At 41.4% G+C, this 116,914-nt stretch overlaps 1 protein-coding gene and 1 long non-coding RNA gene across 6 annotated transcripts; one reads left to right on the top strand and one right to left on the bottom strand.

The window, feature by feature from the left end:
- Positions 1-849: 849 nt before the first annotated feature.
- iqsec3a (IQ motif and Sec7 domain ArfGEF 3a) lies at positions 850-103,443 on the bottom strand. Of its 5 annotated transcripts, none has more exons than XM_037759957.1 (14): positions 102,179-103,443; positions 80,967-81,047; positions 49,950-50,565; positions 40,304-41,577; positions 30,940-31,101; positions 25,581-25,703; positions 20,207-20,373; positions 16,274-16,413; positions 11,938-12,063; positions 10,693-10,792; positions 9,410-9,568; positions 6,625-6,717; positions 6,321-6,364; positions 850-2,186 (listed from the first exon to the last, which is right to left on the bottom strand). In XM_037759957.1, exons 1-14 carry the CDS (start codon positions 102,826-102,828, stop codon positions 1,614-1,616), a joined length of 4,308 nt encoding a protein of 1,435 aa, XP_037615885.1. In that variant the 5' UTR covers positions 102,829-103,443; the 3' UTR covers positions 850-1,613. The 5 variants fall into 5 exon arrangements, with proteins under 5 accessions (XP_037615885.1, XP_037615888.1, XP_037615890.1 ...); XM_037759960.1 differs by having other exon boundaries at positions 102,175-102,685; XM_037759958.1 differs by having other exon boundaries at positions 1,968-2,169.
- Positions 29,105-36,681, top strand: LOC119482465. Its single transcript, XR_005205433.1, has 3 exons — positions 29,105-29,553; positions 30,945-30,947; positions 36,672-36,681. It is a non-coding gene; the product is annotated as an uncharacterized LOC119482465 (long non-coding RNA).
- Positions 103,444-116,914: the final 13,471 nt, after the last annotated feature.

Below are 116,914 nucleotides of genomic sequence, written 5' to 3' on the forward strand. Positions count from 1 at the left end.
AGGGCGATAGCATTTTGAAGGGGCTAAAGGTAGCTTGCTTGTCCTTTCCGACACTGCTCGAATGTGGTATTTACAATCTAGGCTGGGGTGAAAGAGAAAGAGATCAGATAATGCATTCTTTTTGTCCCGTTCGTATTTAAAGCAGGGCTAGCCAACAGCACAAACAATACCATTAATGCCAGCATTTGCAATACAAGCCGTGTGTGTAGTTTTTGCCTTTTTTGAAAATGTCAGACTGAAAGGTTAGGAGGGAAGAGAAAAACAGTCACAGGGAGCTGAAACAAAAACCTGGGAGTTGTACCGACATAAAGAGACAGTGTCTGGATGTTTTGTGGGTGGAATCAGTCCTGCATTTTATCCACCGACGGAAAAAACACACAAAGGGTGAAATCAAAATAAACACAGATGTTGACATTTAACAGTTGTAGCAGAAGCGTCTTCATGGAAATCCATGGTGATTTTCCTGAAAAAGCGAAGAAGCGTTTCATAAACAACGGATGACAGCACAAGTGTACATTTATTACGTGTGAATGCTAGTTTTAGAAAAGTCCGAGAGCAGCTTCGACGATTTCAAAACATGAAAAAAACGTTACCCTCCATCAGCAGATAAACACGTGGCAAGAACTCCTGGGATAAGCGATATTAAATATGAAGACAAACAACAATCAAACAGGACCATCCTGGGCGGACTTTTTGGTTTGGCTGCAATCCACGTGATTGGTCGCCTTTGTCGTACTTTGCTGTGGAATGATCTATGGAGAGTGAGTAAGAGTGTTTTCTGATGATAGAGAGCCACAACAGAGGAGCGGATGACAAACGCAGCTTATCGGAGGATGTTTTTTTTTTTTCTTTTTTTATCCAGGGTAGCAGAGAAGAAGAGCGAAGGCTCTCCATCACATAAATAAATCAGGAACGGTGCAAATGGGGACATAGTTTTTCTTTTTTTTATGAAATTGAAATTGTTATTCATTTTTTTGTGCTCCTTGAGGGAGAAGCGATGTGAAAGGACTATTTTCTCAAAGCAAAGGAAGGAGTTTTTTTTCTTTTTCTTCTAGCCCTAGCGTTTAGTCAAGTGCAAAGAAGTCAGTGTTTAGTGGAGGCTATGTATTTTGGCACACGTTTTTCAGTAAAGTGTCCACTATGCACGCACGCGCACATACAGCACAGTAGGCATGAGGTTTGGGATGAGAGAAGCGAACAGAAGCGGAAGGTCCCTCGGAGTGCGTCCAGCCATCGCGGTCCATTTCTGCTGTTGTTGTTGGTGGCGGCGGGCGGTGGTGGTGAATACCGGAACTAGAAGGAATCCATCCAGAAACTGAATATCTGTGTTTTCTCTAGCAAGAGTTAAAACTGACAAAAAAGTTATAGAAATTTGTTAAAACTACATAATATTTCAAAATACATGTGGAATCAAGTAAAACTTTAAATATGCACTTTATTTCTCTTTTAAAACCTTGATATTTCTTTTTAATTTTTTTCCTTAAATATATGCATATAAGTGTAATTTTTTTTCATTATAGCTCTTTCATCTGTATGTATATATGTACATTATGTACTTTTTAAATAGAAGGGTTTTTGTGTGGGAGTGTGTGTACTAATACTAATTAATTTATTTACACCATGCTCCGAGAGCCACTTGGGGTCCGGTGTAGACTGAGGTTGGGTTCGGGGGGTATATACTGGTGTGGGTGGTTGTAAGGCGGAGGTGGGGGAGGCAGCGGCGGCTGGTGGCCGTCATTGCCGTGGGAGCTGTCCGGCGAGCGGACTGGGGTGGACATGGCCGACTGACTGAGCTGGTGGTGGCTGTGGTGGTGGTGGTGATGCTGGTAGTGGTGGTGTGTGGGCGTCTGGCTGAGGAAGGCCTCCATGTGCCCGTGGCCGCTGTTGTCGAGCATGATGACCTTGACGATCTGCTGACACTGGATGAGTGTCTCGGGCCTCAGGTCGGCCATGCTGACAGCCGGCTGGTGGTGCTGCTGTAGGTGGAGGTGGTGGGCGGGGGTGCTCGCCGCTGACTGCAGCTGCGGGTGCTGAGGTGAAGGCGCCGCCGCCGGCCCGTGGATTAGCCCCTGGGGCCCCTGCTGGAAAAGCAGCTCCCCCCGGTGGTTAAGAAGGGCCATGCTCTCGGGACTCCGAGCCGTGCTGCTGCTGAGCTGGTACGTCTGAAGCCTGTTGTGAATTGACACCTAGTTTAGAAAACAGCCAAGAGAACAGCATCAAATGTTATAAAACTGGTTCCTCCTCTACAGTCCGTCAAGCCCTCTTTTTGTTTTTTTTTGGGGGGGGGAGGTGGTGGTGGTGGTGAACGCACAGCACACACACACACAAGGCATGCGTGGGGGCTTAGGTGTTGGGGTCGGTGGAGGTGTAAAATCATTGTGACTACTGCACACTCCCCTCCCTCCACCCCCACAGGTACTGGGAACAAGTGTAGACCGGATGCTGGGAACACCAGTGTGTGACTGGGGTCAGGAGGAGGACAGTGGTGGGGAATGGGGATTAGAGATTTCGGTGCGACGCTACAGTACAGAAGGGGCCCGGTGGTTCCAAAGGGGACACTGAGGGCCCCCGTGTCTCCCTTCCAAACCACTGTGTGGCGCTATGGTGACACAAGGAGACTCGGAAGGTGGGGTCGGGGGGTAACCAGAACATAGACGGAGGTCATACGAAGAAGAGGGAGAGGTGGAAGGAGAGGAGGTGAGCAGACTGACAACCACACGACGTCCACAGGCAAACACTCATCAGAATGCAAACCTCCATATGTCACATTTACTTCAACTCTCTACTTTCTGCAGACTTCTCCTTCTGTCAAAGTTTATTTTTTTCTGTCAACAGTTTTCTTTCCCTCAAACTTTACTTTCTGCCATCTGTCTTCCTTTATCGTACCTTTTCCTTGAATTCTTTTTATGTCGCCTATTTTAGGAAGCATGTCACGTTTGCACACACTGTTCTCAGAAAGCATACGCCAAAACAAAAATATATAGCTAGTATCTTCAAAAATCACAGAATGAGCACAATCTGAAATGCATATAATGTGTGGCGGACAAAAGCACAGCACATCTCATTTTTATATTTGACGTAAGTTAATGGCTAGGATTAGCGTTAATTGCAGACTTACTGACTCCATACTTTCATTCAGTCTTGTTAGTTCTTCAGATTGCTGTAAATTTCAGACTAAAGATATTAGTTTTGAGTGAACTTTTAACCTACTGTGAGTGTGTCCATCAGTATATAGTTCCTCACCAAAACTCCTCAAAAAGGCGACTGTGTGAATAAGGTCAACGGTAATTCACCTGCAATATAATGGACTTTTCATGTGAAGTATCTGAGGTAAGAAAGGGCTTACAGCGGAGTCCTCCCATTCTTTCACACAGGAGCCGATGTAACTCTTGTGTGAAAGAACTCCATTAACATTTGCTCCTATTCAATCTGCCAACCACTTTTTCTCTTTGACGACTTGGCACATATACTTAAGACTACAGTATCAATGAGCTCTGAAGCACTTTAGATAAAGAATGAAGGATTTCGCTGACTTTCTGGCGCCTTTCAAAAGTTTGATTCCTCAATAGAAAGATTTCTTTTTTTTCCCACAGATGACCAAAAGAATTTCAGTGCTGGTTATAAAATGTCTTTCACTGTAAAATGTTCACTGTTACACTGACAGCTAAATTCTATCTATTCTTTCCTTTCTGAATAAGGGTATTTATAGGCCTGCCTATATAGGAATAATTAAAACTCTTAACACTTTGTCCGAAATCACTCCCTATTTACTAGCCTATATAGTGCGCTTTTATTTGAGTGTCCAAATTCTGAGATTTATGCACTACATAGTGCCCTTAAAAAATACCCACAATGGAATAAAAATATGTACTACTATAAGTACTCAAAATGAGTAAATATATATAGTGCACTTTACTGCATACGGAGTGATTTCCGATACAGCTAAGGATTGTTTTTGACGTATCACAAATGATAGTCCAGAAGTCCGCGAAAACCATTGGACTTTCACCCAGGAGACCGGGTTTGTGTCCTGTGTGAAACTAAAAGTCAACTTTAATTTATTTTAATCATGATGTTGTTTTTACTAAACCTAAGCAAGTAGTTTTGTTGTCTAAACCTAAGCAAATAGTTTTGTTGAGGTTTGTTTTGTTTCAGTTTACAAACACCGGACTTTTATGAACAACAGACTTTTGCCCAGGAGACTGGTGTTCGTGTCCCGTCACTCCTGTTTGAAACTAAAAGTCAACGTTTACTTATTTAAATTTTTTTCTTTTCTAAAAAAGAAATCTAATTAGTTTCGATGCGGGTTTTTTTTTCGTTGTGTTTAAAACTGTGACCGTAATTTTAGTTTACGGCTTAAAACTGTTTTAAAAGTGCGACCATAATCCAGGAGAAAGAAAATTTCCCTCGAAACGTAATTGAGAATGCTAGTTGTATGGGAACTTAATTTTGGTGAGTGTATTGATGTTTTTATCTAACTCATTTTATCTAACACATTTCACAAAACTACTCCTTTAAGCTGACTGTCAATGAATACCATGTGAATCAAATGGCACATTAGTGGGAGCTATCCTTAAGAAAATTTAACTATTTTACCAGGCAGAAAAAACTTGGCTGACTGTGATTATCAAAATAATAAAATGAACTTCTGTTAGGATGGCGAGTGCATCAAAATAAAGGAATGATCATTGAAAAAATTTCAATATAAGTGATTTTTTTTTATTCTTTTATTCATTATTTTTTATTTTTTTAAATATTAATTTTGGTAACTAATCACATGCTTGTGACTTGGACTGTGTAGCAGCCAGCTGACATGACTTTGCTCTGACGAGGTGAGAGAGTAGGTGGCTCATTAGCTGGACTGGTTGCACCTGAGGAGAAGCTGGCAGAGCTTTAAAAGGCCTACTGTTAGCAGCAGATCTGTTTGTTTGTCTGTCCTCTCTGTCATGATGGCTTTCTTTGTGCTTGGTTTTTCTTTTCATGCCAAAAAAAAAACCCAACAACAACCCACACATCTGTTCAAACCTGTGCTCCACCATGTCACTGGTATTGCTGACTTGACAGTCCATTACCATGTCTTCAAGGGTGTAGCTAGAAAAGCACTGCTCTGAGAGAGAAACAATAAAATCTCAACACCTTACTATCTGATTATAAAAGCCTGCTGTGGAATTCAATCACCCTTATATATTAATGCCTCCAGTATAAGCAGGACTCTCTGTGTGAAGATAAATGTGGCTCGACAGCTAACGGCTCCCCACCAGCCACTGACATTTACAGCAGACTGCAGGAAGACGGCTGCTGAAGGTAGCTCAGACAACCATGAAGAAGACGGGCCTGATCATAGCTCACTGTTATGAGCACCCAAAGGCTGCTAGGAGAGAGAAAGAGAGAGAGCACTTCTGTGCATAAAAATGAGCAGACGATAAAAAAAAAAACATTTTATTTTTATGTCTTTTAAATGTGTCTTGTGCAGCAGTGAATGCATGTTTGCTCTGCTGTAATTATTGCCATTCTACAGGCATTTAAATGAAATAGCTGCGAAGGATTTCAGTGTACATGTAATTACTTCGGCTCTAAGCAGCACCTGAGTGAAGATTTACGGCTGAAACATAATACCGGCGTGGAATTAAACAGTGTCAAATTGACCCTGTGCATTCGGCTTTTTCGCTGTCAACTCCACAGGCACACAAGGGAAAAGGTCATCTGATGCCACGAGGATGGTAATTGCAAAACCCCATGGGTACTGTAGTTCAGCTTGCACGAAATGTTTGCACGGGAAGCTTCCCCTCCTCCAGAGATCTGGCAGAGGGGCGGGAAGGTGACGTCTCCGGGTCAAATGAGCGTTAAATTTATCCGCCCGCCTGTTAACCGTGTTAATTAAGGTCTCACACTCACAGTATATGCATTCCACACATGTCCTCTGCTACTTTTTTTAGCAATGGCTGCTTTCTCTTTTCCCCTTTTGGCTGAGCTTGTGAAACTAATTACAACCTATTCCTTTTTAGGCTCGCAGATAATATTTAAAACCTTTGAGTCTGATGCATTTTCTGTGGGTAGAACCTGTTCTATGATTTTATTAATTTCCCCAACTCCTACTTTAATCTAATATATTTGGTTTGGTTGGGTGACCTCACATTCCCGCAGCACTCGTTCTCTCATCCATTCCTCACACACTCCCTGCTTGATGCCTCTAAACGCCCTAAAAGATATGACTATCCATCCCTAAAGGGTTTCATCCTATCTCATCCTATACCCTGATAATGACACACTGGACTGACTTACCTGTTATTTGGGACATGGCCCTATCACTACACACTTACCTCTACTGCATTGTGTCCACTTCTGTCATCTATCTCCTGGTTTCCTGGACAGATGGGGGGGAAAATGGAGGGAAAAGAGACAAAAGTGGCAGCAAAATGTCTTTTTTACTGAGTGAGAAATACACTTTAAAATAAAGCACTTTATGTCACTCCACTTATTTAAAGATTTAAATGTCTTTTTTCAATTCATAAAAGACAGCAGTTGTTCAAATTCCAACACTGGGTAAATTAACGCAATTGAGGACAAGGTCTCTGCAGTGTTTTTTTCAAAATGAAAAACGGGTGCACACACACTCACACACACCTGATGGGGAGCCCTGTTTGCCGCGCAGCTCTAGCTGTGTGCCGTTGTTCTTTACCGAGTGCGTCTTGGCTCCCTGCTGCTTCTCCAGCTCCCCTGCGGAGATCAGAAGACAAATATGATCCTCACATAAACACCATGACAGAGAGGCAAAAATAGGCAGATAGACAGACAGACAGGTAGACGGGGATGAGTGAGAGTTACAACATTAATTCTACTTTATTTCAAATGCCGAACACAACGTGCTCTTGTTGCCTTTACCCTCCCACTCTCTCCTCTAATCTCCAAACACAACTCGCCATCTCTCTAATTACACTTCACACTTGATGGTAATTGCATGTCATTTCCAATCATGATGACTAAATGTTGTTTTGTCTCCCAACGCTGCACTGCATTCTAATTCTGAACTGCAAATACTGTCAGGGGCGACCTTAATGCTGGGGGAGGTAGTTTATGTTTTGGCGTTATTGGGCAAAAATTCCATAATAACCTTTCAGCATATTTTATATCAAGTGGTACCCCAGGGTAGGCGGTTTTCTGGAAAAGGCAAAAAAAAAACAGAAACAAAAAACGCCAGAAATATAACCCTCCTCCTGCAGCTCTCCCCATCAGATCCTGATGCCGTTGTATCACGGCAATTCTATGAGAATTACCGTCCTGTTTTCTTTGCAAACTTGTGGGCTTTTAAAGCTCTTTGTGATGACAAACTGTGATTCGAGGCTTTATCGAGCTACAAGATCGGCAAAGCACTTCACGGGGTTGTGTCTAGAAGGTAGCCCGCAAATTGCGAGACTCGCTGCCTGACGACCTATCCTAACCTTAACCATTCAAGGTCAATGCCTAACCTAACCTAACCCTGCCGAACATTGTGGGTTAGCTTCTAGACACAACCGTTTCAGAGATGTAGAGAAAATATTGCTAATAATAATTTAGCCTCATGTCAATAGCCGTCACGGCTGCAACGCAACTATTAGAGAGAGATGGAGAGAAAATGATGCTGCCGTAGCGACCGTGATGCTGGCTCAGACTCTCTTTTTGATAAGTTTTCCTTTTTTTGGGTTGCTTTGCAGTGTATAGGCAGTTGTTGCCAATGTTGAAATAACATTTCCTGCAGGATGTTCTGCCGTTGAATCAAGCTCTCACCATCTGAAGGGACGTGCACACACATCTGCATTTGTAGAACAGCCAATAGGAACGCTCTCTCTCTCTGAAATGACCTGTGATTGAGCAAAGTCTCCCGTCACGGGCTAGATTTGCTAAAGCCTGAAAACAGAGCCATGAGGAGGTGCAGAAGTCTAGTTTTCTCTCAGAACACTTGAATTACAACATGCTGAAAGGTTATTATGGAATTGTTGATGCAAGTGTGTCAAACTAAACAGAAAGTGTTCTGTTTTTTTAGTTTACCTACTAGAAAAGGGGTCAGATGAAGCTATAAATAAACAGTGGCAACAGGTCAGTATTGACCTAATGATTTGTTTGGAAGTTTCCTGGAAATAAGCATGTATTTTGGTACTACTTGTAGAGAAAATAGTTTTAAATGGAGCAGTTCTTTCAAGGAAATTCCTGTAATTAGCACAGTCTTTTCCCCCAATTCAATATATACTTTTATTTACTTAAACAGGGTGATTGACCAAAGTCACAGTTAGGTCTACGGGCTACAATGCTGTGAAGTTTAAAGTGAATGTAGGACTGAATTAAAATGATCAATTCCATTAGAAAGTGCCGTAGTTATAAAGATCTAGATGCAGGAAAAAAATGCACCTCCATATGAACGGCAACTGAAATTTCTCTTTCCCATCTCAAACAGGGAAAAGCCCAAACACAAGTGAGCCGGATGCCGCAGGCATGTTTGCTAACGTGCCGACAATACAAAACCCTTCGAGGAGGAAGGTTGACGTGGTGTTTTTCTGTGCAAATGCCAGCAATCATTCTTGTTCGTATATTATGTCTTGAGAAAAAGTTTGTTTGTATGTCTTTTAACAAATATGTTTCAACGTGAGTTCCGTCCGTTGGTTGATATGTGTTTTTGTGCACAGCTGTCTATCGTTGCCCCACTCTAGAGAGAGAAATAACTTCCGTCTGTCAGCCACTGCCTGTCTCCATATGTTGTTGCCTGCTGGCCCTCCCTCCCTGTGAAGGGTAATGCAGTTGCGTCAAATCCCAGCAGGGATGCTCTCTTTGATGCCCACTGGCAGGAGCCAGGCTCTGGATGCTCTGCTTCTCCATGTGGGTCTGAGTATGTGCATGTCTTATTGTCTGGAGGATTTCATATGCACGCAGACCCAAACAACTCAGCTGCACTGGCAGCTTTGAGGAACACTGGCCTCTTTTCACCTCCAATTCACTGCCCTCCTGCAGTCTGTTTGAGCTGCAGTGCACCAAAGGAAAACAAAATGCAAAAAGTCATTCTGCGCCTACGCAAGTTAGCAAATGTGTACTATCTGAGAGGATCTAAGAATCCACTGTAGTCTCCCACTTTCCAAGATGTGAGATTATTGATTTGGTCCACAATGTGATGCTGGTTGCATTTGCCACAGGAGGAATACACACAAACATTTCAGCCAACACATGCACAAGTGTGCAGCCACAAGCCTCAAATAGAGAATGAGGATCATTCTGATCCAATAAATCAATATGCTCAAAGCAGTTACAACAAATACCAACAATAATTTGCATATTCTTTTGGCCTAAATTGTCGCATAATTTCCCCTCCATATTTGGTAGCCTCCAGTCCATGTGCATCCAGTCATTGTATTATCAAGGGGAAAAACCATATAGAGACACTTACACTCGATGCGTATCTGCTCCATCTCCGACACCTCCGCGATTGATTCCTTCAAGTCTTCTACAAACTTGAGCAGCTCCTCAGCGCTTTGGGCACAGAAGTTAAGTACCTGCTTCTTGTCTGAGCCAAACGGTGAGAGGATGGTGATGCCATGAGGGTAATCTGGGGAGCACAGAGGACATTGAGTCATTGTTGAGTGACAAGAGAAATCACAAGAACTGTTTGCAAGGTATTGGCGAGCGTAGTACTACAGGTGTGAAAATGGCATCAAAATGTAGATTTGTAAACTCATTTTTTTCTTTTAGATATATTTTTTTAGGAAAACAAATCAACTTAGCATGCACTGTGGACTGAAGGGGGGTTGGAATAATAACATTTTAAAAAGTGCAAAGGCATGCATAATGTGAAGATTTTCTATGGGACCAACCAAGTCCAGGATGATGAATTTCTGCCATCATGAATATAAAAACTGAAGCAATAAAAGAAACAGAAATGCTGCCCCTGGACTGTTCACCATCTTAGTTTAGCTTTTGCTAATTAGCACTAAACACAAAGTACAGTTGGTGCTGATGGGAATGTCAGTTTTGCAGGTATTTAGTCATAAACCGATGTATTAAAGAGGACCTATTAGGCTTTTGTGCTTCATCCTTTCCTGTGTTATAGTTTTTTGTGCATGTAAAAGGTCTGCAAAGTTACAAAGCCCAAAGTCCACACCAAAGAGTTACTCCCCCCCACAGAAACACTGCTTCTTAACTGCCTGAAATGCCTTGCTTGAAGTCACGCCTTTTCTTCCGTAACATGGTGATGTCACCAAGTAATACATTTGCATAATACCTGCCTAGTTTGGTACGCCCTCAAACAAAGCTAGTTAGACCGGAGCTGGAGCGGAGTTCGTAGAGTTCGGTTCGGTTGACCAATCACAACAGGGTGGTCCAGCTGACCAATCAGAGCAGACTGGGCTTTTTGGGAGGGTGGGGTCAGGAACTCAAACAGAGCGTCTTCACAGAGGGTGAAAAGAGGTGCTGCAGCACAGCCGGTATGAGAAAAGTAAAGCGTTTTTTGAACATTAAAGCATGTAAACGTGTTCTAGGAGAAACCCAAAATACAAGTATGCACCTGAAAATGAGCATAATAGGTCTTCTTTAATATTAAACCTATTTCAAATACAGCCATAACTCTTGTACCCCTTGTTAACTTTCACTTTTCCCTGTTTTGTAACGCTCCAACGCATTGGGTATTTTATGATTTTCATGGCAGCTGTCTGCAGTGAAGACGCCGTGACTTACATTCATTTTCAAACAGGTGAAACTGCATGCCGAGTAGGCCCATAGCTTTGCAGAAAGTGTAGGCTGCAGAACTCTTCTTCTTTGGACAAAGCTTCAAGATCTGAAAAACAATGAGACACCAGAGATATATTAACAAGTTTGAATGACAGACAGAGCCCGTTACATGACTTTGTTCAGTGTTCTGAAATCTTTTTGATTTCCATATCACGGAGCAATCTCAAAGAAAGAACTATTTGATCATTTAAAATATATTCTAAGAGCAGATAGTCAATATTAATGTACACTTGAGGCTTCAAAGTGTATCAGATTGCGCTCTATGAAAAACAACACCACGGCGAGCTTATATCAGGATGTATTAAAGTTTTTTTCATTGAATGACCTTCCGCATAGAGAAAGATGAGGCGAATCTGTTTTGCGGGCGCTACTGCGTGGCATAATTTACCAGGCGAGCCGTATTAAACCAATACATCACATCGGCACATTAAACACCCCTTGACATGTTCGAGCTGCTATAGAACAGGAGCCACATTCAAAGAAAAGTCCCCATCACTTTAATTTCGCCGTAAAATCTTTCAAAGACAATTTGTGCCCTGCTTTCAAAGCTGTCAGGAGAAGAAAAAAAAGTCTCGCTGGGATATATTGCGCCGCTAACTTTTAGTGCCAAATGAACAGGAATCCACTGTGATGTTGGAAGATGACTCCTTTCACCTCTTACTTCAAAGTTGGCCTTCTAACCTCCTTTCCCTGCAGCTAGCAATTACTTTTATGCTTTAACAGAAGAGGGAGGGAGGGTAATAGCGATGCTGCTTTTCCTTTTTGCTGTATATTGTTGGAGTGAGATCAACATTTGACATAATTATGGGAGTGGATAACCCCTATGTGGCTCCTAATGAGCGCGTTAATTATGCCCAACATTAAACCTTTGATAATTCTCCAATCTACACGACTTTGGACCAACTTCACACAACTTTATTACCGGCCCTTAAAGCAGCTCTGTATAGGGGACAGATATTCCCTTGTGAGTGCACTGCAAAACTGCATTTATTACCATGTATTATTAAAAGAAATGGCATAAAGGAAGAGAGGGAGCTCACAGTCGGAGTAGGTGATGCTGCATTGCAGCTGTCACAACAAAAAAAAGCAGCTGTTTTGCAGAAACAACCATTTTAAGGGTGGTTGAAAAGACACTGTAAACATGACAAATCTGAATTATTACACAGAATCTCTTGTTTTTTGTATACGTACCACAATGAGATCATTGAAGAGGAAGACTTCTCTCTGGTGTGCTGCCTGTTTTTGGGCCTTGTTGACATCCGTCACCTCAAAGAGTCGACTGCAGCACACCAGTCTTCTGTGAGGAACAGAGAGAACCTGCACACACATCCAGGTGAAAGAGAGCTTCAATCACTCAGATGACGTGACTGAGAAAGTCATTCAAAAGAGGAGATTGAGGATGGAGGATGGGAAGAGAGACTCTCCCCTCAGAGAAACTAGGGGAAAGAGTACTGAAATGAAAAAGGGAGACTTTTAAATCTAATGGCTTTTGGCTGGAGTACTACTCATTATTCACTGAGGTTAAAAGCTGAGTCTGAAGTACCAGAAAAATCCCATTATTCACAGTTTGCTGAGACAAATTAGTGACACGAAGATTTGGAGTGTGAATCTTTTGGTATCTCACGATGCGACTCAAAATAATTCCCTGATTCAGTACATAAGGGGTGCTAATTTCAGGATCTACTCCAGTCCACTGTGCGCTAATAAAGGCATAATTATGGCATGAAAGCAGAGTAAAGTGTGTACGAGATTATGGAGTTTTTATGTTTGGAAAAGTTATATGAAGTCAAGTTTATTTGTGTAGCCCATTATCACAAATCACAAATTTGGCTTTACAATCTGTACAGGATACAACACCCTCTGTCCTTTACAGTACGACCCTCATCGGATGAGCAAAAACTTAACCAAAGAAAAGCCTTTTAACGGGGAAAAACATGGAAGAAACCTCAGACAGAGCAGCAGAGGAGGGATCCCTCTTCCAGGATGGACAGACGTGCAATAGATATCAACTGATTGCAATAACGTAAACACACAAAGGCACTTTTATTCATTCTTAACTTGCACAACTTTTTGATTTCCCAATTCTCAGTGACTTCAAGAATAACAAATTCAAGTATACAAAAAAATAAAAATGCTGCCTGTTGCATAAATAAAATAGGTATAGGCTTTTATTTCTCAGGAACTTCCCAATTTCAAAAATACACAAAATAACACTGTAAAACTGATATTTTGTGTGATGTATTCAACAAATCACACAAATGCTTTACATAACTTTGACTTGATGTGTAAAAAAAGTTTTTAAAAAATAGTTTTGGAAGTTGTGAATCGATTCAGAATCTTAGAAGATGAGAACACGATAAGACGTAATGAAGACTGACCTAAGACTCTTAAAAGCATCAAGTAGATCAACACGTAAGATTGTGTGTTGTTTCAAGGTTATCTAAATATCAGCTGTGTTCCCCTGAGGAGAAAATGCAGGTTTACATTTTGTACACGTTGCACATGTCTTTCTATGAACTAGATTAGGTGTGAGCAAGAAAAACAATCTCATCTTGGTGTATGAACAAAATCAAAAACTGATTTGGTGATGCTTGCTCTACCTATTTCTAGTAACCCTAGTAGTCCCAAGTGTGGTAGTGCCAAACACGACTTTTATGAGTTGTCAAATTGTGTGAGTGAGTGTTTTATTTAATTTATTTATTTTTTTACATAATGCTGCAGCTTTGTCGCTAGAGGCCTGGCGTCTCCTCTTACACCTCAGTGCTTTTCCCATGTTTAAGCAGATTACACTACAAAAATGGCGGCGACTGATCTAATCATGTTCTCGCCCCCTTCACACTCTTGTCTCTCCATGTTGGATCGCTGCAGGAATCCAAACAGCAGCTGAGTGACTGTCTATGTGCAGTTCATCCCCTCTTCGTTATAAAATAGAACTATTCACGACCTCCGTTCAGGTTTCTTTCTGTACATTTCCAATTTTGATTCCCTCTCCTCTCTGTGGACTATTTGTGATGCAGTGAGTACACAGACAGCCTCTTCCTCTCTCATCACTGCAGGGTCTACACACTCCCGCCCAGCTGGCCATGCATTCTCATTACACTAATGTCAGAAACATGTAAAGACATCATTAGCTTGAAATGCCTCTTGAATGTTAAAAAAAATAATATAATAACACAGTCCTTTCCATCATTCTCATGTGAGCTGCTCCCTTGTAGCATGATAACTTTTAAATCCACAATAGAAGCACACCTGCTGTCTGTGACAGTATTTCTAAGGAGAAAACTTAATCTCAGTCTTTTTATGGTAGACAGCTCCCATGGGTCGGAATAGTCACTTCCTGTCACAACAATCCATCATTGTTTTGGCGATGACAACGCTCCCTCTGTCATCCTATGGCTACTCATCCATCACTGGGAGACACTTAAAGGCACAAGACAAAAAAAAAAGACGGCGGCAATCTTTTCAATGTCATAGTTCCCAATGTCATTCTAAAAGTAAACAGGAAATAATGGAGATTCAATTTAAAACTAATTTAAAAAAAAGTAAATTTATAGTGAAATTCATCCAAACGTTCATGGTTCATATCGTGGATGGACAGGAAGACGATACTACAAGACTACAAGTTCGAGATGGGAATGTAGGCTAACTGGTATTGAGTTACACTGTTGCTATTTTCAACAGAAAATAGCTAAAGTCTGTTCGAAAGGTTGCTAGATTACATCATACATTAATCTGCACATCTATGACATCACTATACAAGATTAAAAAAAAAACTCAAGTTAAAAATCCTGAAGGCAAGTTAAATGTTAACTGTTAACTGACAAACTAGCTTTATCATTGACTATTATTTTTCATTATGTATCTAAATCAAACTCTAATTTAAAAGAATGTTTTATGAAAGCTGTTGTGTATATATGGAATTTAAGTATCATGCATAGAAAGGATCCAGACACTGCAATAAACTCATTCTGTCTATACTATATTTCATGGAAAAAAAACTCTTACATTTTTAAAGAATTGTTCAAACTGGCTCTTGTTGCAGTGTGTTTTCAAAGTATTCAATACCAGAGTCTATGGGAAACAACTTTAGACTATATTTCATGAATAAGGAAAAAAGGCCTTAGTGCACTGATAAGATTCAAAAACAATTCCCTGAACTGTTGAATCATTTAAAAAAAGGCCTTTCAGTGTTATGAGCTGGCACACACAGCACATTCCCACATGAATCAGTGTAAGCAGTCAATTATAAAGCTAAATACGTCTGTGTCTGTCTCTGACTTAAAGTAAAGTCTGGAACACCTAATAAAACTTTCCACAGAAATATTCACACGGTGAATGAAAACAATATCCAAAAGTCGTCAATGTGAGTGTTTCCATCTCTGTAGTTGACTCTTAACTAAAGGACACTCCAGTGTTAGGTTCAACCACTTCCATTACTCATGTGCACTGACCAAACCTTTTAACCTTAAACAGTTAAAAAAGACTATAATGATAGCGGTGGTTAATGACGTATCTAGCCGGAGTAATGACCTGAGGTAATGATCGTGCTGCTGATGAGACATTTAATGGCTAATAAATGTACTCCGTTAACACAACTAAGGCTAGGTGATAGTGATAAGGCCTTGAATAATGAGTGAGTGACTTGGCATGTATGGAGCTTGCAAAGAGAAAGTGTGTGTTTGTAATCATTTAAGTTACTTCTGGGTGTGCGTGTACTGTAACGCACCATGTACAGTATATCTTTGTGAGGGCCAATATGAATTTTAGGCCTTGAGACTGATTTCCTCATTTCTTCTTTAGACCTGGTTTTAGAGTTAAATCTGCTTAAAATCTATATTAAAAACAAAATAAATATGTTTAATGTGAAAGGGGTCATGATGAAACCACTGAAATTATCTTTCTTTTAGCTCATTGTTTTGGTTTTATGCCCCACAACTTTGTTTTTGGTTCTCTCTCACTGCACCAATGTCCTTTCCAGATGCAAAAAGCAGCTGTTTTCAGCAAAAAAAAAGCTCTTATAAACCAAGTAAACTCCACCTGCTCATCACCAGACGTCAGATGGACAAAGTTAGTGACTAGCTGGTGAACATATGTAGCATCTAGTAGCTAAAGAGCCAGGTCTTTCCCTCAGGAGCTGGTTGAGACCAAAAACAGAGCTTAAAGGAGCAGTGTATAGGATTTAGTGGGATCTAGTGGTGAGGTTAGAGATTGCAACCAACTGAATATTGCCCACCGCTCCCTTTTCAGAGCGTTTTGGCAGTGCAGTGTTTTTATCCGCTCTGGGCTACTGTAGAAACATGGTGGCCTCAATGAAGAGGATCTGCTCCCTATGTAGATTGACATTTAGGTGGCTACTAACAACTTGTTGCGCTGCCCCAAGTGGCCAAAAACATCAACTAATGCAGGTTAAGGGTTAATATGATTTCAGTCAAAGTTAAGCAAAGGTCAGTGTTTGCACTTTAAGGCCTAAGGAATGCATTGTGTTACTGAAGGTCCTCACAAGTATAGAACAAAAGTGTGTCCTTACCGTTTTCATGCCCACGATGGACTGCTCAACCTTTGAGACGTAGGTGACGTGGTCTTCGTTGGAGCGTAACTCCCTCAGTTGTATTCTTTCATAGATTCCCACCACCATCTCTCTGGGGATGTCTGCTCCATCATCTACACCTATGGATGGGAATAGGCTGATTACACACACACGTATACATAGCTGTATATTGTCCCGACACACATTTGTTATGCCTCATTATTTGACTTTCAAAAGAGTGGAACACAATTCAGTATTCAGTGCAACGGAGAGCTCTTTCTCTCCTCGTCTGTCGTCCTTTGAATTTCTGTCTCTCACTGTCTCCATTAAGCAATGACAGAAGGCGATGTGAGAGGAGGTTAATTGGCAAGTGAAAGGTTAACACCCGTAGAAGATTTCCCGTCTGGAACACAGTGCGGTTCAAGGCCGTGGCATTTCGACGCAGGTAGAGCTGCATGTCATTAGGCTGAAAAGGTTGCCCTCGAGATGCTCCCCATTATATCCGCGCAGCTGTACCGCGCTGTGTGGTACATTGAGTTTTCAATGGGGCAGGATGTGTTTGGAGAAAATGAAGCCACCACAAGTGATGGCAGTGACAGTGAGGCACGCTGGGACACCGCTGAGACATCGCTGCACATTATGGAGTCGCAGGGAGTGGAGGAGATGTCCGGGGGGAAATGTGTGTAAAGTGTCGGATAAATAAGTGGTGTTTTTTTTTTTGCAGAATGTCTCTTTCCTTCACTGCTTTCTGTCTCTTTGCATGGCGACTACAGTTGGTTGGTTCACCACTTTGATCCAGATGGAAATATCTCAACAACTAACAAATGGATTGACATGATGTTTTGTACAGAAATTCATGGTCCCCAAACGAATAATCTTCATGACTCTGGTGATTCTCTGACTTTTCCTCTAGCGCCACTTGTGGTTTTGAATTAAATCTCTCGACAACTATTGGATGAATTGTGATGAAATTTAGTACACATATTCATGTTTCCCTAACGATGATTTATAGTAACTTTGGTGATCCCTTAACTTTTCATTTAGTGCCATCAACGGATCAAAAATTCAATTTGTCCAATACTTAAAGAGGACCTCTTATGCTTATTTTCAGGTGCATACCTGTCTTTTGGGTTTCTACTAGAACATGTTTACATGCTTTAATATTCCAAAAACGCTTTACTTTTCTCATACCGGCTGTGCTGCTGCACCTCTTTTCACCCTCTGTCTGAAACGCTCTGTTTGAGCTCCAGGCCCCTCCCTCCCAAAAAGCTCAGTCTGCTCTGATTGGTCAGCTGGCCCACTCTGTTGTGATTGGTCAACCGAATCAAACTCTTTCGACTCCGCTCCAGCTCCGCTCTAACTAGCTTTGTTTGAGGGTGTGCCGAACTAGCCGCTAGGCAGGTATTATGCACATGTGTTACTTGGTGACATCACCATGTTACGGGAGAAAAAGGCGGAACTTCAATCAAGGCATTTCCGGCAGTCCAGGAGCAGTGTGTCTGTGGGGGAGAGTTACCCCTTTTAATGTGGACTTTGGGCTTTGTAACTTTGCAGACATTTTACATGCACAAAAAAACTATACCACACTAAAGGAAAGGGAAAAAGCATAATAGGTCCTCTTTAATACATCGGTTTATGCCGAAATATCTGCAAAACTGACATTCCCATCAGCATAAAATATACTTTGTGTTTAGTGCTAATTAGCAAAAGCTAAACTAAGATCGTGAAAATGGTAAACATTATAATTGTTCAACATGCTTAATATTAACATGTTAGCATGCTGACATTAGCATTTAGCTCACAGCATTGCAGTGCCATGTTCCCTCTGTAGCTTGGGCTAAGCCTCTTCCTTTATTCTGTCTCTTTCTGTTTCCATCATCTCAAGTATAAATTTGGCTTGTCACAAGGTTTACTGATGATCAGTAGCCCACCACAAGGACTTAAAGAGTGAACTGAAGTCGCTGCGTAAATCTGAGACTATCCCCTCGCTGTCCAGTAACTGAGACACTACAATTTTCATTTTCTAATGAGCTGACATAAAGGATTAATTTATGGTGGAAGCTGCTTTATATTTTGTTGGCCCATTGTGGAATAGCTTTGACACTGACAGTCTGTTTTAATTGAGATAATGAATGTTCTGTGGGTTCTTCATTACTATTGGTTTCTTGTGCATAATTGCATTTCACCTCAGTCAATTAGCTGATTGAGTTATTCTTCTGTCAGTGTGTATGAGAGACGTGACCGAGAAAATAAAAGAAGAGAGAGAAACGGAGAGAATATAAACAAAGAGAGACAGATGAATAAACAGAACAAATGATATTCTGACTCAGACAAAACGAGATAAGAGAACGGATAGAGACACAACACGGTAAACTGAGCAGAAGACAAATAGAGAGGCCAAGAGAGAGTGACATATTTTAATTTGCATAAGATGCCGAAATTGATTTTCCAACTTAATTTAATTGTGGGGAACAGTCTGGATGAATCTATTAAAGTTGTTCGGCATCGACCTCAGCGTTCCCTGATTGATTGCGCCGAGGGAGAGCGTAACTATGACGCTCCCATCTCGTCCTAGACGCTCGGCGAATGAACATCTGTCTGCACGCGGGTAGACAAGAGTTACAGGTGCTTTCTGTTGGTGTCGCCATGAGTTGTGAAAGCGTAAAGCCAAGGTGGGCCGGAATGGAAATGTAACCTTCTTTTTATTACCTGAATTTATGCAGGGCGGTTTGATTGAATCCCTGTTGGACACACTTCCACTGATTCATCTGTCTTTTCGGAGGATTATTAAGTATTACTGATTTCTTATCATATTTTGTCAACACATTCTCACTCCCAACTTATCAAAAAACGGCAGCTTGGTCAGTGGACCTATACGCTTCAAACTATGAATCTCTACGCAGCCCTCTAGCATCAGTTTGTCAAGTTTCCGCTCGTTACATGCATACACTGTCTTTTCAAATTAAACTTCCGTTTCCACAGGAAACAATTTGGTAAGGTTTAGGGAACAAACATACATAGTTAGGTTTAGGAAAAGATCGTGGTTTGGGTTGAAATAAGTACATTTTTGTGTAGTTAAGTATGTTATGTAACTTGACTTGCATAGGTAACTTACAGTAAAATAAGACAACGTTGACTTTTACAGTACACAATAAGCAGTGAAAGTCCTGTATTTTTTGACCCATCTATCCACCCCGACCTCCTCCCTATGCAGACTTTGTCGCTCTTTATACTATGTCATTTACTGCCGCCATAACTAAAATGGGCTGATTTTTCTCGTCTACATTGTAGTAAAATTGAAATAAATTGTCTTTGTTAATTTCTATAACTTCTGGAACAGCACCTCTGTACCGTCATTTATATATTGGCTATTGGCGCGCACTTTTTGGCATCTTGTGCCATAGAGTAAACTGAAATTGAAAGCCTTATACTATAATTAATGGATGTTTCTTGGGTCTTTGAATCTTCTTCGTGACTGTGGTGACTTACATGTACTCCAGTTATCCGGTTGGCATAAATAAATCAAGACCACAACAGTGAGGGCAAAATATACCATATTTGTCTACCATATAAACAATATACAATATAAACCATCGTACTTTTGTTGAGGTAAACTCTTCTTTTTTTTTGTTCCTCATTTGGTTCTCGTCTGTCCTGTCACTGATCCTGGTAATCATTAAATACTGGAAATATTCCTCATCCGCTCTTGAGGATTTCAGATGTTTGGGTTGGCTACAGTACAGCACCATTAGGAGCTGATGAGGATTTAGGTTTGTGCTGGGACAGATGCTCTCTGAGTCAACAAAGCTATGAGCATGATCTTGGAAGTACTCCTCAGAAAAACATTACTTTACGCCGATTACGTCGACTAATTAATGTCATTTTAACTCCCTTAATGTGCCTCCACACAAAAAAAAACGCTGTGTCACTCACCTCGTAGGTTGCGTATGAAGTCCTCCAACATCATCTTGCGGTCGGGCTTGATGTTCGGACTGTACATGTCGGTGTTGAGCAGAATGATGGCGAAGGCCAGGATGAAGATGGTGTCCGGGTTGTGAAACTGCTGCACCACGTCGGGGTTACACATGCAGTAGCGCTGACTGTTGACAAAGAGAAAGAAGAGGGTAAAAATAATTTTAAAAAATGGAAGATAAAGGAGTTGGAAAGGAGAGGGATGAATAGTCATGACAGAGGACACAAATATGGCGAAACAGGATGTTAAACAGAATAGGTGAGGCCAGTTAGAGGGGATGATAAGCACAGAAAGAGAGAGATGAATCAGAGAAATACAAAGGACAGGAATAGGAAGAGATAAGGTGGGAGAAACGACACAGACAATACATCATCCTTAGACACTGTAGGCATATTTCAACACACTCATAAATGTCTTGTCACAAGCTGAGCATGAGAATGTCACATAGAAATACAAGTTATGGCTTTAATTTTTCTCGTGGTTTCATCCGAAGCTGTTTGCTGCCTCTCACTAACAATGAACCTCACAGTGGGTGCTCTGATGAAACGGTGTCTCTCCGTATAAACACATTTTGTCCCACTGGATTGGATGTTTGCTTGCATGGATCCATCCAAGATAATGCCAAAGCACAAGCACCCACACATCCTTAGTATTCGTGTGCGAGTCCACCGACTGAGCCATATTTAAAACATTCTCCAACATTTATGGACCCGCTTGCTGGATTTACACAGGTTGTTATTGTGCCGGAGAGAAGAAATATGAGGTTAGAAATATGAAATCCCCTTACCTAGGCACTTTTCTGCAAAAGAACGTGACAGAGGCCGGGCTCACTTTGATGTATTCCTAAATATAAGAGGTGGAGAATGTGTCGCGTGGTTATGGAAACCATGAATCTAACAGATTTGTAGACACCTACTTTGGGATATGTGTGTGTTTAAGAAAGAAGCGCCCAGGAGAGAGAGAGAGAAATCGTTTCTCTGTGAAGTGCATGGACACCTCCTGGTTGGGGAATGAATAATACAATAGTAAAACAGATACGGTGTGTGTGAGTAATCAGAGGCGGCGATACACAGAGTATGAGAAGGTGTGTGGACCCTGTGGGCTCGGCGTTGGCGTGTGTACTGTAATCTTTACATTAATCAGTCATCATTTCCACATTGGGGCTGTAGCACCTTTTTGCAGACTCACTGAGCTGCATGATTGGAATCTAATGTCTCTGTGGGACTGAGTAAAGACACATATATTGGTATGCATGCAGTAGGTGATTACCTTGTTGCACACACACCGTTTCTAATGTTTCCTCGCAAGATTATCAAAAAAAGGAAAAACAAAGCTTGCTTGTGTGCATGTGTGCAATAAAGGCATAATTTCCTCTTTTTGTCCCCCTCACTTTTATAGTTTCAGAGATCACTAAGCCGTGTTCGTCCAACTGTCCAACCACCAAACATCCAGATGGGAGAAGCTCCGAGTTGATCAAAATGTTCAAATGCTCATCCTTCACTTATTACAGTGCGCTCGCAGCGTTTAAGTTTTACAAGCAGTAGAGAATGATTAGATTTTTATTGAGGACATTTTTGCCTATCAGACAACATACAAGCTGCCCTTCGTTGTATTGGTTGGAGGTTGTTGGGGCTGTATACTGCTACTATGCATTTTCGAATAAAAAATAAATTCATTTAGCTGGTTTATTTAAAGATAATTCTCCTAAAAAGACGCTAGAACTGATTCATTCAAAGATAATGCAATAAAAGACAGTGTTCTTTCTTTGTAGTAGAATTAAAACCATATTTATTGAGTTTAAAAGGCTTGCTTGTGGCATTTGGAAATTTGAATTTGTTTTTATATAACATAATAATATTGGGTGCATTATACTGTAAAGCAGCAAATTATGTGGCTTCTTTTGGTAAACTAACATTATTATGGAAAGCTCGATGACCAATTTAATCATAACTTATTTGCTAGCTTTAGGGCTGTCAATCGATAAATATTTAATCGCATGATTGTCCATGATTTGTCCACATTTTTGTATCTGTTCAAGATGTACCTTAAAGGGGGATTTATCAAGTATTTAATACTCTTATCAACATGGGAGTGGGCAAATATGCTTGCTTTTTGCAAATGTATATATATATTTATTATTGAAAATCAATTTACAACACAAAACAATGACAAATATTGTCCAGAAACCCTCACAGGTACTACATTTAGCATAACAAAATATGCTCGAATCATAACATGTCAAACTCAAGCCCAACAGGCAACAACAGCTGTCAGTGTGTCAGTGTACTGACTTGACTATGACTTGCCCCAAACTGCATGTGATTATCATAAAGTGAGCATGTCTGTAAAGGGGGGACTTGTGGGTACCCATAGAACCCATTTTCATTCACATATCTTGAGGTCAGAGGTCAAGGGACCCCTTCAAAAATGGCCATGACAGTTTTTCCTCTGCAAAATTGAGTGTAAGTTTGGAGTGTTAATTAGCCTCCTTCCCGACAAGCTAGTTTGACATAGTTGGTACCAGCTGATTCCTTAGGTTCTAGTTTCATATGATCCCAGTATCTTCACTCTAGCTTTAAAACTGAGCCCGCTACAACCTAAAGATCGCAAGTTGTGCTAATGCGTTAAAGAAATTAGAGGCGTTAAAATGAATTTGCGTTAATGTGTTATTATCAAGTTAAATTTGATAGCCCTAGTTTTTTTTATTTAAAAGCCTCGTGTTTCATTTGTGTTCCTGGCGTCCCTCATACAGGATTTGCTTTAGCCTGCTAATCACAGGGGCTTCACACAGATGCTTATTCACATCTCAGTGTCTGAAAACCGTGACTCCACAGCAACCAACAATTATGCCCTTGTCTGTAAATCCTTATAGCACCATGCAGTGAAAAACCCCAATTTATGTGCTCTTACTCTGCACAGAAAGACATGGCAAAGTGGTTAAACAAAAAAGCGAGAGTGGTAAAACGGCACATGATGCTGCTCGGCGAGTGGATTTGGCAGTCTTCAAATTTGGCACTTTGCTGCCATCTTTCCAAACCAATATCGCTTCTTGTTACAGATCGCCAAAGATGGTGTAATCCAAAATCCAAGAAGTTGCATGATCTTTATCTATAATAACCATAATAGAAAATACAGTATGTGAGTAACTAAAGCATGCCTGAATACTATGCTGTAATGCAGACATGGAAATATAAACTGAATGTATCTGCAGCATTGGGAGCTGGCTCATATTTTTCTCATTCATTAGCAAACTGACGCAGCAGATACTGAGCCTGCTTTTCACTTCTCCCCTCTCCCTCTCTCTTTTTCACTGCTGCTTCAAATCCCCCTTCACTTGCTTCGGAGATTTCTCTCCTTCTGTGTATGTATGTGTGTGTGTTTGGAGGCATATCAAAGCCCAGGAGCAGGGGAGGCAGTGGCGGTTACGCAACGCTGGTTATTTATAAACCTTCCTCTCTCCTTTTTCTCCCCTTCCTTTCCTTTCCTTCTCCCAGTTTGCGTCTCCTCACCCCCATCGTCCCCCCCCCCCCCCCCCCCACCCTCTAACTCTCTTGTGATAACACGCAGCGCCAGCCTCATGTCCAAACATAACCAGCGCCAACCTTCCCTGCCCACTGACTATGACAATGCCGCCGTTTTTTCTCCTCATTGGGCACCTCGACAACTGTGACAGGTGGTTGTTACTCCGGAGGGGCCGCGGCAAACAGTTAGCATTAACACACAGAGCCACAGCTGCACCGCAAATTGTCTCCCTGTCGCAAATTTGTGGCTGAAAATTACACGCTCGCCTGCTATTCAGATAGGGGGGGGGGCTGCGCTGTCAACATTTTATTGTAACCGAGCAGAAAGGAAAGAAGAGAGTGTGTGTTTTAGTGAGATTATACGTGTGTTATCGAGATTCACGCGTATTTTATGCTCATGTCCAATCCATAATTTCTCCATAGCTCCTTGATAACAGTGGGGTTTATGAGTGCATGTCCATGTGTCTCTCTTTGCGTGCATGGCTGTCGATTTTGTCTTATTAAACCTAGTCATACTAGCTTGTTTTCATGTTCCCTCTTTGTCTATTTGTCTGGCATAGCTGTACAGAAAGAAAAAAACAGAAGCCCGAGTTTCTCACGAATCACATCTGTACCTCTCAGCACGGCTTCAAAACTTGACGTAGGCATATTTCATGATCAAAAAACCTGTGAATTGCATCTTTAAGCACTGCAAGACAGGTTTGGGCCAGAGGTAATGCTCAAGAGACAGCATCTCTCATTTCACTTTTTATCATCCACTAAAATATTAGCCTAACACAACCAGATTTACATTACAGTAGAAAGTAAATGACACCAGTAGGACGAATGAGGGATATTTTGCATAACCCATGAGATGATAAATATTCATATCAGACTCTTTTAGAGCAACTATTTTCTCTCTCTCTGCACAACAATGTTTCTGAATATTAATACATTTGTCGCACGTGCTCAAATCTCATGTTCTTGCATGTCCAACGGACCGCTCGCCTGTCAAGTTCAAGTTCAAGTTTGATCTTGCACGGTACATATACAGTATAAAATGATAACAGTTGCAGATTTACCACTAAAAATTCTTATAGATAGCTGATTGAACTAACATTAGCTTCATGAGTTTGTTGCTGGCAGCAACCTCCGTTTCTGAAAAGTGAAGCCAATGCAGAACCTGCATTCTTTCTAATAGCCAGCAGGGGGCGACTCCTCTGGTTGCAAAAATAAGTCTGATTGTATAGAAGTCTATGAGAAAATGAGCCTACTTGTCACTTGATTTATTACTTCAGTAAACATTGTAAACATGAGTTTATGGTCTCAATCACTGATGTTCATTGAGTAAAATATGGTCCCTTTTAGAGTCAAATAGACCATAAAGCATGGTATGCTTTAGGGCGTGGCTACCTTGTGATTGACAGGTTGCTACCACGGTGTTGTCCGGTCTGGGTCCATGTTTTCCTCTTACAACTTTAACCCTTTATTCAGCGATCGGTTGTACTTAGCTCCGCTCTCTCGTGTCCCTTCTGGTTGCAAGATGGCGGCGACCAAAATGCCGAACTCGAGGCTTCAAAGCGGTGACTACGTCCACTATAGTTGGTTGAAAACTGTTGCTGACTGACTGACTTTTTAATATATCCGGCTGACTCATTTTAAACTGGACAATCAGTGAAGAGATTTAGGGAACGGTTAGTGTTGAATACAAGAAAACCATATTTGTTTTTGGAAATCTGTAAGAATGCCAGCTAATGTGCTCCCATTATAATACCAGTGAGAATACCGCAAGGTAAAGCCAGACTCTCAGAGCAGCTCACACTTTTGTAATTACCTGAAGGCCTCGATAAGACGCTCCACCTTCTGGGCTTCTCCCTGGACACGAATGTGGGCCTGAAACTTCCTCAGCGCTTCGTCCAGCTCCATGCCTGAGAAGTCCATCTCATCCACCACACAACTGTTGAGCACAGTGGAAAGGAAGACACAGGGAAAAAAAGAAAATATATTAATATTTATAGCAATATATCAACATGATTATAGTGGCTGCTCCTTCACTGGTGGCACGGGTGGATCTGCAGATGTACACTTAAGATAAAAGTCCACTCATCTGCTCCCCAGTCACAGCTTTGCAGGTGTTAGCCACGCACGGACACCAGGGATAAGACTGGGCCCGGCTATTTTCTCTGTGACACACATGCACACGTACACACATACAATCCCTCAGAGCAGAAAATCCCCACTATTACCTGACAACCCCAGCTTAATGACTTTAATTAAAAAAGCAAAATATCCCGTCCGATGAGTTCAGGAGGATAAATATGACGTGGGCAATTTGGAGGTGAAATGAGGTTTTGAAGTGAAAGGTGACTTTGGAGACGAGTCGGGAGGGTTTTAAAGTTTTCCTCGCTTTGATGTCGAGGTACAAAGTGGAATGATAATCGAACTATGAAATTAAAGTCTTTTTTTTTCTCCGCCTTTCATGTGGTGCTCCAAACCTATCCGCACTAGTTCAAGATAATCTTTGCCTCCGTCACTATCGGCCCCATTGATGGTTAAAAGAAAGATGATCTCAAAAGTCTTTTAAAAAGCACAGAATGTAGTGGTGTCAAGACATCGCCTTCTGCTTCTGATCATCGCAGTTTGTTGTACTACAGGAGACACTGCTGGCGCACACACACACACACACACACACACACTACATGAAGATGGATTACTGTGAACAAAGCGAGTTAATGAGGTGAGTACTTGACTCTGACACATGCTGCTCCAGCAGAAAAGAGTCAGAAAGCTGAGTCTACAGTACGGCCTGACGCAGCGTTAAATCACTACATGAGATCACAGTAAAAACCCGCTCAAAATACCATCAACTGTTTCATTTAGTACTATCACCAACGCTTGTATTACAACAACTATACATCTAGCAGTCCTGCTCTAATAAAACTACCATTACTACTTCTTCATGTCTACTATTACTTCTACTAGCTATGGCTACCACTATAGTCCTGTGTCTATTACTGCTACTTGTCCTATGTCTACGGCTATACTACTACAGCTTCTACTACCGACTGCTACTACTTGTCCTATATTATTATATTCCTTCGACCAATACTTCACTAGAACTACTACCGTTGCTATCAATTTTACTGCAACATCTGAGCCTATGTGAATTCCTTCAGTCACCACCACTACTACTACTACACCTATGTCTACTATTACTACTACTGTACTACCACAGCTACTAGTAGTATTTGCACAATGTAATGTATTACTACTACTGTAACTACTTCTACTGCTACTAGTCCTGTGTGTTTTATCACCACTACTCTACTACTACTACTACTACTATGCCACTGCTGCTACTACTATGAGTACTACTACTTGATCTATGTCTACCACAGCTATACTACTACTACCATAGAGTGCGGCTAATATGACTACTCCAGTCTTTTACTATAACTACTACTACTAGTACTGCAAACGTATACTCATAGTACATTATAACTATTATTATAAATACATGTAGCCCGTCTACTACAGTATACTAAAGCTACTACTAGTAGTTGTCCCATGTCTACTATTATTATTACTATTTTAGTCACCATTACAAATATACTACTAGAACTACCACTTCTACTTGTGCTATATATCTACTATTACTCCGGTCACTACTGCTACTAGTAGCTGCTACTAGTATAAAGCTATCCCAACTTGATTTATGTCTACAACAGTAACTACTTCTTTAGTAGTAGTTGTGCAACTGCTACCATAAATATTACTCATTACTCATATTTTGCTGTAACAGGCACCACCCTCACTATAACTGCTATATTACTACAATATACTGGATGCTGATACTTCTAACACATATACTAATACAGCTATCCATCCTGGTGCTTTGACAATAACTTTAAAGTGTATTATTTTTTCTACCAGTGATTAGATTTCTTAACACAACGCTCATAAAGGTGAATCTTATAGTACACAGCGACTCCGACTTGATCCTCCTCTTGATCAACTCTCTTGACTGTCGAGCGTCTCTCATCGCCCTCTTCATGACTCACTTCCTCGCTCCACCACCTCTCTCTCTCTCTCTCTCTTTCCCTTCCTCCTCGGCTGTCACTCCTTGTTTATGTAACGTCAGACGAGATGCTCTCTAGCCTAAGTACATCAGTCCCCCCCTCCCCTCCTATCTCCTTCCCATACACACTCAAACATAATAACACACACACACACACGTACTGTTATATCGTATACACTTTGTTGATCACCTGACAGAAGGATAGACACACCCGTCTGCATAGCAAGGCTTAAATTGTGTGTTTACAAAGCTTAGATGGCAGGTACACTCTCACACACACACACACACACACACATTGTAAATAAAAAGAAACAGATGGAACCATATTTTGAGCAGCCAATGAGTGGATGACAGTCTGAAAACAGATCTCATTTTTCCTGCTAAACAAGTACACTACATTATCGGTAAATGAGTCCTCGGGGGTGCCACATTTCTTGGAACCCAAATCTATAAACCACAATTTGGCTTAATTGACTCGCGATGTTTTAACTATTGTTGTTTACGCTCGGAGAAATGTGAGGAGAACAAGGCGCCATTAGCTTTTATAAGGAGAGGAGGAAGATTCAGGAATACAGGAGACAACAACACACATGCATTCACAACCCTCCCTGTACACACTAACAGAAGTCACATGCTTTCACACATCCAGGCTCAGTAAATCAACATGAGTGATTTTCACATTAGACCGCTCTCCTGTGACTATACACTTTATCGAAAGTGCTCTCTCACACACTTTGCACTCTCCTATCATGTTCATCTTCAACATCACTTCCACTCAGATGGCGCGGCTGTATGACCGCTATGTGGGGAAATAAATACACATCTACTGTATATATCCCAAATGTCACCTGCGCTGAAGTATATCTGCGCTGTGAATCAAGACTTAAAAGCATAATGCTGTTAATACAACGTATTTGGAGCCGTGACGGCGTCCATTTATGGAAATATGGATATTAGATGAGGGCAGCCCGGGGTGAACAACTCGGCAAGAGTGCTGTGTCGTGTATGTCTGACCTTTTGCGAAGACTAAAAGTGTGTTCTCGGTTTGATAACGTGGACAAAGAGGGAGGATGAAAGAAAGATCTGCGGTACCTCCTCCGGGTTGATATGCAAATTTCGAAGCAATCGGTGAATGAGAGAATGTAATAGAATAAAAAAAAAAAGACAATTACTGAGATAAGTCTCTGAAAGATGGGAAAAGATAAAGGAAAATCTCTGCAGCTTCAAAGCAAATAATGCCGATCAGGTTAATGACCTGGAATGAAACGTACAGGCAGTGAGTCATTTGTGAATGTGTGTTGCAGCGTCTTCACATTTATTTGATGAGTAAAACAATAAGGAGGCATCTCTTTACCCCGTTGGGCTTTTTATTTTTATTCTGCTGTAAAGAACAGACTGTACTGCATGATGGCTGCACATAAAAAATACAATTATTAACTAATAAGAACACTCAGACTGTGAAAACAGTTGTATATTTGTGGCTTTGGAGAAGCTTATTTAAGTCTGAGAAAATAAACTTGTTATCTGAGCTTGATGGGCTTAGAAAAAAATGGTATTGGTTGCATTATGGGGATTGTAGGATTTTGAGTTTGCCCTACTGTATACTAAGAGTGATACCAGTTGATAACGACACATTACTCCGGTATTTTGTGCATACAAACACCGTAGCAACATGTTCACAGACAGAAGTTGGGTTGTGTGTACAACTGATTTAATGAGACACAAAGAAGTGCTATAAACAGTATATTACAACAGCTTTTTTACTGTTGATGCACGTACTGTAGCAACCATCTCGGATTTTAAGGTCGGAGTTGGTGAGGTTCGCCCGACTTTCCGAGTATGAATTCCGACTTCATGGGGACGTTCCAGTTGGAATTTTTCAACTGGGAACTCTAAAATTCCAACTTCCCAGTTCAAATTGAACGCAGCATAACCAAGAACACTGCTGAGGTGCATCACGAGAAGTGTAGGATTCAACGTTTTTGGAGCTTGCCCCACACCATAGACTAAAAGTCAGGATATCTGGGCATCGATTTGTAATCTCTACGTCTTTTGTGACTCTGCCACCTTTTATGGAGGTACAATAAAAAATCCCTGGAGTGCCCCTTTAAAGGCACAAACTAACATATCTACATGAATTTAAGTGGAAACATTGCCCACGTGGAATCAGAAAACATTATGGATTCAAAGAGCACTGTGCACCAATTGAGGATGGGTCTTTAATGCTACACAGTGGCCTTCTGAGTTCATAAAAACATGACTTGTTCTCAACTTTTAAAAGGCTTGAGTAAGAAAATAAATACACACAATAGTTAGCATAAATCCACAAACATCACATACAACCTCTTTACATGCTTGGAACATATTCTCATACACCAACACATCCCATACACTTCAGTACATCTCCCTGTGCTCCAAATAGAGAATATCATTTGATCTAACTTAAAGATGGCACTAGCTAAAACCACAGGTAAAAAATACCAACACCATGAATTACATTTCCCTCTTTTCTGCTGAGATGGTTTATGAAATCTCCAAAACAATATTTACATTATCAGATGACGGCTAAATTGCTTCTCACATCCTGCCTGATAGAATAATGCCAATACAACAGCAACTGCGGTTTTGATATCAACGTGATAAAAGAAGCATGGCAGGGAAGGTTTTTATTTTATTTCTGTCTTATCAGCTTATTATCCTCCTTCTACGATTCTGTCTCGCGAGTCAAACTAGATTTACAACTTGAAGAGTCATACGGGGGCTTAGTAAACAAACCGAAAACAAGCTGAAATCGAAGTGTCATGCAATATAATCGAATGTCAACGTCTACAAAAATAACAGCTTTGACATAATAAGTGGATGCTGAAGTTGTAATTTAGGTTTCACATTTAGGTTTCAGGGAATTATCTGACCAGTTGCCTTAGTTATCAACACGACTGGCAACTGCTATATTGTGACTAATAAAGCTGAGGATTTCCTTGTGCTAAATCCAGCCCTGTAGATGACCCTGACCTCTGATCTCCCAGTAAAACGGGGGGATTAGTACGGAGAATCACCTCATGAGGAGCGCTTAATTATCCTAAAACGGTCTCAGGGACTAATACGTGCTACTCACTCTAGGACGTCTCTGTTGAACGGCTTCTTGCTGTTGCCGAGGAACTCTCCGATCATCTGTCGGCTCAGGCCCTTCCTCTGCAGCAGGAAGTGGGCGACGCCGATGGGTGTGTCTGGGATGAAGCCTCGAGAGATCAGGAACTGAAGACCCTTGTCAGGGTTTCTGAGACAGAAGAGAAGAAAGAAAGGGACTGAATGAGTGACCTAGCAGTGTTTTTAAAACAACACAGATGCAATTTTACGTCTTAAACATGTGTGACTGTGACAGATGATTTTGCTCTTTAACATACTTAACCGCACTTAGCAGCAGTAATCCACACCAATACTAAGCACAGCCTTTATTTGCTTATTGTAATGAATGCTAAGAGAACATTAAGGACATTTTCATAATAAATAATCAAAGAAATGATGCACCTACTGCGCACACCTGCACAGTGTAGGTAAAACACACAGGGCACAATCTCATCTGTATTCATCCCCGTGCTGAATTACAACATGTATTAACAACTAACAGCTCGACACTCTGCTAAATTCAGAGGATACTGCCAGAATCCTAATGGCTGATCTGAGTACAGCTTTAAATCCCTGCTTACATGCACAGAGGCGTTCCCAAGTAGACTTTGTGGGAATGAAACAGGTCGAAGATTATAGCTTTCGTCACAGTTTGCGGCTTTTTGTTTGTGTTTTTCATTAATTAATTAGTTTTGAAGACTAATTCTTCTACGTCAAGTCTCTCCAAGTTGATTTTAACAGCATACCAAAATTAATATAATCTATTGGCTGCCATGGAAGGTTGTATATCAACGTTTTTGAAGAAGACAAACAGTCTTTCTCTTATGAACAACAAAATGTAATAAGCAATAAAACACTGAGGTTTTGCTGCTTCAGCCTTACTTGTCCTGATGTGACCAGTCAGTAGCTTGTGATGGTTACTTTCAGCTGTTGTAAGCAAACTTTAAATGGATATTGTGTGTAACTGACATCACGGGTGATTTTAGACTATTTTTAGTGGTGCTCAAGCACACCTACATTTCATCACAGCACCCCTAAAAGATAATTATCAAACTCTCTGAGACCGCCGACATTACAAGAGGCTGCAGCGGACTAGCTAGCTTGTCTAGAAGGAGGCTAGACAAGCACTCCAAAGTTAGGCCAGATTTTGGCGAAGGGGAAAACAGGCCATTTTCAAAGGGGTCCCTTGACCTCTGACCTCAAGATATGTGAAGAAACATTTGTTTTATGGGTATCCAGGAGTCTCTCCTTTACAGACATGCCCACTTTATGATAATCACATGCAGTTTTTGGCATGCTGTATAAATGTGTTGTATTCGTCTATTCTAAAAATGGTGTATTTGAATATTTCTGCATACTGGGGTCCCTAAACATTCTTGGAATTGCATAAATTGGGTACAACTGGAAAGCTGAGACTCTTGTGGATTCATTGAGCCCATATTGAGCGCACATATCCACCATAACTTGATGCAGGAAAGGCAGAAATTGGTGCATAAAAATTCACCAGAATGCAGGAAATAAACACCCCCACACCTCCTGCTTAATGTGTCCCCCACAATGTTGAAACGAAAACTATGCCCTTGACTGTACAAATGTCACAGTTTCATCTTTTGAGAGAAGAAATAAAACAAAAGTTGGTTTAAAGAGGTTTTTTAAAAACATAAATTTACGTAAGGGGTTTATCTTGATGCATAGCTTCTCACCTCCATGCATAGTGAGGGCAGATGAGGCCGTTATAGCTAAAACGTGCAAAACCATTGACAGGATCATTTATTTATACAGACATAAGCTCACATGAGATTGCATCTATTTGGCCAGACAATGAGGTGTACTTCCATGCTCATGCCTTCAGAAAATTGTCTAAACAACTCATTGGTTTCCACGAATCGTTGCTTTTGAAAGTCGTCTCTCTCTCTCTCTTGTGATCCCATCAGTGGTCTCGCTGATAGTTTTCAGCTGAGTGCCTGGCAGAAGTTACGTATGAACGAGGGAGTAATATCGTAACTATTTATATCCCTATTAGACACAGAGGATGGTTGCTCTAGGGAGGCTACCACATTATTGCCACAGCTCTCCCTCTCCAGTCCTCTATACAGTGTTTAAACCACAGCCTTTACATAACAGAGCAGCGTGTGTGTGTGTGTGTGTGTGTACCACAGCTAATGGGTTTATAAGGCGAGGGCGGAACAGAGGGGATAAAGGGCAGGATAGGAGGAGGAGGCTGGAGGAAGACCAGACAGAGCAGATGTGCGGGAATGGGAACGTGAGGACAGAGAGAGAGAGAGAGGGAGGACAGGCTGGACTGCCTGAAAGCATCTGCTGCGACAGCCTCGGCGCACTCCCCGCTTCTGGCTCGCCCTCTCAGCCGAAGGTGACGTCGCGCCAAACGAATTTGGCAGATATCACTCATTTGATGTTTGTCCAACAACAGATGGATCGCACATGGTGATTATTATTCGCAATTGGAAGTGGATGGGGGGGGGAGGGAGGGAGGAAAGGGAGGAAATGATGCAGGAGATACAAGATGGATAGATTCAGACGAGCGGTGCAGAACGAGACTGTCCGATGAGGACAATCACAAGCATGGCTTGGTTGTTCAAAATGCATGAAAAGAGAGACAGTGCAACATAATACGACACATAAAACAGGAGTGATTGCGAGTGACGGCGCCAGACAGGACCCAGATGTCATGCCCAAACGTCTTTCTCCCTCACACACACTTTTTTCTCTATCATGGACTCTCACCCCATCATAAATACATACTTCCTCGATATCCACTTTTATTTTATTGGCCCTCTATTGTAGCTCTATTTCAGACGAGCACATTGTGCCATCAGCTCAGAGCTGTATTTTATGGCCTTTACAAGCGCTTAACTGTCAGCACTGCATGTTTCTCCAGTTGCACACATTTCTGTTTCATGACTAACCAGTGATGGATTGATGGCTGGTTAGCGCCCCTGCGCATTATTTTTCTGAGTGGTAACACGATTGTGTGCTGTGACTGTAAACGCTTCAAAAACCCTGAATCATTACACTGACGTGGACTTGCTGTTTGCAAAGCACTGCTCTTGTCCATCAAGCATTTGTTGAAAAAGGCAAGAATATACTGATATGGCTGCTTTTCCCTTCCTTAGGTTAAACCCCTTCATCGACATGTCATGTTATAAATGTGTTCGTTTGAATTTTGAAATGATTTTAAACGGGATGTCAAAGTCAAATTCGCATTTAGGCCTATACAGTACTATTTAGAATGGCAGGAGCTGAACATTAAAACTATTTATCCTCTACCTTGATAACTATTTCAACTGCTAGCCATCAATTTAACTGTCTATTTAAACTATTCATGCATTATTTTTAGCTAACTATTAACCGTTTATCCATTAGGCTATGTTCAGTTGACTAAAGCATACTATTTGGGGTGTTTATTCATTAGTTTTAGCAAAAAGTGTTTGGCTTGCTATAGCATTCTGTCTACAGTGACCAAATGTCCCGGTTTGTCCGGGATTGTCCCGATTTCAAGTTTCACGGTATCCGGGGTCCCATCAAATATCTGTAAAACACTTAAATGTCCCTGTTTTCAACAGTCACTTCCAAATTGTCTTGGTTCACCACAATTAAAATAATAATAATTATAATATTATACTTGTTTTCAGCACTTAAGCAGACATTCATCATGTTCTGTCCCACTCATTATGACCTAACCCAATATAAAAACATAAACATCAACCTGTCAGTATGTTAATGGTTAGCTGTCATGCCAGAAGAGAAAGTCTGTCTTTTTCTAAAGAGCTCCAAAAGGCTCACTCATTTCTTCGTAAAGTATCCAGCAACAAAAATGCTGTGTTCTGCTCATACTGCATGAGTACATTTTCAGTCGTGCACAGTGGAAAGTTATTTTTATGTCATAGCCTATAAAGTTATTTATAGGCCACAAAGAGATGTATACCTTGTTTTAAAAAAAGAAAAAAGGAAAATTGGCAGACAATGTGCTCCAGTTGGCCATTTGGCCTGCGCTTGTGCACACTGACAAATACCTTGTGTTTAGTTTTAAAAGGTACAGTATCTGACGATCAATACATATGTCAATGCAATCTTTGTGTTTATAGTTTTATTAAGCAGTTTTCAAATAAACTAGGTTGATTTCACGGGACAAAACATAATTGTTCGTCAGCTGAGGCTCTGTCCGTGGCGTTAAAAGCAGCTAAACGCTGAAATAATCGTCCTCCATCCTGATGAAAACGCCTTGCATAAGCGCATGCATGCATGTGCGCGTGCGTGCAACACGTAGTACATTGAGATGTTACAGCTGACTCCACATATCTTACATATTTTAATCAAGTTGTAATTTCTCTCTTTTTTTGTCTAATCAGTCGAGCTACTCTACAGTCTTTTCATGTACCACCTGCAGAACAACTGCAGAAGAGAAGAGAAATTAGAAATGCTTTCTCTGTTCGCCATCTGGATTTCGGAGTTTGTAATTATGTGCTAGGTCATTTAGCACCGAGGGCAGAATGTTAATACGGGTGAGGTTTGTGTATGCACAAACAAGGAAGCACGAACACCCCGTACATACGCTGCGATTTTTTGTTTTTGCAGAGCTCTCTCCTCCTGGCGTCAGGTTATCCCTCTCGAGGAGCTGGGCAGGCTTTGTGTTAATTAGCCTTCCCTGACATATGTACTCAGCCTCTCTCTCTCTCTCAGCCTCACTCCACACCATCACCTACATATCTCTCATGCCACCTTTTATTTAATTCATGATGGTGCTCCATTTTCATGCATGACGGGGGGAGTCGATCTGATTCCGCCGAGAGCTCGCTCTGATGTCAATGCTTTTGCTACTATGTCTGACCCAGTGGTATGAAATGGGAAAGCCAAGCCATGCATACAGAAAGAGAAATCTACTCAGGAATATGTCATTAATGTCACATCCCTCCACCTCTCTTGTTGAAGGTTTGCTATCAGCTCCCCTGCGTGACGGCGGCGTCCTTGACACACTCTCTCCTCAACATAATGGAGTCATTGTTATTCCCTACACACTCAAGGTGGAAACTTTATCAAGTGGTCACCCCTCTCTACCTTTTTTGTGTCTCTTCCAGTCCCCTCTCTCTTGCTTTTGCACTCCATTTCCATCACTCACTATCCTTTTTATTCTTTTGCCAGGCTGGTGCACACATAAACTTCCGACATTTCCTCTCTTTAATTTACTTCCTCCCCTACTTTTCCTACTCCCCCCCCCCGCTGAGATGGTGCATAGACCACCTGCTGCAACATTACATTACCTAACTGTGTGCATATGTGTGCGCTTTATGTGTCCGCATGATCAAGCAATACCCAAGTTTTAGCCCACAGCAAACAGCCCTGTTTAAGATGCAAAGGATACAACAGCGCAGGTATTAGAGGGAGGATATGAACTGGTGGAACTAATAAGCCTCAAGCTCGATTGCCCTCTCTCTCTCTCTCTCTGTACTTTTTTTTTTTTTTTGCTCACCCTTCCTCATTCTGTCTCTCTCTCTTCCCTTGTAGCCAATTTATTAAAAGTCAGCTTATCTTTCAAGGTGTTTGATCAGGGGAATGAGAAGAGGGGTTTGCAAATATAGAAAAAGGCGATGAAACTTGTCATTTTCTAAAAAACTGGGAGCTTCCAATTAAACAGTCATTACAAGTATGTACAGCCCTCACTGCCCATCTGAGAAGTGTTTCAAATAAAACCTGAACAAACAGATAAATGCTACGGCCAAACTTGCTCTGTCACTCCAGCTGCTGTTCAGAGTGACGCTATCAAAGTGGACATGTATGAATAGCCTACAGAGAATAGTAAATATAGAGTCTGACCAAGTGATTTCTTTTTTTTTTATTCCAACTGGCAGGAATTGTGTAGCTAAAAGTAGCACAAAACCATCATATCCTTCTACCAGTGTGCAACCTTTGGGTCTGAGAAGTGAAGCCAATGCTGAAGTGCCTAAAACTTGTATTCTTTCTAACAGCCAGCAGGGGGCGACTCCTCTGGTTGCAAAAAGAAGTCTGATTGTATAGAAGTCTGAGAAAATGAGCTTACTTCTCACTTGATTTATTACCTCAGTAAACATTGTAAACATGAGTTTATGGTCTCAATCACTAGTTTCAAGTCTTCTTCAATACAGCATGATGTTCATTTAGTAAATTATGGTCCCATTTAGAGTCAAATAGACCATAAAGCAGGGGATGCTTTAGGGCGTGGCTACCTTGTGATTGACAGGTCGCTACCTCGGTGTTGTCCATGTTTTTGTTTAACAATTTTAACCGTTTCACAGTGTGTTTTCAGTTCATGAAAGTTAATTGTAACATTTTGGTCGCCTAAAAATGTCTTCAGCTAAACTCGACCCTCTCGTGTCACTCCTGGTTGCAAAAAAACAAGATGGCGGTGGCCAAAATGACGAACTTGAGGCTTCATGTTACTTTACATGCGCAGACAGTCTAATAATATTTGGAAAGAGAGGATGTCCGGGTTCAAGTCTCAAGTCATACTTTGGATTATCTTCTCTAATGTTTTCATTTTAGATTTAATTTAACAATTTTAACAATTTTAATCTTTTGTTTTAGTTGTCGTTTTTTCTTCGTTTGAGCAAATTCTGAACTCAACTTGAACCTGTTTAAGTTTCCAAACCATAACTCCTTCCTTTAAGTAGTTTAACTGTATTTTGACATTGCTGTTGATGTGCACAAGGGAATACATCTCTAATACTTTATGCACTTCAGAAGATTTCCTAAACAGATGTGTTGATGTTATCTAATTTTAGAAATAATAATGCACCTTTAATGCAGTTTTTAAATAATCCACCTCCCTCCTTGCCTCTTGAAATGGAAAAATACTGAAAATGACTTGACAACTTCATAACTCTCTTTTAGGCCATTATATTATCTCCTGTATTTTATTCATTCCCCCTGGTGATTATTCCCCCTCCACTAACTGCACAGCTCGTTCCTGCTCCTCTTGTTTTCAGTGTCACGCTCCAGCTTTGAGTCAAAGTTAATCGGCTTTATTGTGCACTTTTATTGCGCTGCAGAGCTTGGCAGTGAGAAAAAAAAAGATAATGTGTGTTTATGGGCTCCAATCTTCTAAATTTGTATGAGATGGCTTAATTGGGGCAATATCCTAACAAAAATCTTGTAGTGGTTTTGCACCCAAGGGAACACAGTGTATTTTCCGTCTAAGCGGGATATTTTAGAAAGCAATGGGAGCTTCTGCAGAAATGGTTGAGGTGGCGGGGACAAAAGAAACTTGGATTGAAATGTTAACAAATTTTTCATTCCAGTTCCCAAGGTGCCGGTTCACGCAGCGCTGAAGGAACTTTTAATTACATTCACGACTCGCAGCAGAACAACTAATGAGAATTTTTAGGCTTTGTGGATCGTTGCCATTCATTTTTTTTTGGATTCACCCCTCATGTATTCCAACTAATTGTTACCCAGCAACTCCATCAGTGGTTGGGCTCAACTTGTAATATATGTGAGTCTATTTGAGGACTGTGTGTGGGGTGTTTAGGTCCTTTAGGGTGCCCTAGGTGAAAAGCTAATATAGCATATGGTAAATCTCCTTCCTTCCATGTGTGCTTGTTGACTGCTTAACAGTCACATTGTAAGGAGTCATGTCACATGTCACAAACATTTATAAAAGGATAATTTATTGTGTTAAACAAATAAAATCAGGGTTCCCACATTAGATTTTGATCTGCCTTTATAGCCTGAAACAAATGTTAACATAAATTTACCATGTGCATTGTGTAACATGTAAAAAATGTGTTCTCTGAATATGTATGATTACTCGCTTGAGGTCCTAATTCACCAGGCGTTCCCTCTTCTGAGTGAGTTTGACACACATCTCAAGAGTTTCTCTCAATGCAACAGATTCAGTCGCCGCACAGTCGTCACCATGGCAACACTTTCCCCCTCCTATCTCTCGCTGCCGTGTAACCACCTTGCACCTGTCTGGAGAGCGCGTCCTGGAGAGTTCTTATCTGGTTTTGACTTTGTCACTCTTCACTAGGCGGCGTGGGGGGAACTGAATTCACAACGGCTGAAAAAGCTGCAACCAGCAAACACAAAACAAGTCTTTTCAAGACAGATGTGTTTTTGTTCTGCTGACAATTTTGTGAAGCCAAATGCAGTGGGAGTTGGGTATAGGCCTAAAGTAGAGTTACAGAGTTACTTGTATCGGTATGGGTTCTTGGCATTTAAGACGAACTTTGAGACTGGAATGTCATACCACGGATGTATAAAGAGAACTGGATACAGAGTTGGAAAGTTGCTCAGTGGCGCATTTTCAATTTACGACATGTGGGATATGACGATATTATTCAAGTTTTAGGAGCATTCTTCGAACATGTATACAGCGCATGCAGAATATGCATCTCAATCAGAGTTGTTAGCGCAGTTTGCGACACACCGCCTCTTGCCTTTTAACGGCCAGCTCTGCGCTTTGTGCACAAACCAACTAGCCAACAATTTGCAGAGATGCATGCCCAAAAGAAAAGCATACATTTCTGGTTGGAAGATGAAACTATGAAAGACTTGGATATCAACAGTTTTTGGATATATGCAAATATCGCAACAGCGCCCTTTTCAAGGTTATTGAAAGAATGAAAGAGGCAGGCTGTGTTCGCCAGGCAAAAAACAGAATATTTTGTGCATGTAAACATAGTCATTGTAAACTACATATGCTACTATATGTGCTGTGCAAGAATGAAAAGCTTGACAGGCATAGCAACAGTATCTACGGGGTGTGTGGGGCTTAGCCAACTGTCATTTCCACCATGTCTGGATATGTCTGTTTCCTTCGTTTCATTCCTTTCCTCTTACAAATCAATCTCCACACAGCTCCCATGTGTCAATAATTCATCCCTGCTCTGATTTCTTTCTGAGAAGAAAGGAGACACCTCAGATCTAGCTCGGGACTTGGGCTTCATTCTGTTTGTTCTTTCGGCACAATGGGGATCTGTGAGGAAAAGTGCTTTTCTTTGCTCTTTTGAGTCCAGAGGGCCCCATCAAATATCAGGTATACAGCACTTAGAGGAGGGGTGGAGGTACTGTTAGACTGTTTCATAAATCTCACTGTACTTACAGTATCTTTTATTTACTAAATTCGACACCGTCCAAGAGGAACAATCACATTACTGGTCCACGATTAGCTGACAATGCCAGCACTTCTCATTCTAGTGTGATGCTGAAATGAATACTTGGACTGGATTTACCATTTGATCGTATGTGTATGTGTGAATAGATCATTTTGAAATCCTACTCTGGGGTACTAAAACTAAAGGCCTGATTTAAAATGTAATCAGAATCATCAGAAGTGTGAAAATGCAGTGGCTACTCACACATTGAAGAGATTGAGGCCGATGCGGTAGAGGCGTTTCCGCATGACGTCAGTGGACAGCGTGGGCGATTTACAGCTGGCGGGGTTCTCACATTGGTAGCGTGGCAGGCTGAGGATCATGGCCTGCAGCGCCTCCTTGGACGAGGCTTCCGATGTGGAGCGTGCCTCCGTGGACGTGCTGCTGCTGCTCATCTGCTCCGAGCTGTTATCTGCTGTCTCCGAGCCGCACCGCTTGACCTCCAGCGGCTCTGCCATGGGCGAGCTCCCCAGCAGTGGTGGAGCAGCAGCGTGAGGGGGCCCCGTGGTTGGTGGCATCACCACCACGACCTCCTCTGGGCTTTGAGGAGCAGCCATCTTATCCAGAGGGGTTAGGAAAGGCTGCTCCACCTCCCCGAGCTCTTCTTCACTCGGAGGAGGAGCGGGGAATTCAACATCCTGCTCGTATTCTTCGAAGTCTGATTCTGGGGGTGGCGGGGGCTCTTGAGGGGGCGGCGGGGGATCTATGGGTTCTGGGTGGAGCTCTGCAGGGGGAGGAGAGGGTTCTTGTGAGAAGATGGGAGGAACAGAGGCTGGAGTGGAGTTTGGTGTTGTGGAAGTAGATGTGACAGTGATGGGAGCTCCTTCTTGTTGGACGCAGCTGCCGACGGTGACGGTGGACGACTCCATGACTGAAGACGAAACGCGGAAGTTCTGGCTGTCGAACTGCACCGTCACATCCCGGAACGCCATCATCAGCTTGCTCGCACTTCTCGACAGGTCACTCGGGTCCACCGGGCCTTGATGAATCGTCGACTCTCCCACGCCACCTCCTTCTCCTCCTCCACCTCCTACTCCCGCTGCTGCTGCTGCTGCGCTGAAGGAGTCGGCGCTGAACTGATACGTGCCGCCTTCTTGCAGCGAGCACATGGTCTTCAGGCTCCAGTTGCTGAGCGCGTCGTCTATGGACTTCGCCAGCGACTGCACCTGTTCGGTGAACGAGTCCTCCAGGTCGGTCAGGGAGCCGCCGACCGTGGCGGGCAGAGATGGCGAGCGCACCAACGGGATGCCTGTCAAGTTGCAGCCTTCGGCCAGGGCCCGCTCAGCGGAGAAACCCTCCGTGTTTTGCACACGGACCTTGCGCAGGGAGATGCGTCGAGGCAGGCGACTCTCCAGCAGCGAGTTGCGGATCTTCTCGAAGTTCTTGCTGAGCTGGTACTGGCGGAAGGCGGTCTGGATTTTGCAGGCGGCACGGCGGGAGATGAGGTGGCCGCCGTATTTGTGCTCTAACATTTCGATCTAGAAGAAAGAAGGATAGAAAAGGAAAATAATTAATTTGTCAGGAACTGTCTGGGCTCAATCACATATGACAACTATGGCTGCACACTGATTAGAAAATGCAGAAAAACAACAAGATACACACAGATAGGTAACAAAAAACATCGCCAAGGACTCCCATAATCCCTGGATGCTTATATTTCTGAAAAGGTCACTGCCGGTGTTTCAGCATTTTTCATATTCTCTTGCCGGTCGCTGTGGTGCATGGAAGATGAATATGAGTTGAATAGCGGTGTGAAAAAACAGGTGGAGTGTGGGTGGGAAATGAATGAGCTGGGCATTAAAAGAGGAATGGGATAATTGTGGTTCGAAATGAAAAATAAATCCCAGGAGATGAAAAGGGTTGTCCAATTTTTGGAAGAAGTAGGCAAAATCCAAAAATTAAAGTCCTCCATATGCAAATAATGATATCCTCACATGGTTCAGTAATTCTATTCTGCAAGCTAGCCTTGTGATGTGTGCACTGAAACTACATACAGTTCGGTCAAAGCGAGCGTTTGAAAGAGAGAACACAGTAAAGGCTGACTCATGGCATTTGGACAAACCGTTCATTTCCTCGGCAAATAGAACTCATAATCTCCGAGAATCCCACAGAGAGCTCCTTCGCGCAACTTTAAATTGTCTGAAACTGAACAAGCCATTAATCTTGCCTGTGAAAAAAAAAAAAAAAAATTGCTCAAATGCTGTGGGAAATAGATAGAGATGTAATATAGCCATTCTTATCTGGCAGCAGCTCAAACGCTGGATGAGACCTCTTTGAGTTTCCCAGAACAATCAGGGTGTGGGTATCTTTGGAAGTGCCCAGAAAGTGCTCTTATCTTCTCCAGTCACTCTGAAATCCTTTTCATTCAGACTAAATCAGTGGATGTAATTCTGTTTCTGTTCTAACCGTATCAAGGGCACGAGTGTGGAGGAGGATTCGGCTTTGACAGAAGAGCAGCGTCACCTTCTGTGCATGTTCTAAATATGCTGCGCGTTAAAAATAGCACTTCTAGGAAGTAGAAATCTTTGCTGTTCCCTCCCTCTGTGTTTTCTTATATCAAGCTGGTGTGTACACGAGGATTAATGTGGTCCAAGTGACATATCCTTCCTTTAAATTCAAATGCAATTGAACAAACAGTTACCGTGGCCACGCAGGATCAAAATGTGACTTTCAGCTGCTAATCTCCCTTTCACTTTAGCACCGGACAAAGTCACCCAACCACCTCCTGATAGGCTGTAATGCCTCGAGGGTTTGCAATTTGTGATAAGTGGTTAGTTCAACAAGATGCAGCCTCCGCCGTTGTCACTGGAGGAACGGGATCACATACAAAGCTCTTTAGAAAAGTGGGATGACACTGAAAATCCATCTTATCTACTCCATTTACATTTCACTGCAGAGCCTCTGCGAGCACAGTGAGACGAACTGAGAATATTAAGGTAGTTTCTGAATAGGACGCCGGGTTTGGAGCTCTACTGTATCTGCTGATGCTGTATCTCATTCGCCGCAGACTGGTCGAACTCAGCCAGAATACTCATCGCTTTTTTAATCTGGATTGTTCTGTGACTCCACTCTTGAAATGACAAGGTTAGGCGTATCGCCATGACTGCGCTCCAATACACCTTGTGTAGGTTTTTTTTTTTTTTTTTATCAAAGAGGTAATATGATCTCATTACTCAGAAAGGTGTCCCTCATCAAAACAAATTCTGCAAAGAGTTCCACTGCAGAGGTGCCCTTGGTGGTGAGAACGGGCCGTCAGCGTGGCTGCGTTTGATTGAATGTGGCAGCCGAGCTTGTTTGTTTTGCCTTCTGCGTAAGCAGGGTCGGGGATGATGAATAAAGCATTTGGGTCACGTTGCTTTCTTTCTCTCAGAGTGTGTATCTGATACACTTTGCCATTCAGATTACAGCCACCAGGACGAGCCGGAACATGATGGATGGAGCAAAGAGACAGTAAAGTGGACAGGATTTCATGCCAGTCTGAGATTGTGTCGGGACTAGAGATGTGCCATATATCTGTAGGCTATTCTGGTTTAACTACCACGGTGAAACATTCTGATGGTAACAATACCTCCAAAAGTCATTACTTATGAATGTAAGTCCAATATTCACTCTCTTTTAGCTCTGCTTTTGGTCTCTACCAACTCCTGAGGGAATATCTGGCACTAAAGCTGCTAAATGCTCCGCCTTGCTCTCCAGCTAGTCACTAACTGTGTCTGTCTGGTGCTGAGTGGGTAGCGTACAGTGGGCTCTTAGAGCTTTTTCGCTGATAATAGCGTAACATGTCCTCATACAACGTTTCGTATGATATCTTTCAAGCGTTTTGCTACGAATTTTCAGCAACATGTTTACGCACGTGTCAGTTTCCGCTCCAGTCTTTTCAAAATAAACTTCTGTCTTCACAGGAAACTACTTGATTAGGTTTAGGCAACGAAGCTACTTAGTTAGGTTTAGGGAAAGATCGCTTTTTGGATTAAAATAACACAGGAAGTGGTGTAACTTAAGTACGGAAGTTACGTGGCAAATAAATCAACGTTGACTTCTGGTTTCACACGGGGTACGAACAGCGATCTCCTGGGCGAAAGTCATGTGTCTTTTGACCCACCCATCCAACCCTGATCTCCTCCCTACATGGCGTTGGTTGCCGTTTATACTTCCTGGTTCATGATGGATTACATACAGATTGATTTTGTGGGATATATATATACGAATTACAGTGCATTACGTTTTGCAGGTATAGCTACTAACCGTGTATGAGAACAGCCTGAACAGCTATAGCCTACAACGACGCTATGAGAGTGAACCAAAACAGTAAAGTTGTGGGCTAACAGCTAATCAATGAGCTGAAACTCGCTATAAGGGCAAGGTCACACATGCGCTAATGCAGGCGAATGAGGTGATATTCGTGCTGAATGTGGGCGATGCCAAGTGGGGTCGACCACACACACTTCTTTGCTATCGGTTGAGGCTGCGACATCGCATGTGTGACCCTAAAGCTCCATAAAGCGGAGGGAAGCTGCAGATTCAAGTGATCATCCTCTGTAGGTTCATTGCTACGAGCGACGCCTCTCATTATTATTTTATTTTCATGTCGTCATAGATACATGAAAATTTGATAGGCTACCTGCACATCCTTAGTTGGCATTGACCACTGTACAGAGAAAAAAAGGGCAGGACAAAGAAATGGCAAAAAGATGGATTAACAGAGCACTGCAGAAACAAGAAAACAAGCGTATTGAGGGGAAGTTAAGAAGATATAGAAAGAGGTGATGAGACGGATGACCGCGCCAAGAGTGGCACTGCTGAAAATCCCCCCCATTAGCCGACTGTCAGTTCTGCCTCTGATCACTTCACTAAGCGCTGATGGAGAGAGATTATTCTGTAGACGCAGTGGGGTTTGAGAGAACGGCGATGGCACTGCTCTGTTCCACCGGGGGTCTGTAAATCGATTTGGACGGGGCAGATCAGCACCACGCTGACCTCATGTTCCCCTTTGAACGAGGGGGGATAACAAACCAGTGGTACGACACTGCGGTGAGCAGTTCTACACATACTCGTGAAGATACTACTGAGAGGAAAAGGTGTAATTCTTCTATCAAGGATGGATAAAGATATTTTAATGATATTATATCTTTGAGCATAGAAATAGGATATTTATCCAGAAAAAGGGGGGTTTAATATGAGTATAGAAATTTGAGGTAAATGGTCACGTTGAAATGCGAGTTGCAGGAGCAAAGGCTGATATTGAGCATCAGATAGGGATGGTGGATATTGTGGCTTGAAATATGGGACTTTTTTTTGTCTATATATGAAATATTAATACCCAGAGGCTCTGGAAAAGGAATGTGTTTTAGTCTGGAAATGGTTGTGCTTCAAATGGAAATGTGTCTCAAAACAAAAGGTCAACCACAAGTACAATACGCAGAGTGTTTCTTTTTTGTGATTTCGAGAAGCTATTTAGAGTCATTTGCCATGGTTTTTGTCCTCTGCTCTTATTTGGAGCATTATAAGAGATAACCTGGCATTACATGTCATGGAAAATACTAATTATTTAAAATACCAGTTGGTGAAACGGTTTGTCTGTTTGTCACTGAGTCAGCAACAGCAACAAATTACTACCAATTGAAAGAAATTGCTCAACATTTTGGGAAATGTGCTTTCACAGAATACCAGTCACACTGACATTAAACACAGCCCTCTCTATTAATCTATGATTTTAACCATAAATCCCTTAAATGTGCAAGAAAAGACTGATGTTCGTAAGTAAAACAGCAGATAATCAGATCTCACATAATGCAGAAATAAGGGGCAAAAAGCAAAGCCATGATTATTAGCCTTCATGCTCATGCACACTGTCTTACAGCACGGAAACATCTGCATGATTAATGAGATGATTATATAACTGCAAAACTGGGACACAACTAATGCTGACTGTATTACAAAATGAGGATGACAACAAAAGACTTGACGTCGTCAGAGGACGGTGATCCGTTAAGCCGAGACATCCTTGACCAAAGTTGGAAAGGTCAGCGGTTACTGAAAGACTAATTCTGACGCAGGAAAAAATACAGTCTCATTAAAGAGGTAAAACAACTATGGGGTGATACAGCAGCAACCCACTGAATAATGTCATCAGACAATCCATGCCTTTATGCATCAGCGGTTTTAGGACAAAGCTAATAAACTTATCGAACTAGGCCTCGTTTGATATTTCTTGTCTTCATGTCGCTTGCACATTTAAGTGTAATTATGAGTATGTTTCACCGTTGAATGTTTCACTTTATGGAGATAGATTCCTTTTTGATTCATGGGCACCTTAATTACTCAAGCAGAGATTAGCAGTAATTACAGTCTTTAAAGTCAGGTCTCATCACCAATCACTTCATCATCCTATAAAAAAACAAAAGGCTTTGCAGTCACTTTGCAGTTACTTTTCCAAGACCTCTCCGTTTGATGAACAACTTTGAAGTAAATTTGTCACTGCTATTTAAACAGTGTAGAAGAACAGTGTTCCTAAGGCTTTGGCTGAGGACTCAGTGCAAATGACAATGCAGATAGTCAGAGAAACATTGGGTCACTTAACAATTTAAAAGGACATTTATTTTATTTAGTTTTATTTTGTAGATTCCTTCAACTATCTAGTTGATAAGACTAATGTTGAACTGGTGGTATCAGATATAGCAATTTGTGGGTTACCTTCGAGACAATCAGTCTGAATACTGGTGGAATAAAGAGATTGAATTTGTGGCTGAACTTTGACTTCAACTTTGGTACATTATTGTTGTACTTCTAAGATCAGTACTTCTAGAGTTACATCTCTAATCAGAGATTAAACAAACTGGTCTTCTTTGAATGTTCACTTACGGAAACAAGGAACCTATAATTGTATATATTCCTTGACAGACACATGGAAAGATATTATTGTAGGCTACCTTTTGTTCTAGCTCCCCAGAGACTTTTGTTCATTCATTTTGGTGCTGCCCTGTTGTGACACTATTTTGAAATAACTTTTTTCCATAGTGCTGAACATTTAATATCATCCTGAAAACTATTGTATGACATCCTAGAAGATAACATACATTTTTCACAAAGGAGGTCAAACAGTAGGACTCCATATGTTTTCCTATTAATCCTAAACCTATAAGAATATATATTTATATATATTAATATATATTACATAATAATAATAATTAGCCTTTTCTTATGTGAACCATAAAATGTGTGCATTAGTTGTGTTTTTTTAAGGTTCAAGGAATTTGTTTATCTCAATAAAGAAGAAAAAGAAAACATAAAGAAATGCATATTAATGTAGTGTTCAAAATTGCCCATGGCATGAATATACCATGTTCATTTACCAGCTATCTACTATAAGGCATAATTTAATATTCAATAAGGTTCTAAATTTAAACCGATTTGAAAGAAAGAAGTTGAACTAGAGGTTGAACGCTCAGGTTGAAGTGAGTTAACACTCAAAGACTTCGTCATGAGGTTCCTCCCCTGCAATCAAGGTATCGCCCCGCAGATCCAATTACCCTGACATTGATCTGTAGCTGCATCCAGCCCCTCCACCCCCAGCTGTACAGACAGAAGATCAATCTAGCTGATCGCGTATCTCCAGCATTGTTGACAGAGATGAGAGATTAAAGGAGTGAGAATGGCGGTGAGAGAAGCTGAGGTTAAAAGAACCGTTAGTACTGAATAGGTAAGCGATGAGTGAGGAAATGAAGTCAAAACTGAGTGAAAATGGAGCTGACAGAGAGTGAAATAAAGCAACATCTCACTCAAATACAATTGTTTCAATGGCCAGTCGCTTGGAAGAAGGATTTAGCGAACATCCACCATAATGCTCCAGTAGCTCATCTTGCATTTTTCGCATGTTTTCTTCTCGCCAACTGAATTTAAACGAATAGTGACACAAAAGAACACAATCTAATCTCTATGACACGGACACATTTCACAGTTTGATACCCTGAGGCTGAGAAACACTTAACACCAGGGTGACTATACCTACTCACTGATTGTTCTGGGTTGTTGATAAATGTGTCACTTGCAGACAGTAATGGAAGTCAAGATTTAAAGGAGGGAGGTGGACGCAACCTTCATGCCTCCATAAAGAAACAAATGAATCCATAAATATTGTAAAATCTCACAAAAGAACATGCATGATGTGCAATTGTTATATTTAGGGTTGCAACTAATGAATATTTCCATGGTCGATTAAAGGAGAATAGCCACCATCGCAATTCCCCATAGCTCAAGGTGATGTCTTCAAATGTCCTGTTTTGTCCAACTAACAGTCCATAATCCAAAGATAATCAATTTAAATGTTATAAAACAGAGAAAGGCTGCAAATCCACACAATCGAAAAGCTGGAATTTGCAAACATTTGGCATTTCTGCTTGAAAAACTACTCCAACAACTTAGTATTGAACCTCCATACAGTTTTGGGACTCACACGAGACAGATTAAAACAAGAATGGTCAAAATTGAAGCAGCAGCGGCTGAGATATCCTGATTTGTAGTCCCTAAAGCTCCAAAAACATTGGATCCTCCATTTCCCATAATGCAATACAACTGCATGCAATTAGACTCTTACTGCCTCCTAAATGCCCACTTCTTTCAAACTGCACACTTCCAGTTGTAATGCAAACAGTCAAATCAAGTTACAATTATAAGTCTCAACCTCAGACCCAAGATAACCCTGATGATATCATTATGACATCATTGGGGTTACTTCTTCAAACTTTGCAAAGCTCCCTTTCAGAGCCATAGAAGACATTATACAACGGCGTTCTCGGGCCGTGTGGTACTCCTTGTGGGGGGTAAACTGAACTTCATGTGCAAAATCGATGCAGTGTCCCTTTAAAAAAAATCAGTGTAGTGCCCCTTTAAACTATTTAGCAATTATAAAAATCATTAAGCTCTAATGATATTATTATTCGAGTTGCCGAAAACTGATCAGGAGCACACAGGGAGCCGCACAAGTTAGACCCAAACTCTGCTGCCTTACCTGGTTGAAGATCCATGGACTGAGGAATGTCGGTTAGATGGATGATAATGAAAAACGGATGGCGAATGTTTGATGGTTCTTGAAATGAGAGATGATGATGTAATGATTTCCAAGCCCCTGATGAAACAGCGTGATAAAAACACAAACATGGATGAGAACATGGAAATGCATGTTTGAATACAGTCACAGTTCATAGACATATCAGACAAAATCGGTTTAACTGGCTGTAATAAGATGAGAACGGATAACAGTCACATGCTTTTATTCTTCATGGAGAATGGGGGCTTTTCATCATCCAAAGGATCTCATAGAGCAGCAGAGGAAAGACAAATTAAACGACTTTTCATTCATGCAGATACAAACGCAGCTTGTTTGCACATTGTCTTTATTTTACCCTGATGTGTGTGTGTGTGAGTAAGCATCGTTGGCAAAATAATACAGTGTATAAAACTTACATGAGTCGCTCTACTTCCAGTTAATTACAACACAGCAGTAAAATACCTGGGGATGAATTACGTAGTAACTCACAATCCAAAATTGGGTGGAAGACAAAACCATGTGAGGATGAAATGATGACAATGATGGTTCATGATAATGGAGAAAAGGAAGCTCATCATTAGTTTTAGAAGTGCCAATAGGGATCAATGCGACAAACGACGAAAAATAAAAAATCCCATCAAAACACCAGCCTTTCCGCCAAAACCATAAGTCCTCCTCCTCAGACAGAAACACCACAAACATGTCAGACCACAAGACGTACAAAATACACACAAGCCAGGTTACTGTACCTGCCGCCCTCCCAAACAACACACCCGCCCTCCCCCGTCCCCAACACAACCCTACCTGCTTATTTTTGAGGTCAAGCGAGAGCTCATAGTCGGAGGTGGCGGAGTGCGAGCCGGCCCCGTTGCGCTGCACCCTCAAGGGCGAGGCCGTGTGGTGCAGGCTGGCTCTCCTCCCCGCCCCACCTCCTTTTGCTCCTCCCCCTTCCTCCTCCTCCTCTTCTTCCTGTGCTGCCTCGCCCTCACACCGCTCGGGCTGCGCCTCCTCTCCCTCTTGCTTTCCCTTTGCCTCCTCGACTTCTTCCAGCGTTTCCTCCTCTTGCTCCACCACTGTGTGCTCCTCTCTGCAAGGCGAAGGGGCTTCGGGGGCGTCCTCTGCCGCTGCTTCCTCCTCACTCGAAGCCTCGACTTCGGGCTGAGGCTCGGGCTCCGGTGTGGGTTCGGGTTCGGGTTCGGGCTCGGGTTCGGGTTCAGGTTCGGGTTCGGGTTCTGGCTGAGGTTTGTTTTCTGGCTGAGTCTGTGGTTGGGGCTCACACTGGGGCTGTGGCGGTTCAGTCTGTGGCTGAGCCTCTTGCTGCTGTTGCTCGGGCTGCTGTTGTGACTCGACCTCACTCTGCAGCTCCCCCTCTCCTCCCTTCCCTTCCTCCCCAATAGGCGAGTCTGGAGAAAGGTCATCGCTGCAGAAAGGAGGAGAAAACGCAGAGTGAGGTTGCTGCTGCATCCGTGGTGAGCTCTGACCTCTTCTCCAGGCTGCCTGGGATTAGTGGTAAGAAGTTTCTGTCACTCTGCTACCAACTGTGTGCAGGGCCAGTTCACCTGTCTACATGCTCTGCTCTGTCTGCTTCTCCTGTCTGTCTAGACACTGACAGACAATGACACCAAGTAAAAATGTACAGCTGACAAAACCACAGTGTACAAAAAAAAAAAGATCAAGAGCGATTATTTATTTCAGCAAAATCTTCAGAAGAGAAAATGTGAAAAAACAAGAAAGCTGACAGCCAATAGTGACACACACCCAACACCCACACACACAGAGACATGGGGGACAGTCATGCAGCTAATACAAATGTCTTTACGCCTTTTAGACTGTATGTGTGCTTGTATGTTTGCATGTATGAGTGTTCGTGTGGGAGGTAGCTTTTTGTGGTATAATAAAACAAGAAAGGGAGGTGGGAATCTGTGTTTCTGTGTGTTGGTTGGAGCCTCTTCCTCCTTCTCCTGTCTTTTATAAGCCTCCTTTTTGTCCGTGTTGCAGCTTTCTTAGTTTATCTTTGTCTCTGTCTTTGCATTTCAGTGTCTTTTGTCCCATAAGAACGTGATGGCCTTGAGTTAAATCACTCCAATCGGTCTCTGACTTGCTGTAATGTTGTTTCTATGCAGATGATGTCATAATATAAGTCTGGCTCGGCAGCACAGGCTCTTGTGTAATGCTGGTGTTATCAGCAGTGAAAGGTTAGAGCAAAACTATCTTTCAACTAAAAGGCACTTCCATAATAGGCCATTTACACAGCACCCATTTTGACATGTCATTGCAGAATGAACATAGGTGTATTTAATAACATTAATTATGGCCCTGTTCCATTTAGGTGGGTCAGGGCCAGGGTATTAGACATGCTGGCTCACTGGAATGGCTGTGACTCCCTAAACAGAATGGGACCATAATTAGTTTGATCAATTACATTAGGCTTGCCACGGTGTTGCCGGTTACACAGAGTTCGGGTATACACCAATTACATTAATTGCCCACCACCCCCACTGTCGTTTAGAGGGATTTGGAGTCAAAAGTGCCTATTTGGCAATATTTTGGATTTAAACCCAATGCTAATAGGGAACCATAACGTTAATGAGGCAATCTGTAAACTTTTGGTACGAAGCCGTGTGGAGGATGGAGCGGTCAAAGCAGATGTGCACAAAAAAGCTTGACCGGAGAAGCCAGACACACAGCCATCCAAAGTTAAAGATCAACTAAGCGCTCTACATATTTTGAGCGTCATCTTTTGTTGAAAAATGTCTGGTGTAATCAGTAACATCGGCAAAATTTCCTCAGCGTGGCCTCCCTATTTTACACTTATGTTTACACTACAATGACATGTCAACATGGCTGCTGTGAAAAGAGCCTACTGTATAGCGAGAACACCAAAACATGAAACATCATCATGCCTCATGTCTTTGTTAAATTACCTAAGATATGAAATTATATAAAGTATGATTTCGATAAGGCAGGCCTTTAAAATCATTACTGGTGGGGAAAGTTAAACTAATGCCGGCGCCAGACAGTAGGATATCTGGAAACCATTGTTAATGAAAATTATGACCTGCTTGTGGCGCTACATAAAATGTCAAAGGACCACCAAATTTATTAGAATTCATCCTCTGGGTACCATGAATGTCTGTACAAAATGTCATGGCAATCCATCCAATAGTTGTTGAGATAATTCAGACTGGACCAACATTGTAGAGCCATCCTGCTGTATGCACAAATCAATCATCTGAATAATAAATTATTAACAATTTTCTGCATATGTTTCTGCTTCAGCATTGTCACAGACGTGTTCAGTATCAGCCGATTTTCCTGAAGTATCCTTTTGAGTTCGAGCCAGGTTTACACACTAGTTGACAGTGCGATAACAGCTCGACATGTTATTACCCAGATTAAGATAAGACTTTTTCCCCCTCTTATTGGATACGGTGATAAGACTGGAGCCAGTGAGCATAAAATCAGGACACTCAGGCTGCCGTATGCAGAGAGCTGCAGCAGAACGTCGGCAGGATTCTCCCCAGAGGAAGAGGAGGCTTCAAAGAGACGACTAACTTTTAGTCTAAACAGAAATCTGTGTGTTTGCAGAAGTGGCAGAGACACCTCTATATACCTGCCTAATGTATATTTGTGGCTAAAATTCGCTGTCTTATATAAATGCATGTATTAATAAAAGTGTGTATCAATCTGAAAAAAAAGACCCGTCTGCTTCTTCTTCTTCTTCTTCTTCTTCTTCTTCCTCCTGCACAGGAGGCTCACTTCTCATTTTCATCACACATGGCAGCACATAAACTCGGGGAGAAAGTATCTTTAGCGGGGGATATGGCTGGGTCTGCAACTTCTAAAAAAAGAGCTTGTATGAGTAATGAATAATGAATAGAGAAATAAAGTCTGATGTTCCGACACTCAGCTTGCAGGTGAGCTTTTTTGCTTGTGCGAAAAATAGAAGCGCCCTGGAAAAAAAAAAACTTCTTTTAGGAGAAGACACGTTCTGTAGCCGTATACCTGCCATCTGTGCTCACAGTGTTTCCGCTCATTGTTGTGAATCTAAATGTTCCCATTTGCATTTTTGCGGGAGCACTTGTTCTGGTGAAAGATAATCTGACAACCAATACGCTGCAGTACGTGCAGCTGGATTTAAGGGAACCAAAAAAAGTTGGTGGATAAGGTGTTCAAAAGGGATTATTTATGAGAAGACACAGTAAAAAAAAATCACCATATAAAATGACTAATATATGCATGTGTGTGTATATTTATGTAAAGCATAGAGTCAACAGCTTCAACGACGGCTTCACTTTCCTCCAACCTCTAAGTCTGTCACTCACACTCCGTCTCTGCATATCAACTTCTCTCATCCTCATTCCTTTCATCCAGTTTGTCAAGCTCCCTGTCATCCTCTCTGTCCAACCGTCCCTGTTGCACACACACACACACACACACACACACACACACCACCAGTCTGTCCTCCACCAGGTAAGGAGATTGAGCGGTTCCAGGTGTCAACATCATGACTGACGAGGCGGAGACAAGCTCTGGATGCTGCCTCTCTCTCTCTCTCCTCTCATCTTTCCATGCGTCAGCGTTGAAGACGGATGAGAGCGGCGGCCTCCACTGTTCCATACAGAATATAATTATGCTCATGTCTCTCTGCCATGATCGCTAACAGGCTGCTTACTGTGTGTTCAGGTCTGTGTGTTGGTGCCGTGTGTCGTTTATTTAGCGTATCGCCTGGGCAACAACCCACAATACAACATTGATTTGAATCGAGATGCGTGAGAGGATATATAGGTTTTCATTCTGCCTCTGGCTGCACACAATTTCCATATGTGCAGCCTCTGCAACTGTGTGTCATTTTGCAGCATTGCAGGGATATATGAAACATATTTATGCTGAGTATGTGTGAATATAGTATGTTCTCATATGCAGTTTTTTAATCTGCTTTCTATGTATGTGGGTGTATAAGCACAGGCCCTTTGTTCGGCAGTGGCAGAAGACACATTTTGATTCTGTATACTTATGGGACCAATATGTAATATATATACTGTAATAAATCATAAAATGACCATGGTATATCATCAGTTTAAGGAAACATGCTAAATTGAATTACCGGCTTATCCGACAACAATGCTGCAGCCAGTATGTTCGACCTGATAAGCCTCGGCACATCTCGCTGTGGTCCGTGTGCACCTGGGTTATCAAGGCAGCGAGTATTTGAGACACACAGCCGGTGAAGTGATTAAGAATATTGCTGGCCAGAGGCTAACTCGACAATGTCTAGAAGGTAACCCTCAAATTGCAAAAAAACGTGCACTAACTTGCTATCGGTCACACCGGAGGAGCGGCGGGGCGACAGCTCCAATGTTTCTCATTTTGACTGCTGTTACTCATTTTAAACACAAGCTGTCAGTCCTACATGTTGCTCCTTTAAGGTTAGGAGAGTTTCATCGTCATGGTTACAATAATAAATGCATGATTAAATTATGGGAATATCATGGTCATGCTTTTAAAAAAAACAACAACGCTGTTAGTAAGAAACAGGAAACAAACTGTCTCCCGTGTTAAAGTTTGATGTTTAGTTGAACCAGACATCCACCCCGACCTCCTCCCTACATTGACTCTGTCGCTCTACAACACAGTCACCTGACTTGCTTCTTTGCACCAGTCAAAATTACTACGGCCGTTAGATGACTTTGTCCTTGAACGTAAACATATGTAGTTATGGGGAACTTACTGAAACTACTGATGCGATGTTTTTTCTCGGGAGGGCAGTCTCCTTTAAAGGTCCCATATTGTAAAAAGTGAGATTTCCATGTCTTTTATATTATAAAGCAGGTTTAAGTGATATATAAATACTGTTAAACTATCAAAACGCTCAATATACGGAGAAATACACACAGCCCGTATTCAGAAATTGTTTGAAACAAGCTGTTCTGTCCATTTGTGAGGTCACAAATATACAATACATAAATCATTACACGGTTTTAAACATAAACATTCTAAATGTGTCCCAGTTTATTTAATGTTGCAGTGTATGTAAATAACATTAGCTGACAGGAAGTAAACATGGACCCAAGCTGTTGCCTAGCAACGCAATTCCGTTGCAATTCCGTTGAAATGCACTAAAACGGAGCGTTTCAGACAGAGGGTGAATACAGGCATATTCAGACAGACAGTATGAGGAAAATAAAGTTTTTTTTTAACATTACATCATGTAAACATGTTCTAGTAGAAACACAAAATACAAGTATGAACCTGAAAAATGAGCACAATATGGGACCTTTAAATACAGTTTAGTAGTTTAGTCCAGTGGTTCCCCAACTTAGGGGTCGGGCCCCTCCAAACAATCATAAACTAATGAGAATCTTCCCCAAAATGTCAAACTATGCCTTTAAATATGGGTGGAACTAATTAAATGAATGATGATTTGGATTTCAATGGGCACATATATATAAAAGAAAATAGTGCAATCTTGTGGAGAAACATGTTTTCATGTTTTGTTATGCCAGTATCCAGCATCCATTAGAGGAACTATATCTTCTGCATTGAAAACTATAATGGGCTAAAATAGACAGATGACTACACTTGAGCTGCATTGTATCTGAAAATGTATTCAGCAACCAGGGCGAGTGAGAGTGATTCCACTGGGATGGAGGGTAAAACACTGATAATGTTGAGCCCCAGTGCTGCTGACTGCAGCCACTGAGCATCTGTTGCACTGTGTGTAAGGGTGATGACATCTGACAAGAAGACCACCATCTTTATGCAGGAGGTCCACTGATTATGTCTTCAGGGGTGAACTCAGTCGCTGTGGGCCGCTTCGACTTTCATTAACCTTGATCGCGCAGCTTTTTTGCCGCGTCATCATCACTGCGGAGGTGAGCAGTAGCGGAGATGTGAGACTAGTGGGGTTCAAAGGGGTCTTTCCTCTGGTGGACCACAGCCAAAGAGTTGCTGAAGAGGGCATTATGTGAGGGAAAACCACATCAGCAGAAGTCATAGCAAATGAGATCCCTGAAGAAGCCGCTCGCTGCTATGATTTCTCGCTTGAGAGAGTCGTTTTTCTTTCAATCTTAGACATTTTATGTTTTTCGAATATAGAAGAATGATTAATTTGTAGCCAACAAGAACTTATTTCACTTTCCTTCTATTTTGTGCCTCTCATAATCATTCCACTTTAAAACTAAGCAGCCTTGTCCTCTTCCCTTCCTGCTTCCCCTATATATACGTATATATATATATTTATATATATATATATATATATTCTCATAGAGAATTAATCAGCTCATCAGGCAGAACACAGAGCAGAAGCTTCTGCATAAACACGCATATTTCTTTCTTCTGATGCATGCAGAGGGCAATGTATGGGGTAAATTTGCTGAATACATCACCCAAGTGTGTTTGAAATTCATCAGTTTCTGCAAGCGGGAAAAACATGATGTAGTGCCACACGCACAGCAGAGAATTCAGAGTTTTAATGTTCAAAGTGTGATTTAATTTAATGCTACATTTTTCCCTTAACAAGGAGGAAACCTCTGAGTCTGAGAGGGAAAAACAGGCGCCAGCCATTGCCACTGCTCTTTAGACTGCAAATAATTTCCATTCCAGTTCATTTATGAAGCTCTCAGCTGAAAAAAACAAAACACTAGCTATTAAAATGCACACCGTCGGCTTCAAATTAGCATCAAAAAGACTGCCTCTCTCTAATCATGAGGTCAAGTTGAGTCATTTTCCCTTGTTAACCTCCCTGTGAACACGTATTTACTGCGGTGCCCAATGGGACACTCTGTTGACTTTCACTTATTTTGTGTCACTTTTAAAATATGTCATTCTAGTGTGAGCGGTCAGGGATACAGTATGTGTCAGGAATGACAGACACAATATCCCCACTGTTCCCTCCGTGTTACGCGTCATAGGGATTTTATTAATGGTCTTACGGAGAGATGGAAACTCTACTCCACCGCCAACACTGGGTATGACTGTGTGGATGTGAGGAATGAGGAGATGAGGCAGAGCGAGAGGGTGATGTACAAAAGATCCATGATGCTAAAGAGAATCTCCACATGTTTTACTCTGTAAAGTCTGAGAAAATAACCCTGGTGATCATCAGCTCAACGCATGGGCATTTAGGCAGGGTGGGTCTGAGGAAAGACACCAAGCTGCATTATGGGAATTACGTTTGTATACAACTAAATTGCAACAGCAAATACGTTTAAAGGGAACATTGAGTTTTCTCTTAACATAATGAGGAAATGCTGTTAATAAACTTTCGCTAAATGTTGATACTAAACTTATCAGTAAAATGTTCAATGACAACACTTTGTTTTCCCGCCAAAATATCTGATCCAACAGTCGCCAGAAAAGATTTTGGCATTGTGCGTTTCTGCAAACCAGGGATATGGATCATAATACATTTCGATACGTTTCATTAAAATGTTTCATATCAGCCTTTTATCACCCTTGCGGAAATGCACAATGGCGCCACTTTAGGATTAGGCAACAAAACCACTATAGTTAGGTTTAGGAAAGAACTACATGGTTGGGCTTAACACTATATTTCTACAGTGAAAATGACACTGAAATGTACAATGCCAACATTTTTTCCTGCCGACTGGGCTGAGTGACTACAGCATTATTGAACATTTTAAAGGTTATATTGAGGCACTAGCATCACTTGGTTATGGTTATGGACAGATCATGCTCTTGTTTAATAATGAAAAATGAAAAAAGTCAGCAGTGAGTTGACACGCAATGTGTCCATTGACATTAAACTGAAACCACAGTCATCCCCGAACCTTAACCAAAGTGCTTTTTTTGCCCAAACCTGACCATAGAAAGGAGTTTGGTGTCAAAGTCTGATGATTTGTACACCCACCATGTACCCCGACCACCTCTCTGCGACTCTGATTACATAATCCAGTTACGTTTGACACTACATTGTCGTCAGGGAAACGATTTAGTACTATGGAAATGTAATTTCTAGGAGACAGGGTTGTGACCTGATAACATGAAACAGACACTTTCATTAGCTTTAGAAATTGCTAAATATTCATCTTTATATGTTTTAGAAACTCAAAATGTTTTAACTAGCATCATAAATAAGTGAGTTAAGTGAAGCTACTTTAGAGCCCGACTAAGAGAGAATAAAGGCCAAAAATATAAAATAAGTAGAGCAGCATCTCTCTGGAATCAAATACATTCATCTGGGATTCCTTTCATCAACAGATTAAAAGCCACATACATCTTGTCTTTGAGTCTCGCAGTTTTGCATGATCAAGGTCAAATAGAAACACACATCCGCTACCCACACACATCTGCAGCACTCTCGCTCCCACAAGAACCACCATCTTGTTTCAATAAGGAGCTTTTGTGTAGAATGGCTAACAAATATAGCCATGACATGTTTAAATCATGAGATGGGCACTGGATGACTCACATGGCTAACAGCATCTGCGTTTTTTTTTTTCTTTCCCAGAAATCTCTGCACATGTGCGTGACTTAAAGCATGTTGGGGGAAAGGTCATTATGAAACAATCATAAAATTGATCAGTCTCTCTAGAGCACTGAGATAAACATTGGAAAATGATGTAAAAAATGTAATGAACTCTTCTTTTGTTCAAATTTCAATTTGAATATTTAAATAAACATAAAATATGCATGGAGTATCTATGCTGCTATACCGTACTGCACCATGTGAAATTCACCTTGAGCAGTCATGCAGTGATGCATGCTAGGTGGTTTCCTCTTTGTGCTTTCTGCTCGCCTCATGTGATCAATCCTGGTGTGATGGATTGGTCATGGAGATGCCAATCAATACCGCGCTCACTTGGGCGGAGACGACACCGCTCATAAATAGCACTGTTTAGCGAGAAAGAGGCAAAGAGACGAGCAGAAACCTGGCATAAAAGAGAGGCAATTCTGTATTTCTATATGTAATCCATACATTCTGGGCACTGGGAGTCAACTGATGAGGAGGACTGAGATCAATGTCGACCAGTTTCTGCCTCTGAAATGCAGAGAATGAGCCTTCAGCTCTTGTTAAAATCCCATACCGGCGCTCGGTTCTTTCATGGAGGGCCAGTGATCGGTATCACAGGGTGAGCAGGTTGAGGTGAGACTACAAAACAAGACACGGCACACTCAGTTTCTCGCCTCCTGTTGTAGAAGAGTAGGCTTTTATTTATCGTGTAGACTGAACGAGGAGAGTCGCCCTAAAGGATTTAAGAACAAACTGCTCGCACATACTGTACGCAATACACACAGACCATTATGACCACAGGCATTCCCACGCAATGTCAATGAAGCATCTTTCCAGCAACAACAGAGCGCGAGGTATTAAAACAGGTTGGGCTCGTGAAATATGCAAGACAGGATTTCAAATTGAATCTCTTCAAAAGCCGATGCCCCGGGATGTGGATAAAATGGAGGGGAAAGATAGAGGGAGAGAGATGGCAGGAGTGGAAACTGCATCGTAGATTTATGGCTGACATACTGCAAGTATACAGATATATACGCAACCCAGTGCTCATGGTCAGGACGCCAAGGATGGAAAGTAACGGGCATTCACAACATCACTCAATGTCACAGAATGTCATTTATAAATCTGGTTGGATATCATCCATATCTGCAATAAAATACACTTCTTTACTACTTTTGGAGACATGCCCGGCATTCACTGGCAATGTTCTTTTTTCTAATTGAGGAAGTATGACATCAGAGATGGGATAAAGTTGTTGTTTTTCAAGTCACAAGTGTCTCAAGTCTTGGCTATAAAGTCCAAAGTCATGTCCATATCATTGTGTGCCAAATGTAATGCCATTTAAAATTGCTAAACAGTGAAAAAGTATACAATAAATCAAAAATCACCTAATTAACACTAAACATGAAAAACAACTGAGGACGATGGGACTAAAGGTCACAAACCAAAGTACTGGATAAAACAAAATGTTGGCCATGATGACGTTAAATGAAAAGTCAGGGGATAACCAAAGTTCATTCATCTTGGGATTTCATGGCAATCCATCCAATAGTTGTTGAGATATTTTACTCAAAACCCCAAATGTCAGCCTCATGGTGGCGCTATAACGGAAAAGTCGGGGGGGAACCAAAGTCACGAGGATACATAAATGTCTGTGCAAAATGTCAATCTATGCAAAAGTTGTTGAGCTATTTCAGTCTGGACCAAAGCGGTGGACTGTACAGAGTCATCAGATTCATGAATCAAGACTGACTGAATGTCAAGGTCATGTGACCCTGAAAAAGTGCTACGTCACCTGGGTCCGCCTAAGCTCAACCAACGATTCACCTCTTTGCCCATTTTTGGATTAGCTGTGAGTTAGGCTGTGTCATCACTGCCAAGATGGCGATGGCTGGAGCCACCCATTATGAACTTCACAATGGCCTATTCAATCACCAATTGATGACCATATTTTATATATATTTATATTTATATATAGCTATTACTGAAGCACTAGCTTATCCAAGTGCTTGAAGCTTCCTAGAACCATAAAACGGTTTGTACATTTGTCCAGTATGAACATTTTACATTAGCAGTTCTCAGATATATTCAAGGAAATAGAAAATTTGGAAAGCACACGCAGTAGTGGTTGTTTTAATGACATCATTCCTTGCCTGAGCACTTCCTGTTTCCCTTACAGTGCCATATACATTATGTCCATGTTACATAAAGCCAGCTTTAGATTGTCATTGTCTTCTCCCACGCTTATTTCCCTGCTTTTTATTCACATCTTGTTACACGTAAGAATCACAATGCTATTTTTATACCTCAAATAAAAAAAAGCAGCTTTTTATGGGCGCCTAACAGAGAGGCAGAAAGAAAAGGATGCGTTCAAGCACGACAGTGCCTGGAGAAAGGATTCGGCTGCTGCTTCGCCTCGTTGTGAGTGGAACAAACAATTGAAATCACCCTGATGATTTCACAAGCTAATTGCCTATTATGTGGCCCATCAGGGGGAAATAACTGAGTTTTTTTCTTTATTTGGCTCATTTTTTTCACATATCTGAAAATATCCTCAGGCGGTTTCCAAATGCACGAGTGTCTTGTTTGAATTTGCCTCTTTTAAGCAGCACAGTTCAATACTTCAAGGATGACATGATAGGGGCTCTATGACGCTTGGAAAATACTGGAGATGGTTCAGAAATATCTGCACAAGTCTGACGTTTTCATTTTAAAAGTATTCAAAAGATATTAAACAAAACCACAGGGCACACAGTCGGTGTATGGATGTATTGATTCGACTGCTCTACAGCAACTTGCTGTAGTTCTTATTGCAGTTATAAAGTTATTGACTCAAAAGGAGGAGAAGCTAACAAACTGTAATTATTAAGGAGACTTCTCAGTGGGTCTGAAGAGGCAGAGAGAGAGATATTGAGGAATAGCGATACAACATCACGAGTATCAGATGATTCAACCAGTACATTGTAATTCACTGCACCGTGGTTATGATCAAAGTGCAGGTTGTCACCCCAGTTAAACGCTGGCTGCGTGCTCAGGAAGGTCGGAATAGAGATGCGAAAGTGAAACAAAAGAGTTGAAAAAGTCACTGCTGTGAAATGACGGCGTAACTGTAAATTTGGGAGAAAAAAATGACGATTAATGGGTAAACATCGCCAACATGTTGTAATATACACACACAATGGAGAGCAACGACACAGATGAGGAGGATATGGAGGAAGAGGAGGAGCAGGAACATGAGACAGTTCCGAATAAATGAAATCTGAATGTGAATCCCATACAAATCTTGAATGATGATATAAATCATCTATGGGGTTCGCATGTCCCACAGTCCGTTTTCAGTAAGGCAATTTCTGTCAAAAGCAACTCCCTCCACAAGACCAAAGATTGAACTCTGAACTATTATGAGTTCACTTCTTACTCATGCACTTATTAAATAAGAGAAGACGAGCCACCCACCATGATCTGTCTCCCGGGAGCTACTTTATGTCATGTGGGCGAACATGCACGGATAGATATTACACTTTCAAATGTAATGACATTTCTCTTGGAATTAGCTAGTTTATTCTGATTAAGGTGTTTATGTAAGCCACTGAGCCTGAGTAATATTAGTGGAATTAAAGGCTAAACCCAAAATCTTTTTCAGACTTGACAGCTAGCTGTAAAAGTTTAGAGTAAGAGGGTGTTTCATGATAAAAAAAAGGTGAAGTCCCACTTCAATTGATCATTTGCTAGAACGATTGTCAAATTGGATTATGGCACATGCTGAGACTATACTGGGGCAGACGCCAACCTTCGGTTCTGAAAAGTGAAGCCAATGCTGAAGTGCCTTAAAAACTTGCATTTTTTCTAACAGCCAGCAGGGGGTGACTCCTCTGGTTGCAAAAAGAAGTGTGATTGTATAGAAGTCTATGAGAAAATGAGCCTACTTCTCACTTGATTTATTACCTTAATAAACATTGTAAACATGAGTTTATGTTCTCAGTCACTAGTTTCAAGTCTTCTTCAATACAGCGTGATGTTCATTCAGTAAATTATGGTCCATAGGCCACAACATGCTTTAGGGTGTGGCTACCTTGAGATTGACAGGTTAATTGTAACATTTTGGTCGCCTAAAAAATATCTTATTCAGCGTTCGGTTGTACTTAGCTCCACCCTCTCGTGTCATTTCTGGTTGCAAAAAACCAAGATGGCGACGGCAAAAATGTCAAACTTGAGGTTTCAGAACCGTAGTTCACAAACCAATGGGTGACGTCACGGTTACTACAACCACTTTTTATGTACCGTCTATAGTGCATGACATCAGCTTACACTAGCTAGCTACAGCTGATAAAATCTCCTAGCTGGAATTGTCATTTAAGCCACCAAAATCCATGGTTGTTGGTTAGAAGTGAGAAGCCTGCTTTTGTTTACTTCTATGTGAAATTGAAGACCTATCATTTCAACATTTCAATTTTTGATTGGTAAATCACTATTATCATTGTAAACTGCATATGTACCATGCAAGAACAGTAGGCTTGACGGGTGTAGAAACATTAGCTAACGGTGATGGGGCTTAGCAAATGGCTAAATCAGCGTACGTCAGTTCAAATAAAGAAGAAAAAAGTCCAACAACATGGCAATGATGGAAAATGCCATTGTCAACAGATAAACAGTGAACAAAGAGAAAGGAGGCAGGTGGACAAGGAGATGTATTGGGTACATTAGATGGCCTGGTTGACAGAAAATAAATACCCATAGACAGATTCTACAAACGGCAGATGGAGTTGTCAGACCATCCAGGGGAATCAGAGGCAGTCAAATTTACGTCGGGAGCTCGAAGTTACTTAAGAATATCCACTGTGATATTTCTGAATGGGACGGTGGGAGGATGAAGCCGTCTCGGTAGCAGAAAAGACAGATTCACAAATGGAACAGAAAGGCTCACAGACATGTCATGGAAAATGAAAATGAAACTGCTCAGTGTGGTGGTGGCGGCGGCGACAGCCGAAATATTAACACAAGAACAAATTGCTGCAAGTGAGAAACTCCCCGGGCATTGAGGAATGACTTTGCTGTATGCAGGACAATAAAGATGAGTTCTGAGAGGATCAATCAGAAACTGATTGTCTAAGAGATTATATCGAAAACAAACACAGGACAGAGAAGTGGAGGGAATGGAAATATACCATATCTCCAAAATGATTTAGATAGAAATGATGGAAGGCAGGATGAGATATGGAAATGGTAGATCTGCAGGATATGGATTCTAGCACATTTGAAGAGACAACCAGTGAAAAATTATGTAAATGTAAGACACAAGCAAGAAACAAATGTACAATTTGTCATAAAGATAAGGTCCTGACTAAACTTATGGCGATCCCATTATCTTTTACTGAAACACTGACACACAATAATTAGAATTCTCTTGATTGAATTGTCTGCTCTATTACTGTTTTGCAGGTGGATTTGTTGTCCTGTTTATAATTACTACACAGTCACTACACATTACATTTATTGGATATACGGCATTCATTTTGGTAGTGGCTGCTGACACTACATTTCTCATGAGGATTACTCTTGCTCTCTTGCTATATTTATGGATATAGAAAATAAATGTGTTTGCGATATTTGTGATATAAACTGAAGTGCAATCCTTCATGAAACAAATGCTGCGCAGTGATATTCATAGTAAAAAAATCTGATATAGTTTAAAGCATTTATACTGCACTCTGCAGTATTGTGATGTGATGCCAGCAGATATGGGAAACATCAATCCACTTCCTTACACTGCAATTCACCTTCAGCAACCTTAAAAGCCTGCTGATGATCACTCACACAAACACTTACACACACACATCCCAGTACTTCTATGTTTGTGAGGACAGTCATTGACATAATGCATTCCCTAGCCCCTTATTTTAACCATCACAACTTAATGCAGGTTAACCTAAACCTAATTCTAACCTGAACCTTCAAACCAAGTCTGACCCAGAAAACAACCTGTAGGTCTGAGAAGTGGAGCCAATGCTGAAGTGCCTTAAACTTGCATTCTTTCTAATAGCCAGCAGGGGGCAACACCTCTGGTTGCAAAAATAAGTCTGATTGTGTAGAAGTCTATGAGAAAATGATCCTACTTATCACTTGATTTATTACCTCAGTAAACATTGTAAACATGAGTTTATGGTCTCAATTGCAACAATGGCTACCTTGTGATTGAACATTTTGGCCGCCTAAAATGTCTTATTCAGCGTTCGGTTGTACTTAGCTCCACCCTCTCGTGTCACTTCTGGTTGCAAAAAAACAAGATGTCGACAGCCAAAATGACAAATTTGAGGCTTCAAAACCATAGGCCACAAACCAATGGGTGAGGCCACAGTGACTACGTCCACTTCTTATATACAGTCTATGGTCTGAACCCTCTAATAGGCCTTTGAAGAAGTGAGAACTGGCCAAAATGTCCTCACTTTCCAAAAAAGTCCTCACAAAGTGCAAATCTCAGACTGGTCCTCACATAGATAGATGTACAAGAACACACACACACACACACACTTCTCTGTCAGTAAAGGACGTATACGTAACCCTGTCAGGGTGAAAGCTATCCTGTACATGCAGAATGAACTGTTTGATCCGTGTTTGAAAAGAGCATAACGGGACAAGACAGCACATTTGGCATCTGATAAAACACAGTGTAAGCTCTTCACTGTATTACGCCAGAGTGGGCCTTGACGCCCGTAAACACACGCACACACACACACACACACACACCGACTCAGCACAGCATAGCCGGATACCTAATGCAGCCAAACACAGCAGGAACTCAGGGCTTGTCAAATAATAATACAGGGGGATATGAGACAAACATGCACACATATCTGATAAATACACTACAAGTTATTCACTGTATTACACCACAGACAAGACAGTCTACTTATGAATACAGAGTCATAGCGATAGCCTGGAACATCATATAATCATCTCTAGTCACCAGGAGTCATTCAATTTATCATGTTCTTTTTTTGTTTTGTCAAAGTAAAATGAGATTAAAGTAAGCTTATTATGAAACAAATTCATCATACAACAAACCCTTATTCTAAGTCTATACAAATAGAGCTTTGCAGTAATTTAAGGAGGCTCGGAGGTTGTTTAGTTCCATATATACTAACAAGAGACAAACCCTGGTCTGTAATATCATTATGCCCAGCACCCTTTTTATGTTGCTGTGCTTTAACAACATCACACTACTTCCTGCTTTAGCACACAGGCCAAGTAATGCTGTCGATTTGTCTGGAGAAGACAAGAGTCTCCACATTATGTGCACAGACTTACAGTGTGAAGCTATTTATTTCCCTTCCCGCAGGGTTTATTTGTCACCAAACGCTTGGCGCCACAAAAGAAAAAATCGCGAGAGGAGGTTGTTTATTGTGACGACGGAGCCGAGGCAGAAGAGGCATCGGTCTGGCATCGCGCTCACTATTCACCCTTTGGCACGTCCTCTATTATCTGTCACCGTTCTCTCACACACACACACACACACACACACACACTCATATACTCCAAATCAGTCTCCCCTCATCGGTGAAATTGCTTTCAAGGCAAGGGTAGCAAAAATAATGTTTCACTGTGTTCAGTCTATGGCAAAAAAAATAAAGTTAAGCCAGGAGGTGGCCAGCGTTGTGTTTCCATTGACTCTCCACTAGAAAGTGGCGAGATGCTATCCCATCAGCGCGCCGATAAGAGTGGCAGAAAATTCAATTACATCTCAGTGAAATGTGAAAGGTTTTTCTTCCAGAGCGAGAGCGTCATCCACGCCTTCACGTTTAATCTTTTCCCTGACTTTGGTCCTCTCTGGAGGTGATGCGGGCCGTTAGAGAGACGACCAGTCTGGATGGCAATGTCAGAGCATGTCTACCTCAAAAATGGGCTTAGTAGGCTACTGTAGAAGCAACCTAATGGTGCGTTTTATGGTTACCAAATGGGGTGAAGGAGTGGAATCAAAAAGAGAAGGACACCTGTTCTGACTTCACCAACAATGTCTTTTACATCATAAGGTCAAAACGAAGTTCTGCGTAGAGACGCTGCATTAACTTTGAATGAGTCACTGACACTCTTTCTTTTTGTTCCAAGTTCCTTAAGGCATCTTCATCTCTGAAGGTTTCTGCATGTTTTCTGTTCGACATAAAAGTATTTTTTCGAACTGGCAACCGCTGGGTCTGTCTTTAACAAGTAACTCATTTTGACCAGCCATCACCTCTTCAAAACAAGGCTTGAGCTGACAGGGAATGACACAGCCTGACATACACACTGCAAAGATGACTCACACACACACACTTGAAGTCATGGTAACGGGCTGCACACTGTGCACAAAATGCATGACAGAGAAAAAAAGGGATGCTCTCTGAAAGATTCCCTTTCATCAGCATTCAGTCGTCTAGCGAAATGAGGAAACACATTTTTTTTTTAGTCGATACATCTTCTTCTTATAACCTTCTTGACCGCACTGAGAAAAGATATTATACTTAAGGAAGATAGCACTTTCCATCTTTTTACCAAATGGAAACAAGCTCCTACATCATTAAATCTCCCCCTCCAATCTAAACCTCAACCGTGCTCCCTTCACTCCCCCTCACTCGCCTCCTCGTCTCTCATTAAAGTGAGCGAGGCGACAGCAGCGCCAGGTCGCCTTGTCAGCAGTTTTTCGTGTTCTCCTCTGCCTCCTCCTCTCCACTCACTTCCTTGTTGATCTACCGTCGTGAGGCTGTCGGCGAGCTGTCAGGACAAGGACTCTACCCGGTGATGTACGCTGAACCTGACAGTGTCACCCACGCCCGGGACACCTAATGTCCCTTCACAGGGAACAGCAGGGAACAACCTGTACCCGTTAGATCGCTACCTGGGAGGAGAGGCAGGATACATGCAACACATTCCCCCCTTTCTTCTCTGTTAATACCTGTCTCTGTATGTGAAGCTCTCGCCCTCTCACGCTCCTGCAGTTATTTATTTTTATGTTGCTCGCTCGTGGCGTGGATTACGTTAAACACACAAGGATGATCTGGCAACAACAGCAAAACCCAGATGTTCAAATATGGCACCTAGCTGCGCGAAGGCAATACACAATCATGGATGTGTTTGAGCGGAGCTCTGAGATTCAGCCATCAAAGGTTTGACATAACAGCTGGAAATCTGTTATGAACTCTATATTTTTTTTAAATATGCAACCCCAGAGTTTTTTTTGCAGCATTTTAAAGTGGAGGCACCCAACCTCGCTTGAGATAAACTCAAAGAAAAGTATAACATTTTTATATTATTATGCTCATTAATAAGGATGTCCCAATCAAGTTTTTTTTCTATGCATAACTTTAAGTCTTAATGTAATTGAAACGGGTGCATTGCAGTTGTCATGAACGAGGAAATTAGCTATAGAGACTAAAACCGTAATTTGTACCAGGCTGTAAACATGTTTATTTCTGCTGTAAAGTTGGTCATTTTAACATGAGGGGGTCTATGGAGATTGACTCACTTTTAGAGCCAGCCTCAAGTGGCCATTTGAGGAACTGCAGTTTTTGGCACTTCTGCGTTGGCTTCATCTTTCTTCACCGGAGGTTACCGCTTGATAAAAACAAGGACTTGCAGAGAGCACACAAACCAGACAACAGATTATTTTGGCCTGTCATTAAAACATACTCACAGAATTAACGTTACGATTGATAATGATTGGTTCATCGATCACATATTTTTGCTTCGAAGTAATTAATTAGAGCAGCACATCCGAATGTCGGGGGGGAAGTACTGATGTAAAAACAAACCGACACGTAAAACAGACAAAAGTCAGATATTCGGTGACATTGAAACACAACCACAAATCTGAAAATTGTGTCTGTTGACAGTAAAGTTAACAAAAGGAGCAGTCAATACAATGCAAATAATGTCAGCATAAGCAGCTAATGCTACTTCCAATTGGACCCATAAACTGTATATAAAGATGGCCGACTTGTCTCCACTTCCTCCCACTATACAGAAGTGAAGCCAAAATATCGCGGATACGGAAGCTGCAAATCTTGCAATTTTGACATCATTTGGAGCCAGTCTGCACAGTAGTGATCGGGCGGTGAAGCCGCGGTATCGAGGTCACCCGCCCGAACCAATCGCGAGCCGAGCGCGGCCGCAGCTTGTCAGCGAGAGAGACTCGCAGCTGTCAATCATAACATCTCACCCCCTTTTTATAGCATCAAGTAACTAATTAAAACCAAACTTAACTTAACACTTGAACACATCAGCGTGATAAGAACTACCTCAAATGACAGAAACCATTTTTAGGAAAAATGTATTCGACTTTGAATTTTTAGTTTGACCCATCTGCTAACATGGAGGGGGCGGGATTTATGACCTATACTGCAGCCAGCCACCAGGGGGCGATCAAGAGGTTTTGGCTTCACTTTTTGGGAGCTGACATGTCGTCCATCTTTATACACAGTCTATGATTAGACCCTAACACCTCCCTTTACTGAAGCCATGTGCTATTTTATTGAAAGGGACATGAACTCACACATTATTATTCAGAAAGACGCCACTGACCCAGGAACTGGAACATTTTAATGAAAAACCCATCCTCCATAGGGACTAGCTTAAAAGTTCTCCAGTGTGTCACTGCCTGTTTACTATTGTTCGTGTGGGAGAGACCTCATTTTCTGTGATTCAGATTCAGCATTTGAAAGAAACATTTGCAAATTGAGGGGGGGTGAGAGTACTTACCACCTCCGCTAACCAATTAACTGATTGAAAATTCTGAAACCCCAAAAGATAACAGCACTCCAGAATAAAGTGATTCACACACCTGATAAAGCTGTGCATAATTTGTATTTAAAAGGTCAACCGGAGTCTCACATTTTCAAGCTCTTAGTACCTCTTCCGTTATACCTCCCGTGCTCTGCAGAATGAAGCAGATTGTTAATTCTTCCCTCCATTTGAACCCGCGGGAGATTTACAGCTCACTCTCTGGCCTCTCTGCTACCTCTGGAGCTGATGGCTAGGCCAGCTGACTGCACCAGATGCCTGTTTTAGGGCATTTGGCTCTATAGTTTTCTCTCCACAATGAGGCGTGCTGTAACACGTTGGCACTGGCTGACAGGATGTGGGTGAAAAAGGGATGGTCACTGGACTCACGTTTTAAAACTGCAGTCATTGACTTCTATACAGTGACTAGATGAGGACAGAGGATGAAAATATGGGCTGACGGCCAAGAAAGCGGAAAGGTCAGGACAAAATGTGCAGCCAGCATGTGGACAGACAGATGTCTCTGACTTCCTGGACTTCTGTCTCTCATTAGCACCCCCTGCTGTCCAGATTATTTTGTCCATTTGTGGAGTTGCAGGCGATTTATACACACAAAGAAGTGAAACACACTCATCCCAGGACATTATGCTCTTTTTTTTCTTGGCTCACACTCTCTCTCGCAAACACTCGCCGACACACGGGGGACACTTTATCGCAGCACAGTCAGGCAGGATGTTGAGCTATTGACTGGCCTGCAGAATGGGACTATGGGTATTCTGGGACCCCCTGAGATGATGGAGACTAATAAGAGCAGACCATTAAAGAAGAGAGAAAGGAACAATGGAGGGGGAAAGAGAGAGCATTTATACTAAAGAAGGGTGCTTATTGTAGGTCAGCAAGCCTATATATTATACACTGTGCTCAAAATCTTCATTATCTGAAATCACACAAGCCGGTTGTAGCCGGGACATTCATCTGAGCCGCCGGCAAATCAAAAGATCTGTATTCAAGCTGAGAACAAAGAGAGCCATAATCAGAAAAGAACTGCAGCTCGTAATGATCACCTCATTTCTCGCTGAAAAACGGGGAACATTACGGAAAAATGTGCATTTATTGTTTTATTTCTTGCCGTGACTCTGCTTGCACAGAGTGGCTATTAGGTACTGCATAGTAAGGTTTCCTGCGATATATTTCATGGCTGTGCCTCCAGGGACAAGTAAGTCCCAATGACCAAAACCATTGTTTAACATGGTGCAGTAGAGGATAAAAAATGATCAGAAACCACCTTAAAAAAAAGAGTCTGAAAAACTGCACACATCAAGCATTTAATGTTTCTTTTTCTCTGCCTGCCTCTGCAGAAAATCAAAATGTGCTGTATTTATGATTTTGTCATTACGTCCTGCAGCGTATTTCAGTGGGTATTATGGCAGGAGCTGTTCCTCCAGGGTAAAGTGAGTCAGTTAAAGGACCAAAACCATTGTTTAACATGGTGCAGTGTTGGATATAAATGATCAAAAATCCCAAACATAGTCAGAAAAACTGCCTGTGTTACATATTCCATTGACAATAATCAATAAGATTGTCCAATCTAGCAGATTAGGATGGTTACGTCTATCTCTTCATAATAAGAGTCTTCCTAAAACACACTTTTATAATCTATCTCACCTTCCCACACCATTCGTTTTATTGTTTTAATTTGAATTGTTATGTTTTATGACTATGTTTTATGTCTTATTGTTTTATTGTTATTGTTTTATTGATGGTGCTATTGCTCTAATTGTTTTACGACTAACACTTTCATGATTCTGTTGTTTGTCGTTTTTAGCCTGTAAACCACCTTGTAAACCTTGTTTTGGAAATGTGCTATATAACTAAAGTTTATTATTATTATTATTATTGTCATTAAATCCTTGTGCTATACTTACTTTAAAATATAGGATTTATAACAGCAATATTACCAACTTGTACTATCAGAATTACAAATAGTATGAAATATAATAGTAGTACACCAGCAATTGGCACTTTCATAAAGACTTTTTTTAAGCAACCGATGCTGAGATATATATATTAGAAGTGGACGTATAGTCACCTTGATGTCACCCATTGGTTTGTGGACTGCCGTTTTGAAGCTTCTAGTTCGGCATTTTGGCCGTCGCCATCTTGGTTTCTTTTGCAACCAGAAGTGACACGAGAGGGTGGAGCTAAGTTCAACCAAACTCTGAACAAGACATTTTTAGGCAACCAAAAGGATAGAAATTATTTCATGAACTGACAAAAAGACGTAAACACGGACAACTCCCAGACCAGACAACGCCGTAGTAGCGGCCTGTCAATCACAAGGTAGCCACGCCCTACAGCATACCCTGCTTTATGGTCTATTTGACTTTAAATGGGATAATAGTTTACTAAATGAACATCATGCTGGATTGAAGAAGACTTGAAACTATAGCGATTGAGACCATAAACTCATGTTTACAATGTTTACTGAGGTAATAAATCAAGTGAGAAGTAGGCTCATTTTCTCATAGACTTCTATACAATCAGACTTCTTTTAGCAACCGGAGGAGTCGCCCCCTGCTGGCTATTAGAAAGAATGCAAGTTTAAGGCACTTCTGCATTGGCTTCACTTCTTAGACCCTGAGGTTATTGTCTGATCCTGGCTTTAATCCATTAGATGGTTTAAGCTTAAAAACACTAGATCCTACATTTCCCATGATACAACTCACTATAATGGGGTTTTTTTCTAACCCTGATGATTATGACATCATTAGGGGTTATTTTCTTGACTAACAAAGCTCCTCCAGAGCCACAGAAGATATTAAACAACTGTTTTCACAGACAGAGTAGCAAGCTCACTTTGACATGTAAAATCAGTGCAGTGCCCCTTTAAAAAATCCTATTACACTACATTACTATCAACCGCCTTTAAAAGCCGTATGTGTGTGTCAAAGAAGATCTAAGTACCAGACCCTGACGTTGATACAGAGGCTGAAACTTAAAAGACTGCTGATTCTGAGACACGCAAGAGATGCTGCAGCAAAGTCATCAAAATGTTGTGCTTTTATTAAATCTCCTCTGTAATAAAACCCTGCGCTCGCTTCACAATGCTGAGATAAGCTGCAGAACGGAGAGAGGAGAGGAGGAGAAGCTCTCAGATCTGAACATTTGACGCTCCACCGCCGTACCACTGTTCTGCTGAAGACAGGGCTGACGTGACGCTGTGCAGGAATGCGGCAGTAGGTGGTCTACTTTCTGTATCTGCCTAATCAGGGCCTACATGCATCAAAACCAGTGAATGACGTCTATGATCATGCGACTGAGCATGAGCAGATATGGTATCACTGTTTCGTGGTTAAGTGTCTTGCATAAAGCACGCCTTAGGGTGAAAATAAATTAGTCGGAGCATCACTTTAATTAGAAATTACTCCAAGCACTCACACTCTTTAAAGCTGCTTTCATTCATTCACAATGCTGCTGAGTGCTGATTTCAATTTTCGGGTGAATTTAGGCTACTCAAACCCCAGAGGATGTGTTTAAAGAGGAATAAGCTAGAACAACAGCTGAATGGACGGGCCCCTGAGGAGAATGACACACGAGTGCTCCCTCTGATTGGCTAAGAGACAAACCCCTCTGAGCCAATAGGAAGATGACAACAGAAAAAATAAAACATGAGGCTGCGATTTTCACAAAAAAAATATAGGACAAAACAAATTCATACATGTGCACATTACGCTCAGACGTGCCTGACTCCTAACATCTGTGGATGTGATGCCGTTATCTTCCCGCCGTGCCCTCTGTTCCCATGACAACAGAACAGCAAAGCCGACAAGGTCACTTTCTCCAGCTGAGGCGGCATGCAGCACAGAGAGAGACAGAGGGAGATGAGGACAAATATTAAATTATGGGGTGAAGAGGTGAATTTGGGCGAACTGCGATCGAGGATAGCGCACGTGTGAAATTTAATTTGGGGATGGATGCACAGGTGAGACTAATGCTGGGTGTCTGCCGGTGTGAGGACAAAAGCAGACGTGACCTTGCATTTTAAGTTGGGTGTGTGTGTGTAGCTGTGTATGGGAAGTGCTATATGACTAAAAAAAAGCCTCAGGCACACTTTCCCATCATGCCCCTGAACGTCCTCCAACAGAACGGATCAATCATCCCATCAGCTCCTTCGTCATCCTCAATGCATCATGGTTCCTGTAGTTCCCTCCGCCAACAGACAGAACCTCTATTTGTCTACCCAAAGTGACAAAGCATCTCCAGCTGCGTCCTTATTCATCCCACGTCACCGTTCTATCTGGCAGACAGCACGACTCCACTAATTAGCGCAGTTTATTATTAATTCCAGTGATTAATTAGAGAAAAAGGTGTCTTGGCGAGACGACACAGCTGTCTACTCTTGTCACGACCAGAGGTGAATTAATTTCCTGCAGAAAACGCCATCACTCTCCCCGCTGTGATCTCTCAAGGTGTCGGCTTCATCTCAAACACTTATGACGTCGGCCGTTTTACTCGTGTATACGATCAAGGACGTTTTGAAATTATGACACAAGCCTCCTAAATCGGATCTGGCGACGACCCAAATGTGTTGTCCTTCTCTAAAGTCATATGCTTCACCAGATGCAGCGTGTAATCCTGCCTTTCCTCTGCTTTCTTTATAGCCTATCATAAAACACAGGTTGTAAACTTTAACTACACTGAAGGTTAAAAATGTACCCACAAATCCTACTTTTAACTTTTAGATGACTGGTTTTTCCAATCCATTACTCCAGAAATACACTGCATAAATTTGATTGTCATGTGTTCATTAAGATTCCCCGACAAAAAGAAAAGTAGAGGAAGCTCATGAACTAATTTCCTCTCTGACAAGGTAAAAAAATCATTATGGCAGATTGTGTGAGATAATTAGCATAGCATACCTCATTAAGGTGTTGGTGTGTGCAAGTCATTTGTCAGGAGCACAGCGGGAGGACTAATTTAAAAGAGGGTTTTAGATGGTGAGCAAGATGTCTGTCTTTGTGTTGCACACGGCGAGCTGGTGGGGGAAAGCAGTCGGTTTGGCAGCTGAATCGCCGACGGGCTCGAGTATCACGCCAAAAATATGTGCTGTCTCCTGCCAAAGGCTTGACTGGTCAGTTTATATTTAACTCTGTGACCAAACGAGTGTGTTTACTATCCTGTCAACTCCATCATTGTGTGGCTGACTCAGCCATGAAGGGAAATTGTTACTTAATTGAACTATTTACTTTTAATTTAATTTGTGAAGTACCATGGAAGCATGTAAACACAGCAGACTTTCTGTGTTTGGGTCCGTTTTTCTGTTAAAAAAAGTTCAAGCTGTAAGCTAAATTGAAATTGCAAGCATGAAAACTTAATTGTTGTTGTTGTTTTATGCAAATTGGGATATATTACAATACATATTGGTACTTGAGACAGAAACGTCTTTGATTAAAGACATTGTTCTGTGTCTGGAATGCTATTCCAGAAATGTGCTCTTATTCATAAGGTATCTGTTGTGGTTGTTTTAGTGTATTTATTTGTTTGTACATATGAAGCACCTCATGGAACTGGCTTATAATTTACTCACACACTCAGGCCTATAGTCCACACAGGCCTATAGGCGGTGACCTCCGCATAGTGCATCCTGACACCTCTGTTCCTCAATATAAAGGAGGAGTAACTGTACATTAATGTGCAAACATGTGGAAAGTCATGTTAGCCGGTTATTTGGCCACCTTTGCCACTCATGGATGGATCTAAGCCTCCGTTGCAAAACATGTCACCTCATTAGTGATGCCTCACAAAGGAGATAAAAGAGCACAGTCTGACGTTACAAGCCGCAAACTCTGTTTACTCTGTATACACGTCAATGCAGAGCTTTTTTATAAATTTGGGTGTGGACGAATAGCCAAAACGCATAGGAAAACCTACGCTTACAAAAGTACCCTATGTACAAGTAGACTAGGCCTCATATTACATTATTGTCAGACTAGTTGTATTTGATTACTTGCAGGAAATTACATAAAAAATGAGAGTTTGCATTAGGGTTGCAAATTGGAAGCACTTTCCTTAATTTCCCGTCCAGAACTGCAGGTCTGAACCACCTGAACCATGGAAAAATACCACTTTCACCAAGACCAGACTTGTTATTTCATCATATTACACTATTCATCTAATGGTAGTTCGGTATCCAAACTAGCACAAAGCAAAAGGGTCACCTCTGATATTGATTTGCATTTACCAGTTGCAACGTCTCTGTCTGCATCTCCTCTTTTGTGACTGCTTTAGATCAGAAATAAATAAATAATGCCTTTTACCTGGATTTACCTGGATCTTGAAAAGTTAGTACCACCAATATTTTTCCATCCATAAGGCAGTAATGTGCCCTTTGTCTGGGGCAATTCTGCTGCATCGTGCTCTATCAGAGCCAGATATTGCACCAGAGACCTTGTAAGACAACTCTAACCAACCCTGGCCATCAGTTTATTGGCTACTTTACTGGACGAGATAGCTGAGAAAGCACAGCAGCACTCTTACTGCTCTGCTGGAAGAAGCTCCACCTCACACTGTTCACTAGTTTACACAGACTGTTCACATCAGTTTTTGTTGATAGAACAACACAATTTGCAAAAAAAGAAATCTAAAGTGGGAGTTCATAACAGCAACAGTTTTGCTGCAACACTTGAGAAATGATTTGGATGTTATCCCAAACACTTCACACAGTGGCATCAAACTGTGAAGATAAATTTGTGCGTCGTAAGTGTTATCAAGAGCCAGTAGATACTGTTTCTTGCAATGTTTTCCTCGTTTGTTACTTGGAAACTCTGGCAGTCAAATTCAGAGATTTCATGAATGAGTGTGTGAATCTTATAGATTTAAATACTCATACAGTTCAACCTTTGTACTCCTCTTCACCCTATTAAGACTGGAGAGGCTTTGGTTGCATCTGAAATTCCATACTAACATGCTGTTTAGTACGCTAAAACAGTCTTAAACCAATAGTACGCGAATTGCATAGTATTTCTGGTGAAATATTACAGTATGCAAATGCTGGACACTACGGCAGCATAAATATCCCACAATGCAATGCGGTGGTGACGATAACGTTCACAACAGACGTTGACGGACAGCTCTGTAACGTCAATAATACTTCAATTTAATTGTAAGATTTTACATTGCTAGGCGTAATATCTGTTTTAGTTCAGACTTTGATTCTCACAAATCATCGTTTGGTCACATGAGGTTGGCATGGGTTACCATGGTTACACGTCTCCAAGAGGCTTTCAGGAAGTGACGACGCACATACTACTGTTTATTAGCAACAAAAGTATGTCGAACGATAGCACACATATTGGGTATGTAGTGCGTAGTAGACTCAAAAGCACACAGCAGCTATTTAAAACAGCAACAATTCTACCTGCGGCTTGTCCACCAGGCATCATCTTCCTGAGTGTCATTATTTATAGTTCGTCTGTGCCATTCTCCATGCTAGAATATTCTAATAATCCGTTTATTGGGTTTCTTGGGCCCTGTGTGTGTTGACCACAGCACTTCTCAGTTTTGCTGCAAAGCAGAAAGTTAAACCTAAGGTCCCCCATGGAACTGTAAAAGTAACAACAAAACTCCTGCGTGCTATTTTAGCACACTGCAGCAGAAGATGGCTCACACTACTAATTGAAAGGCTGTGGCCATCCCGCACAATCAGCCCCTTCCATGAGTGATTATAGATCTGACTCTGTGACCCTGAATGGAAATCCCCTGCAGTCCCTAAACCCTCTGGTGCCTCCTTAAAGCCTGGCAAGAGTGACCAAGACTGTCAGGGTGAGCTTCCAACCTCCGCTGGGTCCTCATTATATGTGACAGTGAGATCCTCAATTCTCTCTTCAGTTCACAACTTCCTCCTTTCTCCTCATTTGAATGATCCCACATACACTGTGTTATTACCTGCTTGTTTGCCGCCTACCTAACTGATCGGATAAAGCTCCCCAGGTGCAGACAGCACATAAAACCAAGAGCAAGTGTGGCTTCAAATTAGTACAATGAGTTCTTGTAGGATTGCACGCCGGTGCCCTTTTCTGCGCTGACCCCTCTGACTCAGAGAGGCTTGAATTACTCTCAGTAGAAGGAGCGGCACAAATGAAATATCAATGATTGCACTTTGTCTGTCAGGTTCAGTGTGGGAAATAAGGTTTCATTACATCCTGAAGTGGAGGCCGTGCACAAAGAGGCAATGAGTTGCCCTTTTTATATGTTAATCAGGCCTTGTTTGGTGGCGAGTGGATCCCCTAAATCATGCAAGATGACAGAATTCAGTCACGTTTATTTTTACAAGAGGCTTTTGTCGATTTTTGCAAGTAATTTGCGCACAAACCGGCAGTTTGCGCCACTTCTTTTCTAGCAGTTATAACTCAATCAAATCTAAACACACACACACAATACACACATTTTTTGATTCAGAGTAACTTACACTTTCTGAGGATATCATCGTCTCTGATGTTCATTGCGAATAAATGTCCATAAATCCGCTTCAAATTCATAGGAAAAAAAGGTGCTCCTTATAGCTGCAGAACTTGCCTGAGAATCATCATGTTTTAAAGTTTTCTTCAGTGTCAAAGTAATCCAGTGATAGTTGTCTGTACATCCATGGGTACATTGCAAACAGGAACTGCTAATAGCTAATAGCGGCATACTTTTAACTATAATTTGCCAAAATGTGAACAAATATAGGCTAAAAAAAAAAACTCACTGAATCCATGGTGACATTCTACTTCCTGTTTACATCCCCAAAGCATTATGGAAACTGTAGTTCCACAAAGTAGAGTATTTTAGAGCATGATTATACCCCAAATAGAGAAATAAAAATAGGAATGACAAAATCTATTAATATTAGCATGTTTTCATTTATATTTGAGGAACACTGACATTCTCCCCTATCCATTTATTAACAGATATGTGAAAAAAGCAGTTTCAGAGGGTTTAAGTGATGTAACTCTTTGGTCAGTCTGTATTTATGGATTTCCCTGCTGATCTTGGGGGTTTGAGGATATTAATATCTCTGATGTCCATCCAAAAATGTCCATAAATCCACTTAGAAATCATAGTAAACTTATAACTTGCAGAACTTGCCTGAGAATCATCAAAGTTTTCTTCAGTGTCAAAGTAATCCAGTGATAGTTGTCTGTACATCCATGGGTACATTGCAAACAGGAACTGCTAATAGCTAATTCGACATACTTTTAAACAAAATTTGCCAAAATGTGAACAAATATAGGCTAATAAAAAAGTTGTAAGCCACAATACAACTTCCTGAATCCATGGTGACATTATACTTCCTGTTTACAAGCATTATGGAAACTGAGCATAATTATCCCCCAAATACAAGTAAGACAAATCAAAATAGAATTGACAAAATCCATTAATATTAGCGTGTTTAAGTGACTCTTTGGTCAGTCTATCATTATGGATTTCCCTGCTGATCTGGTGGTGTGCACAGTGTTGTGTGTTTTCCTGGAGTATGTAAATTATCTAACGTATGTCGTGTGTTACCGTAGTGACACACTGGCAAACACACGTACATTAACACAGGCACACACACAGATAGACAGGGAGCTATATGTTCTGATCACTGCCAAGCCAAAGCATGCAACATGATAAGAACTTTCTTTTTTTCACATGAACACAGATGCATTACATGTGTCAACAAGGAGGCTCACCAGTTTCCCAGCATGATAAAGACCCTACAGTTCACACACATCAATGCATTATGGTACTTTTTTACATTTGCATAGTTTACACTTTTGGTAATATTCATACATGACTCTTTCGAACTTAACGTGACCACAGTGGAGAGACAAGCCCGAATGAAGTGAACATGAGTGGTGATGGATGCAATGAGGCGTGGGTGCCATGTGGAGTTATGTCGCCGTGATGTGATGTGATGCCACGTGAGTAAATGAACAACAAATCACTGACAACAATGCGGAAATACAGAAATCAACGACAACAGAATACAGCTTTCAAAAAGAGATAAGACGCAACAAGAACAACAACAACGAAAAAAGACAAAACCACAAGCTGCTTTCTGTCTCGGCCCCAGAGAGTCCTGCTTTGAAGTGGTTTGCTTCAGAGGAGTCGGAGGGATTGACAAGTTCGGAAAAAGACCTTCTGTTGTGCACATGGTTTATACCTTTTGCTAATGGTCCCTAAGCACAAAGCAATCATAAAAGCACTTCTATCGAGCAAAGTTCAAGCTGCCGAGCTAAGATCGATTCTTGTCCCCTTTTTTTTCCTACCTTTCAAATTTCCCCTCCAGCTTTGATTTTATGAAAGTCACTCAGTTGTAACCGCTGCCTCTTGGAATCTCCAATGTGTTTAATAGAGGCATGAAGTGATGCTTGTTGTGACAACAGATACTGTAAGAGACTTGGGTTTTGAGTCAGTCAAAGTCTGAGCTGATAAATGGCTTTTTTTGCTGCTCTATAAAGTGTCAAACAAAGCCAATAATAAGCGTTCAGCGCTCTCCTACGTCTATCTGTCCTTCAGTATATCCATGCGACTGATTTTATCTGGCACTGTTTGCCATCAATATGTGTTTGCTTATCTGCTATTTTTCTGCCGTGCTCATACAATGCAGCAAAACAGTCCTGTGTGAAACGAGCAGTCCACATTTTCGGGCGGATGGCTTAATTGCCGCCGACGCTAGATGAATGCCGTAATTTTCCGTCAAACTCCAAAGTGCACTTCGTTAAATAAAAGCAGGAGGAAAAAACACAAAATTTTTGTGCTTTCAATTCTGCCTCAAAAGGAGCAAGATAATACCTTGTCAAAGGTGATGATTATTTTGTTTTGTACTTGCTTATCTAATTCTATATTTCCCACACTGCCCATTCAACACTAAATACCCCCTCAGAGGTAGCGGTATTACAACGACTTAATTATTAGTTGGTCTGTTTTTCATATTCCTTTAAGGACAGAGGGTGCAAATTATCCCATCAAACTGCTTTTAAAAACTTCTATTGAAAGACTTTTTGGAGTTCATATATGCATGTGTACACAGTTGGATTTCCAACTGGCAGCATCAGCAGCTCTATCGCTGACAGCCATGTGCCAATCTGACATAAACAGATAACAGCGTAATCGTCCTGCTTTGCTCGCTAAACTCAATGTAATGTATTTCCAATTATTCAATTTTCAGCTCAACCAAGGACTTGAGCATTGTCCAGGAAATGGATATTACCACTGTGTTGATAGTCTGACAAGCACTAAAACTCAAATACAAATCCAGCACGACTTACATTCACTCGGAAAAAATTATCTCACGGCCTCAACGAGACCCAAAACCCAAGCTGATTGGCTCATTGTGATCCTGGAGGGGAATAAAATTCATAAACCTGAAGCATTTACAACCACTTCAACTTAGAGAACCCTGCTGGGGTAGTTGTGTTGCCTAAAGTAGCTACTGCAGCACCGCTACTAACGGGATGCATGATAAGTGGCTGCAATTCAAATTTATAAAAAAAAAAAAAAAAAATTGTTCAAAGTAAATAAGTAGAAAAAAAAGTATTTGTGCAGATGTTGCAAGGATGCAGTGGTCTTACCTGGGGACACAGGCAGTAGAGGTCTCCCCTTCAGGGGCCTCCGGGGCCGGGCAGCAGAACTGGTGGAGCACCGTTTGGTTGCTGCGTGAAGAAGAGTAGAAACAGAATAAATAGAAAAGATCATAAGGATGTCATAATGTACTAAAAGTTTAGATCTTTCTTCTGGATTTTAGTCCTACATGTGCGAGTCTAATTTTCTAGGTCAATTCCATCCCTTGGAATGAATTAGAGCAGGAATATGTACAGTTGAAACTATACCCATCATTGTTTTTTTCCAGTCATTCTACATTCTGTCATTCCTCACCTGCCCACCAGGTGTCCTCAGTGTGTTTCCCATTCTAGCTCATCACCTGACCAGTCTCCTCCCACCACACCTGCTTCCCATTCGTCATCAGCCCCAGTATATATTCTGCTCCACAGTCAGCATTCTCCCTTTTGCCAGATTGTCTACTCAGCCACATGGCTGTCCTTCTTACCTCAGCTCCCTCTCCTAGAAAACAACTTCTTTTCTGATTATTGACCCAAAAAATAGTTTCACAACTGCAGCCTGCGATGTCTGCTTCTGTCGAGTCCATGTTTACACAAATGTTTGCTGCAGTGTTTATTTATAGGAAGACTTTGAGGATTACCCTAGTGGCATAAAATCATTGGCCTAGCAATCAGAAGACAATGGCTGCCTGGATTTTAGCCTTTGGCAGCTTAGTTGCCGGATTGACAGCAGTCCCACTAACACTGGACCTATACAGCCAGATGAATTTGAACAATCAGGCCAAAGTTGGACCAACATCAGAGTGCTCATTCTCAAGTCACAGCTGCCAATGTTGGTCATCAAATGCAACACACTCAGGTCATTGTAGCATATGAATACAAGTCAGGATACAAGTAAAATGATGATGACGGACAGCAGAGAAAGAGACGTGGTGGTGATTCCAAAAGAAATTGCTTCTGGAAAGTTTATTCCCTTGAATCAAGGAAAGAAAACAAAATTTTTTATGAAGCAGTAGGGCTGCTTATTACTTTCAGGGATTCATTGATTAATCGTTTAGTCTGTGAAACGTTAGAATAAATTGAAAAATGTGTTTGTCCGACCACCAGCCCACAAATATATTCAGTTTACTATGATATATGACAATGAAAAGCAGCAAATCTTCACATTAAGGGAGCTGGAACCAGTCGGCATTTTTGCTTGATAAATAACTTAAGCAGTGAATCAAGATAAATATAGTTGATGAATTGTTTCTTCCCTACCAGCAAAAAGTATAGAATACTTTACTTAAAAGTTTTATCCGACACACAACGTTGAGATTTTCCTCACATTTTAGCAGAAGCAAAGTGTGGCTGCTTCAAAGCATTTTCTTAAAGACATCCCTCTATTCTACTGGAACGTACTGCAGATAGTCACAAGTGTGGGTGATACTTCAACGTAGCGAGGAAAGAGCAAGGATATCAAAGTTTAATGTGCATGTGAGAAAGCCACGAGTGCATTCACTTTCCTCCCTCCATCAGTTCCATATGTCCTCTCTTTCAACCTGGACCTCGCGTTCTTCACATTCCTGATTTTCCGGCTTCGTCCATCTCGTCCTTCGGTATCATCCCCTTCCCCCCCCTCTCCTTCTGTCCCTTTTACACTGATTTTCCATCACTCCTCATCCCCCCTGCTACTCCAGGGTCCTACGGGCACGGTGCAAGAGAGCTATTTGCTCAATTACTCTTGCTGTCAGAAGATGTAGCCAGTAAAAAAGAGCAGCCGCTCTCCATATGCCATGTCCTTATCCCTGGACACGGGACATGGAGAGGGACGGAGAGTAGAGAGGTGGGACGTACAGATGAGAAAGCAAGGCTCTATAATCCCAGAAGCAACCACAGCTCCATCCCTTATCACCCCTATATGTTGCCTTTTGATCCTCCTGCCCTGTAGGCCATCTACCTGCCCTCATCTCCTTCTGCTCTGGTGTCCCCTCGGAGAGGACAGAGACAACAAGGAGACACGTATGTCTTCCCGTTCTCCTCCTTCAAGAGTGTGACTTCTGGTTCACCTCACTTAAATCTGTTCCTTTCGGCTGTGAAGTACAATAGTCTATCACATGATACACAAAGTCCTTAAAAAAACGACTCTAAAGGTGGATCCTAAAGGTCTCTTTTTTGTAAAGAAACGGAGAGAACGAGCCTGAAAAAGGAGGTTGGGGGCTATTTGACAGCAACAATAGTATACAGCACAAGGAGGAGGGTATGACAGCAAATTAATTCCCATTGTTAATGGCTCCTCTAATTGTGTTCGCCTTAATGACCATGACACCGCTGTGGCACTTTTTAATAGGTCGAGAACACAGACGGCCTCTGAGGGGACACAGATTAGTGCGAGCGTTTGGAAACAGCAGAGCCACTTGTTCATGCAGATAATAAAGGCCGTCCGGTATATTCTGCAGGACGAGGTATAAAAACATCTAGGTTAATGGACTAATCAATTGTGTTGCATGCTGTAATTGTATTTACCTGCTGAAAATGTACAGCAAAAATGTAATAAAGTCTGTGAATTCACAATGTTGGCAACCTGGCATGAGTAAAAGAGAGTTCAACATGTGCTTAGTCACATTCTTGCAAGATGATCGATACCACTGTCACATAATGTGTGCTAAATATGGAGCTATAGAGCCAGTAGATTAGCTTAGCATAACATCTGGAAACAGAGGGAAACAGCTGGCCTTGCTCTATCCAAAGGTAATAAAATGCACCTACAGTGCCAGCACCTCTAAACCTCATGAACTGACATTTTTTATTACACAGCTTTGTTGAATACTCGATTCTGATCACGGTCAATCACGGCATTCTACGCTCTGTTATTTTTTATAGCAGACCGTTGCTATGTATAACAGACCGTTGCTATGGGCGCAGTTCTGTCGGACTCTGGCGGATCGTTTTTGTGTCAAATTATTGATTTCTTTAGTACAGCGAACGGGTCATTGTTGTGAAATAAACTGAATACATCTGGCTGTACCCAGGTCCAGTGTTAATAGAGCAAAGCTGTCAGGAAATTTCTACTTTCCTTTTTTTTCTCCAGTCTTTATGTCAAGTAGGGTTGGGCGATATGTTAAAATTTCCCAACCAGCGATCGTCAGTTATGCATCATCTTCCTGCTGCAGTTTCAAATATGTGCATCCCACTTTGACATGGATGAATAAAGACGGCATAATCTCCGATACTCCAAACCTGCTGAGTCGTCCTTTTCTTGACAACGGCATTTAAGAAGAGCGCAGCTCATTTGAATTTAATCAATGGGCGTTATTGGCGAGGAGGTGGAGCGTGCAGCAGCGTTGTTAGTCGCCTCTGATGATGAGACATAACTGACATATATATATCCACTCGTGGCCAAACTGTGTCAATGAAAAAAAGCACTGATTTCACCATATTTGAGAAAAACAGCTCACAGGGAAGTATCATGGGATGGAAGAGAGCATGAACTCCTTTTATCTTTTAAAGCACCTTCTTTCTGATTCATCTCTATCTGCTTTGATCTCTGGCTATTCCCACAATTTTCTCTCCATTATTTTCTGCTCACTTTTACTATCAGCTCGATCTTTTCCACTCAAAAACAGCTTGCAAGCATTTTATAACGATTTTTTGGTTTATGAAGGGACCTTTTATAAAAGGCCGGCTGCACTACGGAGATTTACGACCAAAACTATCATGAACCTGTTCATGTCCAAGTTGTGCTGATGTGAGAAGACGAGGAGCTATCATTTCCTAATTAACCTCTGCATCATTGTGACGACAATCCGCTCATTCCCATTCAGGATTATGCAAACATCTCTTCTACATCAACATGTCTTCGACTACGAAACCCTCCGGTTTGAAAGGCTTCTCCCTCGAACTGTTTGATCAATGCGGGCGCCGAAGATTAAACTGAACTCACATGACCTGCTTTCTGATCTTCCACGCCATTGACTCGGTTCCCCTCACGGCCTAAGCTCGCTAATACCACCTATAAAAAATCTATAAGCTTTTATAAGCTCTTCCCCACACTGGGTCTGTTTGAGGGAGAACGTAATCTGCACACCACGGTTTCATTGTATTTTGTTTTAACTTCTCGTGTCTAATGTGTTTGTCGATGCGCTCCTCCTCGTGTTGAATTCAGCTTTGCTGTGTCAATAGCTCTCCGGCTGATTCGACTCGAGCTCAAGGCAGAGAGAGATGTGTGCACACTGGAGTGATACAATTTGAAGCACGGGACGGAGAGAGAGAGAGAGAGAGGGGGGAAGAGACGGAGACGGATCAAAGCTCGCAATAATTGACGGATTAGTTTTCACAGACCATTTCCTTTGGCAGTCAGGGGGAAAAAATAGCTGCGAACATGTTCGCTCATTGAAATAACATAAATGCAGTATTAGAGCCTGCCCCTGAAGGACAAACATGGTAAATACAATTGATCTCGGAGGAGGCAAACATATTAACAAAAGTGGTTCAGCTGAAGCGTTATAAGGTTGCATAGCTGCTCCCTTAAAAAGGGACGTTTGTGTTTGTCGCCATTATTTCATTTCCATGTTGCGACACTTTGGAATAAATGCATTTTATAGTCAAGGTCAAAGACAAATCAAGAGTTTTGTAAGGGAAAGAAAAACATTTAAATATAATATAAATAAATCCTTCTATTGAAAATGGCTTTAACCCTTTGAACTCTGCAATAGAAAATGGTCCTCCAGTGCCTACATTGGTATTTTTTTGCTTATTGTGATGTCATTTCTTGGAGCATCTTCAAATGCTCCATATCCCTAAAAATCTGTATCACATAAGCTACAAGGTTATGCCACTCAATAAACCATAATACTTGATCCAAGTATTGAAGTTGTGTCATAAATCTGCTTGGTCAGTGGCCCTCGGCATCGGAGACCGACGCACGAGGTACCCCTCTTTTGGACCCACCAGGGACAACGTGTCAATATATGCTCCTTACATGCATAGTGTCCTTTCAAAAAATCAACTTCTATTTTCACGGGATGTTAGGTTTAGGCAACACAACCACTTAGTTAGGGTTTGGAAACAGTCGTGGTTGACGTTAACTTCACCGACTAGCGACTCACGTGACTCAAGGGACTGAAGACTGACGTGACAATAAGTCACGACCAGTGATTTTGAAAGTCTCTCATGCTATTAATACTACATCATTTGCTCCGACCGTCAAATAACGCAGAGTTAGTTGAAAGCCCGGTTCATCACATATACTGTCTCTAAAGGGTGCCTCCGTGCATTGGTTTCTGATGCCGAGGGGGCGCTGACCAAACGGCAGTCGGTATTTGACGAGTCAGGAGTGAGAATGGTTTGCGTCATCATGATCCATGATCAATTTAGGTTGGCTAATATATTATATACTTTCCACAAGTCAACTCATCTCATGGCAGTAAAATAAAAAAGACACGCAAACTGTTTTTGTAATACTTCACTTCCATTTGCCAAATTGGCAGTCGTTGTAAGTGCCAGTTTATCACTATGTTTTACAGGCTGAAAGTGTGTAAGGCCTTCAGAGAGAAAGTGCGTCATGGTGGTGTGTGTGCATACCTTCGTGAGGTTAAAACGATGTATTAAACATGATTGTGCGGTGGATTATCAGCCGGAAAAATATCCTTGAACTAAATCAGTCATCTCTTGTATGAGCACTGCACCAATCTTACACACACACACACAGATACACTCCTCAAACTTCGGGTCCTGAAAGCCTGCCATATCAATTCCTTTACACACACGCACAGTGAATTAGAAAAAAAAAAGCCTTCCTTGAAAGGTTTACGTCAGCACGGACTCTTGGGCCGTCCCAAGCGGCTTAGCTCGCCTTCTGCAAGCGAAGACTGAGAGAGAGCCGGAGATGGACGAGAGAGAGAGAGAGAGGCCGGTTTTCCCGAGAGAAAAGCTAACAAAAGAGGAAGAAGAAGAAAAAAAATGTGTCCTTGTATTAGATCCATTAAAAAAAAAAAGTCCTGACGGTGCCAGTGTCAGGAAAAGCTGCAACATTTGAGCTTTACTCTCTGTCTCATTGTGGCCTACTTGAGTCCACTGACACCGTTTCACCATCAAGCTCTGCATTTATGCCGCATCATGTCAGTCTGAACAAGACAAGATCACAGTTCTAACATGTAAGCCGGTGACTTCAGAGTGTAAGAGAAGGAAATGTGAGACACATTTGAATATTATCCAAGCCAAATATCATCAGTGTGTCATCAATTTTGGGATATTTCATCAGCTACATGAGTTCCGTAGAAGAAAAATTATACAAAATATCAACGATAAATGTCAGGTTTTGATGTCACCCCCTAAAAATCAAAGAAGAAAAAAAAAAAATCTTTCTAGGCTTTCACACATTTTACACTCTTCTTCTTCAACTCAACTCCCAACTGTTGGTCCCCCTTCAAAAAAAACTTAAAAGAGAAGCCTTTGACGGAGGAGGCAAAACAAGCGTAGAGGGAGACAGCCAATCCCGGGAGGAGTTGGGGGGGGGGGGTACAGGAGCGAACCACTTCCTGCCGCTCAACTTGTCGGAGAGAGCTCCGTCAGCTGAAGCGGTTTGAGACTGACACTGAGCTGGATTTATTTCTACTGGACAAGTTTGAGTTAGAAATAGAAAATATGCTGTTCTTTAACCACAATGTTTGGTAGTGTGACAGATATCTGTGTTTTTACTTTGTGCACAGTTAATCTCTATAAATAGATTCTGCATTCACACATACAATCTGTTAGGAAACGGGATAAGAGTGTTGGTACCCGGAAGTGTTCTTGTTTCCATTTGTTGTCCAAGTAGTATTAACCAATCACGTTTGAGCAGGCTTTGGTTGAATGTAGGTAAACAGTCCGTGTGGAGAGCAAAAGAGGTGGAGCACATTGGACGAAATGCAATTTCTGAACCCACGAGCTATCGTCTGATGATGATTTAGCTTTTTATTTGTTTAAAATTAGCTTGTAAACTGTGTAAGTGTATACTGCACGTTCATGCACACGCACGTTTGCGCTTATGCACGCACCCTGGACGTTTTCATCAGGATGGGGGACAATTATTTCAGTGCTTAGCACCTTTTCAGCACCACGGACAGCGCCTCAGCAGATGAAAAATGATGTTTTGTTCTCCAAAACTTCTATAATAACACTAGTAAACACCAGAAAACACAAGGATTGCATTGGTATAATATAATTATTGATTGTCAGATACCTTTCAAAACCAAACACAATGTATTTTGTCAATGTCCACAAGCTATCTGGACGTCTTAATACGATCTTGGCGCGCAACAGTAAATGTTCTCTTGCAGTGTGCAGAAAGAAGCATTTTCGTTGCCGGGTACTTTACTAAGGAAGGCGTAAACAAGTATAATATTATTGTTATTATTTTGATTATTGTGAAAACCGGGACATTTGAGTGTTTTACAGATATTTGTCGGGACGCGGGACACCCAGCTTGAAACCGGGAAACATAGTGTAAAAACATCTAGGAAATGGGGCAGTAGCAAAAAAAATTTTTTAGCCATTGTTGGATTATTCAGTGTAACCAATCTAACAACTAACTAATAGCCTGATTTGACCTAATGCTCATGTAAGTAAGCAGAAAAAGCTGGTGGTGGAAAAAGTTTGCCACCATGACGTAAAACCTCACTACGTCTAGCAGGGAAAAAAAGAATCTGTCACTAATTTTCCCATGAAAGCAGCAGTTTTTCCTACTGTTCTCTCTCCAGCTGGTGCCTCCACTATTGAGCAGTTTTAGCAGCTCGTATCGAGCATCAACACCACACTGTGTTGCTGCAGGGCCATCTGCTGAGGACTTGGCAGTGGGTCAGATTTCATAGATATTTCCCCATGCTTCACGCTGATGCTTGACAGCTATCAAACTGACACGGTTGTCAGATATCAGCCAGTGCTCGGGCTGATGAGGAAAATCCCCATCAACCACGTCGGCAAACAGTAGCCGTACATTTTGGGGCTGGAGTATTTTCATTTAAGGGAGAACGTGAGTGAGTGATGAAGTTGAAGGAAGCAAGTAAAAGAACGAGGAAGAGAAGGTCATGTAGGCAGATGATGGGGGAGGCATGACAAAATAGAAAAGAAAGCTCATTTTTCACCAACATCATCCACGTCCAGTAACGTCCTTACTCCAGTTCCCACACGTATGACTCATTCAGACTTCCTGTCCTGCTTATGTCACTCGCTTCAACCTCCGATGACATCACTGCCAGAGTCATCAGCCCCTCCCCCTGGCAACCGCGTACCTGATGATGTAATCCTGGCATCAAGAGGTTGACAGACGGGGCGTTGATGATGATGATATAACCACAGTGGAGGGGAAGGGCGAGAAGCTTTTAATGGTCATCTGAATGTGAAGACAATCTACTATGTGCTTATTAAATGTCACGGCTAACACGCCAACGAGGCGCACGCACACACACATAGGGGTTAGTCATTTCCACCTGATGCGGCCTCCAAGATAAGATTAAAATCTGCATTCAACCGAGCATTTAATGCGAGGTAACAGACGCCTCTCTATAATATTATGCAACAAAAATAAGCACTCAGAAGAATATGCATTTTTAAAGTGACATATATATATAAGGATGTGAAGGAATGTGTGTCAACAGTGAAGAACGCAAATGAATGATCAAGTATGCGGGGTGGAAATTAGCAGCTAAGTGGATGTGCCCTCTGTTTTTTTTCTCTCGCACGGTACAATAAATCACGGCTGAGCGTCGGTTGAGGCTTTGTGTGATGTGTGGAGAAGACCAGGAAAGCCGATTGGACATGCTGTGCCTGTTCCGATCAGCTCTGCAATGCCTCGCAGCCTTAGGTGGATGGCTTTGAACATTACTCTGGGTCGTAAAGTTAACCATACCTGACATTTCCCAAGGCTAGCGTGTGCCTGCGCATGGCTGTGTGTGTGTGTGTGTGTGTGTTTGTTTCAGTGTACAAGGCAACAGCAGACAGATTATGTTGGATAGAGAGCAATGGCCGACAAATGAACCCCCAATATCGGTTAACATGATAGTATACATGCATTTATTACACGGCTTTGTTGAATACTCGATTCCGATTGGACAATTGCAGCGTTCTACGGTCTGCTATTTCTTTATAGCAGACCGCTGCTATTTATAAAAGACCGTTTCTATGGGCGCAGTTCTGACGACAGACTCTGGAGGACCGTTTCTTTCTTTAGTAAGCAGCTGTGTAATAAGCGGGATAACATACAGCGAGCAGGTCATTGTTCTGGAATAAACCCCGACAGGGCAATGCGGCAGCCAAACGTAAAGCAGAAGGGTCTTGCATCACCCTGATGCAATGACCGGCTCGCTGTACATCATCCCTTACATATCACATACCTAACATTGCTTATGTGTCTTTAAGTTTGTCATTAAAATTGGCCAACTATACAGTAGGGCTGGGCGATATTGTCAAAACCTTCTATCACGAGTAATTTCATATCTCGATAACTATATATATCATGATATAGCATGTTTTCTGGTTATTCAATAAATATGTATATATCTATGTGAAATAACCACATGGTAAAGCCTGTTTTTGGTATACTCCTGTGTGAATTAAATACTTGTCAAATGAAAATTACTTTATAATTTAATTCATAACTTTAGTGCAAAATGAACATGCAGTTTCAAGTTGAAATTATAGAGAAAAAATAGATAAATATTTCCATATATACACCGTTTGTTAATCGCATTAAACTGAGTGGTAATGTAAAGTGTGATGTAAAAACAAAACTGTATTCTTCAAATGTCATACACTGTCAATAACCCTCTAACACCAAATATCCGCAGCTGCCGTTATAGATTATAATTGTTACAGTCTTTAATGCACATTTTTAGATTATAATTTCTTTAATGCAAATTTTTCCGTGATAAGTACATATCATCTGTCATTTTATGTATATATTGTAATATGTACACACCGGTCACTGTGAACATAAATCCTACTCACTGTACATACAGTATATAATCATCTTCACATGTACATGCTGTACATAATCATCCAGTCCACGTATATCCATCCAGTATTTATCTCTTTGCACTATTTATTTTGTTTACAACTTCCAGAACACTTGATTGTATATCGACATTTTATTCTAATTGTTGTATTCTTTTATTCTGTTATTTATAGTCTGTGCAAGTACATTGAGAGAGCTGCATAAAATCGGAGTCAAACTCCATGTATGTGTATATACTTGGCGAAATAAAACTGATTCTGATATTCCCTCAAAATATTTCCATCAGATTTTCTGAGAAATTTGAGTTAGTATGTGCTTGTTATTATCAATTAACACAATGTAATTGTGTATCACGATATATGATTTCATCACGATACGAGTCCATTGAAAGCCCTAAAATTATCATATTGAATTATCGCCCAGCCCTTCTGTACAGCTGTTATCAATAACTACTGTATAATGCCATTTGTGAATGTCATGATTATATTTGAATATTATTGAGTGTATGTCAAGTGCCATATCCTGCTCAATAGACCACAAATACAGACAAGTTAATTGATAGAAAATACTAGAAATTGAAATCACAAAATGAGTCAGACAACTTGATATTTTCCTGTTCAGCCCCAACATGAGCCCATGATTCAACCGCTCGCCCAGCAGTCATTGGACACACACAGATGCACACTGGTGCAAAACAATTAGGATTGTCTGCTGAGGGATTTTCCGGGCTAAGCTCTCAGGGGGTGAAATCTCTGCGACAGATGGGTGGACATTTTTCCATAACTGCACACTGTTCCTTCTTTCAGAGATCCCTTTTCCCTGAGCTGCAGAGGTCATTAGCTCGCTGACCAGCGAGAGTCACAGCATTATCCGCCCCACAAGGAATCACAACCATCTTAGAAGGACAAACACTGCTGGGGTAACACATTTTTAAATTGTGCACAAATATTCCTAGACATCTGTGAGCGTTAGTGTACGGTCAGCACATCTGTTTCACCGCGACGCCACATACGTTAGCAGCTGCTAACTGCCAGCTAACAGCACATTTTGTGCTGAAAGATTAAACAGGTTGTAATGCATCGCGGAGCCATTAAAAGAGTGTGAAATGAGGGGTGTATTATCAAGTGCTACACTTATCACATTAGCACGCTTTTTTATTACATCCACAATGAAAAGTTATTTAACAGTATTGTTGGCAGGCAGCTCTTAAAGTGGCTGCCTTAAGATATAATGTCATTGTATTTTCACCGAGGCGTCCCTTGAGATTTGTTTTAATAACAAAGTGATCATCAATATACATTATAAAACGTGGACATTTCTATCAGAGTAATAATGAAAAAATGTAAGGATGTGCAAAAAGGGGTTGATAGGGAGGACATCTTTGATCATTTAATCAAATTGTCTGCTTACATTATGCAATCAGATTGAGTGACGGCAGATGACAACACTGATATCATTTCCATTTGCAACCACAATCCTGAAATAATATGTAGATTGCATACCAATGACACACTCTCTGTGCTGATTGCTCATTACGCCTACTGTTCATTTGCATGAAGAAGACATGAAACGCATCAATAAGACGTATGAATAATTTACCTCCAACCATGGAGGGAGCGAGTCACTATGCAGCTAGTGTAACATGACTCACAGCTAGAAACATATTTTCGTGCAGAGCCGTTACGTGGGCGTGCAATATTTACATATAAAAGATGGTGTCATCTGTGGCATCTGGAAGTGTCAAGGACGAGGACGGCGCGTCTGTCTTTCTCGGAGTCGGTGCCCGAGAGACAGAGGACTGCCAGTCGGGAGCCATGTTTAAAAAAAAAAAGGAATCATGGTTGAGCCAAACTTTGTCATTTTGATTGATTGGGAATTAGAGAGGCAGAGGACACTGTTTGCCAAGTTGTGAGGAAAGTGGGGCAACATTTGGACTCCTCAGCCCTGTGGGGCTTTTCAGTATGTTTTGTCCTAGCCCTATTTTGTCTAATTATTTAGCCTGTCTGTCATTCTGTTTTTCTATCTGCAGCATTTTATAATGTTCTCCATTATCATCTTATCATAATCATAATCATCAACCCTCTAGTCTGGAAACCTGAAAGGTGCAGCAAGGCAGCCAAAATATACTATCAATCAAAAGCTGCTGGCTACAACTGACACACATAATTAATAAATAGATCCACAGCAATACACTTTTTTTATTGTCGTTGTGTTTTTACGTTGAGATTTCAAAAGAAAAGTATTTGCATGTGTTTCCAAAGTTGGGTTATTGTAAATTTACAAAATTTGCAAAGATATTGAGTCGAGAAAATGTATTTATTTATGCCAGCCCGTTCGCCCAAAAAGGCGTATGAATGACAATGCATAAGGCATTTAACGTACAATAAGAATGCCTTTCTTGCTTTTGGCGTGTCAATTGTACGCCATGTAGTCTGCACTGACTGCAATGTAAACGCATCTGTGTTAATATGATCAGAACTAGTGACGTAGAATAAAAATCGAGAAAAACTGCTTATGGCGGGCGGGAGGGGCGGTGGATGGGTGTTCCAGGAGAACGGTGTTCGAGACCGGTGTTTTGTTGTGTAACTTAGTGACGTTTGTGACGTGTTTTCCGTACTTATACTATGTTGTTTCCGTACGTATTTTACTCAGTTTACGTACTTTTTAAAGACTGAAAGTGGATGGGTCCAACAAACACACGACTTTCAACCAGGAGACTGGTGTTTTGTTTTGTAAGTTACGTTAGTGACAATTGTGACGTGTTTTCAAAATGTGGTTTACGATGTTGTTGTGTGTATTTTACTTAATTTATGTACTTATTTTAAGCCCAACAATGACGTTTATCCTAAACATAACTAATAACTGCGGACGTTACTATAGTTTTGTTACGTGGCGTACAAATGACACGTGAAAAGCCTAAAATGCGTCCTCATGACACGCTATTTATATGGCTTCCCATGAGACTGGATTGATTTATACAGTATAATCTAATTCATTAATGGTGATATGTTCAATAAATTGGATTCAAACCAACACTTCAGACCAACAGAAGTGTTCAGTAAGCCAAACCAGTCATACCCTTGATTACCATACACCCACTACATAAATGAAAAAGACTGAAAATCATCCCATATATCCCCTTACAACAGCTGCTCCCTTGTCCCTTTAACACCCAAACACAACACGCAATCTTTAACACACACGGCTGGATTACCGACAACTGGGACTGTCTCTTGCTTTGCCCAACTTGTGCATGGAAACAGCTAATATTCTACCAGGGAGTCAGGAATCACCCGGCAGCTACATCCTCTGAGAAATGAAGCAATTTAAAAGCACTACGCACCAAATGTGATATTCATGATTTGGATTCCAGCAGCAGCCGAGCCAAGCCACCCTGTCATAACCGAGCGTTACGTGATTCCCATTCAGACTGAGCGGGGCGGGAGCAGGAGAGTTGCAGGAGAGGAGGTTGCAGCTCTCGAGTAATGGTGGCAGGAGAGGGAAACACAGAACGGAGGACAGAGAGAGAAGATATGTCCATTTGAACTCATTACATCCATCACCCACCCATCTATTTCTCTCTCAATCCCTCTCACTGTTCACTTTGAGAGACAAACATGCAGATGGTTTCTTTCAGGCTCCAGAGACAGGAAATTGTTATTCTTAAAGGGTCAGATCACCCAAACCATCACAAAACAGTATACATTTCCTCATCATTTTGGTTTTCAGGTCTGCAGCTTTGCTGTTTTGGTTCACTCTCATGGCTCTCATTAACCCCGTTTCCAGCAGCTGGCAGCTGTTTCCAGCTAAAAGCTTCTTATAAATCCACTCCACATTACCTGCCCAGCAACAACGGGCAGAGAGATAAAGTTAACGACAAGCTGGTGAACAAAGCGGAGCATTTAGCATTTAAAAAGACAGATATTTCCTTCAGGAGACCAAAACAGAGCTTAAAATACTTTGTAATGAGACATAGTTTGAACAACATACAGTTGGTTTACAGATTCCGAAAGCTGAAGACCCTCGGTTTTCAAAACAGCATGGCATGCATATCTTCTATAAACAGATCATCTTCCATCGCAACTTGTTTGTAACTACACCACAGGGTACAACCCGATACTGGGTCTATCGGGCGAAAAAGAAGCAATATCGGACTTAACACTCATCTGGTGGCCACGAACACATCTCCAAATGAATGCTAATGTTACTTCGTGTCTACTGGATGTCTGAGTAGGCGACGAATTTGCTAACAAACTCCCCATAACGACTTTACAAGGTGGTGATGTCTCTTGAGTTGTGTTTTACAGCTTGCCCCACTGCCTCAAGTGGCCAATAAATCAATGAATGATATGGTTTTAAAGTCTGGTTAACTTTAGCCAACTTGACACTCTGTACAAGAGATTGTTTGCCAGTAAAATGTAAAGAAAGGTAATTCTAAGAAAATGGGCGATGCTTTCGATTTATGGTGAGGACAGCGCTGCCCAGCAACCCAGTATCATGCCAAAGCATGTAGTAGATCCGCCTGTCCACCAGAGGATAGCGGTCAGTGTCACATTTTGCCTCATTTTGAGTATGAAGGTGAAGTACCAGCAAGAGGCAACAAAACCACTTAGTTAGGTTTAGGAAAAACGGCACGGTTGGGCTTGAAATTAGTATGTAAACTAAGTAAATTACAAACACAAACAATGTTACGTCTGTACGGAAAAGACATCACAAACATCACTGACGTAGCTTATAAAACAAACCACCCTTTTTATTCTACGTCACCAACTCTAAGCGTAGCATATTCACAAGGATGCATTTACATTGCAGTCAATACAAACTACATGGCGTGATAATGACACGCCTAAAAGCAAGAACGGCGTTCTTATTACACACTTTGGCCTCGCGCATAATCGTGTCATTTACACGCCCTTTTCATGTGACCAGGCTGGGCCTTAGCTAGCCACATGACTGTGTAAGCTTTTGAAAGTCTAAATTTCTTTAACACAGGTTAGTGTGGCTCTAAGATTTAACCTTGTGTTGGATGCACATTGCTCCCATATTTAGAGAAATGACCCGTGATATATCAAGATAAAAAATAGCTTGACTTTAAGTACCTGGGGATCAAGGCTGGAGTGGAGCCGGCGCTGCGAAGCCGCAGCCTCATTGATCTGAGAGCGTCAGAACAAGAAGAGACTGCAGCATCCTGCAGGCACTCAGCAGGGCTTACTCTGTAATGTATGCTACGATGTATGTGCATGTGTGCTGCATCCCCCCACCTCTGAAGTGCTATCTGTACATCCCAGCGCATGAGATGGCATACATCCTGCGCTCCACCTGGTTCGAGGCCAGCAGGAGGAAAAACGAGGGCATGGCGGGGCGCCACAGGGAGGGATCCACGGCGGCCAATGCGGAAAAACATGCGGGCTGCCAGGTGGCGTGTGGCATGTTAGGGTTTGTGTGCATTACTGAGTGTTTTTGTGTGTGTGAGCTTAAAATAGAGAATGTGGGAGGCCGGGAAGCAGCGGAGAAGCACCCGGAGCTATATGAGAAGCCTGGGATTTCCACCTTAGGCAACGGGATTGCTGCCTATCAGACACGCACACGCCTCTATGCACACAAACACACCACCTCGCCTACGCTTATTGCCACTCTTCTTGACTCCCAACCCTTCACACTTCTCGTGTTTTAACACACTTGGCAACCCCCAAAGCGTAGACAGAGAACCAAAGGACAGGGTGGGCTGAAAGCTCCAGCCCAAGCCAGGAGACGGGTTAAGTGGTGGAGAGCCTGATGGTTAAGAGCATGGGACTGAATACTGATCCGGACTGCAGAGGATAGTAGAAGATGCTGATTACAGGAAAGGAGAGTAAGGATGGAGGGGACGGTGGAGAAGGAGAAATTTAAACAGTGAGTTTAGATGAAGGGGAGACTGTCAAGGAGGGAGAAGGAGTAATGAGGCGGACAACGGTATCATTTGTAGGCTGATAGCGAGGAGAGAGAAAACACGAGCGATGGAGGCTGAGAGAGTAGGAGGTGCAGTTGACAGAGAGAGAAGAGCAGACAGGATTGCTGAAGGCTTCCCTCAGATCACACAAGCCCCTTAAGAATCTTTCTCAGACTGAGTAACACAATTGCAACACTTCAGACTCTCCGTCTGCGAAGTTTGAGCTCACAAAACCAGAGCAGAAAGTGTGCTATATAGGGATCCACTTTTCAACCATTTCACTGTTCGAAGCCTGAGTTGCATTCTTCAAATTACGCCACCGGAAGAGACGAGGAAACCTGCGATGTGAGTGAGCAAGGATTTAATTTTTCATTTAAAGCGTCGCACAAATGGATTTTCTGCCATCTTTCAATCAAGCAAAAATGCAGACGAGCAGAAGAAACGGTGGTTAAGTTGGAAATCCAGCACATCCCCAGTATTAAGGGATTATTTGTTTACTTTCTTGTTTCCTTTCTCCACTAATTAACAAATGAACCTGACCATGTTATTATTCCTAGCCCCATGATCTTCCCTTTTCTTAGAGATTTGGGGGAAAATAAATGACGTGGAAACACAACCTGTCAAAGCTTAAACAGGATAAGGTGATTATACTCTGCCTTTCACGATTAAGGGATGGAAGACGACCTAAAGAAGTGGCCTCTGATATCGTGCAATAGCATATTTAGCTACTTTATTGATTCTGAAAATCTGAATCTGAAAATCAATACTTCAATTGAAATAAAGTCAGGCACATTTGATTTAAAGGAGGTGGAACAACACCTTTGTCTATCTCAAAGCAGACAGTCAGAGCCTCAAAGTCCACCATATCACTGTGGTTCTCAACCTTTTTCGTGTCAAGGACCCCTAAATTGATACACATTATAGTTCACGGACCCCCATTTGATAAGATTTGGCTTCATGGACCTCAATCTGAAAAGATATTGGTTGTTAGATATGATGACCAGAAATATATAGCTCTCAACCACAGATGAGGGGATAACAGTGGAGGGAGTGAAAACTATAAGAGTACTCTTATGACTCTTATTCACATTGGAATCATTTCTATAGTGAATTAAATAGTGGAAAAAAATGATTCCCCATTTTTCTGGGGACCCCCTGGAACTCCCTCAGGGACCTCTTGTTGAGAACTATTAGCTAACTTTATCCTGCTTAAAGAAAAATTTGACATTTTGGTATGCACAATTTTTATCGGGCCGATAATTGGAAATTTATATGATTATGTATTAAAAAGAAGAAGAAGAAGAAGAAGAAGAACAAGAAGAACAAGAAGAAGAACAAGAAGAACAAGAAGAACAAGAAGTGTAGCACGCTGAATAGAGAGCAAAACATGTCGTCGCCGGTGTGAACATTTTTCACAGTTTCAAAGGAAGACAACGCGATTGCTTTTCGCAATACACGTTTTTTTTTACTTACTTTACTAGAAAAAATAAATGAACATTTGAAGAGTCAGAACTGTTTGTTGTTTTGTTGTCTAAATCATCCATCTTTGCTGACTGCATCGTAACCTTTCTTACCCTCAGGTGTGCTTAAACTATAGGTTATGAACTTATTCTAAATTGCAAAAATATTAAATTATCAGTTATCTTATCGGCATCGGCCATGAGAAACAGATTAATTATCAGTTATCGGTATAGGCTGACAGAAAATCCGTACCGCTAGCAGCCACGTTAACGTACTGTAGCTTAGCACAAAGAATGGAAACAGGGGGAAACAGCTAGCCTAAACCGTATGAAAAAATAAAGTGTAAAAAAATATTAAAAATTGCTGTTTTATGGGGGGTTACGTCCCGGACTAATCACATCAGAATGATGTCGATCGTCTAACTCTGGGCAAGAAAACAAAAAAACATATTTCCCAAAATGTCAAAATGTCTCCTTTAAGGTGTGACAGGATGTGTTCCCACATCAATTAGTTCCCCCAAAATATCTAAGAAAAGAGAAGACACCTGTAGCATGCTGATTACAGTTAAAGGAGTATAACCAGAAGGATAAATATACAAACAAATGCACACTTATTAGTAAGTGTGTGACATGTCCCTGTCATACTCCCGCTAATAGAAATGTATTACTCCTCCTGCGGCACTGACAGCACAGCGATACACCATCTTGTCTGACCACGATCAATGCTCTAAATAGAAATTACAATGCTGCTTCACGTCTCCTGCTTTTCATGTGTCACTGCTTTTACATTAAGGAGATACGATACGATGTACAGTACGCTCTCTCTCTCTCTCTCTCACGAGTACTCTTCATGTATCTCTCATTGTTCATCATTCTGCAGAACTGTCAGGGGGCATGGTTGGTAAATCACGAATTAACCCACTTACTGAATCCCCCCCTGACATTTATTTTGTACAACTCATATATCTAGTGTGTCCATGTCTGGGTGAATGCATGTAAACGCAGTCGTGTTTTAGATCTAGTATCCACGCTAATGTATACTATTCCTGACCCACGCTCTTTAGGAATTACGTCTTAATGGCACGATAAATCAACCTGGATTAACAGAAACAATGCAAATGCAGCCGAGTGGAACAGATGAGGCTCAGCGCGGTGCGTTGTGTGTGTGTGTGACGCTGTGTGCATGTGTGCGTGTGAGCTGCTCTGGCAGAGGCGATTCATGTGACCTTGATAGTGGCGAGCAAAGAACATTCAGCACCGTGAACCGTTCCGAAGCACAAACAGTGCATGTAAAAGGTGGAAGATTTGTATTACAACATTGAATCATTGTGGGATTTAATGTGTTTTTTTTTGGTCTTTGATCAAAAACAGTGTGGATGCTTCTCTGCAGAAGGCCTGTAAGGGTATAAATGAATGCAGCAAACTACAAGGAGATCCTGGAGAAAAACCTGATCCATGTCTGTAAGAAAACCGGCAAAAGCTGCACTTGAATGGCTTCAAAACAATGATGTTATAATGTTCTGTATTGGCCAAATCAGAGTCCAGGTCTCCATCCAATCGAGACTTTGTGACTGGATCTGCAGTTTTGCGAAGAGTACATGCCAAGAATTTGCAGTGTGGATGCGGTGCAAACAAGTATTAAGTATTTTTTATTGTAGAGATCTGTTTTCACTTTGACATTAAAGGTATTTTTTCTGTTGATTGGTTTAAAAAAAGCCCCATTAAATCTGCTTTTATTCAATATTGTATGACAATAAAACATGAAAACTTTGAAGGGGCTTGAATATTAGCTAAAAGTGCTGTATACACACACATATACATGCATGCATACACTGTAAAAGTCAAATTTTTAACTAATGCTAACTAACAATATGTGTATTTTGTAAAAAAATGTTGCAACCAACATTTTTTTTCATTATCGATTAATCTGCTGAGTAATTCCTCAATAAGTGGATTAACAGTTTGGTCTAAAGATGATCAAAAAATTGTGAAAAATTAATGTATAGTCCCGGTTTGTGTCTTCAAATAGCTTGTTGTGTCTGACCAACAGCCACAAACTCAAAAATTGCTGACTTATTTGGCAGGAACTAGTGGTATTTTTGCTTGATCATGAAAACAGTTGCCCCAAGATGTGGATGAAAAGACTGAATAACAGAATTTTGATGGCACCGACGACACTGACTTGCAACAAGGAAGTAGATTCAAACGTCAAGGCTTATTAGTAGCTCTCAAGAGGCTGTAACGTACAACAGCTAATGTCTTCCTGTCTTTGCTTTTATGCCCCTCCAGCTATGTTCCTCCCAAATGTGACATCCTTCAGCTCGTGTCTTAATGAGGAACAAGCCACAGTCTGTACAATCAAACCTCCATCGTAGTTTGTGATGATGTGAAAGCGCTGACATTTTGTCTCAAAGTTGGTGATTTGCCTTCAGGAGTTGGCACTTTACTTGCTTTCAAATGTGTTTACAATGTCACCTGTGAAATCGCAACCTCAGTCGAGCCTAAAAACAGATGCAATTAAAAAAAAAAAAGTGTGGAAACCCAAGTGGATACAGTAACCTCTCCAAGCAAAGATGACCAAAATGTTGAGTGCATGATTTAACCAAACTTCTGTTCCATTAACAGTCACCAAAATAACACTTCAACTCCAGCATTTAGTCCCCACCCAGTGGTTACAGTCTACCTTGGTGCAGAATTAACAAACCACCATGCCTGGCTCCCTCAAAATCAATATCCATTAAGCATTCAGCTGATTTAACGGGGCAACAACTGAGTGAATAATGTGAAAATACAGGAGGAGCTTGAATTACCTGTCAGGAAAATTAAGCCTCAGCTTGTCAAGGGGCGGATGTGAAGTTAATCAAAAGGCAAATCCAGCACAGGCCTCATACAGTGTCTACAGCATCTTTATACTCTATATTGCTTCCCTCCAACATGTTTCCAAAAATTTCAGCTGACACCTTTTATGTGGGTGATAACAGGCTGTGGCATTAAATCTTAAGCCCCCTTGAGGGCTTCTGACCAAACACATTTGCTATATTTAGACAAGACTGAGAAAAATATGCATCTTATTATAGGGTCACTGGATGTAATATTGAGTCTTAAGATGCAGAAATAATGTCACTTGTTTGACAAACTGTGCATGTTTCCAACATTTCAATAAAAGGTCATGCTGTTATGGATCAAAATCCAGCAAATTGAAGCTGATTTGCATCTATTTTTATGAATATTTGTCTTGTAATATTGAGTCTTAAGATGCAGAAATAATGTCACTTGTTTGACATACTGTGCATGTTTCCAACATTTCAATAAAAAGCTCATGCTGTTATGGATCATAAATGTGATGGACTGAGAAAATATGCATCTTATTAGGGTCACTGGATGTAATATTTTAATGTCTTTAATGTGTTTAGATGCAGAAATAATGTTTGACATACTGTGCATGTTTCCAGCATTTCAATAAAAGGTCATGCTGTTATGGATCATAACTGTGATGGACTGAGACAATATGCATCTTATTAGGGTCACTGGATATAATATTGAGTCTTTAGATTGCAATAATAATGTTACTTGTTTGACATACTGTGCATGTTTCCATAACTGTGATGGACTGAGAAAATATGCATCTTATTAGGGTCACTGGATGTAATATTGAGTCTTTAGATGCAGAGATAATGTCACTTGTTTGACATAATGTGCATGTTTCCAACATTTCAATAAAAAGCTCATGCTGTTATGGATCAAAATCTAGCAAGCTGATTTGCATCTATTTTATGAATATTTTCTCTTTGTTTTATCAAGAAAATCCTCATAATTTACAGTTTATTTTCTCATTAAGATGGAAGATTGTTATTTTAATACTCACTCGGCTTTCCTGGCGAGTCCAACCGAGCGGCAGAGAGCGGTGGGAGTCTGCGGAACCAGCGACTTGCAGCAGGGGCTCCTCTTGTCCTCCTCGGCGGTGGAGGAGTCCGGGCTGCCTTGGCTCGCTTTGGGGGACTGCGGCGAGGTGGGGACGAGCTGCAGCTGCTGCGGGTGGTGGTGGGAGGTCGCCGGCGCAGGAGGGGTCTGATGCTGCTGAGGAGGCTGATGCTGAGGCTGAGGCTGAGGCTGATGCTGCTGATGCTGCGCCTGCTGATGCGCCTGCTGCTGCTGCTGCTGATGATGCTGCGGCGGCTGGTGCTGATGCTGCGGCTGCTGCTGGCCGAGATGCGCTGCAGCCGCTTTGTTGCTGCCCGGGTGCTGATGGAGGTTGGCCGGCGCCTGGGGACTGGCGCTGCGGTGGTGGTGGTGAGGTTGAGGTTGAGGGTGGTGGTGATGCTGAGGCTGCTGCTGGACGTAGTGATGGGGGTCCCGCAGCTGTCGGTTCTCTCCTATCAGGTCCTCCACCTTCCTCTCCAGCTCGTCGATGCGTTGGCGCTGCGTCTGGATCAGGCTCTGCTGGTTCTGCACGATGGTGGTGAGCTCCTTCAGGTAAAGCACGGCTTTCATGGGATTATCCAGCAGGCTCTCCATTGCACTGATTTGTAAAATGTGGTGGCCCGTGTGCCTTCTTCTTCAGCTGGTTTCTGGTATAGCTGCAAAAACCGTCGATGGATGGATGGGGGCCTCTGAACGGTGCGTAACCGGGATGCTCTGGCGGCCGTCTGACGCCTCTACTCCTCTCTGCTGGGGTTGGGTAGTCTCTCTCTCTCTCTCTCTTTCTCTCTCTCTCTCTCCCTCTCCCTCTCTCTCTCTCTCTCTCTCTCTCTCTCTCTCTCTCTCTCTCTCTGTGTGAGGATACCAGGCAGAAATGGTGCTGATGCAGGAGGAGGGAGGAGGATCAGCATCACCGGAGAGATGCGGAGGAGGCGGAGCCGTAGTGGACCCGGTGATGTCAGCACGCAGCAGGGGAAGCAACGTTTCACACGTAAAATCCACACTTTTTGCATCTTAGAGCCAAACCTGTGTTTTGGCCAGAAAAGTTCCATTTCACAGGCTAATTCTTAGAAAAAAATCATGATTTAAAGGGGAACATCATCTAAATTAAGAATCCCCCAATATGTTATTTCCATGGCCGAGAAAAGTTCAGTCAATATTTGTGAACATCCAATCCAATCCAATCCAAATTTATTTATTATAAAGCACATTTAAAAACAACAAAAGTTGACCAAAGTGCTGTACAATTATACATAAAAACAACACAATTAAACACTAAGACCAACCTAAAACCAACAGGACATTTAAATAATAAAAGCATTAAGACCAATAGGAAAGGAAAAAAGGATTAAAATAGTCAACTCTCATGCCGAGCCAAAAGCCAAGGAATAAAAGTTCCTTTTTGAGGTTTGATTTAAAAACAGGCAGTGTGGGGGACAGCCGAACACCTGGAGGCAGAGCGTTCCAGAGCGTTCCAGAGCGTTCCAGAGCGTTCTAGAGCGTTCCAGAGCTTTGGAGCAAAGCATTCCAGAGCGTTCCAGAGCGTTCCAGAGCGTTCCAGAGCTTTGGAGCAGAGCGTTCCAGAGCGTTCCAGAGCGTTCCAGAGCTTTGGAGCAGAGCGTTCCAGAGCGTTCCAGAGCGTTCCAGAGCGTTTCAGAGCTTTGGAGCAGAGCGTTCCAGAGCGTTCCAGAGCGTTCCAGAGCGTACCAGAGCGTTCCAGAGCGTTCCAGAGCGTTCCAGAGCGTTCCAGAGCGTTCCAGAGCGTTCCAAAGCGTGCCAGAGTTCCAGAGCTTTGGAGCTGCAACTGCAAAGGCCGTAGTGGACCCGGTGATGTCAGCACGCAGCAGTGGGAAGCAGTGAAGCAACGTTTCACACATAAGTTTAAACAGGACATCAATGTAAACTGTTCATTCTGTGATGTATACTCCCAGAAACTCTTCTTCATTTATTCTGGCACTGTGACCATATAGCAAAAAGGCTGTGGAAGGACTTGAGTAGATTCATTATTCATAATATAGCCTAAGTTAGCCTTTAGCTGATTACTAGCCAGGCTGTTCTCATACACCGCTTGTAGTTATATCTACAAAAGTTATTGCACTGTAATTCGTATATATATATCCCTCAAAATCAATTTGTCAATCAGTGTAATCCAAGTAATTGCAAGTATGGCCGCGTAGGGAGGAGGTATGAATGGATGGGTGGGTGTTGTCCCATGATAAACCAGAAGTTATTTGTCATGTAACTTCCGTACTTTAGTTACGACACTTCCGGTGTAATTTCAACCGAAACCAGGACCTTTTCCTAAACCTAACTAATTCGTTTTTGTCACAGAACTTCCGTACTTAAGTTAGGCTACTTCCGGTGCAACGTAACCCCTTCCGGTTTGGTGTAACTTAACCACAATCTTCTCCAAACCCTAATTAAGTGTTTTTGTTGCCTAAACCTAACTAAGTTGTCTCCTGTGAAGACGGAAGTTTATTTTGAAATACTGGAGAGGAAATTGACGCTGGACATCGTAGGAAAACAGATGAAAAATTAGGAATAAACGTTTCATAAGATATCATACAAACCGTTGTACTAGTTTACCAATTCAAATCTGAATCATGCAATCAGTCAGATCCGTATTTGGTTGTGTTTTCTGGATTTGTAGTGGGGGGGTTTTCTGTGTTGTCAAATTGATGATGTTTTCTGAATTTGCTTGTTTTCTCAAGCTGCAGTCCATTGGGCTGGTCTGTCCACATCTCATTGCCTGACATTGCTCAAACAACTTCAGGCATTATTTGATAAAAGTGAGGGGATATAGATTCATTCGATGTGGTCTTTTACAAAATCTGGTAAAATTGGAATCTGGTGGTGTAGATGTGACTTCAACATGCGGGACGTCCTTGTTCTCCATGTGAATGTGTGATGTGATTAGTATCGCTTGTGGTGCTCTTCTTGTCACACAGCAGTCTTTGTGTGTTGGATGGCAGCAATTTTTTTCTGGGATGTTGCCCTGCAGGGATAGAAAAGAATGGCGTGGTGGAGAATGTAATAGCTTCCTCCTAATGCTGCTCACTTAGCAGCACAGTATGAAAATGATTTGATGAAATGTGGAGGTTTTCTTTTTACAGGTTCTCTTTAGCACATTCATATTCACCAGTTTCTTTTGGTATGCAAACAAATCATAACATTTTGGGGGGAAAAAAACTATACTTTGCTCCTGCTATGTTGAGATAGCAGTATGAATTTTTGCAAATTGGATCAGGCAAAAGGAGGCTGCCTTTTAGTCTGTGCCTCGGTATCTCTTGACTTCACCAAAAGGGAAATAAAAAACAAGTCAACCAGACAGATAGCACGCAAGCAGAGCAAGGAAAGGAAATGGGTTTTAGGTTTGCAGAGATGATCCCTCCTGATAGAGACTGAAGTGATATCTCACTGAGAGAGTGCTCGGCTCTTCTGGTCGCTGTAGTTTGATGCCTTTCAGATTTGCAGATTCAGCTGTTGCATCGCAAATATGCAGGAATTTATACTCCCCATTGCTTTCTTTGTGTTTGTGGTTAACAGAAGGATGGAAACATTATGTCACTTTTGATAAAATCTTAATTGTTTTTTCATCATCAGTCTTTTTGAAGTCCAAAGGGCCACTTTCAGCATGAGAAAATTACAGTTAATTGGTGTCAAACTGTCTAATGAAGCAAAGGACACTCTGCCCAATTCACCCATGAACAAGAGTGACATTAACAATAAGCTGTGATTACTGCTATTTTTACAAGAACAGAGGAAAAAAACTGAAATGTATTTGTATATATATTGTTAAAAGTTTCATAAAACTTGTTTAAAACAGCTCAGCGGAAATATAAATACCATATGACCTTGAGACAGTGAAGTATTAGGACCACCGCGGAGAGCCAGTGTGGGTGCAGCCAGGTCCATCCTTCCATATGGCTGCTTTACAAGCTGCATGAAGTGAAAAATGACTCGCGCGCCCGACCAGCGACACATGGCTGGAAGGAGACAAAAATGAGTTTTTCAGTGCAGATTGTAAAAATGGAAATGGTGCCAGGCCTGCAGTGACTTTGGTGTTTGGGTGACATCTGCGAGGTCCAGCTTTTCTTATTATGGACCTTCTGCTGGAGGAGGTGCATCCCACCTTTAACACCAATTACCTCACAGGGGAGTCTGAGGCCTGAGAGGGGTCACACATCCTCGATCTGAAAACGACAAGGACGGGACAAAAAAGTGTGATACGAATAATCAAGTTTTTCACCTCAACTATTCCATGCATCTGCAGATGAGAAAACTTTAAGAGCCCTTTAATACGTTTCTTGCCATGCTAGCAGATTTTTGAGGCTGTACTTTTGAGGCACAGCATTGCCTTGAGCTAAATGCTAATGTCAGCCTGCTTACATGCTCACCATGACAATGCTATCATGCTTCTTTTTAGCAAGTATAATGTGGTCGTGTATACCCCACAATTTGCAAAACACTGACCTTGAATGGTGAAGTTTATGTATAGACCTTGAATGGTTAAGGTTATGCATTGACCTCGAATGGTTAAGGTTACACTTTAAATTATTTGTGTTGTTTTCACAGTAATATTACAGTATTCTCCACCATTTCTCCACCGTATGTCCATTATTGCTAACGGCTTATGGCCCATTAAAGTTACTGGCTTTATTTGAAACAGATCTGCATTGTACTTGTATTGTTGTATCATTGTTTTGTAGTATTATTATTACTGTATTGTTCAAAAAAGTCAATTGTCCTTTTTTATTTATTATTTTACATCAACAGCTAAATAACAGTATTTTTTTGTAATAATTACAGTAGTAAAAAATAACATTTCATTATACAGTATGGCAAAAAATAACAGTTTAATACTGTACTTCAGCATGGTAAAAAAAAAAACGCAGTATGCTGAAAACTACTGTAGTTTTACGGTAATTTTACCGTGATATGAAATACAGCAACTAGCCTATTGGATAATTGTTGCCAGTAAATTATTGTTTATTTAACAATAAACATCTTACAGTGTAGACGTTGACCTTGAATCGTTAAGGTTAGGATAGGTCATGATTTTAATTTTGCAGGTATTAGCAAAGCTTTGGACAAATTACAATGTTGATGTGATAGTGGCGCTAGAGCAAAATTCAGCAGGTTACCAACATTATATACAGATATTACACTAAAAGCCCAAGATGTCAACCTCCTGGTGGTGCTACGGGAAAGTCAGAGAATCACCAAAGTTTTTATAATTTATCCTCCGGGCACAAAGAATGTCCATCCAACATTTGTTGAGATATTTTAGTCTTTAGACCAAAGCAGTGGACCAACGAACACAGCGACGTCGTCATCCCTAGAGAAATGTCGCTAACATGGCTCAAAAAGCAGACAAACCTCAGGTAAAAACTTTTAATTTCATCCCATTTAAAAGCTGTATAACCTTAGAAAGATCACTGATATTCAAAGTCGTCACTCTTGAGAAAGAGAAGTTTGAAAGTCGGCTGGATGTTAAAGTTTTGCCCCGTCTTCGGATCCTCCTCCGGAACTTTTAATTTCCAAACTGTGTTATATCAATATAGGCTTACTCCCCAGAGTCCTGTTGTGTCTCGGGTTTGTTGTTAAGTTGAAAGTAGACCAGCTGTATTCCCTCTCATTATTTAGAGGTGTTTGATGCAGAGTCTAACACAGACACACACTGAGTGCGCTGTTGTGAACCCAGAGCAACATTCGGAGAAACAGAAAGATGTCTTGGGAAACAGAGAGTCTGAAACAAACAAGGACTCCTGCCTTTGTTTTCGAATGGCCATGGCACTCAGCACCTACATATGAATTTGAAAAGGTTTCCATTTGAAGTGATAGCTCTCGTTCATTCTATCACTTCAGCATTTAAAGTGATTTCTCGCTTTTCCCCGATCTTCAGACTCCGCAATAAAAGTAAACTACCCTATTCTTTAGCTCTTTTTTGGGGGCAGCGCTCCTCATTAATATTGCTAAATGGCTTGTTGCATGAACCCGACTTGACTCAGAATACGAGAAATTTTATGCCCTAAAATGACTCATTGGTTATGGATATTTTATGTGTCATCACTATCCCTTTGGCATGAAAAGTTTAAGAAAAAAAAACACAATTGGAAAGGAAAGATTTATCAAAATGAGGCTGTCACTGCTATACTTCGTCATGAATGATGCCAAAGAAGTCAAGCAAGTTCACGTAGTTAAAAAACTGATGGAGAGGGGGAAAGTTAAAACCTGATGGAAAGGTGGAAAGAATTTAACGTTTTTCCAAGGACTTTTGAGCATTAATGACATTAAGAGAGATGTGATAAGAGCAGACGACACGATAAAGCAATTAATGTCAGGTAGAGATTAATTACTTGAAACGCTACACTTCATTAGTGACACTCGGCAGCGGTGCCAGTCGAGACGAGCAAGTCAGCGAGTCATTGACACCATGAGCATCTGGTAAGAACAGCACTTTAAATGATTCAGCCAAGTGGCAACGAGGGTTGTTTACTATTTACGCAGCACACAGCTGTCTTATAACGTTTAAATATGTTTTTAATTCCAATATGAATTGAAGGTCATCTTTTGATTTGAACAAGACTAAGAGTCAAGCGGCTCTGTGAGGCTATAGTTGGGCATAGCAGTGCTAAATACAAATATCAGCATGGTATTATACCAACACATTCTCACTCCCAACTTGTAAAATACTGATGCTTGGTCCATGGCCCTACGCTTCAAACTAGCAGTTTTGGACGTGTTGTTTTCCGCTCATTACATGCACAGTGTCTTTCAAAATAAATGTCCATATTCACAGGAAATGCACAGTTTATGCTCATTACATGCATACAGTGTCTTTTCAAAATAAACTTCCAATGTAGGTTTACTTAGTTTTTAGGTTAGCTTGGTTAGGTTTAGACAACAAAAGGCTTAGGAAAAGGTTGTGGTTTGGGTTAAAATGAGTTTGTTACGTAAAATAAGTAGACTTGTTGCTTAACTTACATACGTTAGCTAAGTACGTAAGTTACGCAACAAAACTAAGGTAAAATATGTCACCATTGACTTGGTTTAACACGGGACACAAACAGCGAACTCCTGGATGAAAGTCCATGTTTGTTTGACCCAACCAACCTCCGCGACCTCCTCCCTAAGCGGACTTTGTCGCTCTTTATACAACGTCAGTTGCTCTGACCATCTAATGATGACATAAATGACGCTAAAGGGTGCCTCATGTGTTGGTATCAGATGCAAAGTGCTACTGACCAAGTGTTGTATTTGATGAGTTGGGAGTGAGAACGGGTTGATTATGCTAAATGTGAATGCTAACATGTTGATTATTATTGATTCAGCAGGTATAATGTTAACTATGTTCACCATTAGTTTAACGTGTTGGAATGCTAACATTTGCCAATTAAACATAAAATACAGCTGAGACTCATGGGAATGTTATTAGTTTTGCAAATATTGGTCATAAACCAAAGTATTGGACAAATTGAAATGCACAAACCATGAATGTCTGTACCAAAATCTGTGGCAATCCATCAAGAACATGTTGAGACATTTCACTTGATGCGTGAAAGCTTTGACCTGCTGGTGGAGCTAAAGGTGCAAAGTCAAAGTTACTAGAATTCATCTTGAGGGGAACATGAATGTTTGTCCCAAATGTTGTGGCAATCCATCCAACTGTTGTTGAGACATTTCACTCTGACTCAAAAATGTTTACCTTCTAGTGGTTCTAGATGGATGAAACTTGGATCATCAAAGGTACATACACTTGTCTGGGAACCATTAATGTCGGTGCCAACATTTGTGTCGGTCCATCAAGAGGAGTGAAAACTTTTACTTGCTGAGTGGCGTTTAACAACAAGTCAGAGATCACCAAAATGTTCACAATTGATCATGAGGGGAATGTGAATATCTGCACCAAATTTCATGGCAATTCATCATCAATAGTCGTCGAGCCATTTGACTCAAAACCACAAACCTGGTGGCGCTGGAGGAAAATTCACAGAATAGTTATTAACAGTTATTGCGATAAATCACCCGGGCACCATGAATAGCTGTACAACACTTGCATCAAGATTTCAATTCAAATATTTAATCCAATAAGAGTAAGAGAAGCCCACACTGAATGTTTAAAAGACTGCACACTCATTTCATGAAGTACCTTCCTGAGGTGAGTCCAGGTAAGAGTCATTACTCTTCATTGATTTTTTCCTAGTATCTCTACAGCGAGGAGGAGATGGAGATAAAAGAGAAGCAGTAACAGAAGCAGTTTAGGCTTTGATACAAGAGATGTGGGTTATGAAAAATGGGCTGCACCTAAAGATTTTCCTAATATATTGTACATTCAGTTTAGTCAATATAGCTGTTTGTGCAAACCCTCTACCTACATGGTTGCTCTTTTCCAAAATCTTCCATGCTGGTTAATTCCAACATCACTATTAATAATTTATTGGGACAGGCTGTTCACACAGTCGCTGCAGGGAGACCTGAGGCGACGCAGGATCAGCCGAGCAAGTTTCTCTCTCTCTGTTTTGATTCCAGTGTCAAATGGCAACTCCAAGATTTTCCCCAGAAATTACCGGTAGTAGCCATCATGTCCATAACAGACAGACTTTGGGAACACTTATAAAAAGCAATTAAAACTAAAAAAATTGAATAAATAAAAGCTGTATTCTTGTTAAGTTGAATATAAGACTCCGTCTTTTGGAAGCATCCACCTGATTAAAGCAAGGCGAATCTTTAATAGCTGCATCTTGTTGACCCCTGGCCAGCTTTGGTGTCCAAAACCAATATCCATCAGCCCCCTCTCCCTCCCTATTGGCTCAGAGGAGATCAATAATGAGAAAGGAGCGAGGCCACAGGCACCTATTGTAGATTAACTTAAACCATTAGAGGTGACGGGTAGAAAAGTGTGGATGGTGCAGTGCTGGGATTAAGATGCACGTTGGCAGGGCATTGAGCTTTTCCCGTGATGAGAAATGAGGAGATAAAGTGTTCTTGAGGGTCTTGATTGAGAATTCAACACTTCCTTAAATTGGGCGAGTAACAAGACACGTCATGTTTAAGGTGAATGAATTGTGTGTGGTGAAGTAGGACACTGTTTAACACGCTAAAATATCACAGAATCATTGGTCATTTACCACCTTTATGAACAAGTCCTTGACTGCCGAGCAAATTCAAACAGTCCATTAAAAGGTGTGAATACTTCATGTTGCAACTGAGAAAATCCAAAATCTTTCATTCCCATATCGACTCACTTTCCTGTGTGATTTTGTAGATTCCCTCTAGCATAGTTCGGCGAACAAAGACAGACCAAAGCCTGTCACAGGTGGGCGGGGTGAGGCCTGACCTGCTGTGAACCACCGCCGAAGCTGATGAAACCGCCCTGAAACAGCTTTTAGAGAAAGACACACAAACACGGAAAATACTCAAAGACTTTCTCTCTCTGGTCCACTTAATATGTCACCTCTTACAACTCAAAGTGTTTCACTTCAGTCGAGTTTAAAAAAACATTTTAGAAAACTCAACGTGGAGTTAATTCAAAGCAGCACTAATCAATGTTTTGATGTTCACGATGGATCAAATGGCTATTTCTAATGTGAAACAACCATAGACTGAAGACGTGGTCACTGTGGCGTCACCCATTGGTTTGTGGACTACCGTTTTAAAGCCTTGAGTTTGACTTTTTGGCCGTCATTTTTGCCTTCTTGGTTATCCTATCTTGGTTTATTATTATCTTGGTTATTTGCAACAAGAAGTGACACGAGAGGGTGGAGCTAAGTACAACCAAACACTGAATAAGATGTGTTTAGGTGACCAAAATTTTACAATTAACTTTCATGAACTGAAAACACACTGTGAAAGCGTTAAGTTGTAAGATGAAAACACGGACAACTCCCAGACCGGACAACGCCGTGGTAACGACCTGTCAATCACAAGGTAGCCATGCCCTAAAGCATACCCTGCTTTATGGTCTATTTGACTCTAAATGGGACCATAATTTACTAAATGAACATCATGCTGTATTGAAGAAGACTTGAAACTAGCGATTGAGACTATAATGTTTACTGAGGTAATAAATCAAGTGAGAAGTAGGGTCATTTTCTCATAGACTTCTATACAATCAGACTTCTTTTTGCAGCCAGAGGAGTCGCCCCCTGCTGGCTGTTAGAAAGAATGCAAGTTTAAGGCACTTCCACATTGGCTTCACTTTTCAGAACAGGAAGTTGCCGCCTCCGTATTTCTACGTGTTTCTTAGCGTCTTTCACCTCATTGTTTTGGTTTTACAGCCTATAATTTTACTGATTTGGTTCACTCTCACTGCTCCTCATGAATCTATGCTATTTTTAGCCAAAAACCTTTCAACGTATCCTCACACAACGATTCGTATGCTATCTTACGAAAAAGTTCTTCCTCATTTTTCGCGCATTCTCCTACGAATGTCCATCAACACATTTGAATTTCCGCTTGATACATGCGTACTGTTAAAATAAATTTCAGTCTTCACAGGAAACAGCTTTGTTAGGTTTAGGCAACAAAACTACTTAGTTAGATTTAGGTAAAGATCGTGGTTTTGATTAAAATAACTTGGCGTAACTTAAGTACGGAAGTTACATTATGTGACAAATAAGTCAACGTTTGGGTTAAAATTAGTATTGAAGTGGTGCAATTCAAGTACAGTACTTACTATACATGACAAATAAATCAACGTTGACATCTGGTTTCACGGGGGATACGAACACCGGTCTCATGGATGACATTCTTGTGTTTTTGTCGGTCTTCATGCTGCCTGGTTCAGGATTATGTGGATTACAAATTGATGTCGTGGGATATATACAAATTACAGTGCATTGCTTTTCGAGGGTATAGCTACGAACGGAGTATGAGAACAACCTGCTTCCAAGAGGCCTAAGAAACAACTGTCGAAGAAAAATCTCACTAATATTGTCGTCAGCTATTATTTAAATCTTTCATTCTGTGGGCTCAGTCTGCTGTCTTTTCTCAATGCATATACTAAATATATGCCCACTGCCTAACACAGATTAATTGATACAGAAATACAACAAAAAAAAAATGAATTGAGTCTGGCTCATTAGGCAACTTGTAGTTTCAGCTCAAGTGAGGCGAAGTCAACCCTCAACCTATTAGTTGGGTCAAATGGATTAGCAATGAATAACAAATGTGTGTCTTCATTACTTTGTTTCCAGTCATTTCCATCTGCTGCTTGTGAACGTTTTATTGAGGTTGAAAAGAGATTCATCTCTCGCTCCGAATCCAATTAACACCTTTTGACTGAGGGGAGCATATAATGTGTGCGTATGTGTGTGTGTGTGTGTGTTGCTTTCAGTTTAAACCCTTGAATCCACCAGTTTTTAAAGCTCCTTTTCTGTGTCATTACCTCCAAATATAGAATAACATTTAGAAAAGAAACAGGATTTGCCTCAAGCTGCTTATTTGTCGCATCACCACAGAAACCTGTAAACACATACAGTAGCTAGTTAGTGCGGCAAAAAGCTCAGAGGTCACAGATATCGGCTTATTAAAGGACGGTCGCCCCAAACCAACAGGGAAATATGAAAGTGGAGAAGTGAATTAATGAATTTCTCACTTTGCTTTCTTTAAAACATTGTATTTGAGGTAGTTATTCCTGTGCCAGGAGGTGTAGGAACCCAAAAACATTACACTGCAGGTCTTCTCTTCAAACTAAAAAAAATTGAAAAAGGCTATTTTATTTGATTTTTACTCATAAAAAGGCCATAAACCTCCGCTTAATATGAAAGACTGTAACAGGGGTTTTAACCCTCAACAAAAAAGATTTAACAAAGAAAAAAGACAGCAGATATAAAGAGAAAATGTGTAACAATGTGCAAATAAATGATATAAATTAAGTGAATTTCCTTCATTTTGATGTGTCATGGTGACAGCTGTCTCTTACCAATCCAATCACCTGAAGATCCACCTGGCTGCACACCTGGTCCTCATTCCCTCATTATCCCAAAGGTTATATATACCTCCACAGTCCCACTTCCTGTTTCCAGAACATCCATGCTGCTCACCTGTTGAGCACTCCAGTCATGTCTACCTGACATTAGCTACCTTAGCTGCCTCCAAGTTGCAAACTACTGGCCTGTTAAAGTGCCTTAAATTCGACCTGCTCTGCTTGAGTTTCTGCAGCACCTGAACTGTGACAGGATATTGATAATGGGGGGAATTTATTTGCAGTTTAATTTTGGCAGGAGTGCGTACAAAAAAAGGAATCTTACATTTGTGCTTTTGTGAATTTGGCTCAGCATCACTTGGACTAATTCTAACTCTGGCACACCTATCTCGCTGAAAGACATTTTGACAAGATGCGTGACAACATTAGCTGCTGCACGAACAAACTGAGCCCGGAGCTCCCAGTCACCAGGGCAGCCTGTCTAATCACCAAGCCCACCCTCTGTTACTGTCAAATATATTCCAATAACGTCAGCCCACCCCCCAGTCCCTGCAGCAATAAATACACTGCTCGTGCTCTATGTTGAAGATTAATGACATCAATCACACTTCCTCATCAAGCCCCGCACACACGTAGACGCTGCAGACGTTGTAATCTGCCTCAGTGTTTTCCTCTTCGCACACTAAACTCTCATTTTTCTTTTCCTTTGGGTTATTCCATGAGTGAAATGAACTGGCGCTGCTTACAGCCACAGCGGTAATTATTTATTGTCAGGCTCCACTTCTTCCATCTCACGACTCGTGGAAATGATGGTTTCTTGTCTCTTCCAAGACAGGAGAGTCACAGTTTTTAAACATGGAGGGACGGAGGGAGGGAGTTTTCGTTAAGTTTAGTTGAGTCAATTATATTCATATAGCTTACGCAGAATTCACACCAGAGCAGCGGGGAAGTGCGGCCTGCGGCAAGCTTCCATGCAATGTCTATGAAAAGCTGCAGCCGGTGTTCCAAAGCTCAGCGAGATGCGAAAAGTTTAACTTTTAGCGGCGAAGTGCAGCCCGGGAGGACCCGCAGCCAATCAGTAAATACATCCTGTGACTCCTGTGACATGTTGACCTGTGTTACAAAGAATTTCTTCCCGCCTGAAACACATTAACACGCCTCCCGGCCGCAGAAAAATGTGATTATTGCGGCGAGCCGCTCTTCACTGCTGCCTGGTGTGAATTTGGCGTTAAAATCATGGATCGGCGTAGCCGTCAAGAAACTTCCAGGATTTGTGTTTTGCTTTCAAGCAGGCAGTAACTAACTCTCTTCCTGAAAACATTTTCTATTCATAAAATTCAGATTTTTTCCACGGACGCCGTTTTTAACATTAAGTTTGACACAATTCCTCAATATTTTCTAAAGAAAATACAAATTTATAATCTTCTAATATAAACAACAATTGTCTGTCATTCTAAAAATTCAAAGTTACCAGATAAAAGACGTAAACTTTTCTTTTCAGACACTTTTCAAGTCAGTTTTGTTATTAAAAATCTAGATAATTGCACCTGCAAGCCAGAGAATGAAAATGAGAATCTTAAAGCTGAAAACAAATATTGAATTCCCATAGCTCAACACACTTTTCAGCTAACATTTTCAATATGATAGCAGTAGATGTACTGCATTCTTCTGATTGTGGACTGCCACCAAGTGGCGCTGACAATGAAGCACAATGCGTTGTATCCCATAATGACTGACTGTCTTGGTTTGAGTTTTGGCACATCAAGCCACACTTTAACGTGTTTGTCATCTCAACAAGTTTCATCAAAGACTCTGTCGTCATGACCTTTTTTAGCATTTCACAGTCACCGTGTGGTGTTGACACTCTGGATAGCACATCTGGAGCATTTATCGTATGTGAAGGTCGCTCTCATCGGTGCCTATTTATAGACACTGAATGTGTCGGTTGCTTTACATTATCAGCTTGCTAAGCCAAGAGTGCAAGAGGTCATATATCAGCTTTTCATAATTAAACACACACACATTGGAGGTTAATGATGGAACAAACAGAGAAAGGATGTGCCTTTTCACCGTCCAGATTTCACACAATCGTCAGACATTGTTAGTGAATTTTGGTATATGTGAGAGATGAGTATCAGCTGTCCCTAACTAGCCCATAAAAAGCATGTATTACACCAACTGACACTATTATTGGTGTTGCTGTCATACTTCAAATAACGATGGCTGGGCGACAACAGCCAGTTGAAGCACATGCATGCGTGCAATGTGCAGGACAACAATGCCAGTGGGTTTTGGTTTCCAAGGCGAGGAGTTATGGAGGACAGCGTCACGGCTAAAAATACTCGGCCCAGGTGTTCCAGAGTCTAAGACTGAAGTCACGTCTCCTGTGGTTTATTTCTATCATCAAACTACTCTAAAAATATCAAAAAGAACTGCAGAAGAAGTTTTTTCATTATTTCTGAAATGATTAAAGTCTGAAAAATGAGCTGTTTTGTCAGTTATTATCAGATTGCAAACTTTGTCTGCTCAAAATGTGTTACAATCTGGTAAAAGAAACTGTCTTTATTAATATTTATGACTTGCAATTGTCATTGAAATTGACTTTAAATTAGGGCTGTCAAAATTAACGTGAGCTTGTCATGAAGGAGGCTAAACTTACGCTAAATTTTGGAGAGGAATAATCTGTCAAGGCCATTTTCATTAGGGGTCCCGTGGCCTCTGACCTCCATATATGTGAATGAAAATGGGTTCTAT

The sequence above is a fragment of the Sebastes umbrosus genome, chromosome 23 (assembly GCF_015220745.1).
Source record: "Sebastes umbrosus isolate fSebUmb1 chromosome 23, fSebUmb1.pri, whole genome shotgun sequence".
NCBI lineage: Eukaryota > Metazoa > Chordata > Actinopteri > Perciformes > Sebastidae > Sebastes > Sebastes umbrosus.

Coding starts and splice junctions, on each gene's coding strand:
- iqsec3a (XM_037759957.1), bottom strand. CDS start 102,828: ATGGAGAGCCTGCTGGATAATCCCATGAAAGCCGTGCTTTACCTGAAG. Junction 50,566..80,966: donor TCTACTGCCTGTGTCCCCAG/GTAAGACCACTG, acceptor TCCTTTCTGCAG/CGATGACCTTTCTCCAGACT. Junction 20,374..25,580: donor CGTCTTATCGAGGCCTTCAG/GTAATTACAAAA, acceptor CTTTGTCAACAG/TCAGCGCTACTGCATGTGTA.